Below are 142,177 nucleotides of genomic sequence, written 5' to 3'. Positions count from 1 at the left end.
CAATATAAAGTAGGCTTTATTCAAGTTTAATGTTGGTGTGAGTCAAAGATTTTCCCAGTATCGGTTATTTTTTGACTAGTTGATGGTAAAGTAATCATATCTTTTGACGGATAAGCAATTTTTATGTCAAGCGAATTTGGTTAATTAGAAAGTTGGATAGACAAGCTTTCTGGTGGTTCAAACCACGTGCAAATCAGAGTTCGGAAGCGCCCTAGACAAGGCTGCAAAGTTGGGTTAGTTTTAAAAATTTTGAGGTCGCTCCTGGGCACATGAATTTGCCCTTAGGCGCATAGATACTCGGAAATTGTTCAAACTTCACCGGTTTATTCGCATACTCTCGAACTGTTATTTTCGCAATGTTGGAACCGTTGTAAAGCCTATTGATTGTAATTTCTAACCCAAGTAGTTTAAATCTTAAACTATTTGTACATTAAAAAATATGACCAATTTAGCCACTTAGTGTTGAAAAGTAAATTATTTCGGTAAAAAACTCGAATCTCCTTCATTTTTAATTGGACAAAGACCTACTGTATATCGATAGCGAGGGTTTTGAAACTACTAGAAGTTGGTGAAACACAATCATAAAAATAATTCTTTTGGTGACTTTGATTAGTGCCACCACAACAAATTGAGACCTTAGTCGGCAACAAATCGCATAAAATGAGGATGATGCGAGTTTTTTTTGGGAAGGTCGGAAGGAGAACATGAGTTGTGATTGGGTTGTTTATAGGGATAGAGATTCTTCTCTGCATTCGGCTTTTCCAGTAGCATTTGGTGGGAGCGTCGGACAAGTTCAATGCATTTAGTGGCTCCGACGATCTTTGAGTTGGTACGATATTGACCAATTTTTCTGAAATCTAAATATATTATTTTTGTGATTCAATCCCGTAATCTTTTAGCATTTCATATACCCTTTATGTCAATATAAAGATGGCTTCATTCAAGTTTAATGTTGGTGCGATTCAAGGATTTTCCGAATATCGGATATTTTTCAACTAGTTGATGGTAAAATAATAATATCTTTTGATGTCTAAGTAATTTTGGAGTAAAGCGAATTTGGTTAATTTGAAAGTAGGATAGACAAGCTTTCCGACGGTGAAAGCCACGTGCAAATCGGAGTTCGGGGGCGCCCGAGACATGGCCGCAAAGTTGGGTTAGTTTTAAAAATTTGAAGGTCGCGCCTGGGTGCATTAAAATGCGCTTGGGGCGCATGCATTTGCGCCTTAGGAGCATTAAAACTCGCAAATTGTTCGAACTTCGCCGGTTTATTCAGCATACTCTCGAACTCTTATTTTCGCAAGGTTGGAACAGTTGTAAAGTTTGTTGAGTGTAATTTCTAACCCAAGTAGTTTAAATCTTAAACTATTTGTACATTAAAAAAATGACCAAATTACCCTCATAGAGTTGAAATTTAAATTATTTCGGTAAAAAACTCGCATCTCCCTCCCTTTTAATTGGACAAAGACCTACTGTATATCGATAGCGAGGATTTTAAAAGTACTAAAAGTTGGTGAAACCCAATCATAAAAATAATTCTTCTTGTGACTATGATTAGTGCCACCACAACAAATTGAGACCTTAGTCAGCAACAAATCGCATAAAATGAGGGAGATGCGAGTTTTTTTTTTTTTTGAAAAATCAAAAGGAGAAGAAGAGTTGTGATAGGTTTAGTTATATGGATAGAGCTTCTTCTGTGCAATCGCCTTTTCCAGTTGCATTTGGTGGGAGCGTCGGGCCACTTCTATGCATTTAGAGGCTCCGATGATATTTGAGTTGGTATGATATCGACCAATTTTTCGGAAATCTAAATATATTATTTGTGCGATTCGATCCCGCAATCTTTTAGCATTTCGTATACCCTTTATATCAATATGAAGAAGGCTTCATTCCGGTTTAATGTTGGTGCGATTCAAGGATTTTTCCAATATGGGTTATTTTTCGACTAGTTGATGGTAAAATAATCATTTCTTTTCACGTATAAGCAATTTTTAAGTCAAGCGAATTTTGTTAATTAGGAAGTAGGATAGACAGGCTTTCCGATGGTTCAAAAACGATGTGCAAATCAGAGTTCGGGAGCGCCCGAGACAAGGCCGCAAAGTTGGGTCAGTTTTAAAAAGTTTAAGGTCGCGCCTAGAATACGCCTGGGGCGCATGCATTTGCGCCTTAGGTGCAATGAAACTCAGAAATTGTTCAAACTTCGCCGGGTTGGAACCATTGTAGAGCTTGTTGAGTGTAATTTCTAACCCAAGTAGTTTAAATCTTAAACTATTTCTACATTAAAAAATATGACCAATTTACCCTCATAGAGTTGAAATTTAAATTATTTCGGTTAAAAACTCTCATCTCCCTCCCTTTTAATTGGACAAAGACCTACTGTATATCAATAGCAAGGATTTTCAAAGCACTAAAAGTTGGTGAAACCCAATCATAAAAATAATTCTTTTGGTGACTTTGATTAGTGCCACCACAACAACTTGAGACCTTAGTCGGCAACAAATCGCATAAAATGAGGGAGATGCAAGTTTTTTTTTGGAATGTCAAATGGAGAACATGAGTTGTGATAAGGTTGTTTATATGGATAGAGATTCTTCTCTCCATTCGGCTTTTCCAGTTGCTTTTGGTGGGAGCGTCGGACAAGTTCAATACATTAAATGGCTCCGACGATCTTTGAGTTGGTATCATATCGACCAATTTTTCAGAAATCTAAATATATTATTTTTGCGATTCAATTCCGTAATCTTTTAGCATTTCGTTTACCCTTTATGTCAATATAAAGAATGCTTCATTCCATTTTAATGTTGGTGCGATTCAAGGATTTTCCCAATATCGGTTATTTTTCGACTAGTTGATGGTAAAATAATCATATATTTTAACGTATAAGTAATTTTGGAGTCAAGCGAATTTGGTTAATTAGAAAGTAGGATAGGCAAGATTTCTGACAGTTCAAACCACGTGCAAATCGGAGTTCGGGGACGCCCGAGACAAGGCCGCAAAGTTGGGCTTGTTTTAAAAATTTCAAGGTCGCGCCTGGGTGCATTAGAATGCGCCTGGAGCGCATGCATTTGCGCCTTAGGCGCATTGAAACTCAGAAATTGTTCAAACTTCGCCGGTTTATTCCGCATACTCTCGAACTCTTATTTTCGCTAGCTTGGAACCGTTGTAAAGCTTGTTGAGTGTAATTCCTAACCCAAGTAGTTTAAATCTTAAACTATTTGTACATTAAAAAACATGACAAATTTACCCTCATAGAGTTGAAATTTAAATTGTTTCGGCAAAAAACTCGCTTCTCCCTCCCTTTTAATTGGACAAAGACCTATTTTATATCGATAGCAAGGATTTTGAAAGTACTAAAAGTTGGTGAAACCCAATCATAAAAATAATTCTTGTTGTGACTTTGATTAGTGCCACCACAACAAATTGAGACCTTAGTCGGCAACTAATCGCATAAAATGAGAGAGATGCGAGTTTTTTTTAAAAAAAATCAAAAGTAGAACTACAGTTGTGATAGGGTTAGTTATATGGATAGAGCTTCTTCTCTGCATTCGGCTTTTCCATTTGCATTTGGTGGGAGCATTGGACCACTTCTGCGCATTTTGAAGGTCCGACGATCTTTGAGTTGGTATAATATCGACCAATTTATCAGAAATCTAAATATATTATTTGTGCGATTTGATTCCGTAATCATTTAGCATTTCTTATACCCTTTATATAAATATATAAAGAAGGCTTCATTCCGGTTTAATGTTGGTGCGATTCAAAGATTTTCCTAATATAGTTTTTTTTTTCAACTAGTTGATGGTAAAATAGTCATATCTTTTGACATATAAGCAATTTTTAAGTCGAGCGAATTTGGTTATGTAGAAAGTAGGATAGACAAACTTTCCGAGGGTTCAAAGCACGTGCGAATAAGAGTTCGAGAGTGCCTGAGACATGGCCGGAAAGTTGGGTAAGTTTTAAAAAGTTTGAGGTCGCGCCCAGAATGCGCCTGGGGCTCATGCATTTGCGCCTTAGGCGCATTGAAACCCGGAAATTGTTCAAACTTCGCCGGTTTATTCAGCATACTCTCGAACTCTTATTTTCGCAAGGTTGGAACCGTTGTAAAGCTTGTTGAGTGCTTTTCTAACCCAAGTAGTTTAAATATTAAACTATTTGTACATAATAAATATGACCAATTTACCCTCATAGAGTTGAAATTTAAATTATTTCGGTTAAAAACTCGCATCTCCGTAATTTTTAATTGGACAAAGACCTACTGTATATCGATAGCGAGGATTTTGAAAGTACTAATAGTTGGTGAAACCCAATCATAAAAATAATTCTTCTTGTGACTTTGATTAGTGCCACCACAACAAATTGAGACCTTAGTCGGCAACTAATCGCATAAAATGAGAGAGATGCGAGTTTTTTTTTTTAAAAATCAAAAGTAGAACTACAGTTGTGATAGGGTTAGTTATATGGATAGAGCTTCTTCTCTGCATTCGGCTTTTCCATTTGCATTTGGTGGGAGCATCGGACCACTTCTGTGCATTTTGAAGGTCCGACGATCTTTGAGTTGGTATAATATCGACCAATTTTTCAGAAATCTAAATATATTATTTGTGCGATTTGTTTCCGTAATCATTTAGCATTTCTTATACCCTTTATATAAATATAAAGAAGGATTCATTCCGGTTTAATGTTGGTGCAATTCAAAGATTTTCCTAATATAGTTTTTTTTTTCGACTAGTTGATGGTAAAATAGTCATATCTTTTGACATATAAGCAATTTTTAAGTCGAGCGAATTTGGTTATATAGAAAGTAGGATAGACAAACTTTCCGAGGGTTCAAACCACGTGCGAATAAGAGTTCGAAAGTGCCTGAGACATGGCCGGAAAGTTGGGTTTGTTTTAAAAAGTTTGAGGTCGCGCCCAGAATGCGCTTGGGGCTCATGCATTTGCGCCTTAGGCGCATTGAAACCCGGAAATTGTTCAAACTTCGCCGGTTTATTCAGCATACTCTCGAACTCATATTTTCGCAAGGTTGGAACCGTTGTAAAGCTTGTTGAGTGCTTTTCTAACCCAAGTAGTTTAAATATTAAACTATTTGTACATAATAAATATGACCAATTTACCCTCATAGAGTTGAAATTTAAATTATTTCGATTAAAAACTCGCATCTCCGTAATTTTTAATTGGACACAGACCTACTGTATATCGATAGCGAGGATTTTGAAAGTACTAGAAGTTGGTGAAACGCAATCATAAAAATAATTCTTTTGGTGACATTGATTAGTGTCACCACAACAAATTGAGACCTTAGTCGGTAAGAAATCGCATAAAATGAGGGAGATGCAAGTTTTTTTTTGGAATGTCAAAAGGAGAACATGAGTTGTGATAGGGTTGTTTATATGGATAGAGATTCTCCACTGCTTTCGGCTTTTCCAGTTGCATTTGGTGCTAGCTTCGGACAAGTTCAATGCATTTAGTGGCTCCAACGATCTTTCAGTTGGTATGATATCGACCAATTTTTCAGAAATCCAAATATATTATTTTTGCGATTCAATCCTGTAATCTTTTAGCATTTCGTATAGCCTTTCTATCAATATAAAGAAGGCCTCATTCCTATTTAATGTTGGTGCGATTCAAGGATTTTCCCAATATCGGTTATTTTTCGACTAGTCGATGGTAAAATAATCATATCTCTTAACGTATAAGTAATTTTGGAGTCAAACGAATTTAGTTAATTAAAAAGTAGCATAGAAAAGTTTTCCGACGGTTCAAACCACGTGCAAATCGGAGTTCGGGGGCGCCCGAGACAAGGCCGACAAGTTGGGCTTGTTTTAAAAATTCCAAGGTCGCGCCTGGGTGCATTCGAATGCGCCTGGGGTGCATTCATTTCCGCCTTAGGTGCATTGAAACTCGGAAATTGTTCCAACTTTGCCGGTTTATTCCGCAAACTGTCGAACTCTTATTTTTTCAAGGTTGGAACCGTTGTAAAGCTTGTTGAGTGTAAGTTCTAACCCAAGTAGTTTAAATCTTAAACTATTTGGACATTAAAAAATATGACCATTTTACCCTCATAGAGTTGAAATTTAAATTATTTCAGTAAAAAACTCGCATCTCCCTCCCTTTTAATTGGACAAAGACCTACTGTATATTGATAGCGAGGTTTTTGAAAGTACTAGAAGTTCGTGAAATCCAATCATAAAAATAATTCTTTTGCTGACTTTGATTAGTGCCACCACAACAAATTGAGACCATAGTCGGCAGCAAATCGCATAAAATGAGGGAGATGCGAGTTTTTTTTTGGACAGTCAAAAGGAGAACATGAGTTGTGACAGGGTTATTTATATGTATAGAGATTCTTCTATGCATTCGGCTTTTTCAGTTGTATTTGGTGGGAGCGTCGGACCAGTTCAATGCATTTAGTGGCTCCGACGATCATTGAGTTGGTATGATATGGACAAATTTTTCAGAAATCTATATACATTATTTTTTCGATTCAATCCCATAATCTTTTATCATTTCGTATACCCTTTATATCAATATAAAGAAGGCTTCATTCCAGTTTAATGTTGGTGCGATTCAAGGATTTTCGCAATATCCGTAATTTTTCGACTAGTTGATGGTAAAATAATCATATCTTTTGACGTATAAGTAATTTTGGAGTCAAGCGAATTTGGGTAATTATAAGGTAGGACAGACAAGCTTTCCGATGGTTCAAAAAACGTGCAAATCGGAGTTCCGGGGTGCCAGACACAAGGCCGCAAAGTTGGGTTAGTTTTAAAAATTTTAGGGTCGCGCCTGGGGTGCATGCATTTGCGCCTTAGGCGCATTGAAACTCGGAAATTGGTGAAACTTCGCCGGTTTATTCCGTATACTCTCGAACTCTTATTTTCGCATGGTTAAAACCGTTGTAAAGCTTGTTGAGTGTAATTTTTAACCCAAGTAGTTTAAATCTTAATCTATTTGTACATTAAAAAATATGACCAATTTTCCCTCATAGAGTTGAAAAGTAAATTATTTTGGTAAAATACTCGCATCTCCCTCCCTTTTCTTTGGACAAAAACCTACTGTATATCGATAGCGAGGATTTTGAAAGTACTAAAAGTTGGTGAAACCAAATCATAAAAATAATTCTTCTTGTGACTTTGATTAGTGCCACCACAACAAATTGAGACCTTAGTCGGCAACAAATCACATAAAATGAGGGAGGTGCGAGTTTTTTTTTTTGAAAAATCAAAAGGAGTACAAGAGTTGTGATATGGTTAGTTATATGGATAGAGCTTCTTCTCTGCGTTCAGTTTTTCCAGTTGCATTTGGTGGGAGCGTCGGACCACTTTTATGCATTTAGAGACTCCGACAATCTTTGAGTTGGTATGATATCAACCAATTTTTCAGAAATCTAAATATATTATTTGTGCGATTCGATCCCGTAACCTTTTAGCATTTCCTATACCCTTTACATCAATATAAAGAAGGCTTCATTGTTGTTTAATGTTGGTGCGATTCAAGGATTCCCAATATCGGTTATTTTTTGACTAGTTGATGGTAAAATAATCATATCTATTAACGTATAATCAATTTTTAAGTCAAGCGAATTTGGTTAATTAGAAAGTAGGATAGACAAGCTTTCCGACGGTTCAAACCACGTGCAAATCAGAGTTCGGGAGTGCCCGAAACAAGGCTGCAAAGTTGGATTAGATTTAAAAAGTTTGAGGTCGCGCCCAGATTGCGCCTGGAGCGCATGCATTTGCGCCTTAGGCGCATTGAAACTGGGAAATTGTTCAAACTTTGCCGGTTTATTCCGCATACTCTCGAACTCTTATTTTCGAAAGTTTGGAACCGTTGTAAAGCTTGTTGAGTGTAGTTTCTGACCCAAGTAGTTTAAAAGGGTATTCTGGTTTCCCTTAATTTTGAAAAAGTTCTTTTTCTTTAAATTTCAAACTCAAATACAATGAAAATAAAAATAATTTTATGATTTTTTTGGCACCGTATAAAAGAACCCAATGAGATCTATGAAACAAAATCCATATTGATTGGAAAATTATTTGCGTAAATACATGATTTTTGACCATGAAATTTACCTTCTTTTTCAAAAACTCACTTTTTGAAAAATGGAACACCCTCTAAATCTTAAACTATTTGTACATTAAAAAATATGACCAATTTACCCTCATTGAGTTGAAAAGTAAATTATTTCAGTAAAAAACTCGCATCTCCCTCATTTTTAATTGGACAAAGACCTACTGTATATCGATAGCGAGGATTTTGAAACTACTAGAAGTTGGTGAAATCCAATCAAAAAATTAATTCTTTTGGTGACATTGATTAGTGCCACCACAACAAATTGGGACCTTAGTCGGCAACAAATCGCATAAAATGAGGGAGATGCGAGTTTATTTTTGGAAAGTCAAAAGGAGAACATGAGTTGTGATAGGGTTATTTATGTGGATAGAGATTCTTCTCTGCATTCGGCTTTTCCAGTTGCATTTGGTGGGAGCGTCGGACCAGTTCCATGCATTTAATGGCTCCGACGATCTTTAAGTTGGAATGGTATCGACAATTTTTTCGGAAATCTAAATATATTATTTTTGCGATTCAATCCCGTAATCTTTTAGCATTTCGTATACCCTTTATATCAACATAAAGAAGGCTTCATTCAGTTTAATGTTGGTGCGATTGAAGGATTTTCCCAATATCAGTTATTTTTCGACCAATTGATGGTAAAATAATCATATCTTTTGACGTACAAGTAATTATGGAGTCAAGCAAATTTGGTTAATTAGAAAGTAGGATAGACAAGCTTTCCGACTGTTGAAACCACTTGCAAATCGGAGTTCAGGGGCGCCCGAGACAAGGACGCAAAGTTGGGTTAGTTTTAAAATTTTCAAGGTCGCGCCTGGGGAGCATGCATTTGCGCCTTAGGTGCATTGAAACTCGGAAATTGTTCAAACTTGGCCGATTTATTTCACATATTCTCAAACTCTTATTTTCGCAAGGTTGAAACCGTTGTAAAGCTTGTTTAGTGTAATTTCCAACCCAAGTAGTCACTGCAGGCTTTGGGCTAAGGCCCAAGAGGCGTGGGCCTTAAGCCCCCAAAAATGTCAAAAAATTAGGGCCCCTACTTATTTTAGGACCTAGTATATATGTATTATTTTGGAGCCGAATTTTAATCCCAGGAAGACATTTTACATTTGGAAAAATGGAACACGGAACGCAGAGAAAAACAAAAAGAAAAAAAAAACAAAAAGGAGGAATAAAAGGTCACGGATCGCCAAAATCCCTTGGGCCCTTTAAAATTATTCAGTGTGGTGGGTGCATGGATGCATATTTTTTTCTCCTTAAACACTACTACTCCAGTTCTTCCCATTACAAACAAATACTATATCGGAATCAAAATTATTTAGTGTGATCGACTTTTTATTTGATTTTCGTTTACAATTACTAAGGGCCTCACTTTTAAAGATCGTCTTAGGCTTTCAAAATCTCAGAGCCGGCCCTGAAAGTAGTTTAAATCTTAAACTACTTGTACATTAAAAATATGACCAATTTACCATCATAGAGTTGAAAAGTAAATTATGTCGGTAAAAAACTCGCATCTCCCACATTTTTAATTGGACAAACACCTATTGTATATCGATACCGAGGATTTTGAAAGCACTAAAAGTTGGTGAAATTCAATCATAAAAATAATTCTTTTTGTGACTTTGATAAGTGCCACCTCAACAAATTGAGACCTTAGTCGGCAACAAATCGAATAAAATGAGGGAGATGCGAGTTTTTTTACAGGAAAGTCAAAAGGAGAACAAGAGTAGGGATATGGTTAGTTATGTGGGTAGAGTTACTTCTCAGCATTCGGCTTTTCAAGTTGCATTTGGTGGGAGCGTCGGACCACTTCTATGTATTTAGTGGCTCCGACGATCTTTGAGTTGGTATGATATCGACCAATTTTTCAGAAATCCAAATATATTATTTATGCTATTCAATCCCGTAATATATTTGCATTTCGTATACCCTTTATATATTAATATAAAGAAGGCTTCATTCCGGTTTAATGTTGGTGCGATTCAAGGATTTTCCCAATATCGGTTATTTTTCGACTAGTTGAGGGTAAAATAATCATATCTTTTGACGTATAAGTAATTTTGGAGTCAATCGAATTTGGTTAATTAGAAAGTAATATAGACTAGCTTTCCAACGGTTCAAACCACGTGCAAATCGTAGTTCGGGAGCACCTGAGACAAGGACGCAAAGTTGGGTTAGTTATAAAAATTTCAACGTCGCGCCTGGGCGCAATAGAATGCGCCTGGTGCCCATGCATTTGTGCCTTAGGCGCATTGAAACTTGGAAATTATTCAATCTTCGCCGATTTTTTCCGTATACTCTCGAACTCTTATTTTCACAAGGTTGGAACCGTTGTAAAGCTTGTCTAGTGTAATTTCTAACCCAAGTAGTTTCAATCTTAAACTATTTGTACATTAAAAAATATGACCAATTTACCCTCATAGAGTTTAAAAGTAAATTATTTCGGTAAAAACCTCGCATCTCCCTCATTTTTAATTGGACAAAGACCTATTGTATATCGATAGCGAGGATTTTGAAAGTTCTAAATGTTGGTGAAATTCAATCATAAAAATAATTCTTTTTGAGACTTTGATCAATGCCACCTCAACAAATTGAGACCTTAGTCGGCAACAAATCGAATAAAATGAGGGAGATGCAAGTTTTTTTTACAGGAAAGTCAAAAGGAGAACAAGAGTAGTGATAGGCTTAATTATATGGATAGAGCTTCTTCTCTACACACTACAAGAAAAATGAAAATTAGTGACGAAAAAGTGGTGACGAAATTTAATTTTGTCACTAAATGAGTATATTTGGCGACGAAAAAATAAATTCGTCACTATTTTGATAGCTTTCGTGACGAAATAATTTCGTCACCAATTATGCTTGTTTAGCGACGAAAAAAATATTTTCGTCACTAAAGGTACCCATTTGGTGACAAAAAATATATTTCGTCGCCAAATGTGAGCAATTTAGTAACGAAATATTTTTTTCGTCACCAAATGCTTAACTTTGGTGACGAAAAATAATTTCGTCACCATTTTAACGCTTTCAGCGACAAAAAATATATTTCGTTGTCAAATGGGTACATTTCGTGACGAAATTTATGAATTGCGCTTTGTCACTAAATGTATTTCGGACATAACTCTTTTCTAAAATCTCCGATTGAGATAATTCAAATTGGGTTTGAACAATAACTCAATTGCCTACAACTTTTATGTTTATCAAAATTGCTAATTTTAATGTTTAAAAGTCTAAAATTACATTCGAAATATATTTTCATGTTAAACATGTGTTATATATTAGATATTTCAAATATTTACTGAAAAGTGTGTGTAGTGCAGTTGGTTGGAGCTTGCGCGAAAAACTCAAGGGACTCGGGTTCGAAACCCAGCAGGAGCAAGAAAGATGGATTTCTTTTCCCATATGAAAACATCTTTCGCAACGAAAAATTTCGTCACCGATTTCTTATATTAGTGACAAAAAATTTCGTCACCAATGTGACCCATCGGTGACGAATTTTTTCGTCGTCAAAAAGCACAATAAGTGAGGAAAAAAATTTCGTCACTAATTATTCACTTTTTGGTGACGAAATATTTCGTCATCAAAAGGCACTATAGGTGACGAAAAATAGATTTCGTCACCAGGTAGGAATCCTCGACAACCTTTAGTCGACAAATTTTTTTTCGTCACCTATATTATTTGTGACGAAAAACATGCAATTTGTGACGATTTTCATTCGTCACCCAATTGAATTTTTCTTGTAGTGACATTCGGCCTTTCCAGTTTTATTTTGTGTGAGCGTCGGGCCACTTCTATGCATTTAGTGGCTCCGACGATCTTTGAGTTGGTATGATGTCGACCAATTTTTCAGAAATCTAAACATATTATTTAAGCGATTCAATCCCATAATCTTTTTGTATTTCGTATACCCTTTATATCAATATAAAGAAGGCTTCATTCCGGTTTAATGTTGGTGTGATTCAATGATTTTCCCAATATTGGTTATTTTTCAACTAGTTGAGGGTAAAATAATCATATCTTTTGACGTATAAGCCATTTTGGAGTCAAGTGAATCTGGTTAATTAGAAAGCAGGATAAGCAAGCTTTCGAACAAATCAAACCACGTGCAAATCGGAGTTCGGGAGCGCCCGAGATAAGGCCGCAAAGTTGGGTTAGTTTTAAAAAGTTTAAGGTCGCACCTGGGGCACATGCATTTGCGCCTTAGGCGCATTGAAACTCGGAAATTGTTCAAACTTCGCCGGTTTATTCCGCATACTCTCGAACTCTTATTTTCGCAAGGTTGGAACCGTTGTAAAACTTGTTGAGTGTATTTTCTAACCCAAGTAGTTTGAATCTTAAACTATTTGTACATTAAAAAATATGACCAATTTACCCTCAGAGAGTTGAAAAGTAAATTATTTCGGTAAAAAACTCGCATCTCCCTCATTTTTAATTGGACAAAGACCTACTGTATATCGATAGCGAGGATTTTGAAAGAACTAAAAGTTGGTGAAACCCAGTCATAAAAATAATTCTTTTTGTGACTTTGATTAGTGCCACCACAACAAATTGAGACCTTAGTCGGTAACAAATCACATAAAATGAGAGAGATGCGAGTTTTGTTATAGGAAAGTCAAAAGGAGAATAAGAGTTGTGATAGGTCTATTTATATGGACAGAGCTTCTTCTCTGCATTCGGCTTTTCTTGTTGCATTTGGTGGCAGCATCGGACCACTTCTATGCATTTAGTGGCTCTGACGATCTTTGAGTTGGTATAATATCGACCAATTTTTGAGAAATCTAAATATATTATTTATGTGATTCAATCCCACAATCTTTTAGCATTTCGTATACCCTTTATATCAATATGAAGTAGGCTTCATTCCGGTTTAATGTTGGTGTGATTCAAAGATTTTCCCAATATCGGTTATTTTTCGACTAGTTAAGGATAAATAATCATATCTTTTGACGTATAAGCAATTTTGGAGTCAACCAAATTTGGTTAATTAAAAAGTAGGATATACAAGTTTTCCAACGGTTCAAACCAAGTGCAAATCGGAGTTTGGGAGTGCCCGTGCCGAGGCCGCAAAGTTTGGTTAGTTTTGAAATTTCAAGGTGGCGCCTGGGCGCATGCATTTGCGCCTGAGGCGCATTGAAACTCGAAATTGTTCAAGCTTCGTGGGTTTGTTCTGAATACTCCCGAATTCTGAATTTCATACTCCCGAATTCTGACTTTCGCAAGGTTGAAACCGTTGTAAAGCTTGTTGAGTATAATTTCTAACCCAAGTAGTTTAAATCTTAAACTATTTGTACATTAAAAAATATGACCAATTTACCCTCATAGAGTTGAAAAGTAAATTATTTCGGTAAAAATCTCGCGTCTCCCTCATTTTTATTTGGATAAAGACCCATTGCTCCAATCCTATCCTGTCTTCCCACAAAATATGCAGTGTCAACTAGTGTCCTATCGACAAGATGGAAACAATTATGGACTTCAATCAACAGTTTCGATATTGATGATCAGTTATTGTTATGTCGTCAAAACAAAAGTACAGATCCGTCACTGCGGAGGAGTTTTACGAGTTTTGTGCATCGAGTATTGTTGCATCATGTTTTATGTGTACAGAGGTTCCGTCTCAAATGCAGTCAACGTTATGATGCTTTGCTTGTTAATGGATGGATTGCTGATACATTATTGCGAATTGTTTGAGAACTTGATCTTGATTTGTCCTTCCGAATGGAACATTCTACTATGCTGCCTCAGGACCTCTTTACTTGTAGCTCTCTGGTGGTATTAAAACTGAAAACTTATGGTGATATGAATATTGTACCTACTTCGGTTTCTCTACCAAGTCTCAGGATTTTACATCTTTTTGGTATAGAATTTGTAGATGGTGACTCAATCAACGGGTTCCTCTTTGGCTAACTCATGCTTGAAGAGCTGAGTATGAGTCGATGTGTGGGGGAAAATGTTAGTCTAATTAACATTGTTGCGCCTATGCTCACGAGCTTGTTTTTGCATGATTGTTTGTTTGGCTACACAAGGCCACCTCATGGTTTCAAGCGCAAGATTGTGCTTGACACCCTGGCACTTTTATACCTGACGATCAGTGATTCTGCCACGGACGGTAGTTATTTAATTGAAAACTTACATCATCTCATTAGAGCTGATATTTGTTTATATGCTTGGGATATGGAAATGGAGTCAATTGACACTGATGCTTCAGCTATCTCTAAAGCTCTAACTGATCTTTTCAAGGGGATGTCCAATGTACAATTTCTACACTTAAATGTCCTGATGCTGGTATAACTGCTTATAGCTTATCTAGCTTTTGGTATAGTTAACTGCCGACCTAATCTTCAGTGACAATCCATGGTTGTATTTATTGCTTGCTAGTTAAATTTGCCTATCAATCTCTAGCATTTGACTCACTTAAGTGTTCTTGTGTAAAGGATATTTATATGCGCGATTGTCAACTTCCAAAGTTCCCTAATATGACTTACCTGGAGCTTGGTGATGTTCGTGATGTTCGATGGAAATTTCTGCCGGAGTTGCTGGAGAACTCCCCACGTCTAGAAACCCTTTTTTCAAAGAGGTGAGTTGAGAGGTATTGTCACGCCCCAAATCCGGGAGCATAATCGGCCGTGTACCATGAAGCAATCATGGGACACGAAGCATAATTAAAAAATATTTTTTTTTGCAACTTGAAACCAATAAACAAAAACTGAATATTTTATTTAAAAAAAATGTGCGACACAAAACCAATATTTTTCTTAAGCAAATGATACGATATCCGATATTTTCCAATCTCCAAATTTCACAATGAACTGCCAATTAACAAAATGCGGAAGCTAATAAATAAAAGTGCGGAAGTTGTTTGACAATAGAAAAAAAAGAAAGAAAGAATGCAGACGCCCTAGAGGTCCAAACATAAGGTCCCGACAACACCGCAGAGTCCACTATAATGCTCCATGAACTAACCTGAAAAATAATGTGGAATAAATCCGTCAACTGATGAGCTTAGTGAGTAGTTAAGCATGCTAAGGGTAATACAAAATGGCATACGTATAAATGAACGATAACGAGTACTCCAAAGAAATGGTTTTCAATAGTAATGATCGATGGGTCAATGAATAGCAACAACTAAATAAGAAAGGACAAGATGAACGGCCCAACAAGCAGTATCAATGGCCTCAACAATTGATTAACGAATACCAGGATCAATAATCGAATCACACTAATGAGCTTTTACATCAAATAGTTTGACAAATGATATTAAGAATGACCAACAACAATAATATGGAAATCCAAATCAAAGTGGGAACCAAAATCACCAATTACCAAGTACCAAATGCCAAATATTTTCTCAGGGCTTCGCCCGTTGGATCCAACATCGTACTTAGAGTCACCACAGGATGGCGCCTGGGACCTTTTCCCTAAGCCGATCCGGAATAGAGTCACAGGGTATTTCACAAGTCTTTACCCTATCCGTTGAGCACTAGAGTCACAGGGTATTTCACAAGTCTTTTACCTAGCGGCCAAAGTCACCACGATATCTCACGGGTCTTTTCCTTGGACTTTAATAAATATCAACATAGTCTATGGTCCCAAACACAAATAGAACAACGGCGAGCCAGAGGCACCTGCACCAGGTTTATTCTCCGTGCCGTTGCAGAGTCACAATAATATGAAGAAGTCAACGAATCGACGACAATAAAAGTAAGGGCAATCAATCAATCACAAATATTATCAAATAACCTTGTATGCCAAAGGGTACGTCAATTGTCAATAATTATGAGAGCAAAGAACAAGATTAATATTTATCGGATTACAACAAATACCGAATTGTCAAGAATAGATTGGCTCAAGAGGATTTCCAAAGGAAGGGATCACATGCTTATCCACTCACCTCAATTGGATAGATAAATCGCGAAATGTAATATTGCTCGAGTACTCTGCTAGTCTGAACAAAAGAATGCATTACGGAAATCAATTCAATGAAATTGACTACGCTAGTTACCAGTGAAACTAATACCAATATAGTTACTTCTAATATTGACTTCCCTTAAGTTAACACCAGGAATAACCATTAATCTCTCAATTCTCTTGCCTCGACACACGCACACACTCCACATGCATACAGGTTCATAATATACTAATATATATACATATTCTCAGACTTGTAAACCAAGCACAACACACACTACAACCAATGCTCCATGCGCACAACCTCATCACCATTGCCGCCCCTCCTCTCTCCTCCATTCACTCGGCACCACCAAATAAAACCACACTGTTTTCCCAAATCAAAGCCCCTATTTCTATGTGTTCGTATAACCATAAACTATATACTCAACAAGGAAGAAAAAGAGACGATGAAAACCTTACCTGAAGATTCACCGATCCAAAAACTACCGCTAACTCTCAACTGTGGCTTCTCTCTTCCTCCCTCTCGTTCTCAACTTTGTGGAATAAAATAACCCTAAACGCTTCCTCACCCTAATAAACTGTCCACGTTCAAACTTAAAACTTATCTAGTCTAATTACACAATCTACCCAACATTATTCTTTACGTTATATAATCACTTGCGGGGACCCATTCCTAGTAACAAAACTTAGGATTTTAAGCGATACGTGTAACTGATGCCAAAAATAAGCAGCCCAACATATATTTTTTTTAGCAAGAAGTTTGAAAAGAAAAATGAAAGATTTAATTATTTGCGTTAAAAATATTATTATTATTATTATTTTAACTAAAAAAAAGTGGGACGTCACATCATTCCCCCCTTAAAAAGAATTTCGTCCACGAAATTCAGAAAAATAGCTAAACCACAATTTAACATGGCCTACTAATGAATTAAACCATGATATTTCTAGTAGATACGATAAAATGAATTGCACCTTGCCCCTCAGACGCATCAATATCATTACCTGCATCTTCCTTTCCCTTACAACGAGCAGCTACATGTCCAGGTTGTCCACAATTGTAACATAACTTAGGCGAGCCATCACAACTATAACCATAATGAGATTTCCCACAACGATTGCATAACCACTCAATCTGCTCACTCCTATCACCACTTGACTGCGCTGGCGTACAAGTCCTCTTGTTAGAGTTACTACCCTTATTGCTTTGTCCTAATTGGCACCATTCTCTAGATCTGGCGCTCCTCACTCATCTTCTCCTCTTTCAAATCATTCTCTGCTGTCAATGCTTTAGTCACAAGTTTAGGTAGTGTCTTAACGTCAAGTAAAGAAACTCTCCCATGAATATCGAACCGAAGCCCCTTTTGAAAATGCCACACTTTATCTGTTTCTTTTTCCACCAAAACTCCTGCATACCTAGAGAATTCATCGAACTTCTGCTGATACTCAGAATGTGCCTTGTTTTTTTTTTTTTTTGATAAGCACTTTCTATTAAAAAGCTCAAACCCAACTACAAACTCAAAGGGGCATTCCCCCGTAAAGAACAAGGCACCTATACATCATAAAACTAATGCCAACTGAAACAATCAAGAATAAAAACTGGAAAGAATCTATACATCCAATTCTAACTTCCTAACTCCAAAGCTATTTAGTGCGAAGGGCCAAAAATCTTGTCCATGAGTCTCCAACTACTGCAAAGAGCACCGTTTAGTTGTGACTTGTCCACTCCCCTCTTCAAACACAAAGATTCTTGAACACAGGAAATAGTCCGAAGTATAATCTAATATTGAGTTGAGGCATTTTGATTGAAAACCCGTTGGTTCCTTTCCGTCCAAAGATTATACACAGTTGCTGCTAAAACATTCCTCAAAAGCAAACTTTTGAAACTTGTTCCTTTCACTTGCTAGATATACCAAGCAATGACTTCAGGCAAGGTAGAGGGCATTTGATCACTTAAAGACCTTCTCCACATGCTATCCCACACAGAGAGAGACAAAGGACACTGAAAAAAGAGGTGATGGTGGGTTTCCTAGCCATTGGTACAAAAGGTGCAGTTACCTTCTACATTCATTCCCCACCTCAAAAGTCAATCTCTTGTGTTCAACTTTTGCTGGACAACCAACCACAAGATAAAGGACCACTTAGGGATATTCTTCTTATACCAAACCAGATGAGCCCAATCTTGAACCGGAAGTTTCACCCTGATAGCTTCCCATGCAAAAAATACTGAAAAGCCTCTAGGATGAGGGAGCCACACGACGGAATCTTCTTGTAAACAATTTGGCTGAAAATCTGGGGGGGTGTGAACTGCTATAAACTGAGTAACCCTATTTCTTTGCCTAGAGGACACCTTTGAAAGCAAAGACCTGCCAAGATTGTACACACCACTCTCACCAAATCTTTTAAAAAGGGGACCCAGAGGATCCCAATTATCCAACCATAAGTGAGTATTCTAACCATTGCCAACCTGGTATTTAATGAGGGATTGACCCAAACTCCTGAGGTTCAACACCTTTCTCATTGTCCAAAAGGCATCACTTGGGATGTCCATGGACCAAAAACATTGACCTTTTATAATATAAGTATGTATCCATTTTTTATCCAGAGAGTGTCAGCTTTATTACAAATGGCCCAAAGGTGTCGAAGCATTGTGGCTTTATTTCATTCCTTTATCCTCCTAAAGCCAAGACCACCCTCCTCCTTAGGGTTGCAAACATGATTACATTTGACTTTAGCGGCAGAGGACTTAATCTCTGAACCTGACCAAAGGAAAGCCATCAAAGTACTCTCAATTTCTTTGATGGTTTTGCTAGGAATAACAAATATGGAGCTCCAGTAGACTTGCACAGAAAAGAGCACTGACTGAATCAGCTGTGCTCTACCTCCATTTGAAATCGGCCTATTTGACCAACCCTGAATCCTTTTCAAAATTTTCTCCTTAAGAATCAAGCAGTCAGCAGCCTATAAACGAGTAGATATAAGAGGAACACCAAGGTACTTTACAAGGACGTGAGCTTCAGGAATGGACAAATACTACTCAAAGTAAGCTTAACAGTCTCAGAAACCCCCGCATAAAAAATAGAGCTCTTTTGCATGTTAGGTTTGAGACCAGAAAAAGAATGAAAATCTGTCAACAATTGATTAATAAGACTAAAAGAGTCTTGAGAGGCACCACATAGGATGAATAGATCATCAGCAAACACCAAGTGAGTCAGGCCTATACTTCTGCATTTAGGATGAAAGTTGAAAGGACCCATATCCACTCTAGAATGAAGAAGAGCTGTAAATGCCTCCATAACAAAGAGGAAAAGATAGGGAAACAGAGAATCACCTTGTCTCAAACCTCTCTTGCCCTGAAAATAACCCTCCAAAGATCCATTGATGACAACAGAATATCTTACTGAACAAACACAACTTTTGACCCATTTAACTCTTGTTTGCTCTTTCACCTCAAGGTAATGGAAATTACCGACTTCAAAGGGTTGAAAGAAGAGTGGGAGATTGTGGACTATTTTCAACATAATGCAAAGGTTTTGGAGAAGGTGAACATTGATTATGGTTGTGGGGGTTCAAAATGGACAATACATGCCTCAAGGACTTAAGATGGTGCAGCTCTCTAATAGCGGACTTCTTTTGGGTGCTGTGCGTTATTCTCACTTCGTTAAATTGGCTTGTGAAATGAGTATCATTTTGTCAAATTATTACAATCAGAAACAGCACATATTTTGTATATTTCATGTTACCCCGGCCTCTGGTGAAGTAGGTGACTTGGCATTTGTTCTGTATGAAGTTTTGATAGCCATGGTTTGTCTAATTGGCTTCAAACCTGTGATCGGTACAATAAGGCATTGCGTTTATGTTTTTCTATAGTTCTTTGCTGCTATTGAGTTTGGCCAGATCCGCCAGGTGATGGCTGATTTTTTAGTACGTGATAATGGAAGCTGATGGAAAATTTCGAAGCTCATTGAATTGCCTTGGCGTTTGCTTAGTGAGGAATTCTGAAATGTCTGGAGCACATAGGCATAACAACACTCATGAATAAAGGGCATAGCAATTCGAGACTTCACTTATGGTATCCCTCGCAGGCTCCACCCTGACGTAACATTTACTATTAAGGTCGTAACATCACCCATCAAAGGGAGTAGTATTTGCCTATATTAAAGGATGTAACTTTTGCTATGATGTCCCCGGGACAAGGCGGTATTTAGCCTTTTCCTTTTCGTTATGATTGTTTGTGGTGAGTGCTGTGATAATTTTGGCTGAGAAGTAGGGGATATAGTATCACCGGGTCACCATAGAAGCTCCCTCTTACTAATTGGAGTGTGAGTTTTTTTGTATTTGGGCGTGTGTGGAAATTTTGGGAACGGTAATGAAGATGCAATGCCTCGAAGTGTTTTTGAACCATTTTTTTTTTCCTTTGGTGGAAATTGGAAAGATATGCTTGAACCATATTGAAGATGTAATGCCTCAGAATAAAATTTGTCCATTCACATGGCTCGTATCGCAATGCTAGTAGTGAGTCTCGCTGTCTCACATATGTTGCAATGCATGACATGAATGTACCTAGCTCATACATATGTTTGTGTGCAGATGTACTGTATATGTAGCATGTCTTTGCACATGCATATATGTGTTCCTAGTTAACCAAAATTTCATTACTCCTTTCTTTAGAAGTTGGCAAACACTTAAAAAAAATATGAATGCTATTGGGGATTGAGTTCTGCAAGTGTATCAAGTTCTGAGTATTAATTAAAAGTCCCCAGCGGAGTCGCCACTGTAGGCTACCACAGTTCCGAGTGACGGGGCCCTTCGGACGGCCCAAAAAATAGAAGCATTTTTTGAGTATTTGAAAAATGGAAGAGTCGCCACCCGAATTTGAGATTTGCCACCCGAAAAATCGTTTTGGTTGAAAATGATTTTTGAATTTGAAAACTAGAGATTGTTTTAGGTGTGCAAGCCATGTTATGAGAGGGGAAGGGTTTTATGGCACCCCTCTCACCCGACACGGAGTCGGTCTCTACTCAAAGTTGGTGGGATTTTTTCTAAAAATATTTTGTTTCAAATAAAGCAACTAGCACGTATTTATAGACAAAACAAGTAAAAGTGTATCATGTGCTCGTGTACAGAATAGAGCACTAACCTGATGCAAAATAAAGGAGTGCAGAAAATGAAAAAAAAAGTCACTGGAAGCACTCCTGAGTGCTCAGGACCACAACGCTCGGGAATGCAGAAAATGAATTTTTTTTTGATGATCCAAGCCGCTCAATGTGTTCAGAACGTGATTTTAAGGGTACTTATTAGATATCAACAACAAAAAAAGGACCGGAAAGGGCTTCATCTGAACAATTTTTATTTGAACCATTCGATAAAAAACAAATAAAAACTACTCGGATGAAGCTCTTTCCGGTCTTTTTTTTTTTGTTGATTTCTCGTGAGTACCCTTAAAAGCATATTCTGAACACATTGAGCGGCTCGGATCATCGCAAATTGGTCGGAAAAGGGTTATATGTTGGTATATATATAAACCTCAAAATTAAATAAATTAAATACGGGTCTCTACAAGATTTCATCTCGGAAATGAACGGCTTGAATGCTCGAGTGGTGGAGATGGGATTTGGACCGTTGGATTATCGAACAGACGGCTCGGCTGTGCACAGGACACGGTGCTGCACAGTACCATCCCCTGGTCCCTCTAACCACTTTGGTCTCTCGCCACAAATTTTCTTGTTGGATAGATCTAGCATTCGTAGATTCTCCGCAAAGTTTTGTTAGAAATTTGGGAACTCGGTTATGTGTCTCTAAAGTGTAAGAAATTTGGGATCTCAAATTGTGAATTTGGGAAGATAATCTAAAATGAGAATGAAAAAGCTCTTCCTGGGATGATTCTCAAATTGTACCTTGCTAAAAGTGTAGTTTTCATAATGCATTGTGAGAGAGATCATTCTCACAATACACATCCCAAACGAAAAAAAGTAGGAAAATGCACAATCTACAATCTCCCTCCCAATTTGGTGACACGTAAAAATATCGCCAAAAGCCTATTTTTTTGTCTATTATCTTTGGTGACACCTTGGCGACACAAGAAGAGGTGTCATTGTATTCATGACGCTAAAAGTCAAGGGTGACAAAAGTTTGTAATTGTCACGGAATGTTGTTAACAGTGACACAAATTTGGTGTCACCGAAGAAAGATTTTTAGTGACATAATTGTCACCGTTAGTAATGGTGACAACAATTTGGTGTCGCTAGAAATAACCTTCCGTGACACAGTGGTGTCGCCAAAAACTAACTTTTCGTGACAGGGGGTGTCACCAAAGAGAATGCGACATTGTGACAAGTTGTGTCACCGTTGGTCTACTTTCGGTGACAACAATGGTATCCTATCACCAAAAGGTGGGTTTTGGCGACAACAATACAGGATTGTCACCCAAAAGTATGTTTTAGTGACAGGTTCTATGTCGTGGTTGCTTATTAGACTTTCAGTGATATTGTGACTCGTTGTCTCCGTTTGTATGCTTTCGGTGACAAGATTTGTGTCATGTTGCCCAAATATGTCACCATTGGTGTTTTTTTGTATTGTATTGGCCCTAAATATGCTTCATAAGGTATTCCAGCTTACTTTATCCACATAATGAACAAACTCGAATGTATTTTCGATGACCCAGTCACCCAAATACAAGTCGAGCCTGAGTAATCTTTGTTTTGCTTCACAGAACAGGAGGATCGAACTATTAGGATGGTTGTTTATTCAGTCGATAACACATTCCCCTTTCCCGGGTAAAAGATAAACTCATTTTGCTAAAAGCATCCTACAAAATAAAAATCCAGATTTGCTAAAAGCACTTTGATTTGGCCTGTTTGGATTGTGCCCTACTCCCCTGTAGTGCACTCATGCACTCAGGGATGGATTGACATGGGGGCATGTGTCCCCACTCAATTCCAGGATTTTTTTTTTGAAGAAATTAGAAAATTAGTTTAGATTATATTAAATACCATATATGTTAAGTATTTCATGAATTGATTGTAGTGGTGCAGTGGTCAGGTACCTTCACTCCGTTTGGTTTAACTTTTTGAGAGTAACTTTTAACTCTCAGCACAGTTTTCAATAAATCTTTCTCTCTATCTCTCTCCACTCATTACCACTCAAACTCTCAAAAATAACTTTTAACTCTCGAGACTAGCCCTCTCTTTCTTTTTAACGAAGTGGCCTGGTATTGAACTCGCAACCTCGTGCACAAAGGAGGAATCAGTGAGCCACTAAACCACAACACTATCTGTTTTTCATATCGAACTATATACAAAAACTAAGTGGCCCATTTTCAAATCCCAGCTAGGGCCTTGAAAATCTCAGGATCGGACCTGATCATACATATTATAAAGCTTATTGCATATGATGAAGTCTAGTTTTGTATTATTGTGCTTGATTATCATTCTCTATTCATGGTCAGTAGATATTGGTGCCCCCACAAGAAAGAATTTCTGGTTCCATCCCTGCATGCACTACAAGGTCCTCGGATCCCCTGTAATGAGATGAATTTTTGCATAAACTCCAAACGATCGATACTACACAAAGTTGTTTTTGATCTTTGATTCGCTGCAGCTGCATCATTGAATTTTACTCTGTGAGTTGAAGTTTTGCTATGCGTATTTAGAACTTAAAGTCAAACTTACAGTTTAGTCATTCTCCTGAATTTATTTTTGAACTTTAAGTCTATACTTGGCAATGTTGTAATTGTGTTTGAGTAGGATAAGCAGAGGCGGATCCACGGTGAGGCACATAAGGTCGTGCCCCCACAGCCCCACCGAAGCAAAAAAAATTTCCCCTACTGCCGTTATATCAGTTCGTAGCTCAGGCAATTCATTTACACCATTCTCTCTCTCTCTCTCTCTCTCTCTCTCTCTCTCTCCATACTCCCACTGTCCCACACCCATAAAGCCATCTCTCTCTCTCTCTCTCTCTCTCTCTCTCTCTCTCTCTCCATTCACACACAACCTCCCATCATAGCTTTTACTAATTGACTATATATTGAAACTTGAAATGTGAAATTGAAGATTTTAATATTTTGTTGGAAACTATATTGAAATTATTTTGCATCTCTATTGTTAATTTTGGCTAAATAAAATAGTACGTACTTTTTATTCTTTCTTTGTTAAATAGATTAGGGCTCTTCATGTATCTTTTGATTGTTTGGGAAAATTGGTCATTTATTATTTACTTGTTTTTTAACTCGATGATGGATGTTTATATTTAGTTGCGAATTATCGTTCTTAATTTTTGATTTCTTTTCTTAAGGTTTTGTGCCCCCACTTTGTGTAAATCTTGGGTCCGCCACTGAGGATAAGTAATAAGTTTAGACAAATAAGTTCAGGAGAATGCATGATCTAAACCTATTTGTAAATAAGATCCAAAATAAGTTAAGATTCTAAAATAAGACCACAAGAATGCATCCTTAATGTCTGCTTCCCGAAAAAAGAAAAAAGAAAAATCTGTTTTGAGTTGTATAAATATGCTTCATTTGAATGTGTAAGCTGTTGTATTTCCCCGTTACGGTAGAATGGGAGGTCTCAATTTTCAGGTTTACCGCAGGAGGAACACAATGAATTGAAAAACAATCAAATACTACAGCTAGAGGTGACAATACTGAGGTAGGCTAGCTTTGGTAATTTTCGTTTTCTGGGGAGGTATATATGTTCGCCTTCAAGTATGTAGTTATACTTTGTGTAATTCATTCCTACGGGATGATTTTCTGAGAAGTAGATTGTGAAGAAGGTTGAGGTTATTCATTTGTTCAATCAACACTCCCTTGATGAATACTGCCACAGAATCTCCATCATAGCTTTGCCCCATACGATTCGAGTCCATTTTACTTCGATACCTAGTCCTCATGGCTTTGGAATTTCGAGAATATCTTGCGGGAAAAAGCCCAAGCGAACTCATTGAAAGAGATGTATATGATTTGATGTTTAGGGAAGCGAACTTGAGTCATCCGAGGGCATATAGGGCGATGGAAAAAGTTGTAATGCAGAATAAGTACCTATAGTTCTGGATGAAATTCCAGCCAAAAAACTGGGTAGTAATGATATTAGTGATCAAACTCATCCTTCATGGATGTAGTATTGTAAATTGAACCGGTAATTATTTGCTGTTTAAGGTTTAGGTTGAGTTGTAACGAGCTACTGAACCGCCTCGTAGACTTGTAAAGTGGTGTATTGCAATAAACAAAGGCTTACTGATAAATGTTCTATTCTCTGTGTGTTGGTCCAAAAGCAACCCAAGAGGGGGTGAATTGGGTGTCACATTGACTTTCTACAATTTAAAAACTAAGTGCGTGACAAAAATAAATCAGCACAGTAACAAGATGGAGTCTACTCAAAACAGACAGCAGCACAGTAACTTAACAGATAAAGCAAGCTAAAAAAATCAGAAAACACAGCAGATGCAGAGAATAGTTCAATTGATTCTTAGACTTTAATGTATGGTCGAAATCAACTAAATAAGCAAGCTATTTCATCCCAAGTCAGATTCGAAGATATATCAGTTAACTCAAGCAATATAGTATGCAAAACGTAAAGTAAAAGAGTAAGGGAAAGAGAAATCAAACACGAGGATTTTATAGTGGTTCGGTCCGCAACTTCACGGCCTACTCCACTCTCCAAGTGTCCTACTCGGGAATTGTTGCACTATCTCCAATAGTTGTTACAAACATCTAGCTTCGCGGGTGCTAGAGAACCTTATAACGATCAATTACTCCGAATTCACTCCCAACTAGCTAAGACTCTGGTGCTAGTCACATCTAAATCCCAAATGATTTTTCTACCCAAAAACCACTCACAAAAACAGTTTCAATCTCAGACAAGGGTGTGAAATCCCTTTACAATATGGTTCAAAGAACAACACTCAAACTAGTGTAGATATTCAAGATGTAAGCCTAGAATTGAATGATCAGTAGACAAATTTGCAGGTGAGAGCTCACTGGATTTTTTCTTCAATAGTTGGAGATCAGTTGTTTCCTCCGTCTTCTCTTTTTAACCATGAAGACCCAATTGAACGTTAGAATTTCTTCTCCTAGCCGTTGCAAGAAATCAGCCACAATATTACCTTATTTGCTTCCTCATTCAATCTCTGTATTCCCAGCAGATTTCTTCTTTCCTTACAAAACTTTTCCAGCCGTTAAGAATTAGGAGGAGATTTTCCTTAATCTCTCTCCTTCTTCAATTTACTTGTCTATTGGAGATAGCAATTTGATGAAGAATATCCCTTCAATTTGAATCCTTGATTGATCCGAAAAACCCTTTGATTCTTCGCCAGCCGAAAATCTCTTCCCTTTGATAGTTTCCATATATTGTCGTTCTTATTTTTATCGTAGAAGCATAGGTCAGGAAAGTTATTCAGTGTATCAATCTCACAGCTTGTACAACTTATACAAAAGGGTATTGCTCATAAGTACATCCCTTCAAAAACAATGAATAACATAATTAGCCCAATAAGAATATATCTCACCAATGAAGCCCAATTGACTAATGTAATTGTAATTAGGTCGTGTTTGTTATCATTAAAATCAAGAACCTTGGGGCTAACACCGTGGTTAAATTCCACGAAATATTTCTACCGGAGTAAAACATGGGTTTAGCTTCATGCATATTATTATGTTTGTCGAGTGGTGCTAGAACAATAATCGGTTGAGGAGATGGTGGTAGTTTCTAGTACTACTGGCAAAACAATCAGCCACTCTGTTAGAAGTTTTTTCGTGGTGCAAATACTGGATATAAGGGATGAGAAAAACCTTGTCACGGAGATTTCCGCAAAAAAGTGTTTATGGTGTCAACCGCGACCGTTTAAAAGTGTTTTCGATGGTCTAGATGTTAATGAAACTTTTCCGAAAAATAGCTGGAAAAATTTTATTAAAATTCAAACCGTCCAATACCGAAACAAACGGCTGAGATCGTTCAGTTCCGCAAATGGCTTATTCACGACTCCTCTGTGAATAAATCAATCTCATAAGTGATACATGGTTTGGTCTTAATTATTCTTTTTGAAACCACAAGCAAAAGTATTTGCATTAAGACATCAAATTACATGCATGCTAATTGGGACAAGGATATGGGGTTCAGGGACTCGACATTTTGCATTAAAACATGCATCAAAAAATGCAACTGACAAAGAACTAAATACACAAAATTCTCAGGATCTGCATGCAGCTGCATTTGCCAAAGATCAATGACCGATTGGCGAAGTTATTTGAAGACTATGAAACATGTGTACCATAGGGCGAGACCATATATATTTCAGTACTACTCGTTCTAGCCATGCACCCCACTTATTATATTTCCTTCCTGCAAAATCCCAGAAAAAGAAAACGTTAAACACCAGTAGAGAATATTGACCTTTTGGATTACTACTCAATGTTCGGATTTTGGGAGAAACCGTTATAATTCGGATTGAATTCAAATGAAAACTCATTTGTTTGTTGTGAACGTCTTACTTATTCCTATAAATAGCAAGCAAATAATTTGAACGTACGCAACTAAAATGTTGAGATAAGAATGACTTAATGACAATTTTATGGATGGACATTAATTTGAAAAGCACTTACCCGGAATATTGCACTAACTTCGCTGACTTCTCCAACCAATCTGGCTTATTCTTACCACCTTCCGGCGTGGTTCTCCTCCAATGACTATTCTCGTAAACCATCTAGGTCTTCCAGTCAAGAACATAACAAATCCCATGGTCACTCCTATTACCAATCCGCATCCGTACCCCATCAGCACGATCCTCCAAGTAAATCCACTCGCATCATCATCATCATCAACATCCCAAGGTTGTGGTGGCTGTGGTTGTGCCTCACTATCTCCACATTTTTTTGACAGTGGTAATCCGCATAATCCCGAATTTCCAATGTAAGAATCATTCTGAAATGTATCAAATTGGTTTCCATGAGGTATGGGACCAACTAGATGGTTCTTTGAAAGGTTTAAAACTGCAAGAAATGTCAAACTTTTGAGTTCCCCCGGAATCTCCCCAGTTATTTGGTTGGAAGAGAGGTCTAGCGATTCCAACATTGTCATATTTTGTAACAATGATGGAAGATGACCGGAAAGGCTATTCTGAGATAAATTCAGTAGCCGAAGTCCTTGTAGCTTTCCAACATTATTTGGAATCTCTCCTCGGAAATGGTTGTTCGACAAGTCGATTGTTGTGAAGGTGGTGAGGATATATTTCAGTTCGATTACGACCCCCTTCAAGACCAACTCCATAGTATCTCGATAGACCGTATCTCCCATGTATAGCGACGAACTTTTTGATTTATCCACATTCATCAAAGCTTTGAAATTGAGGAAATATGGTTCCGGTAGAAGCCCAGTGAAGTTATTGTGAGAAAGGTCAATAATTCGAAGCTTAGGGAAAGGAGTTTCAGTTCGTGAAGTGCCTATAGGACCATGAAATTTGTTGGATTTCAATACAAGAACTTGCAATTCTGGAAGTGACTCCAGCCAATGAGGGAATTCACCATTTAGATTGTTGTTCCCGAGATCTAGTACTTCCATGCTTTTACAATTGGCCAAAGATCGAGGCACTGGTCCTTGGAAACGATTTCCATTTAAATTAAGACTCCTCAACATACTTCTATTTGCAAATGTTGTAGGGATAGCCCCATGGAAGTCATTCGTTCGGAGATCTAACACCTTGAGATTATTGATGACATTTCCCAAACAGTGTGGAATAACACCATTTAAGTTGTTATTCGACAAAACAAGAATCTCGAGGAAACTCATATTGCAAATTGATGAAGGGAATTCTCCGGTTAGTTTATTGTGTGAGATTAGGAAGCGGATTAATGATGATGATGGAACTAGGAGGGGTCCTTGAAGATAGTTATAGGAAAGATCCAAAAAATATATGGAAGCCGCTGCTAACTTCGGAATCTCACCACGAAGTTTGTTGTCGGATAGATCTACTGATTGGAGCTTCTCTGCACCTTTTAAGAATTCCGAGAACTCGGTTATGTTGCAAGAGGACAAACCCAAGATACGAATATTGGGCCAGGTAGTGTTGGCATTACTTCCAATGCTCACTGAGGTATTACTCTTCGAAAGATAAAGCACTTCAAGGTTTGAGAATATCTGTAGCTCGATGACACCACTCAGATTATTCGATGAAAGGAAGAGGTGACGCAAGTTCACAAGACCTGAGATTGACTGCGGAATGGGACCATTGAGTTTGTTGTTTCTCAAGTCAATGATCCATAACTGTGAATCATGTCGGAACTCATGAATCTGTCCATTCAACTGGTTATATCCAAGGTCTAACAACTGCAATGAGGGAATAGCAAACAACCACGATGGTAGTGTTCCATTGCGATTGCTATTGGATAAGCCGAACCATTGGAGGTTTGGAAGTCCACTTAAGTTAGGAATAGGCCCCGCGGTAAGTGCATTAGACGAAATGTCTAAACAAACAAGTTGTGTTAGGTTAGCCACCCAACGTGGAAATGGGCCGTTGAAATTATTACGGTCAAGTCTTAAATACTCCAACTTTGTAAGCTTAGAAAAGAACTCGGGAATTGTACCATTGAGATTGTAGTTATACTCAACGCGGAAATCAGTGAGTTGCTCAAGATTTGAGAGAGTAGACGGGAGCTGACCGTTCAAATTGTTTTTTGTTAAACGTAATACAGTAATCCCCGTGAGGTTTCCAAGTGACTCGGGAAGAGGCCCAGAGAGTTCGTTGTAAGAGAGATCCAAAAAATATAAGGAAGCCCCTGCTGACAACTTCGGAATCTCACCACGAATTTTGTTGTTGGATAGATCTAGTGATTGGAGCTTCTCTGCGCTTTTTAAGAATTCCGGGAACTCAGTTATGTTACAAGAGGACAAACCCAAGACACGAAGATTGGGCCAGGTAGTGTTGGCTTTACTACCAATGCTCACTAAGGTATTACTCTTTGAAAGATCAAGCACTTCAAGGTTTGAGAATATCCGTAGCTCGATGACAACACTCAGATTATTTGATGAAAGGAGGAGGTAACGCAAGTTCACAAGACTTGAGATTGACTGTGGAATGGGACCATTGAGTTTATTGTTTTTCAAGTCAATGATCCACAACTGTGAATCATGTCGGAACTCATGAATTTGTCCAGTCAACTGGTTATATCCAAGGTCTAACGTTTGCAACGAGGGAATACCAAACAACCATGATGGTAGTGTTCCATTGCGATTGCTATTGGATAAGCCGAACCATTGGAGGTTTGGAAGTCCACTTAAGTTAGGAATAGGCCCCGCGTTAAGTGGATTAGACGAAATGTCTAAACAAACAAGTTGTGTTAGGTTGGCCACCCAACGTGGAAATGGGCCGTTGAAATTATTACGGTCAAGTCTTAAATACTCCAACTTTGTAAACTTAGAAAAGAACTCAGGAATTGTACCATTGAGATTGTTATGCTCAACGCGGAAATCAGTGAGTTGCTCAAGATTTGAGAGAGTAGACGGGACTTGACCACGAAGAATGTTGTGGGATAGATCTAGTGATTGGAGCTTCTCTGCGCTTTTTAAGAATTCTGGGAACTCGGTTATATTGCAATAGGACAAACCCAAGAAACGAAGATTGGGCCAGGTAGTGTTGGCTTTACTACCAATGCTCACTAAGGTATTACTCTTCGAAAGATCAAGCACTTCAAGGTTTGAGAATATCTGTAGCTCGATGATACCACTGAGATTATTTGATGAAAGGAAGAGGTAACGCAAGTTCACAAGACCTGAGATTGACTGTGGAATGGGACCATTGAGTTTATTGTTTCTCAAGTCAATGTTCCACAACTGTGAATCATGTCGGAACTCATGAATTTGTCCAGTCAACTGGTTATATCCAAGGTCTAACGTTTGCAACGAGGGAATACCAAACAACCACGATGGTAGTGTTCCATTGCGATTGCTATTGGATAAGCCGAACCATTGGAGGTTTGGAAGTCCACTTAAGTTAGGAATAGGCCCCGCGGTAAGTGGATTAGACGAAATGTCTAAACAAACAAGTTGTGTTAGGTTGGCCACCCAACGTGGAAATGGGCCCTTGAAATTATTACGGTCGAGTCTTAAATACTCCAACTTTGTAAACTTAGAAAAGAACTCAGGAATTGTACCATTGAGATTATTATACTCAATGTGGAAATCAGAAAGTTGCTCAAGATTTGAGAGAGTAGACGGTACCTGACCGTTCAAATTGTTTTCTGATAAACGTAATACAGTAATCCACGTGAGGTTTCCAAGTGACTCGGGAAGAGGCCCAGAGAGTTCGTTGACAGAGAGATCCAAGTAATTTAAAAACCCAAGATAGCCTATTGAATCGGGTAGTTTTCCACTGAGTCCGGTCTTCTTAAGGTCGAGAGTCGCTAAAGAAGACAAATTCATAAGGGAATCAGGTAGACCCGAAGATATGTTTACTAGGGTAAGCTTCAGGTTTTCTAGTTGGGTCAGGTTCATGAGCAAGGTTTTGAAATTGTGGGGTTCGAGTCTTAGTATACCAGTCTTGGACATAACACCCATGGAAGAAGAGAGATCGAGTGAAACGAGTTTGAATAGGTGGGTGATTTCCGATGGGATTGAGCCTGAGAGAAAGGAAGAGGATAGGTTGAGATGGGATAAGCTCGTGAATCGGCTAAACGAGGGTGGAAAAGGGGAGAAGTTGAAATGATTGAAGGCGAGATTGAGTTGCTGGAGGTGTGGGAGTTGGTAAAGAGTGGTATTCGGATGGATGGTGCCATAGAGTTTGCTACAACTAAGGTCGAGCCCAATCACATGACCAGTGGACACATTGCACGTTACCCCGTCCCATGAGCAACAATCGCTATCAGTAGTCTCGTTCCAAGACACTGTCTTCGGGTGCGAAGAAGAACCAAGTTCATCACACTGCCGGAAAGAAGCATAACTGTCTATGGTAAACATTTGCTTAAATTGCAGCAGTGAAGTTCTCTCATTGAGAGAACACGAATGATTCGACGAAGGAGATGAAGAGAGAGGGGATGAAGAAGCAGATTGACACTGGAAGAAAAAGAAGAGAAAATGAAAGAGCCATATCAACCTCTTCATTTGGTTTTTGGATTGAGAGTGGAAAAGTGGCGAGTATATTTGGGTTACGGTTGTGTTGGTTTGAAGTCATTGATCCCTCTATATATACTGGTACAACTAATACTTCTGAATAATAAATGTTTCCACTTGAATTGGTTTTACCTTTTCCAAAAAAAAACTTGAAATTGGGTTTCAATGTTTTTGGTTTTTTGCTCAGAGAAAATAAGATTCATTAAAACTCAAATACAAAGTACAAAACTAATAGAGTCTTGGGTTTTAACGTGGGCTTACACTTTCCCACTAGTACTCATTTGTCAATTGTCATCCAACACAAAAGAAGGGACCTGTTTATCCCCTCCTTTCATTTTTACCTGTTTATCCCCTCCTTTCAATCACATGTTTTTACATTTTAACTCAAAATTTTCATTTCAAAATTGTGAACCAAACGCAGCGAAAGACTTTTTTTACGTTTCGGAATGGGGCCTACACATGCTTCTTTTTCTCTCTTCCATTAAACTGGTACGGAGAAGCGGTTGGAATGGTGGTTTGGTGATGCGTAACAAAAAAAAAGTGGGAAGTATTTTTACAAAAAAAAAAAAAAAAAGTTGTGATGGGTTTCATTTTGAGGTTCCGTTGGAATGGGGTGATGATTTTGAAACTTTGCCCGAGAGTGCATTATTTATAGTGCTTTATGGGCATTTGAATGCATAGAAAAGTTGTAGCCAGTTTGTTGTTTCGTGCTTATTAGAATAGATTAGAGGTCGGGGCACACACGATATGTGTGCAAGTCGGATTTTCACAACATTTTGTAAAAATTTGATCGAACAATAAGTGAGAAACATTTTTACAAAAATGTTCACTTTGTTTGGTTGAGGTTTTAAAAAGTCATTTTTGAGAGTTGAGTGGTAATAAGTGGAGAGAGATAGAGAGAGAAATTTATTAAAAATTGTGCCGAGAGTAAAAATTACTTTCAAAATGATGAATCAAGCGGAGTGGTTATGAAAATCCGACTTGCACACGCATCACGTGTGCCCCGGCCTTTGGTAAAAATAAAAGCGCAGACTAGCTATATAAAGAGGGGAAAAAAAGGGTTTGAGGGATATCTTATTCTCACGCAGAAACGGAGAACGGGGGCTTCCGTCAGGAACTTTTTCTCACGCAATAGAGGGAGCAATTGAGTGGTGCGGCTGTTCTTCACGCTCGGCCAGAGCAGTAGCAACAACACGACGGAAGAAGAAAATAAACTTCAGGGTTCAATCTTTTTATTCTCTGCAAAGCTTTTTAGTTTATTGTTCAATGGAGTTTTATTTGTTTCACGATTATTTGTTCTCACTCTACGAGCGGCTAAACTATTCGGCTAGGGTGATTAGGAGGTCTCTCCAAATAGCGTAGACTTAGATTGTATGACTTGGTCGATTCATAACTTTTTATGAAGTTTAATATTTTTCTAACATTTGAATGTGTTTGTATCCACGGTTTCAAGCACTTTCATACAATAGTTTCTAATGTTTCAAGATAGACTTTGAGATAGAGTATACGACGTGAGACGGTTCGTGTGGTTGGTTAAATTCAGTGAGACGATCTGTGCGGTGTTAAGATAGCCTATACAGAGTACGAATCTCGATTATATTTTTGGGGATTATCGATAAGAATTGCTACCCTACGATGGTCTGGTTTAATGTTGAATGTGAACCCTCCTAAGTTTCGAAACAATTATGTTACAAAGGAAGACTGAATCGGAAACCCTTGTCCCTTCTCTCATTCGCTTACAATTCCTTTAATCGCTTTCTTAGTTTAATCAAATCCAAACATTTTCCTTTCAGAATTACAGTAGAAATAAATTGAATGTATCGCAACTTAGTTTTTTACTCTCCGTGTACGATTCTGAACTTAACCACTATCATGGACTTAACCACTATTCTTCGGAATATTAATTAATTCCTTGTTTTTATAAATTATATTTTTGGTATAAAAACGACAGACAAATCATAGTTGCAACTTACAATAACTTTATACAAAAAAACAAACACATTAACTTTCTGAAGATATAGAAGCAATGAAGTTTAAGATATTCAAGATTTAGGCAGCAACTACAATCTTAACTATGTCCAAGGTATTAATATGACAATATAACGTGTTTCCAACGTGCCCTAAACTTGTCGCGTCTAAAATATTGTTATCAACTAATTAAGTGGACACATAATTTGGTAGTGATAGACCACCTCTGTGTTTCGCAGATGTGTAGGATAGGGATACGTGAGGCCCGTTGACATATATCGTGCTTCTTAGCATAAAAAAGAATAGGAATTTGGATACACGATACCACTGTAGAAGGACATTGGCTACCTCCAACACCAAAAAATAAGAACACTGTATTTTTGCAGGTATGGATGCTGGTCTAGGGGACCTGATTTTGAACCAAACTTGGTGGTTATGATTCTTTTGAAATTAACTGCTTTCCACTTATTTGACTCAAACTTCTTTACTTCAAATTTTCTTTTACTTCAACAAATTAATCAGCAAAACAAAACCGATCAACTCGGACAACCTATCTTCCATGTTGTACCAAAAAGTTTTTTTCTCTCTCTTTTTTAGTCTTTTAATCTGTATATGTTCTTCACTATACCTATTTTACTAGTGTATTTTGTTGGTTAAAATAGTGGGCGAAATCATGCGTTCAACCTCAAAAATCCGCAAGCATTCCAAGAATCTGAGTGTCAAGAAATGTGAAGACAGGATCAGCAACTTGCCATGCAACCTTATGAGCCACATCCTTTCATTTCTTCCCACGAAAAACGCTGTGGCAACTTGTGTCTTGTCAACCAAGTGGAAGCAATCTTGGACATCGTACGACAGTGTGGACTTTGATGATACATTATTGCTAAATCATCGCAAGCGTGATAGAACTCCGTCTCTGCAAACTAGTTTCACAAATTTCATTGATCAAGTGGTGCTACGACATAGAGTCTCACGGTTAAATAAGTTCCATCTCAAGTGCACTCAGAGTTATGATCTGTCACGTGTTAATGCATGGATCGCTGCCGCCTTAGTCTCTAGTGTTAAAGAACTTCATCTCTCCATTCCAATGGAGCATTCTACAGTGCTACCTCAGGACCTCTTCTCTTGTGGAACATTGGCGGTACTAAAATTGGGTGCCAAATTTGTTATGAACGTTCCAGCTTCGGTTCATCTACCGAATCTTAAAATTCTCCATCTTCATAGTGTCAAATTTTCAGATGATGACTCAATCGATAGGCTCATCTGTGGTTGCCCTGTGCTTGACAAATTGAGTATGAGAGAATGTGTGGGGATAGATGTACGTGTTGTTAAGATTTCGGCACCCATGCTCAGAAGTTTGGTTATGTCTCATTTGTATTTCAATTACTGGGGACTTAGGCATGTTCCCAAGCACTCCTACAAGATTGTGCTCGAGACCCCAGCTCTTCTCTTCCTTGAAATCTTTGATGTTGTTGCAGAAGGTTATTCATTACAAAGCTTGTGTCATCTGGCTGAAGCACGTATTACTATTTATCAAACCACCGGCCAATTTAAGTCAGATTATTCTGAAGCTGTCAGTGATTTTCTCAAGGGGTTATCCAACGTACAACGTCTATACTTATCTAGTGAATTTATGGAGGTATACCAGCTTATTCTGATCGTTTGCTAGTTAAATTTTCCAGGTCATTTTATAGTAGTTGACCAAGTAAAGTATTCCTGTTTGAAGGTTATGCAAAGAGCAAATTGCCAAATGCCAAAGTTCCATTGCATGACTCACCTGGAGCTTGGTCCATCTGGGAAAACTCGCCACGTCTTGGGTCCCTTGTCTTTGGGGAGGTGAGTGGAGTGCGGTATGCTTTCCTTTTTATAGTTATGTGAGTAGCAATGCAATTGTGACATTTCTAATTTATTCTGTTATCAGGTAGATTCAGGTGCCCCTATGGGTCCAGCGCTTGTACACTGTTGGAATCCACCTCAAAGCGTGCCTTCTTGTTTGCTCTTTCACCTCAAGGAGATAGTGTTTAAGTGCTTTGTAGGGGAGAAAGATGAGCTGAAACTGTTGGATTATTTTCTGAACAACGCAAAAGTTTTGGAGAAGGTGAACGTGTGGCATTACAATCGACACAGAAACTGGAGCAAAACGTTTTACACCATGACAAGAGCTGAAGGTTTTAAGAAAATGTGGATGATGTGAAGGTTTTGGTTTGTTTTCGGTATTTCCAGTTGTTCTTGTCGAATTAGCTAGCGTGAATTGTTTTGCTACGGTGATGTTGGATGCGGAATTGTGACAGCCTCATAAAGTACTACTGTGTTAGTCGTCCTCTTCCTTTGATTTTTCGTTCTTCAATTTCGTATTTCGGGGCTATGAACTTTTTTTACAGCTTACCCCTCCAATGAAGTAGGTGATTAATGGTAGCTGTTCTGCATGAGATTTTGATAGGTATGGATTGAAATCAAACTTGTGCATCATTACAGGAAATTGTTACTTTTTCCGATTTATGTTATTTTAATTCATTTGCACAACGAGAAGAACACATTCCTCGTATGTTATCTTTGAGCCATTGTATGGTGATAAAATTAATGTGGAATGAAACTTAGTCATTTGTTGTGCTTGTGCACAAGAAGAAATAATCGATCAACCACGAGCAATCGCAAGAACATGAGATATGCGTGGTTCGGCAGTGCGTACCTACTCCACAGGGAAAGGGAATAAAAGATGGTGCAGTAAGCAAACAATAAGAGCTGCTTACTACCCACTGGCAATGAATCGTTGTTTTGTTTTGTTGCAGTTATGTTACTGCCAAACACAATCACACAAATTCATTCACATTAAATGTGGAGCCTACACACACTGTAAGCACACATTTGGACTCACGTTTGATGTAAGTGAGTTTGTGTGCAAGTGTGTGGTTGTATATTAATTAGTTTTTGTTTTTTTTTTTTTGGATAACGGAGAAATAGCCCTATACCCACGCCACTAAATGAATTTGACTTCACAACCCAAGCTTCATAGTGCACACACACTATGTGTTTGAACTCTATGTTTGATGTGAGTGAATTTGTGTGATTGTGGTGTAGGTGTGTGGTTGTGTGTGTGTCTATATATATATGTAACGGAGGCCACTAAATGGATTCAATTGTGCAATCTAAATCTCCGGGAGAGCTAGTGCTGCTACACCAATTACAGTCCCCTCACTTACTGTAAGGTACTCACCATATGAAAAATCGAATCCCAAATTTTAAAAAGAACTTCCAAAACCGGAGCATTCGTCCGAATCAGTAGAGGAACTCCTGGTTCTGGGTTTGGGTGTTCAATTTAATCGGTTTTTCTACATCGTGCGACGTGTCCTTCACGTCTCTTAACCTTCGCCCAATTCGCACGTCATGCCACGTGTGCTTTACTTTCCACAAAAGGACCAAAACCAAGGCTTCTGCAAGCAATCAATTTGGAAATTGATATTCGCGCTTTAATTTTTTGCTGATGCCCTTCACTTTATTCATGAAATGATTAGTAACTTCACGTTAAATTTAGAGCGCCATCAATAAAAAACGAAACGGAAAAATCAATTTCAAAATCACAAATAAACACACAAACAATTACTGTGTAAACACATTCACAAGTATATATACAATATGGCAAAAAAAAAAACACATTCACAAGTGTGGTGGGGTCCACATACACTGCGCATGTGAAACCCACTACACTTGTGAGTAGGTATGTGCAAAAAATCCGCCCACCCGCGGACCCGACCTGAAGGGTCTCGGGCGTGGTCCACTACAAGAAAAATTGCATTGGGTAACGAATGAATATCGTCACAAATTGCTTGTTTTTTGTCACAAATAATATAGGTGACGAAAAAAAATTTGTCGACTAAATTTGTCGACTAAAAGTTGTCGAGGATTTCTACCTGGTGACGAAATCTATTTTTCGCCACCTATAGTGTCTTTTGATGACGAAATATTTCGTCATCAAAAAGTGAATAATTGGTGACGAAATTTTTTTCCTCACTTATTGTGTTTTTTGACGACGAAATTTTTTGTCATAAATTATTCTTTTTGGCAACGAAAAAATTCGTCACTAATGAGTCTCATCGGTGATGAAAATTTTCGTTGCAAAAGACATTTTCATATGGGAAAAAAATCCTTCTTTCTAACTCTTGCTGGGTTTCGAACCCGAGTCTCTTGAGTTTTTCGCGCAAGCTCTAACCAACTGCACCACACACACTTTTCAGTAAATATTTGAAATATCTAATATATAACATATATGTTTAACATAAAAATATATTTCAAATGTAATTTTGAACCTTTAAACATTAAAATTAGTAATTTTGATAAACATAAAAGTTGTAGGCAATTGAGTTATTGTTCAAACCCAATTTGAATTATCTCAATCGGAGTTTTTAGTAAAGAGTTATGTTCGAAATACATTTAGTGACAAAGCGCAATTCATAAATTTCGTCACGAAAGGTATCCATTTGATGACGAAATATATTTTTCATCGCTGAAAGCGTTAAAATGGTGACGAAATTATTTTTCGTCACCAAAGTTAAGCATTTGGTGACAAAAAAAATATTTCGTTACTAAATTGGTCTCATTTAGTGACGAAATTTTTTTTTTGTCACCAAATGATTATCTTTGGTAACAAAAAATAATTTCGTCACCTTTTTTTAAGCTTTTGGTGACGAAAAATGTATTTCGTCTCCAAATAGGTACTTTTGGTGACGAAAATATTTTTTTCGTCGCTAAACAGGTATAATTGGTGACAAAATTATTTCGTCACGGAAGTTGTCAAAACGGCGACGAATTTATTTTTTCGTCGCCAAATATACTCATTTAGTGACAAAATTAAATTTCGTCGCCACTTTTTCGTCACCAATTTTCATTTTTCTTGTAGTGGTCAAACATGTGGTTTGAACGGGTGCTAGTTCACTTTCTGTTAAAAATCAGATTTCGGTTCAGGTTTGGATTGGTGTGTTCCTTACCTATGGGGTCGGTCCCGACCCGACCAACCCGAAGGGTAAACCCGGCCAACCCAACCCGAAGTAAATAATTGGGCTCGCAGATGGTTCTACCACCAGCGCGGTTCGGTTTTTGGATCCTAAAATGTTCTACACGACATGGTCGGGTCGGGTTTAGGTTTCGAGTCAAAACCGATCCGCCCAGCCCGTGCACACCCCTACTTGTGAGTATATTTGATAGAGGTGGCAAATAGGCGGGTTTGGGCGGGTTGAAACGGGTTATGGGTTGAATATTGACGGGTCAAATACGGATCAATAGTAGGCCGGTTAAAATGGATTGGATCAAATATGGGTCAAGTCATACCCAACCCAACCTGTCCCGACCCATTTTCCCTTTTCTCTCCGTCATACAACCAGAAAAACCCACCCCCCTCCCCTTTTTTTTTCTCTGCTTGGTTTCCCAGAAAGCAAATGAGACACGTTTGAAGATTTTATTGTTTTGATCCAGTGCATTTTACGGGCTGAAGAATACTAGGAAGTTTCTAAGCTGTAGGATCAACGTCATTACTTTGTTAGAACTGAATTTTGCTCTTGGTTGTATTTTTTTCCTTGCATATTTAACAGAGCCAAGATAGGTTGCTTAATCTTTTTTTACGTCCGGGCATAATTTTTTGAATTTCTTTGCAACATATTAAAGAGATCATAAAGTACTTTAATTTAGTGTAACGAAACTTAAAAAATGATACTTGAAAGTTGAAAGTACTATTTTTTCAATCCAAAAATTGCACGACTTTTCGTTGAGGCAGGCAATTGGGGATGGAGGAAGTAGTATATAACAGGTGAATTTGAGTCAAACCTTCGAATTAATAATTCAATTTCAATTGAACTTTCCTGCTCAATTTCTGCTCATACGCTTTTAGAGCGGTAGCAAAAAGTAGCATTGTATAACCAAAATACCACTTGTCGTACTAATTTTCCACCATTTGTCCTAAAAAATCAATTGATATTATGCAGGATTTGAATTAAATTTTCCTCTTAACTAAACCTTACTAGTATTATTTTGGGAACGACAGGAAGTCAGCTTGAAGAAAACAATAAATTGATATTCGCGCTCTACTTTTTATTGATGGCGCTCCACTTTGTAATTGAAATCAGATTCTTTGAGGGGGAGAAAGAAGAGTGGGAGATGGTCCAGTATTTTCTGTGCAATGCAAAAGTTTTGGAGAAGGTGCACATGCGTTACAGCAATGAAAGAGACTGCACAATCCAGATCACACAGCGACATTAAGCAAGAGCTTGAGATTTGTAACTGAACTTTTGATCAAAGGGTCTCCAGGACTTCTTCGATCATGTCGCAACACAATACCAGACTTGTTTTGGATATTTTCGTAGTAGTCTCACTTTGTCAAATTAGCTTGCGAAAATCAATTTGCTATCATGATGCTGGAAGCAGGGTTGTGACAGCGGAGAGAAAGTTCTGTATTAGGGGTCCTGATCCTTTTTGTTTTGGTACTTCAGTTTCGTATCTCTGGTAATGGACTTTGTTAGTAGGCTAGCCTCTGGTGAAGCGGGAGAATTGTTGTATATTCCTTGTGGAGTTTTGTCCACATTATTTGTGAAACCTCGTTTGTAAAGTTTCGACACGTGTTTTGCGACAGGTGCTTTGCGTGTCACACTGGTTTCTGGAGTACTATTTTAATTTCTTCCTACAATACGCCCGCTCTTCTTTCGAAGTAGTTGAATGCAAATACGTACATGTCGCTTTAATTTGGTTTTCCTTGTGTAAAATTAATGTCCTCGGCTTTGCTACATATTCAGAGTAAACCTCTAACCTCGCCACCTCCTGCTGCTAGGACTCCACCTTGCCATTAAAGTCAAAACTGAGTACACCCAAAAGTGGTATTCGGTGGGAGATCGGCGAAATAGAAAGGAAAACGAAAAAAAGTGGAAAAGAGACATCGTCGGAGATGGGTGAAAAAAGATGACAACGATCGACTATGGGTGGGTGTGCCGGAGCACGAGTGCAGGCCTAAAAGCATTTTTTAAAAATGTCTCGAAGTATAAGGGTATGGACAGGTTCGCCCAATGTCGTGGACACGTGGAACACATTTTTCGACGCCCGGATGAACTACTCGGGCACCACGTGGGCATGGCCACGTGCTACCCATCCGGTAACCAAAAATTTATCCATGGGCAGGGCCCACACATATTTGTGTGGTGGGGAGAGCGCTTGGGGTACCACCCGTCCATTCCCCCAGGGGCACTAGGCCCCGTTCCCGAAAGGAAAATAAGTATTTATTTTTTAAGAAGGCAATTTCAAGCTCAAAAATCACGTGCTTACGTAAATAATTTTTTTATCAATATGGATCTTGTTTGATAGATATCATTGAGATCTTTAATACGGTACCAAAAAATATTGAAAAATTATTTTTACCTAGAATTATTCTAAGCGTTAGAATGTGGACGTGCGTGGTGATGGAGTTTGATTCATTGCCGTATTTTAGTACTTCTTCGAAAACAAACGTAATGAAGTGAATATAAATAGAAGAAGAACAATAAATAGACTTTATGATACTTCAAAGTAGAAGTCGATCGACGGTGTAAATACAACCACAATGCAAATTGAGGGAGGAAGAAGAGGGGGAAGGGAACAAAAATGCTACTTGCACAATCGTTGTGTTGGTTGTGTGCGTAATTCTGACCGTCCAGATGTATTTGGATGGTCTAGATTTATAAAAACTCTTTCAAGGAAAAGTTTAACTTTTATGAAAAAGAGTTTAAACTTTTATGAAAAAGAGTTTAAGCGAATTCTGACAATTTATTACAGTAATAGACGGCTAGAAATTAATTGTGTGTTGTGTTTTACATAACCGTTGTGTGTATAGCAATTTTGGGAAAGGAAACCCCTCGAACTTCTATGGGGCCTCGAGTCCGGAACGGGAGGGAGATGAATAAATATAGGAGAGAACGGGACAAGAGACGTGGCCGCGACACTCAACAAGTCCACTTGGTTCTGTCCTCCTTCGATTCACACACTTGAGTCCTTTTATAGACGAAACCACCATCCTGAGTGAGAGAGAGAGCGGGTGGGGGGTGGGGTTGTGCATCTTTGACTCTCTGTGTCGATGAATTTATATTTAACTTTTCAGTAATTAAAAAAATTAATATTTCAATTTACATTTGGAATTTTATTTTGCTGTGAAAGCACAATATTGACGGTCAAATGCCAAAAAAATAAAAATGTATGTATGCCCATCACTCGAGATAATACGTACGAAGAGTCTCACATGTGTCAAAAACATGACATGAATGAGGGTGCAGTTCTGCTATGTTATTGAACTACAGGCTAACAACAATAGTCAAGTTGTTTCCGCTGAATGTTATTTTATTTGATATATGTGAGAAGAATGATATGCCTAAAAATCCCTGAAAACATGTGTCTTTTAGTCTATTTAGTTTTGCGGAAACTCTCCCTGAAGATATGAGTAGAAATTCATAAGTGCACATGTGAATTTATGGTTATAAGTTTGTGCAGTTATTCTACTTAGTTACCCAACGTTTCAAATTGCTACATTCCTTAGAAGGGCATAGGATCCCCTTTACCCTAACTCTCCCTTGTCTCATGTCTTCTCCCTACTACACCCAGAGCTAAGAAGTACGGTTACGGACATGGAAAATGGAGCATGAGAAGGATACAACATTTTTCCTATAGTTGGGACACATGAATGTTGGAGACACGTTGAAAGAAAAATAGGTATCATTGATAGGGGTGTAAATACACCTATTTATGCCTCCTAACTTAGACTTGTTATGTCTGTTTAGTGCACTATTTGGGGATTGATACTTGTTAATTGTGTTTCTGGACTCATGGAGCCGATGAATAACACTTGGAGCTAGAGTGCAAAGTTTGATTTTATTTGGTGTTGAGGCACAGCTGTGCCGATAGAATTATTCAAGCGATGAGATGAGTTTATAATAGGGAAAAAAAATAAAAGAGCAGAAACTATAGTCTTTGCACGTGATCGAAAAAAGTAGGCCCACTAATTATAAGAATTATAATTAATGGGCCTATTTTTCCCGGCCACAAATTAACCACCTGCCAAAGGAAATTAAAATTCTCGGCTGATTACAACTTCAGTGGAGCACACTATATAAAGAGGGGAAAAAAGGGGTTTGAGGGATATCTTATTCTCACGCAGAAACGGAGAACGGGGGCTGCCGTGCGGCTGTTCAACACGCCTCGGCCAGAGAAGTAGCAACAACACGACGGAAGAAGAAAACTTGCTTCAGGGTTCAATCTTTTTATTCTCTGCAAACCTTTTTAGTTTATTGTTCAATGGAGTTTTATTTGTTTTACGATTATTTGTTCTCATTCCACGAGGGGCTAAACTATTCGGCTAGGGTAACGAGGGGGTCTATCCAAGTAGCATAGTTGTTTGATTCTTAGGGTTTTATATTCAACTTGATTGTATGACTTGGTCGATTCATAACTTTTTATGACGTTTAATATTTTTTTGACATTCTAATGTGTTTATATCTATGGTTTCAAGCACTGTCATACAATGGTTTCTAATGTTCCAAAATAGGCTTTGAGATGGACTATACTTTGAGATAGACTATACGACGTGAGACGGGTCGTGCTTGTTAAATCCAGTGAGATGATCTGTGCCGTGTTGAGATAGCCTACACGGAGTACGAATCTTGATTATTTTTTTGGGGGGAAGACTGAATCGGAAACCCAAGTCTCTTCTCTCATTTGTTTACAAATCCTTTAATCGCTTTCTTAGTTTAATCAAATCAAATCAAATCCAAACATTTTCCTTTCAGAATTAAAGTAGAAATCAATTGAACGTATCGCAACTTAGCTTTTTACTCTCCGTGGATGATCCTGGACTTAACCACTGTTCATCGGAATATTATTTAATTCCTTAGTTTTATAAATTATATTTTTGGTACGAAAACGATAGACAAATCATAGTTGCAACTTACATACAATAACTTTATACAAAAAAACAAAGAAACTTTCTGAAGATTTAGAAACAATGAAGTTTAAGATATTGAAGATTTAGGCAGCCACTGCAATCTTAACTATGTCCAAGGTATAAATATGATAATCTAACGTGTTTCCAATGTGCCCTAAACTTGTCCTGACTAAAATATTGTTATAAACTAAGCGGACACATATTTGTGTCGCAGATGTGTTGGATAGGGATACGTGAGGCCCGTTGACATATATCGTGCTTCTTAGCATAAAAGAATAGGCATTTGGATACATGATACCACTGTAGAAGGACATTGGCTACCACCAACACCAAGAAATAAGAACACTGGGTATTTTTGCAGGTCTGGCTGTTGGTCTAGGGGACCTGATTTTGAACCAAACTTAGTGGTTATGATTCTTACGAAATTAACTGCTTTCCACTTATTTGACTCAACCTTACTTAATCTTCACGTCAAATTTTCTATTACTTCAACAAATTAATTAGCAAAACCAAACCCATCAACTCGGACAACCTATCTTCCATGTTGTACCAAAAAGTTTTTTTCTTTCTCTTTTTTAGTCTTTTAATCTGTATATGTTCTTCACTATACCTATTTTACTAGTGTATTTTGTTGGTTAAAATAGTGGGCGAAATCATGCGTTCAACCTCAAAAATCCGCAAGCGTTCCAAGCATCTGAGTGTCAAGAAATGTGAAGACAGGATCAGCAACTTGCCATGCAACCTTATTAGCCACATCCTTTCATTTCTTCCCACGAAAAATGCTGTGGCAACTTGTGTCTTGTCAACCAAGTGGAAGCAATCTTGGACATCGTACGACAGTGTGGACTTTGATGATACATTATTGCTAAATCCTCACAAGCGTGATAGAACTCCGTCTCTGCAAACAAGTTTCACAAGTTTCATTGATCGAGTGGTGCTACTACATAGAGTCTCACGGTTAAATAAGTTCCATCTCAAGTGCACTCAGGGTTACGATCTGTCAAATGTTAATGCATGGATTGCTGCCGCCTTATTGTCTAGTGTTCAAGAACTTCATATCTCCATTCCCATGAAGCATTCTATAGTGCTACCTCAGGACCTCTTCTCTTGTGGAACATTGGTGGTACTAAAATTGGCTGCCAAATTTGTTATGAATGTACCAGCTTCGGTTCATCTACCGAATCTTAAAATTCTCCATCTTCGTAGTGTTGAATTTTCAGATGATGAGTCAATCGATAGGCTGATCTGTGGTTGCCCTGTGCTTGACAAATTGAGTATGAGAGGATGTGTTGGGATAGATGTACGTGTTGTAAAGATTTCGGCACCTATGCTCACAAGTTTGGTTATGCATTATTTGTATTCCAATTACTGGGAAATTAGGGATTTTCCCGAGCACTCCTACAAGATTGTGCTCGAGACCCCAGCTCTTTTGTTCCTTGACATCATGGATAAGGTTGCAGAAGGTTATTCATTACAAAGCTTATGTCATCTGGCTGAAGCTCGTATTACTATTTTTCAAACCACCGACCAATTTGAGTTAGAGTTTGATTATTCTGAAGCTGTAAGTGATTTTCTCAAGGGATTATCCAACGTACAACGTCTATACTTATCTAGTGACTTTATGGAGGTATGCCAGCTTATTCTGATCTATTTTCATTTCTAACAACTTACAAAATCTCGACTAGTCTACTCGCTTGTATGTATCGTTTGCTAGTTAAATTTTCCAGGTCATTTTATAGTAGTTGACCAAGTAAAGTATTCCTGTCTAAAGGTTATGCAAATAGCAAATTGCCGAATGCCAAAGTTCCATTGCATGACTTACTTGGAGCTTGGTCCATCCGGGGGTGATACTGTGGTATGGGCATTGTTGACAGAGTTGCTAGAAAACTCGCCACTTCTCGGGTCCCTTGTGTTTGGGGAGGTGAGTGGAGTGCGGTATGCTTTCCTTTTATAGTTATGTGAGTAGCAATGCAATTGTGACATTTCTAATTTATTCTGTACTCAGGTAGATTCCGGTGACCCTATAGGTCCAGAGCTTTTACACCGTTGGAATCCACCTCAAAGCGTGCCTTCTTGTTTGCTCTTTCACCTCAAGGAGATAGAGTTTAAGTTCTTTGAAGGGGAGAATTATGAGCTGGAACTGTTGGATTATTTTCTGAACAACGCAAAAGTTTTGGAGAAGGTGAACGTGTGTCATCACAATCGACACAGAAACTGGAGCCAAACATTTTACACCATGACAAGAGCTGAAGGTTTTAAGAAAATGTGGATGATGTGAAAGGCTCAAGGACCACTCAGATTGCAATCCCGTATTATCTGGTTTGTTTTTGGTATTTCCAGTTGCTCTTGTCAAATTAGCTTGTGAAAATCATTTCGCTACCGTGATGTTGGATGCGGAATTGTGACAGCTTCATCTGTGTTAGTCGTCCTTATCCTTATCCTTTGATTTTTGGTTCTTTAATTTCGTATGTCATCGTTATGAGCTTTTTTACGGCTTACCCCTCCGGAAGAAGTAGATGAATGGTATCTGTTCTGCATGAGATTTTGATTAGCTATAGATTGAATCAAACTTGTAACATTGTTACAGGAAATTGTTACTACTTTTTTCGGTTTAGGTCATTTTGATTCATTTGCACAATGAGAAGAACATATACCTTGTATGTCAACTTTGAGCCATATTTGTCTTTTATACCTCCTCAATTAACCCAAACATTCTATCGTTATATAAACTAGCAGTAAACCTGTGCTACGCCCAGTGAGTTACATTATGGAGAAGAGGCGAATTACATTATGGAGCAGAGGACTTCTTGGGTGAAAATATGTGGTGACACTCGTTAGCTTAAAACAAGACAAGAAGATTAGGAAAATGGGCGTGGTAGTTTACAGTTAGCTTTTGGAGTTGAGTTTGAAGAATCCAGTTTGGAAGCTTTATTGTGAATTTGTGATGGGTTGCTAAATAAGCAGCGCAAGAAAATATATACGCGTGATTATTTCATTTCGCGCTCTAGTTTCAGAAGTCCCCAATAATGAAACCTCCAACTGTTTTTTGTTAAACATGGAAGGTCAAATTCGTTTATTTAGAATCCTCAACTATCCAAGCGAACCCTAAATAAGTCACCAGTTGAGACATAAATCGCAAGACTATAGTATGGTGATAAAATGTGGAATGAAACCTGGTCATTTGTTGTGCACAAGAAGAAACAATCGATCAATCATGGGCAATCACAAGACATGAGATATACGTGGTTTCGCAGTGCGTACCTACTCCACGGGGAGGGGAGTTAACAATCCACCAATAACGAGGTTTTAAGTAAACAAAAACAGAACTAAAATGATGTTATGAGGTGTCTTGTATTTTGCTCAAGCATAGCTCTCTTATGCTCGAGCAATAAGAGAGTAAGACATGGCTTTTACATTTACGAAGCCAAATTTTGGTCTCCGTGCGCCCAACAATAGCCCTTGACCACTACAGCTACTAATTGTAGGAAATGGTTACTGGTCAACGTGTACGAAAGAAACTCGGAAACGATTCACTTCATTTTCTAGGTGTAATATATTCAATCTCAAAATGAAGCTGCTTACTACCCACTTTTCATAAAACTAAATTTTTACTATTTATCAAGTGTCATACACCATCTTTTAGTTCTTCAAAAATCCTCTTTATCTGTATATAATAGGTCTTTATGCAATTTAAATTGGAAGAGATGCGAGCATTTTACCGAATTAATTTATTTCTTGACTTATTGAGGGTAAATTGGTCATACCTTTCGATGTACAAATAATTTCTTAACCAAACTACTCGGGTTAGAAATGAATATTTATGCCTATGAGATTGAATTTTTTTGAGCCCATTAATGAAGGGAATTGATTTTCGAACTCTCCAAATTATTAATTACACTCCAAAAGGGGAGTGCAAAAATCATTGCAATTAATAAATGGGATGAACTTCAAAAGAACACTTATAGTCCAGTCCGACTCTGCCTGATCCATATATTATAGTTACCCCAAACGAATTGCAAGATTTCAACTTAAAATGAATCCATATTTTAATATTTGTGCAAAGAACTTAGAATTTTAGCTGCACTTCTTATCGTTGTGAAGCCTAATTTGAGTTATGCATGATTAAATATTTATCTTGTTGGAGTATTATGTTTTGGAGAAATGATGCATTTCGTATTTGAAAAAGTTGGACTTGGGTAGTGCATAAATTTCCGGGAAAGGTGCATACGGTGTGGTTATCAGAGAGATGCGAATGAAATGTTCATTGCTGTCTGGATGTTTGTCTTGGTGTAGAAGCCCAGAAATCGCAGAGGCCATGGCGGTTTGTCATGGCATCCAAATGAGGCTTCAACTAGGACTAAATGCAGTCATGGTGGAAATTAGTGATTCTAAGGCAGTCATTGACATGATAAAAGGGCATATAGTGGTGAGCCAAAGCGTGAATTCTATTATCCATGATGTTAAGGTTTTGAGCAATGATTTTCAAAATTGTATATTTTTGTTTGCTCGCCGATCTTCTAATTTGGTTGCCCATACTTTGGCTAGTAAAAGTTTAGGTGGGTTAGATTGTAGTCTTTGAACTGAATTCCCTCGTGTTTGGCTTCTTGATCCCTTGTATAGGGATGTAGATTCCTCATGATGTATTTGGTTTGCAATTTATAATACCATCTGTTATCGTCTTGACAAACAAAAAAAATTTGCTAAGGCCCCATTTCCTAAGATTTGTATTTTGTAAGTACGGTGACAGACGGTCAAGTTGTCCACGGTAATTAGTATAGTATATGGAAAGAAATGAATTGCATCACCTCCCGCCCACTCGCACCGGGCCGGGTCCTGAGTTTTTGGGAGCTAGATGAATTCTCAATTTGAGCCCTTGAAGCACCTTTGCATGGTTTTAAGTTTTGAGAAATATTTTTGATGTAGTGAGTGAAGAGAGACAGATAGAGAAACTTGTTGAGAGTTGTGCAGAGAGTAATAAATATTTCTCAAAAATAGCAAGTGAACAAAGGCATCTCGTATCTCAGACAGATCGAGATACGAGGCAGGATGGGTTGGACGGTACGGTTCTTCTTTCCGTTCCTACAGCCGTGGCGTGAAAAAAGTGCATCTCATCTCATATAAACGGAAAATCCCAATCACTGATTTTCCTTCGTAAGAGGGGGATCCAAATGAGAAAAGTGCATTTTATGTAGCTGTAAAATGACATATTTTGATGTCCATGAGAGGTTCGGTTGCGATTACTTCTCTGTCTCACAAGCACTGCAGGAATTTATAACTTCGGAAGATGGTGGAGGATTTTAAAACCAAGCCACTGCACTAGAAGCGCACGTAGTCATAGTAGTCAAGTGCCTTGTTTGTGAGTCACTGGTAAAAATTATCAATAGCTCCTTTTTGTGATTTAACGTCCCGTTTCGGTAAAGTTTTTATTTTTTAAGCACTCCTTATTTTCTGTTTTCCTTATTTCAAATCTACACTTCTTTTCTCCAATTTTTGGGTAGAGCCCTGCCAGTAGTCGAAAGATGGCATGGGTTTATTGACTATTAATCTGGCTAGTGGTTGCGAATCTTCTCAGGCAGCGTTCTCTTAAACTTATAAAGATTAGAACTTATTTCGGTATTTTTTACTTTTCACAGCTTTTTGCTTAGCTTTTCGATGTAATTAAAGAGGTTAATCGTTCAAGACGAATTGGAAAAGTATAAAAATATGGACTGTTGTTGAAAAAATTCAAATAAGACGGTATTTAAGCTCAAAAATATACTAGCTTTTTGATATTTTTTTCATCTTTAGTGACCCATAGGATTCAAGTAGGGTGGCTTAAGTGGAGGAGCGCTACTGGTGTACTATGTGACAAGAGGGTACCCACAAAATTGAAGGAATAATTCTATGGAACTGCCATAAGGCCAACGATGCTTTACGGGACAGAATGTTGGCCTATTAAGAGACAACGAGTGAGCAAGATGAGGTGTAGCGGAAATGAGAATGTTGAGGTGGATATGTGATAAGACTAGACGAGACAGGATTAGAAATTAAACGATTTGTGAGATGGTAGGTGTAGCACCTATAGAGGAGAAGTTGAGGGAAAATAGGCTAAGATGGTTTTGGCATGTCTACCATAGACTAAGAGATGCAGTAAAATAGCGGATATGATAGTTTTGGGTACCAATGCTACGTGGAGGGGTAGACCTAAATTGATATTAGATACTGTTATGCGCAAAGATATGAGTATAATGGATTTGTGTGAATAAGTGGCTCTTGACAGAGTTCAATGGAGGAAAAATAATTCATGTAGCCGATCCCAAGTAATTGAGACATAAGGCTCGGTTTGGTTAGACTCCTCTCGTCAAGAAAGACGGATAATTTTAGGGAGATTTAGCCAAAAATCCCTCATATTTATATTTTTTGAGCTTAATGGACAAGCACCTTTTGAAATCAAATATAAAGATAAATGTGGATATGAAAGTGCAACTCTAGGGTTCTTTATGAAAGTGTCTAAAATTCTAGGGTACCCTATATATAGAAAGTGTCTAAAACTCTAGGGTACCTTCCCTATAAAAATTCTTAAACCACTAAAACCCTTGAATAGGAAAGTATACCCTAAAATCATATTAAAGTGCCTAAACATGTTTTGGTCTAATGGCTAAAATACTCAAAAAGTTAAAAGATCTCCAATGAAAATTATTTTTTTGGCGTTCTTCTCCTAAATGAAAACTATTTTAGAGTCCTTATGGCTAATTTTCCCATATTTAATCCAAAAAAAAATCACGCAAGTCTAACAAAAATTCAAAAAAAAACGAACAAAATATACAAAACAAAGAAATAAGTTAAGTTTAGAAGAATTCACCCTCAATACTGTTATGATGGAATGACTTGTGTGATTTTATAAGTAAGAATCTCAATCTGAGAAACGAAAAAAAGTTTCCAAATGGGAGAGAGTGCTGCCACCAGCCAAAGACGGGAGGAAGGGAAGTGAGAAAAGGTTAAACAAGGATAAAGTTGTCACTCACACGACTCAAATTTTGTAGCACCAACAATTTCTTTCGTGGCATTATCAGCAGTCCAAATGGGTACGGTGGTCAACATGGTAGCGTTCTTTCATGGGGGGCCATTGGATACCTACGGATGGTGGCGCAGCGGTGGGGTCATTGGATACCTACTGACGGTGGCGCAGCGGTGGGGGTCAACGGATACCTACTGATGGAGGCGCAGCGGTTGGTGCGATGGCGTCGGCAGACTTGGTAAACCGTTGTAAAAGAAAAGGGAAATGATGGGAGAGGAGAGAAGAGACGTTGCTTTCTTCCGAATGGAAGAAAGAAGAGATACAGATGGTCCTTCAAATATGTTTTGGCATTTTATAAGCTGAAAATTTGAACTTCAAGGCGCCCATTGCTAGGGAGAGAGTGAAAAGAGGGACTTCGCTCAAGGACAATGGGTTTATGATCTCAACTAATTTTCTTCTCAGTCTGGTCAAAAGACTCAAAATAGGTTATTCACGCCAGGACTAGGGGATTAACAAGAATTTTTTTTCTTGAGGCCTTATCCAAGAATCAAACTTTAGTCAAATTGTATGGGGAGCAAACCTACCAACCAACCAACAGGAGTAAGAGTTGAGGTCCAGTCCAGTTGCTCTTACCATCCAATCCGGTCCAATGTGGATTTTTGGGCCTGTCCTATGCCTCAAAAAATAATCGGAATCGTTTATTTTGTCAAGTTAATCGAGAGCTTTAACCTTGCAAAAATTCATAATTACTATATCTTGGAAAAAAACACTTCGCACGCTGGATCGCACCCATTTGCTTTAAGATAAAAGTGTTTTGAATATTTGAAGCAGGTATTGTAGTATTGATGAGTATTCGATTAATATGAATTTTTTCAGGATTAAAGTTTTTGATGAGCTCAATAAAATGAACAATTTTAATTAGTAAATTAAATTCTACATTCTCTTTTTTGACATTTATACTTCTTTTTTTGAATTTTAGTGTTAAAAGTATATGTAATTTTTTTGATAAAAAACAAAAAAAATGAGTGTAAATATCAAAAAATAGTGTAGAATTCAATTTCCTTTCAATTATTTTTTGGGTCCGGAAAAGGCCCGGAAATCCACACTGAACCGGACTGGATGGTAAGAGCAACTGGACTGGACCTCAACCCATCGGTCAACCTTGGTGCTATGTGTTCTCTCTCTCTCTCTCTCTCTCTCTCTCTAGTCTCCAACGAAACAATTGCTCCTCCACCGATCTTCTTCTGGTTAAGGGAGGCCACTTTAGGGTTGAGCGGAGCAAGCAATCTTCCCTTCTGGTTAGTTGCTCGCTCTTCTTTTAGTTTAATCTAATAATTATTATTGCACTTGCTCTCTTCTTTCTTGGATTGAATTGGTTTGCAACTGTAATCTATGAACACGAAATAGACATAAAATTCTTTTAGTTTTACTGCCCAATATTTCGTATGGATTACATCGTGTAGAAGAGAGAGAGAGAGAGAGAACTGGGGGAAAAACCCTCGAACTTGTATTGCGCCTTGAGTCCGGAAGGAGATGAATAGAGATAGGAGAGAACAGGACAAGAGACATGGCCACGACCCTCAACGAATCCACTAGGTTCTGAGGTCTTGACCTCCTTCGATTCACGCACTTGAGTCCTTCTATAGACTCTACACAATCCTGAAAGTAAATTTACAGAAACAAACCTACTACTCTAAGAGAGAGAGAGAGAGAGAGAGAGAGAGAGAGAGAGAGAGAGAGAGAGAGAGGGATCTGGTTAAGTTGGTCCCTTTGACTGTGCAGATGAATTTATACTTAACTTTCCAGAAATTCGAAAAATCAATGCCTCAATTTACATTAGAATTCTTATTTTCCGTGAAAGCACAATATTGTGGGTCAGCTGCCTCAAGAATGTATGTATGCCCGTCACTCTAGAGAATACCCACGAAGAGTCTCACACATGTCACAAACATGACATGAATGAAGATATGAGTAGAAATGCACAAGTATACACACATGAATGTATGGTTATGAGTTTGGGCATTTATTAGTCTTTTAGCTACCCAAAATTTCAAATTGCTCCATTCCTTAGAAGGGCATGGGATCCCCTTTACCCAAACTCTCTCTTGTCTCATGTCTTCTCCCAACTACACCTAGAGCTAAGAAGCATGGTTACATTCTCTTGTTGCCAAGAGAATGTGATAATTCAGTACGAGAAAGTTGTTATGAGCTTCCAATAATTATCTAGAGAATAATACCTTTTGCAACGGACTAACAACGAACTGAAGCCATATTTACCTATTTTTGATTGCCTCTTTATGGTTTAAGTTGATAGTAACAAGTCAAACTGGGGCTTGTTTTTGAAGAGAAGATTTAGGGCGAAGAGAAGAAGAGAGATATTAAGTAATAAGGTTTTGGGAATTTAATCAACCTTCTCACCTGCTCATATATTTACATTAAATCACTGTATATCAGAATTACTTATATTACTCTCAATACAAAAAGTAAACAGAATTGTAAAAACTAAACCCTCGACAATTTTATTGAGCAATGAAGTTAACTGCACTAGTAATATTTTGCTGTAAAGGAGTTGAGCTAAGTTCTTTTTTTGTGAAGTAGGTTGTACTGATAGTTTGATACACGTCTCTGACTTGTTCCACAGGAAAGATTTGAAATTGTCACTTTGTCATGGATTCAGTGAAAGCGAAAGCAGATTATGCAGCATTTGAAGAGAGGGTGAGGCGGACTGTTTATGTTGACAACCTTTCGCCTCAAGTCAACGAAAGTATTTTGAAATCAGCATTCGATCAATTTGGGAATGTCTGCAAAGTTGAGTTTATTCCAAACTATGCAAAAGAAAGTAACATGCCACGCTGTGCATTGGTGGAGATGGACTCTCCAGAGCTGGCCAAAGAACTTGTACAAGCAATGAGCAATCAACCCTTCATGGTTTTTGGGATGCCGAGGCCTGTTAGGGTATGTGCTACTGAAATGGAGATGTTCGAGGATCGCCCACAAAAGCCTGGGACGAAGATCACTTGCCAGTGGTTAGAGCCACAGAACCCTGATTTCACCATTGCGAAGAAGCTTAAGGAGTTGACAAGGAGACATGCAGCTAAAGCCTCATTCTTGCATCAGGTGAATTGAGGTTCCTTCCTTTATCATCCAATGCAGCTGGTTTACGATGCATACTTCTTCAAAGTTCAAGTAGTTGTTTTTACTTCTTACTTCTATTTCCCCTGCAGTATCAACTGGAAGAGGAAGAGAATCTTGCAAAGCAACAGGCAGAGACCCTTGAGGCAAATTATAAGAAGTATGAGCTGATAGAAAAAGTCCTCAAGGATGGCACTGCAAAAAGGTTGGGTCATCGTTATGGCATCAACGAATTTAATGCTTGAGAGGTATGTCGATACAGATGATGAGTCAATCGATAGCCTCATCAGTGGTTGCCCTGTGCTTGACGAATTGAGTATGAGAGAATGTGTTGGGATAGATGTACGTGTTGTAAAGATTTTGGCACCTGTGCTCACAAGTTTGGCTATGTATTATTTGTATTTCAATTACTGGGAAATTATGGATTTTCCCGAGCACTCCTACAAGATTGTGCTTGAGACCCCATCTCTTCGGTTCCTTGACAACATGGATAATGTTGCAGAAGGTTATTCATTACAAAGCTTAAGTCATCTGGCTGAAGCTCCTATTTCTATTTTTCAAACCACCGATCAATTTGAGTCAGATAACTCAGATTATTCTGAAGCTGTAAGTGATTTTCTCAAGGGCTTATCCAGCGTACAACGTCTATCCTTATCTGGTGAATTTATGGGGGTATACCAGCTTATTCTGATCTATTTTCATATCTAACAGCTTACAAAATCTCGACTAGTCTACCACGCTTGTATGTATCATCTGCTCGTTAAATTTTCCAGGTCATTCTATAGTAGTTGACGAAGTAAAGTATTCATGTTTGAAGGTTATGTACGCTGCAAATTGCCAAATGCCAAAGTTTCATTGCATGACTTACTTGGAGCTTGGTGCAACCGGGGATGATACTGTGGTATGGACATTGTTGCCAGAGTTGCTAGAGAAATCGCCATATCTAGGGGCCCTTGTGTTTGGCGAGGTGAGTGGAGCGGTATGCTTTCTTTTTATAGTTATGTGAGTAGCAATGCAGTTGTGACATTTCTAATTGATTCGGTAATCAGGTACATTCCGGTGAACCTTTTGGTCGAGAGCCTGTACAGTGTTGGAATCCACCTCAAAGCGTGCCTTCTTGTTTGCTCTTTCACCTCAAGGAGATAGAGTTTAAGTTCTTTGAAGGGCAGAAAGATGAGCTGAAACTGTTGGATTATTTTCTGAACATTGCAAAAGTTTGGGAGAAGGTGAACATGCATTATTACAATCGACACAGAAACTGGACAGCAGTAAGTATTACACCACGACACTAAGCAAGAGCTGTAGGTTTTAAGAAAATTTTGATGATGTGAAGGGCTCAAGGACCTCTCAGACTGCAATTCCGTAGTATCTGGTTTGTTTTCGGTATTTCCAGTTGTTCTTGTCAAATTTGCTTGTGAAAATCGTTTTGCTACCGTGATGTTGGATGCGGAATTGTGACAGCTTCATAAAGTACTGTGTGAGTTGTCCTTATCCTTTGATTTTTGGTTCTTTAATTTTGTATTCGTGGCTATGAACTTTTTTTGTGGCTTACCCCTCCAATGAAGTAGTTGAATGGTATCTGATCTGCATGAGATTTTGATAGCTATGGATTGAAATCAAACTCGGGCATCGTTACGGGAAATCGTTACTTTTTTCAGTGTAATGGGGAAGAGGACTTATTGGCAAATTACAGTTAACTTTCGGAAGCTTTATCGTGAATTCGTGATGGATTGTTAAATAAGTAGCCCAGGAAAATATATATCTCTTGTATTAGTACTCCGTAATTCATTTCGCACTCTAGTTTCGCTAGTCCTTGATAACGAAACCTCCTACCGTTTTTGGTCAAATTCCTTTGTTTAGAATCCCCCACTATCCAAACGAACCCTAAATAAGCCAGCAGTTTTAAGACATAAATCACAAGGTCACGGTATGGCGATAAAATGTGGAATGGAACTTGGTCATTTGCTATGCTTGTGCACAAGACGAAACAGTCAACCAACCATGAGCAATCATAAGAACACGAGATATGCGTGGTTTGGCAGTGCGTACCTACTCCATGGGGTGGGGGAATAAAAGATGTTTGCAGTAAGGAAATTGGAGCTGCTTACGACCCACCGGCAATGAATCGTTTCTTTTTTTTTTTTTTTTTTGGGGGGGGGGGGGGGGGTGGGGGGGGGGGGGGGGGGGGGGGGGCGGGTAGGGGGGGTGTAAATTGAATCGTTTAAAATTTTTTTTTTTCCCTCCAAAGGAGGGAATGGTGTCCAGATGATATCCAACACGTGTTGACGGTGGGTGGGTGGATCAATTACATGGACCTGCTGACTTAGGGCATTGAATGGGAGAAGCTGCCAAGCACGGGTGCTTGGCAGAGGTGCCGAACGGCCCATCCAGCAGTTCATTTTGGTACAGACAGCTTGGATCTAATTCGAGTGCATAAAAATTTAAATCGTTCGTCGCTTTAATTAAGATCCGAGTCGTTGATTACCCCGAGATGAATGATCGGATAGACCGCTCGACACCGCTGCCAAGCACAAAGCATTCCCGGTACGTGTCCTTAACTTCTCTTAACCTTTGCCCAATTAGCACGTAATGCGACGTGTCCTTAACTTTCCAAAAGGACTAAAAACCAAGACTTCTGCAAACAATTATTATAAATAATTATACAGAAAATCTTCTCTTACTGCGGCTCCGTTCCAAAAACTTTCTTAAAAAATAAGCAGCTTATTTCATATTTTCAAACTCAAAAATAATATAAATAAAAAATAAATTTTTAATTTTTTTTGCATCATATAAAAGATTTCGATGAGATCTTTCAAATAAGATCCATATTGCATATTTTTAGATTTTAATAAGTCCATAATTTTTTAGCGTGAAATTGCCTTCTTAAAAAATAAGGACTTTTTTCCTTTCCAGAACGGGGCCTACACATTTTTATCGCATATTTATATCGCATGAGTGTGGGGCTCATGATGAGTCTCACAAAAATATAGAAAAATACTCATAAATTTTAAAATTATCTTTTATGGGGCCTTATAAAAAATCAGCTCTAACGGATATCGATAAAAGAAATTCTGAATTTTTAGGGTAAAACTGCTCAATAATGTCCATATATAAGTGAAAAAAAATCTCTATAATTTTTAGATTACGTCCTGTTAAATTTCTAGCCTCTATCTTCACTCTTTTAAGTAATGTATCTCTATGTAAATAATGTCTTTAATGATCAAATAGAAAAATATTACAAAATGATAATTGGTTGCTTGTGGAAATTAGATTTATCGTGTATAGAAGTCGAATAAAATAAATAATTTATTTAAGTTGAAATTATGTTATATTCTGACGGGTATCGGCTGGACCGGCTGGTAAAATTAAATAAGAAGAAGAAGAAGCTACTAATGCACCTGAAACACTGCTTACGGATCTTTATACCATAATTTATACAGTAGTAGTAATTGATACCTCAAAACAAGGGCACGACTCCACAAATCACTAGACTTAAAATACACAAGATCACATGCCTACCGTGAAAAACATCAGTTTCTAGAATCTATATTGCTCAGGGGGTTCTACCATAAGGAGTTGAAGCGAACCCCTTGAGTTCAAAAAAATATACTAAAATGTTACCTTTATATGATAGACTACTTATGTGGTAGAAATATGATATGAAAATGAAAGTGACTTTTGGGCCTTTATCCGGGAGATCCGGGAGATATTTTTGGGTGTCGGGTGGATATATCTCACGTCATATTCGTTCGGAACATTTGAGCCGTCCAATACACTTTTGGATGGCTTGGATTAAAAGAGAGAAAAAAGAGAGAGAAAGAGGAGGGGTGAGATGAGAGAGAATGTTTTAATTTGAGTCCTGCAAAAGTGTATCAAACTGCTCAGAAGTGCTGAGCGGGCACCACATGAGATATACCCACCCGGCACCCAAAAATATCTCGGATATCTCATGTGGTGCTTGCTCGGCACTTCCGAGCCATTCGATACACTTTTGTACGGCTCAAATTAAAACATTCTCTCCTCTCACCCCTCCTCTTTCTCTCTCTTTTTTCTCTCTTTTAATCTGAGCCGTTCAATAATGCATCGGACGGCTCAGATATTCCGAGTGGGTATCATAAGGTACCCTCCCGGCACTGAAAAAATCTCCGAAATATACCCACCCGCCACCCAAAAATATCTCCCGGATAAAGGCCCGAAAGTCACTTTCATTTTCATATCGTATTTGTCCCACATCAGTAGTCTATCATATTTTCTTTACTTTTCCCCCCTATCTATACGCAATTTTGACTTCTCTGTATTCAATTACAGAAATGATATTGGTACCGACCTCCCGGTACCGAAATCGTACCGCCGGCCGCCGGTGGGCCGTCTCCGGCCACCGGACGGCCGATCCGAGCCGTCCAAAAATTTTAAAAAAAAAAAACGAGGGGGCCTACGCGGGAATCAACGGCATCCGAGGTGTGTAAGGTGCTTGATCCGAGCACCCTTTTTTCGTGTATATATGTATATTCGCGGAATATACATATATACACGAAAAAAGGGTGCTCGGATCAAGCACCTTACACACCTCGGATGCCGTTGATTCCCGCGTAGGCCCCCTCGTTTTTTTTTTTTAAAATTTTTGGACGGCTCGGATCGGCCGTCCGGTGGCCGGAGACGGCCCACCGGCGGCCGGCGGTACGATTTCGGTACCGGGGAGGTCGGTACATGTAGCACTACTCATTCAATTATTCAGTAACTCTCAAAAATGCTACACACAACTTTAGAACAACGTTGGACACCGTGATTGTTCGATGCACATGGATCCACATGAATCGAACAGTTTCAGACACAGATGTGACCGGAGTTGTGTTTTAAAGATTTTTTTTAGAGGTAATCTAGTTGTGTTCTAAAATTGTGTGCATATACTCCTTTAAACTTTCTACATCTTAAAGTAAAACTACGAAGGGGAGATAAAGTCAAGTCTAACTCCTTTTTTAACTTGAAGGAGGCTTAAGAGTTGATACTTTCTTTTTATGAACGTCAAAGTATATACGGAGATACTAGCAAACAATCATTTTAGGTTGTAATCATTTCTGTCATCAATGAATTTCTATATGATTTTTTGAAAAAAAAAACCATTTTAGATAAAATACCTAGCCAAACTTTGGAATGGTCTGACTGCTGATTGAAATATCAAGGGTATTTTAAGAATAGTTTGATTTATAAGACTTCTAGAAAAGTTATCCAAGTGTTTGAATAATGGATGTGAAGCATAAATTTTTGCATCAGAGCAGTGTTTGGGTTGAAAATCTGAGAAATGGAATTTAAGTTATTTTTTGGACTATATTGCCTTTGGTTAGTAATTTCAAGAAAAGTAATTTCACGAGAATATAAGGCTAATTTAGTTTTTCTGTCCGTAGACAAAATGAGAATGCAAAAACTTCTATTAGATTGATTCCCAAATTGTGACTTCATAATTTTAAGTTTTGGCAACATTTTTTTACTTAAATTCATTCTGAAACTTACTTCCAAACAGCTGCAATTCAAATAATGCAAAACAAAAAATTGGAATACCGAATATAATAAATAATCCTCGAAAATTGAGCCGTTGGGATCCAGGGCCACTGTCACATTCCTAGACCATTTTCTCATCACACATTGGGATAGAGCTCACATATATCATCTTCGTCTTGAGCCTCACACCAATTTCTGAAGGAAAAAAGGGACTGGATCACTACGCGGAGGCTAATTCCAACACTACGCGGAGGCTAAGTTGGCTATTCCAACTCTACAAATTATTCGCGGATCAAAAAAAAAAAAAACTCTACAAATTATTCCTTTGGTGGGACCATTGGGTGGAAAAGTAGAAAGAATACTCATCAAACCACATTCTTTAACGCGGATCAAAAAAAAAAAAAAAAAAAAAAACCACATTCTTTAACAAGTCTCTCTCCTTAACTCCACAATTATCACACACAGTCCCACCCACTCATTAACTCCACAATTATCACAAGTAGGTACCCATTACTAGATTTTTTTTCCTTCTTTCTTTTGATAAACTAGTACTCCGGTGGTACACCGCCGCACCTTTCCATGTCCTCCGCCACCACTCTTGAAACCCTCTCTCTCATCAGCCCACTTCATAGCGCTCTCTCTCTTCTCTCTAAAAATTTCTTGAACTGCTGATATGGATGGTAGTACTACCAAGGCACAGCAGAAGAAGAGGAACTGGTTCCTCCCCCTAGTTTTCTCTCTCTTCACATCCACCCTCCTAATCATCCTCTCTCTCTTCACCCCTTCCAACCCATTTCGCCAAACACCCATTAGAACCCAAAAACAAGCCCCTTTATTTGTGGAATCCAAGATTAATATATCCCCGACAGGAACCAATCCTATCCCAAGATTGGCTTACCTTATCTCTGGGTCCAAAGGGGATTGCGAGAGCTTGAAAAGGACTTTGAAAGCCCTTTACCACCCTTTGAATCAGTATGTTGTGCATCTGGACCTTGAGGCCTCAGTAGAGGAGAGGTTGGAGTTGGTTAGTTTTGTCAAGAATGAGGAGGTGTTTGGGAGAGTTGGGAATGTGAGAGTGGTGGGGAAATCCAATTTGGTTACTTATAGAGGGCCCACTATGGTTAGCAATACGCTGCACGCGGCCGCGATTTTGCTGAAGGAGGGTGGGGATTGGGATTGGTTCATCAATTTGAGTGCTTCTGATTATCCCTTGGTGACCCAAGATGGTATGATTTTGATATTTTAGTTTCTCTTTTTTTCCTGTTCATCAATTGGTTTTGATACTATGTTTTTGGCTACCAATTGTGTTTGAAGTATATGGGTAGTTAGTATTGCCCAGTAGGATAGTAGTAGTTGGGTTTATGGTTTAGATTCTTGTTTGATTGGCTGAAACAGGTATGAGATTAAATTATACATTTCCAAGAAATTATACTGTCAACGTTCGAACGCAACCATTGGTGGTGGAGTTATATTTTAATTGGATAACTGATACTGCAAAACATGAGATGGACAAAATCTTGAGATGTGATATCAATAATCCGTAAACTGGTCAATTAATCAGGTGGATTATGGAACTATATAACTCCTCCGTGTTAATCTGGAGTCCGGACCCATCGAGCATGGGCTTGTTCTATGTGCATATTCATTTGCTGAATTAAGTTACTTTATATTGGGTATGATACAGGAGTAGGAGTTTTGGTTTTCCAGATGAAAAACTGGGATGGGGTATTGGTGCTTCTTCTCAATTGGAATGAAATTGTTATCTTTAAACCAAGCAGTAGATAATTACATTCATATATCAAGAGGACTACAATAAAGGGCACTATATCATCACAGAGTCAGCAAGTTTGCAACAGCTAAACTGCTAAACTAAGCCCAATAGATAGCACCCCAAGAAAGAGTCCCATTTTGGGGAAAGAATAGACAAAGAAAGAACCAATCCTTGTGAAGGAGACATGATTATCAATTCTGATCTTCGACAGATTTGACCTTTTGAACTCCCTTAGCTGAGAGTGCACAACGGTGGCTAACTAGGCTAGCCCTGGGTTTTTTCAGGGCTTCTATTGATGTGCCTAAACCTTTTATTTAGCTCTATGCTTGTAGATGATATATCATAAAAGTAATGTAGTGGGTATTATAGTTTAGGTTTTTGACTTTTGACAAATTTAAGAGGGGTGCTATATATCTTACATTACTGGGAAGTATAACCCTCATTGCTTTTTCACCTTCTAAAGTTTCTTCAAAATTACAATATCAATCACGAGCATCCAACCTGGTGGTGGCAGAAAATGGAGAAAATTTGGCATTTCAATTACCTGTATCTGATTTCCAAGGATCCTCAACCATGCACTAATCTCTGAACCTGAATTGTTTCTAGTTGACTGACCATCTCTTCAGTCCTTCTCATTGTTTTTTGTTTTTCTAAAATTGTGCAATTGCTCCATGTTCGTGTTTTGATGTTTTTGCTTTGTCACTTGCAATTTTCTGTACAGATATGCTTCACACCTTGTCCACTATCCCAAGAAACCTTAATTTCATTGAGCATACAAGCGACATTGGTTGGAAGGAGTATGTTGCTCATCTACTTCCCTTGATAAAAGAGTTTGTTGCATATTGAAAGGTTTTATTTGGAAAACAGCATATTTGCTTACAAAAGTTCATTTTATTGCTAGAGCACAGAGAGCCAGACCTGTTATCATTGATCCAGGGTTGTATAGCTTGGAGAAATCAGATGTATTTTGGGTATCAGAAAAAAGGAGTGTACCTTCTGCGTATAAGCTTTTCACAGGTAAGCAATTTATTAGCTTTTGTTTCGGCTAATCAAAGTTCTGTCTAATCAGAGTCCCATTCCACATGAGGTCATCCTTTCAAATAAGTGAATGCTGTTTTTGAGGATCATCCTTTAGTCGTAAATGGGGCAGTTGAATGCGTAATGTTGGAATCAGTGGGTTAGGAGTATGTCTGGAACAGCTAATCTGTAGTGTTTTGCTATGAAATAAATAACCATCTGTAATACAAGGAAGTGTGGGCTTCTTTATGGTGCCAATTCTTCATATTTAGAAGCTTAAAACCGAGTTACGGTGCCAATTTCTTCATATTGGATTATCACTTATTCCAATTAATAGCAACTGGGGACGATTTTGTTCAGCAGTTAAATTGCTTTGCCTGTATCATGTGCATTTTTAACATGTATTGGACTATTGGAGTTCAGTTGGCCGAACTTCCATATCCAACCCTAAGAACAGTACCTTCTTCCTTTATCAGCCGGATTCGACAGTGCCTTGAGCCACTCAGCTGATTCACCAAACGTAGATTTATAATTATGTAAAGGTCCGCATGGACGACTCGAGGGTAATTCTTGAGGCTGAATTAAGATAGGAAAACATTAAATTAACAGATTTGGGCTTTATAATTTGATATTTATAGTTAGATGTAAGAGCATAGGATACATATTTGGATGAACCGTTTTTGATAAATCATTTGTTATCCACTTGTAAGTCACCTAAATGCTTTCATATCTTCCATTGCTATCAAAATGCCAGTTATCAATACCAGTCACCATATACTGTTAAATTTCAATTTCAATTTCAGTTTTTTTTTTTTTCATTTTGTAAAAAAAGTATCATTGACTCCGTTTGGTTTAACATTTTGAGAGTTACTTTTAACTCTCGGCGCAATTTCCAATAAATCTTTCTCTCTATCTCTCTCCACTCATTACCACTCCAACTGTCAAAAATAACTTTCTAAAATGTAAACCAAACAAAGCCATCTTTGTTGATTAATAAGGTTCATTCCCTCAATCAGCTTCGGTGATCTTCTTCATATTTGTCATATTCGTTTTCACACTTAACCTGACAAATGTTTTTAGGTGCTCCGATTTTCTCAATTACTAATGCGGTGCCTCAAACACTTTTGTATGAATTTTCATGTGGCATCTATCTATTAATGTTGGATCCCACAAGGCTGGGCTCTTATTTTTGTATTTTGAATTTCCTTCATTATCAATGTGCATTGCTTCCAAATTGATTTCTTGATAATGATGTATTGTTCTACAAAATTTGATGTTGCAGTTTAAGTTTAATGGTACGGGCCCCACAAACCTTGATCACTTTTAGGTTAATTAAACACGGCAGTCCAAGTATTATTATGATAGTTTAATATTGGATTACGAATCCATTGATGCCTACATTTCCCACTTCATTTAAGGGAATAGGATAATACTTTTAACTCTTTGCAAGAAATTATCAACTCCCTCTCTTTTATTTATAGTAATTGATATCCATACTCTGTGATACCTAAATAATGTGCCTATTTCCATCATCACAGCACTAAATTAGTTTATATCGGCGCCGCCAAACTTTTGTGGGTGTGATCAAACCGCCGATCTTTTTTGTGTGTTATCAAAGTGCCGCCGAACCTTAAGTCGGTTAAAAGCATCCCAATCGAATTCAGGCTTTTGTTGCTATGGCCCACAAAAACAGGTGTCATACAATTATGGTGTGTAACAGGGGCAGAGATGGAATAGTTGTAAAGCACATGGGTGAAAATGGGGATAAAAATTTGGGAGAAAAAACTCTGGTCTCTTATATAGGTGGAGATATGTAAATACAAGTTTAAGGCTCAATCATTGCATGGTTGAAGTCATTCCATACATTCTAAGGCAAGGAATCTAAATGCAACCTAATGCAGAAGAGGTACATGGAACTGATTTATAGATAGCCATAATAGAATAGTTGATTCACAAATAGCAAATGGATGCTAGGAAAAGCCTGGGAACAAATTTCATGTCTAAAGATCTTGGAAAGAATAAACAGTATGGACTTATTAAGTTTGACAAAATATGTAGATTTTCCTTTGCTTATCAATTCACATCTGTATGCTGCTGATATTCCATTATTTGTAAACTTTTGAGTACTGCATTCGCATTTGAAAAAAGTTTCAGTGTTGTATGTTGCTTAAATCTGCTGGTGACCAGTAGAAGTGCTAACCCTTTTATTCTTCGTTTGCACCTAGACAAGAAGAACATACAACTAGATTGTGGTGTGGCTTGTGGATCAAAATCAGGGTACTGGGCCAGTGGTTTGCTTGGGGCGTTACATAGATGAACCAAACCCAGGTGTTCTTTGTTAGTAGATTAGACCTTCCAACTTCATCAAATTTCTCATTAGCTGGCATGTTGAACAATGGGAATGGCAACTAGCCTCGAAAGTTGTGCTAGCACACCAAGCGCGTTCTCAATGTTCTCAAGGATTCCTCTATAGCTGACCTTACCTCAAATTTTATTACCTGTCCATTGGGAGTCCATGTAATCATGGAATACTAGTTGCACTGGATCCAACTTACTTCCTGATAAGCTTTTACGCGAACACAAAGTTGTCATTTTGATTGGCTGGGTTGACTCCGGCTCCACGACTTGCTTTCGAGTTGACTGTTATGTGAACTATTTTTCTTACTATGTAGGTTAAAGTCAAATTGGTTGTGAATTAGCACAAACTGTTTTGCTTACTTCCTTTATTCATTTGGAAGGAAGCGGAAAGTATAATATTTGAACTTCGTAAGAAAGATCTAATTATAGGCCCTGCATTGATATCTTCAGGTTCTGCTTGGATGATGCTCTCTCGCCCCTTCATGGAATTCTGCTTATGGGGCTGGGACAACCTCCCCAGAATAGTCCTAATGTACTATTCCAACTTCCTCTCATCTCCAGAAGGATATTTCCACACAGTTATATGCAACTCCGAAGAGTTTCGAAACACCACTGTGAACCACGACCTTCATTTCATATCGTGGGATAATCCTCCCAAACAGCATCCACATTTCCTCACTGACAATGATTTTCAGAGAATGTTAGACAGTAACGCTCCGTTTGCCAGAAAATTTGGGAGAAACGAGTCGGTTCTTCAGAAGATTGATTCTGAGGTTTTGGGACGGATAGATGATGGGTTTGTCCCGGGTAGTTGGTTTGAGAAAGGAGTTACAAATGTAACTCATCCGCACTACACTGTTGCAAATATTACTCAATTGAGACCTGGGCCTGGGGCTGAAAGGCTGAATAAACTTATTTCGGGTTTGTTGTCTGAAAAGGATTTTGATTTGAAACACTGTCTCTAACAACTGGGATGCTGCGAATGAGTGCGTTGAAAACCTCTCATTTTCTTTTGAATAATCAGTGGGCTGATTACTGCTTCTCTGTTGGATTAATAATGGAGGAGTGCTTACTGCTTATTGGACTGGTACGAAGTATGGAGTGACGAAGGCAGGAAGAGAATATGTATATTTTGTGGGTTGCCCATGTATACTTTGTGGGTTGCCCATGTAATCGATCCGTTTCTTTGCAAGATGATATGTATTCTAGCCTAATGGCCGACGGTGCAATTTTTTGTAATTGGTAGGTTTTCAAAATGAAGAAATATAGGGTTATATTGCCACGCTTTGTTGATCTCTTCATCTGAAATTCTGGTCAAGGTTTTCCGGTCCAAATGTATCGTTGTCGAATTTTGTCCTTAATTTGCACGCATGCTGAGGTTATATAATTCAAAGCGACTTTGTAAACGTTCCTACGCTAATGTTCTTCCTCCCTTTTCTGGCAGTGTAAGAACAATGTTTAGAAGCCAAAACAAATTAGGCTGAGGAAGTCAACTTGTGTTGACATTTTCCAGTATGCCTTTTGGTTGTGGGTCGGCACAACGGTAATCACCTGCCAACCAGGGGTTAGAGAAAAAAAACCTTTGGTTTGGGATTACACTTCGAATTGTTTGCTATCAATTCTTGTGCTCGGTCATATGGAGTTTTACTTGAGCCTTCTGCAAGTGAACAATCGTGTTGATCCTCGGATTATTGGGTTATCAGAAAACTGTGCAGTACTAATTTACTATGCTAACCAGGCTTTTGCCGGTACTTGCATAAAAAGAAAGTTAAAAATGAAAATTAGAAGTCCTAGGTGATGAAATTCTGAATCTAAGAATAGCAGAGAGAGAAAAAGATGAAACCCATATCTTATTTCTATATGAATCGGTTACAAGACTCAGAGAAAGCACACCTATTTATATCACCTCAACTCAGCCTCCTATTGGTTTACAATAACCCCACATGGCTTGATGAGCTGGACACTATCTCTAGTTACATGAAAACCAAATACAACTGAAATGAAATGCAAATACAGATGAACCACATAACCAACCAACTAACTGACTTTAACTAGTTCTGTTCTCTTCACACCCCCTTGCAAACTCAAGGTTGGTGGAGAACCAATCATGAGTTTGGACTTCAAAGCAGCAAAACGAGACACAGGCAAGCCCTTAGTAAAAATGTCGGCAACCTGAGCATGGGAAGCAATAAAATGCAGCACTAATTTGTTAGCCAAAACCTGCTCACGAATGAAATGATAATCAATTTCAATGTGCTTGGTACGAGCATGAAAAATAGGATTTGAAGCTAATGCCATAGCTGAACGATTGTCACACCAAAGAACATGAGGAGGAGAAATAGGAATACGCAACTCTGTCAACAATTGTTGTATCCAAACTAAATCAGCTGCTGTTTGGGCCATTGCCCGATATTCTGCCTCCGTGGAGGATCGAGCAACAGTTGGTTGCTTTTTAGCACACCAAGAGACTGGTGTAGCACCAAGAAAAACAATAAAACCGGAAGTGGAACGTCTATCGATGGGGTCTCCAGCCCAATCGGCATCAGCATATGCAGTTAAAGAAAGAGGACCCACTGTGATATGAAGACCATGATGAAGTGTGCCCTTGATATATCTAAGAAGACGTTTAACAGCCATAAAATGACTCACCTTTGGCTGATGCATGTGCTGACACACAGTGTTGACAGCAAAAGCAATATCAGGCCTAGTCAAAGTTAGGTACTGTAAGGAACCAACAAGAGTCCGAAATAAAAGAACATTGTCAAAATGAGGATCAGAAGGATCATAGGGACCCTTGGTGGAGGTAGGAGAAGCACTTGGTTTACAATCTTCCATGCCAGCTTTTGTCAAAAGTTCTGAAGCATATTTGGCTTGAGAAAGAAACAAGCCATTCTGAGAATAGGTCACCTCTATCCCAAGAAAATAATGCAATGAACCAAGATCCTTCATGACAAACTTAACACTGAGCATATCCACCAACTGAGAAAGAAAGGTGGAGTCACTCCCAGTCAAAATAATGTCATCCACATACACTAGAATAAGAGTAATAGACTTGTCTTTGTGAAGAGTGAACAAAGATGTATCTGCCTTGCTTGCTTGAAAACCAAGTTCTAACAGATAGGAGGAGAATACAGAAAACCAAGCCCTAGGTGCTTGTTTTAAACCATATAGAGCTTTGGTAAGTTTACACACATAGGTGGGATGGGTAGGATCTTTGTAACCCTGTGGCTGTCGCATGAAAACATCTTCTGTGATAGTCCCATGCAAAAAAGCATTAGACACATCCAGCTATTTAAGAGGCCATTGATAATGAACTGCCAACCCAAGAATAATCCTTACAGTTGGTTGTTTCACCACAGGACTGAAAGTTTCTAAGAAATCCACCCCCTCTGTTTGCTGATTACCATTTGCGACTAATCTTGCTTTATATCTAGCAATGGATCCATCAGAGTGTCTCTTAACTTTATAGATCCATTGACACCCGATAACATTTCCATGAGTGGGAGGAGGAACCAAAACCCATGTTCCTTGTTTGACCAAAGCCTCATATTCTTCAGCCATTGCCTTTTGCCAAACTGAGTGATGTATGGCTTCATGAAAATGTTTAGGCTCTGAAATGGAAGGAGAAACAGGAGTAAAAAGAGAAATGGGATGTTTTGGTTTAAAAATCCCAGCTTTGGATCTAGTCTGCATAGCATGAGAAGGAGGAACTTGAGTAACAGGTGAAGAGGAAGAATGTGTAGACTGGACAGAATCAGAAACTGAATGAGAGGTATTTAGATCTAGAAGGCTGAGATCATGAGAAGATGGACAAGAAGGCACTGAGGAAGATGATGAATTAGCGGAAAGAGATGGAAGAGAAACTTGCACAACAATATCATCAAACACAGTAAGAGGAATAGAAAAGGAAGAAGAACAAGAAGAGGATTGGGAAGAAGTAGAAACAAGACTGCTATATGGAAAACTATTCTCTTCAAATTTCACATGACGAGAAACATACACTTTGTCACCAACTGGGTCATAACACCTATAGCCCTTAGAATTAGAACAATAGCCCAAGAAAACACAACACAAAGACTTTGGAACTAGCTTATGAGAGATGTATGGTTTCAACCAAGGAAAACAAGCACACCCAAAGGGTTTGAGAACAAAGTAATCTGGTTTGGTGTGAAACAAGAGAGTATAAGGAATCTGAAATTGTAAGGAGGAATGAGGTAAACGATTGGCTAAATGTACAGCTGTAGTTAAAGATTCAAGCCAAAACTGAACAGGCATAGCAGCATGAGTTAGTTGAGTAAGAGTTGTGTCGATCAAGTGTCTATGCTTCCTCTCCACAACTCCATTTTGTTCCGGAGTATGTGGACAAGAAGTCTGATGAAAAATTCCAGCCAAAAGAAAAAGATGAGTCAAATAATTGTTGATAAATTCTCCCCCATTGTCTGATCTAACAGTTTTAACTGTGGTTTTGAACTGATTTTCAACATAAGCTTTGAAATGAGTAAGTGTAAACTTGACATCAGATTTGTAATGCAAAGGAAAAAGCCAAGAATAACGACTATAGTCATCAATTATAAGCAGATAATATCGAAAACCCTGGACAGAAGGTACAGGGGCTGGACCCCACACATCCATATGCATCAAATCAAAGGGTGCAACAGAAACAGAGTCTGAAACAGGAAATGAGAGTTTGTGACTCTTAACAGCATTACAACTGAAGCAATGAACATCATATGGTCTAGATACAGGAAGATTATGCTGCTTTATTAAAGACTGAAACAAAGACAAACTAGGGTGTCCTAACTTTTGATGCCAAAGAGCAGCAGAGGAAGATGAACAAACAAAAGCATGATGACCTGGAGAAGATGATCCAACACTAGAGGAGGTCTTGATGGGGTACAAACCCTGCACACAAGGCCCCTTGTGAAGAATTTTGAGAGTTGACTTGTCCTGAATGAGGTAACCATCACAATCAAAAACAATGGAACAATGATTATCCTTTGCAAACTGATGTACTGAAAGCAAATTATGAGTAACAGACGGTGTATGAAAAATGTGATTGAGATGAAATTGTGTTGATGGGGTAGGAAGAAGACCTTTACCAGAGTGAGCTATGGGAAGAGAACTTCCATTGCCAACTAGAACTCCATTCTCAGTATGACAAGGCTGTGACTGTGTGAGATTGGCTAGATCATGAGTGACATGTGTTGAGGCTCCACTGTCAAAGTACCAATTGGATGAAGTCTGAGGTGTTGTCTGAGATGTTGAAAAACTAGCACCATGTCCACTGTGACCAAACTGAGAAGGATATCCTGTATAACCAGTTGATGAAGTAAAACCAGCAAATCCCTGTGATGAAGGAAAACCAGTTTGAACTGCAGAATGATCACTATTATTAAAGGTCAACAGATTAGCTTGGGATGGAGAAGATGAACCAAAAGAACCAGTTGAGCGTCCAGAAAAATCCCTAGGAACCATCATGTTATGCTGAGGCAGTGGGACAGAAGAAGAAAACTGATTATTACCACCATTCCACTGATTGACTCCATTTCCATACCAAGACTGATTGAATGATCTTCTAGGTCCAGAGAACATAAACTGTGGGGGTTGATACTGCAGATTTTGCCTATGATGACAGTAGAAAGCAGTGTGGTTTGTTTTTCCACAAATTTGACATTCTGCTCTTGTATTGTAACCACCAAAACCTGATCCTCTTCCACCTCGACCTCTATTGTAGCCACCATTATTACCACCACTAAAGGAGATATGTCGATTTGATTGTGGAAAAACCTGTTGAGGAAAGTATGGTCCAGAGGCATTGGAAGTTTGATACATTGGAAAACCTGATGAACCAGATGGTCCAGACTGTAACAGTTGTGATCCAGAACCACTGGCCTCATGATCATGCGAAGAGGTTTTTGGTGTGGTGAAAAACACTTTTGACGAACTAAGTCCTACTTCTCCTTCATCTTTTTGAATTTGTGCTTCTTCATTGCGTAAAATAGCAGCTAATTCATCAAACAATATATCTCCTTTGATTGTATTGAAGGCACTTTTGATACCTCTAAAAACTGATGGTAAACCTTTAATAGCACAAAACACCAGATCATTTTCCTCAACATGATATCCAACAGCTTCAAGCCTCTGTGCACAATTTCTAATCTCATCTAAGTAAGAGTCCATGGTTCCAGTCTTAGTCACACTATACAAACGACTGCGTAACTCATGAATATGTGATTTAGAGAGAGTATTGAATCGATGTTCCAAAGTCTGCCAAACTTGTGAGACATGCTCAAGCCCCAAAACATGTGGTAAAGTTGAAGCAGAAAGACTCGCAGTTAAACAAGACAAAAGCTGATTATCAACTAAAGTCCAGAGAACAAATTCTGGATTCGAAACCCTAGCATTTGAAGAATCAAGTATCGTAGGTGCCGGTGATGAAATTGAACCATCAAGATAACCTATATATCCATTAGCACGTAAAGCGTTCACCACTTGAGTTCGCCAAAGTAGGTAATTACCTGATTCAAGCTTAATATTGACCAAGGAATGAAAATTAGCAACCAGAAAAGCAAGAGCTGGGGGAACAGTTGCAGAAGAAGTCGCAGAAGACGTAGAAGTAGAAGACTGAGATTGAGATGTAGCCATGACTTTTCTCGAGATCTTGACGGAAGTATGAACGGAGAAAATGCAGAACAAAGTGAAGTAGATCTGGACTCACGTCAGCGGCTTTGATACCATGATGAAATTCTGAATCTAAGAATAGCAGAGAGAGAAAAAGATGAAACCCATATCTTATTTCTATATGAATCGGTTACAAGACTCAGAGAAAGCACACCTATTTATATCACCTCAACTCAGCCTCCTATTGGTTTACAATAACCCCACATGGCTTGATGAGCTGGACACTATCTCTAGTTACATGAAAACCAAATACAACTGAAATGAAATGCAAATACAGATGAACCACATAACCAACCAACTAACTGACTTTAACTAGTTCTGTTCTCTTCACACTAGGATTTCTTCATATCGCAAAGGACTTCTGGGTGATTTGCATAAAAAAGATAGGTACTGCCAAAAAAACAAAAGCGTTTTTACTCCTCCGTGATCTGAACAATAGTTTTTCCAATATTGTCACCGCGAAAGAGACCGGTAAAAGCAGCCGGGATACTTTCCAAGCCTCGTGAAATATCTTCAAGCACATGAATTTCGCCTTTACGAAGGTGATCGGCTGTCGTTGAAATGAAATCCGCCAACAAATTCATGTGATCAGAAGCTAAGAATCCCCGGATCGTTATTCTCTTAATCACAACTTCGAGCATGTTGGGTGCAGCGCGTTTTGTAGCGTCCGTGTATTCGGATATCACACCGCAAGCTGCGACTCTACCGAATGTGTTCATGTTGGCAACTGCTGCTTCAAGCATCTCAGCTCCCACGTTGTCAAAGTATATGTCAATGCCATCAGGGAAGTACCTGTAAAACACAGCAAGGTGTATAATACATTGATTCATTCAACAACTCAGGTTGTCAAAGGCAGCTTATGCTCACTTAGACTAATTCCCAAGGGACGAATCTCACATTCGGCCAATGGCGGGCCCTCATTAAGGTTGGGGCAAAATCGGTATGGACCGGCGCTACAAGAGTTGATAGCAACTAGAAAGTTTTGAACTTGATACAAGAAGGAAGCAAACCCTGTCCAGACCTTAATGACAAGGCCAACCTCTAAAAGAAAAATTCTCAGACAGAAAGAGAACCAAACCTTTTGAGAGCAGACTTCAGATCTGTTTCTTCTTTGTAGTTGAATGCATTATCAAAACGAAGCTTCCCTTTCAGCAATTCCACCTACATTTCAATCAAAACCACAACCATATAAGAACTCTACACACTACTTGAACATCCAAAACCCGTATCATAGTATGATATCAGCAGATGAACCTTTTGTTTGCTTCCAGCGCAGCCGACAACGTAACATCCAAACAATTTTGCATACTGTCCAACCAAGTTTCCAACAGATCCAGAAGCTGCAGATACAAACACTTTCTCCCCCTTCTTTGGTTTACATACTTCAAAAAACCCAACATATGCCGTAAGCCCACTAAGTCCTGAGAGAAAGAAGAAAGTGTACTTAGCAGTTAATTAGCAGTTAGCAGTTATATCAAGGTACTTAGCAGTTAATTAGACACAAACAATCTCCATAGGAACCAATTCTAATATGGTTGTCCCCTATTGGCCGTTGTGATGCGCTATTAAAACTAAAGTAGGTTTATCTGCTAAAAACTACAGTAGAGGAGTTTATGAATGTCTCCACAGATGACTTGAGGCTCCTATTTTGTGTTGACGCATGCAATTTTCAAGCGTCCGAGTAGAGGTTAGCATAATAGAACCTACTATGTGGCATACAATTGATTACAGGCATATGATCATTACACTTCTTCCTGGTAATTTGAATGCTAATAGTGCAAGTACATGCGATGAAATGATCTATATGAAGAGATGATGGGGAGGGAAAAAGTTACCGAGTATTCCAACATGATACGAGAGTGGAAAGCCCAAGAGATCCAACTTGTTCAACATGTTAGCCCCTTTCACTATACTGTACTCTCCCCAACTGATAAATCCAGCAACCAAATCACCCTCTTCAAAACCAGGGTGCCCAGAAGCCACAACTCTCCCCACACCAAAGGAGGCATCAATAGCCTGTCACAACAGATCAACATAATCATTGCAGGATAAGTAGAAAGTCACTCCTTGTTTCCATGTAATTACTTTCACTTTCGTGGAAACTTTTTTTTTTTGTTTTCTCAAAACTGGGTTATTTTTCAGAACTATGATACTTAGAATGCAGATCCTTCTGGTATGAGAAACAGGAATAAGAAAGAGGTAAGCTACATGCCTTAAAATGTGATTCCTCTTCGGAATCACTTTAATCGCAAAGTTACGATTTTGGAACATAGTTGCACCATGTGTTGGAACATGCATGTGACTATGTAATTTGGAAAGGTATTAGTGAATTCTGGTAACACAGATTGAGAAAATGTAACTTCACCAAACAAGTATTGTGAATAATGAGAACAGAAAACAAGAAAAACCATACCAAAACAGAACGACGAGTGACTCACCTCACCAGGAACAATATCAACTGCAAAACTGCTAGTATTCTGTATGGAACTATAACTCTTCATGCGATTTATTTGGAAAGGATCCATCGATAGATAAAGAGATTTCACAACAACATTATTTGATCCAGACTCAATTGAGAGAGAAAAAGTTCCGGTCTTGATCTCAAAATCAGACTCATGTGGTGCACCATTTATGTGAGACTTTATTGTTATGAACTTGTTCATCACTTCCATTGAAAAGTTCGAATTCCCCTTGGCTATGTTTTAGCTCTTCAAAATTCAGTGTTATCAAGTAGATGAAGAAGATTCTCAAAAAAGAAAAAATAAGAATCGAGTAGATGAAGAAGAAGGAAGGCCACTAGTTCTCACACAGTCTTAAAGTAATTTTTGGGGAGTCCTAAGTGCCATTTAACAGTGACCTTATCATATCAGAATTTTTTTGTTAACCCTTTTATCAGGACAAATTTTCATAGTGTTGGACAAAATATAGGAAGAAGTTTAAAAACAGACAGTTAATTCCTCACTCCGTCCCCAATTGTTAGATTCTTTGGAGAATTCAATCTTCACTCCGTCTTCATATGTTGGAGGGATTGTTGGGCCCGGAGTGCCCCATGGATTTGGTTACACAATGTCACTCCCTGGGACCGCTCTAAAACCAGACTTGCGGGTGCGATGTCGAATACCATAAAAGACTTACTTGAAACCTTCGCTAACACCAATTGGTTTTAGGAGAGATGATAGAAAAGCGGTCCGACAAGTGGTATCAGAGCCAGAGCCAGGAAGTCATGGATTCGAGTCATAGGAGCGTTATCATGAGGGAGGGATTATTGGGCACGGAGTGCCCCCATGGATTTGGTTACACAATGCCACTCTCTGCGACCACTCAAAAACAGACTTGCGGGTGCGATATCGAATGTCATAAAAGACTTAATCGAAACCCTTCCTACCACCAATTAATTTTAGAAGAGATGGTGGAAAAGCGGTCCGACAAACTCCTATTTAAATCCGTTGCTATGAATGAATCATTAGAGTGTGTTTAAGTAAACTATAGTACTCTTTGGCTAGTGAGAAGTAAATTACTTCTTGCTCTTCGTTTCTGTATCTCTTGGATGGATTCCTTTGAGTGGTGAGCGATCCCTACGCCCTATATCCCTCGTTAAATCCTAGGGTGGTATCATCTGTATCCCATCGGTTTTGACCGTGGGTGGTGAGCGACTATCCTTTTATCCGCTTTTTACATTTCTTGCTTCCCATTTGCAAAATCTGATACCAAACTGATACCGGATTTTGCTGAAGTTGCTGCTGAAGGTCCAACACCCGTTTTCTTAATTCATCTATTTCGATGTCGTGGAGATCTCTTTCATGAACTGGAGTTTTTCCCACCTTAGCTTGACGTTGTGGGCACGCGCCTCGGGAGATTTTATTTATAAGATTGGGTGCGGCCCTTTTTCGGAAAAGCGCAGCGAAATGCCTCGATTCAGAGTCGCCACTCGGGTTTTAGCGGTGAAACACCCAAGAAACCAAACTCGAAAACGTTTGCCACGTTTGTTTTGATTTGAAAAAGGTATAGACTAGTCCGTCGTCACCTTCGATATCTGAGGTTCGGGAGCCAGGTTGCGAGAGGGGAAGGGTTTTATGGCACCCCTCTCGCCCAATCCGGAGCTTGGTCTCTACTCGGGCATTTTTATAAAACATTTGCATCTTTCTCTCATTTGATCATTTTCTTTTAGCCAGTTAGGCGGGGGAACAGATAATGGGGATTAAAGCACTGTAACAAGTTGCATTTATATGATAAAATGTTTATGGATGATTTGCTTGTAATGAGAAATATAGATTGAGAACAAGCACTGAGCAACCCGAATGAGTTGGAGTACGCTGCCCTGAAGGGACGTGAACAGGCTCCGCACCAACATGCACTGGCCGAACCAGTGCATGCTGATACGACCTACGCACGCCACAACCCAACTGGCGTACTCCACTTATCTAGTTTCTCAATCTTTGTTTGCAATCCTCTGGCCTCTGGAAAGGGACCAACGCACACCCAGGACAAACCACGCAGTTAATAGTGTAGAATCCATATAGTTACAAACAGATTAGATGGCTTCAAGCCATGGAAGATAACAGAATGCCCCAAAAACAGTGTGGGGACAGAAAAGAGGCCAAGACAAAGCTAAGATGCAAGGGCCAGCCACTGGCTCCTAGATACAACTGCCGTACACCAGTCATATGACGCCGTACGCCAGTTATCTCTATTACCCAGTGCTTGGCTTTTGCATCATCTGGGCTCTGGAACATGACCAGAAGGATCCCAGAGGCCTTCCAAGCAGGTAATGAGTAAGCGTTAACTACTACAGCTAAATAGTTCTAAACATACAGAAAGTAGTAAACCGGTTATTAGCATACTAAGGTGATTGACAATAATGTAAGTTAACAGAAATGATGATCGATGATCCCCACGCCAGTAGTGCGCGTACTGCCATGACTAGCGTACGGCTCTATTGTACTGGCGTGCGCCATATTCGATCCCATACGATTGTTATATTTTACCAGTTTACGGCTAGGACTAGTATTGACTACTAGCCTGAACCTTACTGGTTCCCCTCAGAAGTTAAAAACAGAGAGAAACACAAAGGTGGTATACCTTTGATTGGGGTGAAAAGATGACTTGAGCTTTGTTTTGGGGAGATGGATAGTGACAATGTGAGGGATGTACCAGTGAAGTATGTGACTGAAAGACCCCTTTTTGCTTTCTCTTTCAATGGAGGAGAAGAGAGGGAGAGGGAAGAAAAAGGAAGGCTTTTGCTCTTTATGTGGTTAACCCCTTGCAAATGAATGTAAGGGGGGTATTTATAGAGGATAGAGAGACTGAGGGAGAGGCTTAACCAGTTGGGTTAGGGCTGGTTTAGTTAAGGGGGGAGCCTCCCATGCATTAAATGCATGGGACTTGGCTTGATGGAGGGTGTAGGAGAGAAGGGGGACGTCCCTGCCGAATGTAATCATCAGGGAGACTGTGGCCGACGTCAGGGTGGCCCAAAAGTCTCGTCCATGTGGTTGAATAAAGTTGATTTGATTGGGATTGACTGGCGGGCGCCACATATGGACCGGCGTGCACCAGTAAAAACTGAGTCAACGGCCGATGACCAACACGTGTCAGTTAACTGGCGTGTGCCAAGGGAACAATGGTGTAAGCCAGTTTGGATTTTGCTGGGGCTGTTTGGCTCTGGTTTGAAGGGTTTGAAGTGGGTTTGAAGGAGGTTCGGGACGCTCAAAGCTCAAATACACCATCGTCCTCAGATTGTTCTCGACCTTTAATCATCATTGGGGCAACAAAGACCGAAAAATAGCGCTATCTGGACGGTCCAAAATGGGGTGTCTACAGACGTCTACCACAAGCCATGAAATCCAAAGCTCTAATACCAAACTGATACCGGATTTTGCAAATGGGAAGGTAGTAAAGTAAAAAGAGGATAAAAGGATAGTCGCTCACCACCCACAGTCAAAACCGGCGGGATACAGATGACACCACTCGAGGATTTAACAAGGGATACAGGACGTTGGGATCGCTCACCACTCAAAGGAATCCACCCATGTGATACAGAAACGAAGAGCAAGAAGTAATTTACTTCTCACTAGCCAAAGGCTATAGTTTACTTAAACACACTCGAATGATTTCATTAATAGCAAAGGATTTAAATAGGACTTGTTGGAACATCCTTCCAAACATAGAAAAAATAAACTTAGATTTTCAAAGCTAGAATTAAATAACAAAGACTTTGACTTAAAAAAAAAAAAAAAACTAGATAGACTCTTTGAACGATTCAATGACTCTTCGAATGACCAAAAGACACTAAAAATTGTGTGGTTAAACACTTAGCCTTGGAAATAGAAGACATGATAAAAAAACTCCTCGTAGCGCCATTATACTTCTGCATCAGGGTTGTTTGTGGCTTGCCTACATACACCTTTGTGGGTTGCTCAATGTAATCGATCCGTTTCTCTGCAAGATGATATGTATTCTAGCCTAATGGCCGATGGTGCAGTTTAATGTAATCAGTAGTGTAGGGGTTCGATTTGGCGGGACCTTGACCTGAGTTAAGATTCCTCTTCAGCTGGTCTGTTCCCCTTCCACCGGACCTGCAATAAGTCACTGGACCCTCCGACGATCAAGTCAGATCTCAAGGGAGGATATAGATCTAGGGTTCGGGAAAGATGGCATACCTCTTTAGGTTTGAGTCCCTTTGTATTTATAGACCTAGGTTTGCTTGGCCTCCAAGCTAGCGCGTGAAGGATACGCTCGGGTAACCGTCTCAGATGACATCACAGGTGACGCACCGGATAAGGCAGTTACGAAGCACATGGCCAGACCTGGCTTAGATGATCCTATCTGCCACGTATCCCTCTTGGTCCCCTCTTGTTATGCTACATTCTTTCAAGAGATCTTAATAGAATGCTTGCTTCAGTCAATTAACCGAAGCATTAACAGGAGATTCGATACCGAGCGAGTAACAAAAGGATATACGCTGTGGCCTGCCTGTTACAGTCTTATGGATCGTACCAACATGAGACCTCAGTCAATGGTGGTCTGGCCAGATTACCGAGGCCGTAACCGAAGCCTCCACAATAGCCCCTTAACTCCATGATGCATCGGCCTTTTGCTTCAGGGGGTTAATCTTTTTCGTGATCCATTATGCTTTCGATTCTCAATACCCAAATTGCCGAAGAGAAAAGCGACATCGGAGGTTATCGAAACGCCATTCCCAACTTTCGATGCCACGTGTTGATCATCGCCGAGGTACTTGAGTCAACAGCTGTTTTGGCATGTGCAATACCAATAGATTGGTACGGGCCGTCCTTTCGGTGACACGCGTCAATAACCCAATGGCTCGGTGATTCGGCGTTCTGACCTCGGTGCAGAACTTTTGACCTTATCCGTCAGATGGTGCCACGCGTCAAAGATCCAACGGCTCGGTGCGTGACGCTTCGTTTCCCGCGCCCCCCCTCAAATTGCTCGAGTATATAAGAGAGCAGGAATAGAGAGGAGGATAAAGCTCTTCTAATTTTGAAGTCGAATTGCCGCCGTCGTCGCCTTCCGCCTTTTGATCGAGATTCTGAGCGTTTTGGACGCGGATCTTGACACGAAACCCAAGTATGACGATCTTTAGTTGCTGGTTTCCATGTTTCGATCATTTTCTCCAAGTTCTCTTTCCTTTAATTCTCGTTTTTATGCGCTGTGACTGTGTCACCGCTCGCCGCTGTTTGTCCTACGGCGGCGCTGGGCTTCCCCAGCATTTTGTTCTTAACTTTTTCGAGGTCTAAATTCAACCCGAGGGCCATATTCATCCCGAGGCCAATCTTCAACCCGAAACCATAGATATAACCACTGGCCTCGGGGACCCCTCCCGGAGAAGGGTCCCGGGAAATCCACTGAGGAGTGACGACCATTCTGTCCCATTTGCTAGGTCATGTTGCTTTTCCCTGGGCATATAGCTAACGGGCTTCTGCACACATTTTTTTTCTTTGCTAGGTAGGGGCGAATGGTTGTTGAAGTCTCCTCGGACAATTCCAGCAGCTCTTCTTCTGCTAATCTTGAGGAGATCTTTGAGGAGTGTCGTGCCCAGGCTTTTTACCGAATTCCATTGGACGCCATTGAACCCTCGGACCCTCTTAAAGCTTCACGCCTCGTCACAGCCTTCGTTCCTTGGGAGATGGAGATCCCCAGTACATCGGGCCACGGACCGGGCCCATTCGCCGATGCCCCCGAAGAGGTTCGGGGACGAAAGAGGCCGATGAGGCCGTGTCCCTATCTGAACCAATATCTCAATGGGACCCCGGCCGCCTACGCCGAGTTCAAAAGGGTTTACAGCATCCCTCCGGACGTAGAGGTTCGGCTGCTTCCTGACAACAACCCCAAGACCCTTCCTCACCGACCAGGGGAATTGATTTTTCCCTTGATGGCAATTACTGAGGGAGGGGTTAGGTTCCCCCTTCAACAATTCATCCGACGAGTACTCCGGACCCTTTCTCTTACCTCCTCCCAGCTCACGGTGAACTCTTACCGAATCATCACCAGCGTCATCGAGCTGAGGAGGCAGTTCAACTTAACCTTTGGGGTCGAGGAACTCTTCGGCGTTTACCTCGTGGGAGTCAACTGAGAGAGCAACCGATACTACCTCTCATGCAGGACGGGATACGACACGTTCCTTGTCGACCGTCTCCCCGACTCCGAGGGGTGGGCGAACATTTACATCTCGGTAACCGAAAATTTTATGTTCGGGCCCGGGGAGAATGCGGATACCACTACTAGAGTGCAGTTTGGAACCAGGGCTCCTGGTTGGTAGAAATTACTCTTCGGTAGATGTTTCGTATGTTTTTGTTATGCCCTGCATACTTATACTGATTCCTTGTTTTGGTTTTGTCTTGCATCTGAGGGAATTATTCAAGAGCTTCGGGAAAGAGCTAACTGGGCCCGGATTACAGCGGCCTACGCCATTCCCATCACAAGTCGGTACGCACTAGAGCTGCTCAGGTACGTCCCAACCTACATGGGCTTTTTAAAGAAGAAACCGAGGCAGTAGGGGGTCCCGAGGGCAGACCGAGGACGAGGCAGAGGGAGAGGACGAGGATGCGGACGAGGGGAAAGGGGGAGAGGAGAGGCTGCGAACGAGACCAAAGGGAGTAACTCCGGACCTCGGGGAATCCTTCGCGAGGAAATTGACCGAGATACTCCCGAGAGAACCGGGCTGAGTGAAGAGATGGCGGGTCCCGAAACTCGCGAGGTGCTGAATTTGAGGCGTCGGAGGCCGGCGGGTCGGGGCAGGGGAACAGTGCCTGGTACGCCAGGCGCCGGGACTTCGACGGCGACTCCTGTTTCACCACAGGAGCCCCCAGAAAAGAGGGCTCGGCGTGAAGGGGGGGGACAGAGAAGGAGGAGATCAGGAGACGATCCTGATCGAGGAGGAGCAGGGAGAGCCCGGAGTGGGGATCGGTGGAGCGGAGGAAGGCTCCTGGGTCAATCCGAGGGAACTCCCCTAGGCTCCGGAGTTCCGCCACTTCGCCGGTCGCCAGATCCATCACGCCGACAGTGTCAAGAACCTCGGGGTAGCCTTCGGGATGCTCCGGGGAAGCATTCTTCCAAGGGATGCCCGGGCTGTAACGGGCTTGACTGAGGACATCACGGCCGAGATAGCTCAGGCCCTTTTCAACATAAGTTAATGGTTTGTGTCCTGCTCTTTTCAACCTGAATGTTTGCACTTTGTGAATCTCTTTTGTTCTTTGTTTGCAGGCGGGAGCTCGGGCATTGGCTATCAATGACCGGTGCAAGGCGCAGGAGAAGGAGACCGAGAAGCTGAATCGGGAGTTAGCCCGGAAGGAGGAAGACCTTAAGCTGGCTCGGGAGACTTGCGAGCTCTACCTGGCAGACTTTCAAAGGTGTGACAGGGAGAGGGTGCAGGCAGAGGGCAGGGCAGCCAAGGCCGAGGAGGATGCCAGCACCTTGCGAGTCACTCGGGCCACAGAGGTTGACTTCGCGAGGAAAAGAGGCTACGATGAAGGTTGGGACGCAGCCGGAGTAGAATATAAGAAGCAAGTTCGGGAGATCGAGGCCGAGCTGCATCGGGACTGTTTCTTGGACGGTCTTCGGTATGGCCATGAAGCCTTGGTGAGGAGGCTCAACCTCCCTGAAGACTCCGATCTCCGAACACTTCCCGAGGCACCTCCCGAAGAGCTTGTCCTTCTTGAGGAAGAGGAAGAGGTGGTGAGCCCGTGTCCGAGGACCAAAACCTCGGGAACCCAGCCGATCCAAATGCCTCTGCGCCCGAGGACCAGCTCGGCCCCAACGCTCATGCTTTGGATAGTGTCTTCCCTTCCCTTTATTTTTGAGATTTCATGTCTTTTGATTTTGTAGCTTTGACTGGACGGCTCCGGACATTTGGAGTTTGCCGTTCTAGGGCTTGTAAATATTTGATACTGAAGCTGTACCTTTTGGTTTATGATTTGATGCTATAACTCGTGATGCTTTGTGAATGAATGCTTTCTTTTCCTGAATGTTTTCTTTGAAATGCTTGTCTGAATGGTTTTACTGCTTGGGTGATGATGCCCCTGCTTCGGTGAGATTTGAAGAGTTGTAAAACAAGTCTAATCGAAGCATTAACCGAAGAATTTTGTCAAGCATAGAAAGGATGCTTATTCAAGGAAAATTGACCTGATCCGGAGCCCCTGCTTTTAGGAGGGTCGGTGGGAGCCGAATTATGGAATCAGAAGCAAGCATCTATTGAATTTTGAATTTTCATGCCCCTGCTTGTAAGCAGAAATAAGCCTAGCGAGGAGTAGATGCGTGAGGTGATGGTACTGCTTGGGGACGTAGGCTAGAGTCGCGAAGGGATATGGCTTCTGCCATAGGTTCGGGATGCAGCAAGTCCGAGCAGTGAGAGACTCTTGGTGGGTCGGTATAAGGGGCTCGGGAGGAAGTCGAGTATCCTTAAAGCGAGTGACAAGAAATCCAAACGACCGAAGAGGCCTGGGCGACTTAGTGGGAATTTTGTCCGAGGGTATCACCTACGGGAGAACAATATCCCTGAAGTCGGTGTAAAACGGTCCGGGCAAGAACGGACCGAGTGTAAGTAATTTAAACAGTGAAGGGTACACGTAGTGGTAAGAAGAGAAAATTCTCATTCAAACTTGGAGTGTTGTCATTACATAAACAAGTTGCCTTTGAAATTGAATAGGAAATGCGATATAAGAGAAAATGCAACATAAAAGAGATGAATTGGGCTTCGGTAACCGAGTGCTTATCCGTAGAACTTCTTCAGGTTGTTTGCATTCCATGTTTTAGCAATGTGAGAACCATCCAGCTTTTCCAATTTGTAGTTTCCTGAACCGAGGTGTTTGAGAACTCGGTAGGGGCCCTCCCAGTTGGGCATTAGCTTTCGCTTTTTGGATTTCTCCACCACTTTTTTCTAGACGAGATCGTCAGGCTTGAACGACCTAAGGCGGACGCTTCGGTTGTAACCTTTTGTAACCTCCTGTTGGTACGACGCGAGCTTGATCCTTGCGTTGTCACGTTCCTCTTCGGCTAAGTCGAGGTACGAAGCAATGCTGTTGTTGTTCACCAACTCATCAAAGTTTTCTGTACGCATTGTCGGGAGTCCGACTTGGAGTGGGATGACCGCCTCCATTCCAAATGCCAAGGAGAAAGGAGTGCGACCAGTGGATCGCCGAGGCGTAGTACGGTAGCCTCAGAGTACATTGGGTAGCTCTTCGGCCCACTTGCCTCGGCGGGACTCGAGTCGTCTCTTAAGTCCAGATGAAATTGCCTTGTTTGCAGCCTCGGCCTGTCCGTTGCCCTGGGGGTAAGCCGAAGTGGATGTGTCCCATTTGATGCCGTACTCGTCTAATAGGGCTCGGTTGTCACACCCCAAAATGGTAAGTGACCGGCCGTGAACCATGAGACTAATCCATGGAACACGTAGCCTAAAAAGAAAATAAATTAAATGCCAAAGCTTTGAATCACTGAGTAAATTTTATTCAAAACAGTATTAGCCAAAAAGGTTCAGACAAAAGCATGGGGCACAAACATCCCAAGAACCAAATAATACCAAGTGATCCACCAATAATAAAAAGAATTCAATAACCGACAAATGTTTTAAATGCGGAAGCGATTATTAAAATAAAAGGATGAGACACCCTAAGGAGGTCAACAAAAGAAAATCCCCAATATGCCATCAGAGTCCTTTCCTAACTCCCCAACTTGCCTGAAAAAGAAGTTGGAATAAATTCGTCAGCTGATGAGCTCAGTGAATGGCAAAGCATGTATATTAGAATAAAGTTCTAAAATAGGGATCAAAATAATTTACCATGTCAATATAAATTTGGCATACATGTGAACAATAAAATAACCAATTAATCCAATAAACGATTCATCCGATAAATCTTAATGGTGATTACAATCCAACCTCCAACAACAATGGGGTACCACAACCAAAATCAATAGTACCATTGCCAGTGAATAAATATCTCAAAATTGGATCCAATATCGAATCTTAGGGTCACCACGAGTAGGCAGCCCGTGGAACTTTTCCCAAAGAACGATCCGGTCAATAACAACCGTTGAGCATTAGGGTCACCGGCCTAATCCGGTCTCTTCCCTAATGGCCAGAGTCACCCGCACACAGAGGATTAATTTCCTTGAACTTCCAAAAATATGTTCCCATCAATATCCACAAAGTTCTCACCAAAAGATTATTCGAACAAGAAATGGTTTCACCGATACCACATGCCAATGTAATATAATCAAACATAAACAATTGTGTGTTTCCGATTTCAATCATAAATTTTCCAAAACAACAATTTAAGGGACGCGGGGCCGGAAGTTTGAAAGTACATAACATGCTTAACCACTCACCTGGGTCCAAAGTTAAGGCAATCAAACGACACAAAATGATGCTAACCTGAACAAAATAATCAAGATACAATCACTGACTATAAAACAAGTACCTGTAACGCCCCAAGCAGACCACTGGCCCAGTACCCTGATTTTGATCCACAAGCCACACCACATGGCCCAAAAGCTTAAGCACAAGGTACTAGTAGTAGCCCACAAGGTTTGTTATAGGCCCAAGATCATCCATGTAGACTTCCGATGTGGGACGGAGTGTTACAATCTCCCCAACTTTTATAGCCTCGCGCCCTCGCGAGTGGTTGAGCACTATAATCACCATTATAAATCAAACCAACAACCAAATCAAACCAAACTCCATGGGCCCACACGGTCGTGTACATGGATGGCTTTAATACCACCTTTAACGCCCCAAGCAGACCACTGGCCCAGTACCTTGATTTTGATCCACAAGCCACATCACATGGCCCAAAAGCTTAAGCACAAGGTACTAGTAGTAGCCCACAAGGTTTGTTATATGCCCAAAATCATCCATGTAGACTTCCGATGTGGGACGGGGTGTTACATCGGTATTTCTGTCCGATAAACTGCCGTCCGTTATCTGTAATAATGTCGAAAGGGACACCGAAGCGCGAAATGATATTTCGCCAAACGAAACGAATGACGTCTGTTTCTTCAATAGTTACCAAAGGTTCGGCTTCGACCCATTTTGAGAAATAGTCTGTGGCGGTTAGGGGCAACTTAAATCCTCCTGGGGCAACGGGGAGCTTACCGACGATATTCATGCCCCATTGGGAAAATGGCCAAGGGCTTGTGAGGGGGCTAAGATCCCGGGCTGGCTGGTGGATGATAGGGGCGAACATTTGACATTTCTTGCAACGTTTGACGAATTCTTCAGAATCCTTCTTCATTGTTGGCCACCAATATCCTTGGGAAATGGCTCGGTGAGCGAGGGATCGCCCGCCGGAGTGGCAGCTGCTGTCGCCGGAGTAAAGTTCTTCAATGATGCCCTATACTTGGTATGGGTGTGCAACCAGTAGATATGGACCGGTAAATGATCTTCGGTAGAGCTTCCCGTTTGGATTGAGCCAGAAGAGAGCGGCTTTGTTTCGGAGTCGGTGAGCCACCTTTTTGTCGGTGGGAAGGGAGTCATCTCGCAGGTGAAGGACGATTTCGTCCATCCAGCTCGGGCCAAGCTCTATGTTAAGTACCTCCTTATCTAGCACTTCAAGTTTTAAACTGGGCTTGTCAATGGAATTGAAAGAGATGGAACGGTGTCCTGTAGACGAGCATGCCGAAGCGAGTCCTGCAAAGGCGTCGGCGTCGGCATTTTGTTCCTTGGAGATATGCTCGACTCTGATTGCTTTGAAGTGTTTAATGAGCTGGACCGCGGCGCTGAGGTAGGTACGCATGCGGTCATCCCGAGCTTCATATTCCTCGGAGAGTTGGTTAACCACCAATTGGGAATCACTATAAACCACGAGTTCTTCGATGCCAATGGCTTCGGCAGTCTTGAGTCCTGAGATTTGTGCTTCATATTCGGCCTCGTTGTTAGAGGCTGGGAAGTTAATGGATAGTGAGCTTTCGTGCAGAACACCGGATGGCGAGAGGAGAACGACTCATGTACCTGCACCTCGGCTGTTGGAGGCGCCGTCGACGTACATTTTCCAAACATCGCCGTGAAAAAGCTGCCAGGCTGTGCTAGGGTTGGCCTGGAGTACTGCCTCGGTGCTAAGGGTGGGAGCCGAAGCGGGTGTGTTGGGCGGCGTAAGCTCGGCGACGAAGTCGGCGAGTACCTGGGCTTTTATTGCTGTCCGAGGCTGAAAATGGATTTCAAAATTGGCAAGCTCAACGGCCCACTGTGAGATTCGGTTGAAAAGGTCGGCCTTCCGGAGGAGAGACTTGAAAGGGTATTCGGTAAGGACGATGATACTGTATGACTGGAAGTGGGGAGCGAGCTTCCTGGAAGCTGAGATGAGGGCAAGGACAAGCTTCTCTAATGGTAGATAACACGTCTCGGCGGGGGTCATTGTTTTGCTGGAGTAATAGATTGGCTGGTGCTCCCGGCCCTCCTGGAGAACGAGCACCGAGCTTACAGCGTGCGGAGAGATAGCTAGGTAGAGGAATAAGTCCTCTTGGTTCTAAGGGGTGACGAGGAGTGGGGCCTTGGAAAGATACTCCTTTAGTCGTTGGAGAGCTCGGTCACAGTCTTCTGTCCAATTGAAGCTCCGTCGGCTGCCTTTTAAAAGTGCGAAGAAAGGTTGGCATTTGTCCGAAGAACGGCTTGTAAACCGATTCAGGGCTACGGCCATGCCTATCAAACGCTGAACATCGCACTTGTTGTGGGGAGCAGAGAGTTGATCAATGGCGAGAATCTGGGAAGGATTGGCCTCAATACCGCGTCGGGAAATGAGGTGGCCAAAAAATTTTCCGAAGCTGACACCGAAGACACATTTCTCGGCATTGAGGCGGAGTTTGTGTTTCTTGAGTATGTTGAAGACTTTGACGAGGTGAGTTAGATGATTACTGGCGCGCAAGCTTTTGACCACCATGTCATCGATGTAAGCTAGCATAGTGTTGCCTAGTAACCGCTCGAACATCTTGGTTATCATTCGCTGAAAAGTGGGCCCGGCATTCTTTAAACCCAATGGCATAACAAGGTACCCGAAGATGCCGTGGGGGGGGGGGGGGGGGGGGGTGATGAAGGCCGTGTTCTCGACATCGCCTTCGCTCATGGCAATCTGGTGATAGCCCCGGTAGGCATCCAAAAAGCTGAGTCGCTCGTGCCCGGAGGTGGCGTCGACGAGCTGGTCAATACGGGGAAGGAGAAAGAAGTCTTTTGGGCAGGCGTCGTTGAGGTTTGAGTAATCGACGCAGACCCGCCATTTGCCATTCTTTTTCTTGACTACGACAGTGTTGGCCAGCCACTTGGGGTACTGGATTTCTGTAATTGCCCCTGCGTTCAGGAGTCGGTTAACTTCTTCAATAACGGCCTCGGAATAAAGAGGAGAGGACCGTCGTGCCTTTTGCAAGACCGGGTGTTTGGCTCAGTCGATGTTGAGCTCCTGGCAAATGAAGGAGGGGTCGACCCCGGGCATCTCATATGGGGTCCAAGCGAACACTTCGATGTTCCAGTTGAGAAAAGCTATCGTCTCATTCCGATCAGTATCACTAAGTGAGGAACTGACAAGGAAGAAGCGGGAACCGTCTTCGGTTATTGGGAAGGTGGCCACGTCTTTTATGGTTTTGTCGTCGGGGGGTCTACCGACGTCCTCCAAAACTGGGGTCTCGGGGGCTTCAATGAGATTAACCTGGGAGTTCTGTTTGTTACTTCGGACGGCGTTGACGTAGCACTTCTTGGCCGCGGTCTGGTCTCCGTACAAGTCTTCCTGGTGCCCGTGAATGCCAATGAAACGGACTACTTAGTGATAGGTGGAGGCAATCGCTTTAAGCTTATGCAGCCAGGTGCGCCCGACAATCGCGTTGTAAGGGCTAGGGACGTCGACTACCACGAATTCCGTTTCAAGAGTCACCGAGCCGGCGCGGATTGGCAGAGTGACCATGCTGATGGGCCAGACCGGTGCTCCGTTGAAACCGATAAGAGAGACTTCGGAGGGACGGAGGTCGGTGTCGGGAATCTTCAGATCTTTGAACAGGGAGTAGTACATGACTTCAGCCGAGCTGCCTTGGTCTACGAGGGCGCGACAGACGTTGAAGGTTCCGATGCGTAGCGTGACAACGAGGGCGTCATTCTGGGGAAGATGGATGCGGTCAAGATCCTTCTCGGTAAATGTTATCGTCCATTTGGAACCGTCATCGGTTCTGGGGCGTTTTGGTTCGGGACCGACCAACATGACCTGCTTGGAAGAGGAGGCCTCGTTCAGCTCGTCCCGGATGATGCAAGCGGCCTCAGAGTTTAGCGGACCATGAATGACGTGGATTGTCTGGACCTCTTCCTCGGTGTTAGTTTCGGTTCGCTGAGCCCGAGCCATTGTCTTCTCGTGATCGACGAAGTTGCCGAGGTGGCCACCCGCAACAAGCTGCTCCAAGTAGGCCTTGAAGGGTTTGCATGCCGTGGTGAAGTGACCTTGCTCGTTGTGGTAACTGCATCGGACGATGGGATTCTTGATTTTCCCATTTTCGGTACCTAGCTTTTTATTTGGGAAGGAGAAGAAAGGCTGATCCTTCACTTGATCAATGATCCTGTAGATAGGAATGGTGAAGACGGTTTTCTCGGCGTTGAAATCACTTGGCTTCGGTCCTCTTCTCTGCGACTGCTTGATGGTATTGACCTGTTTCTTTGGCATTGGGACAGGTGCGGGGACCGGTGTGGATACCGAGGTGTTTAACGTTTTTGAACTCGTAGGCTTCCCGATGCCTCTCTCCGCCTTGGACTCGATGAGCTGACACCAACCCTCAATATGAATCATAAGGTCTTTCATAGAGTTTGGCTTATGTCGAGCGAGGTCGTCATAGACTTGCTCGTCCTGTGAGGTAAGACCGAGCTTGAATCCTCGGGCTGAGATGACGCCATTGCAACCCTTGATCTCATTGAATAGTTCCTAGTAACGATCGACGTACTGACGGAGTGTTTCGCCGTTCCTCTTGCGGAGGGCCAAGAGGGAGTCGATCTCTTTCTCGTGCTTATTGCTTGTTACGAACCGGACCATGAAGGCATCATAGAGGGAATCGAACGAGGAAATTGACCGAGCCGGGAGTTGGTTGAACCAGGTGAGGCCCAAGTTGCCGAGGCTTGCTGGAAACACTTTACACAAGAAGGCATCGTCCGAGGGTTCGTTCCGAAGAAACAAAGACATGACGAGCTTGTACTGGACCAAATGAATGTATGCCTCGGTCTTGCCGTCGTATTTGGCAAACTTGGGTTGGTGAATCCCTTGGGGGGGGGGGGTTAACCGAGTCGATCTCTCTTGTAAAGGGGGAGGTCATGTAAATCGCGCGTCGCGATGAGGTCGGATCGAACGGTCGGGGCCGTCTGGACGCTCAGTCGCTGTACGCTTCCTGGGAACAAGTTTGTCCAATCGTTCATATTCCTTTCTATTTGGGGCAGCACTAACCGATTTCCTAGGAAAACGCTCTTGGAGGTGATGGCGGTAGCTGTCCCAAGCGAAAGGCTCGAGGCGCTCGGTGATCGGGCTTCTGCTGTGTGCCCCGCTCGGGTGCGTGACGATGGGGCTTCTGGCTCCGGGACCCTTCAGGCGCTCGCGGTATCCCCTGGTCTGGATCTCCACAAGGCCGTCATCTCCCCTGGCTGCCCTTGTGAGGCTAGGGGTAGATTCCCGGCCTGTCCTGCCCACTTGGACCGAGTGAGTGGAGGAGGCAAAGACGCTCCCAGCACCGAGCCTCTTGAAGGCCGATGGTCTCCTTCGAAGTTGCACGGGGGAGCGGGAACGGTCCCTGTGCGACGTGTCTTTTGGGCTCGAGCATCCGCCGCTCTTGGTGACTCGAGACGATCCTTGACTGAGGGGCGGGGTCTATGCTCTAGCAGGTGACCGACTTCGTGACTGCGAGGGGGGGTGTGACGGTCTTTCCTTCCGCCGCGACTCCCAGAGGAATGAGACGGAGAGATTTAGAGGAGGTGTTTGATCTCCGCCAACTCATCTCAGACGTGTCTGTCGCGCTCCATCACCGTCGTGAGGTCGTCGATTTTCCGCTCAAGATGGCGGATGTAGGAGTGGAGCTCAGAAGACAGGCCTGCGTCTGAAGCTGACGCTCCGGCGCCAATTCCGACGGATACATGGGTCTTTCCTAGGGCGGCCGCTCCGCCGAAAGCTAGGCTGTGATCCACGAGGGAACCGAGCCCGTGGGCAGTACCACCGTGATGCGCGTCGTCGATCTCAACCATGTTCGATTCAGGAACGTTGAATGGAGCAGAAAAAGGGAAGAGGTGAAAGCTGAAAGGGTGGCTAGGTCCCCAGTGGAGTCGCCAATTGTAGGGGTTCGATTTGGCAGGACCTTGACCTGAGTTAAGATTCCTCTTCCGCTGGTCTGCTCCCCTTCCACCGGACCTGCAATAAGTCACTAGGGTTGGAATAGCCCAGTGACCCTCCGACGATCAAGTCAGATCTCAAGGGAGGATATAGATCTAGGGTTCGGGAAAGATGGCATACCTCTTTAGGTTTGAGTCCCTTTGTATTTATAGACCTAGATTTGCTTGGCCTCCAAGCTAGCGTGTGAAGGATACGCTCGGGTAACCGTCTCGGATAACATCACAGGTGACGCACCGGATAAGGCGGTTACGAAGCACATGGCCAGACCTGGCCTAGATGACCCTATCTGCCATGTATCCCTCTTGGTCCCCTCTTGTTATGCTACATTCTTTCAAAAGATCTTAATAGAATGCTTGCTTCGGTCAATTAACCGAAGCATTAACAGGAGATTCGATACCGAGCGAGTAACAGAAGGATATACGTTGTGGCCCGCCTGTTACAGTCCTATGGATTGTACCAACATGAGACCTCAGTCAATGGTGGTCTGGCCAGATTACCGAGGCCGTAACCGAAGCCTCCACAAGTAGGTTTTCAAAATGAAGAAATATAGGGTTATATTGCCATGCTTTGTTGATTTCTTCATCTGAAATTTTGATAAGTTTTTCAGGTCCGACTGTATATAGGATTTTTGTCCTTAATTTGCACACATGCTGAGGTTATAGGAGTAATTCAGAGCGACTTTGAAAATGTTCCCGCACTAACGTTCTTCCTCCCTTTTCTGGCAATGAAAGAACCATGTTTAAAAGCCAAAACAAATCAGCTGAGCAACGCAACTGGGGTTTACATTTTTCAAGTGTGCCGTCGGTTTTGGCTCGGCACAACGGCAATCACCGGCCAACTAGGGGTTTGAGAAAAACCTTTGGTTCCGTATTCCACTTCGAATTGTGTGCTATCAGTTCTTGTGTTGGGCTATAGAGCTTTAAGTGGACATTGTATTATATTGATCCTCAGATTATTGGGTCCATTGGGTCAGATACCTGAGTTATCAAAAAACTGTGCAGTACTAGTTTTTACTATGCTAACCAGCCTTTTGCAGGTAGTTGCATAAAAAAAGGGTCGAAAATGAATATAAGTCCTAGGATATCTTCTAATTTGCCAATTCCATTGCACTACAGTATGCGTTGTGGTACCATTGGCAAGGAAAACAACTCATAGGGCAAAGGACTTTTGGGTGATTTGCATGATTGCATCAAAGGGATTCTTGAATCCTTTAGCCTTTTTACTCGTCCATGACTAACAATCTTTTTTCCAACATTATCACCGCGAAAGAGTCCCACAAAAGCAGCCGGGATGCTTTCCATGCACTGTGAAATATCTTCAAGCACATGAATTCTGCCCTTACGAAGGTGATCGGCTGTTGTTGAACTGAAATCTGCTAACACATTCATGTGATCAGCAGCTAAGAATCCCCGGATTGTTATTCTCTTGTACACAACTTCGAGCATGTTGGGCGCAGCGCGTTTTGCAGCATCCGTGTATTCAGATATCACACCACAAACTGCCACTCTGCCGAACGTATTCATGTTGGCAACTGCTGCTTCAAGCATCTCAGCTCCCACGTTGTCAAAGTATATGTCGATGCCATCAGGGAAGTACCTGTAAAACATGTAGCAACGTGTGTACAAATTGCATTCTGGATGCTTATGGTGAGTTTCTACAACTCATTCGCTTAACTTGTTAAGTTCCAATGAGCTTTGACGCCCTCGGAGCTTTAAAAGGAATTGATGTCGATATTGATTTCGACTGATTTGAATCTATTGATTCGTAATTCTTGTTCATCATTCTCATTATTGTTGGAGCCTCTTTTATTCTCTTCGTATTGTATACTTAGCAAACTGTTAGAACTTTTTTCAGTGAAGTTCTCTTAAAACACCCATTTAAAAGAAACACTTTTAAGATGTTTTTGTTAATTTGTGAAACTAAGTTTGCATTAAGGTTTAAAAAAAAGAGCTATAATAATGGGAGTTAACGTATTAATTCAGAACTTTTGAATGCTTCCTGTTCGGAAAAACATGAGAACAAAATTCAAAAGCCAACAATGTCAAAACAGAAAAATATGATGAAACAACAATTCCATCTTAACCATAACTCTGTTTAATCAGAAATCCACTGTGTTTGTTGGAGTACTATATTTTTCATAAACATGTGTGTACATTTGTTGCAATGTCGTGGCGAGGTGTGAAGGATTTGAATGGATATGGGTTTGTATTTTTTCAGTTCAGTATAAGCATCGGACTTTGGGTTGGTGCTGTGCACCTCTGAGCCGTCGGATCGTGCATCTGACAACTCAGATCTTATCTCAGCAACCAATGATCGAGAGCCGTCAGATGCACAATATATCCGACGGCTCAGAGGTACGCAGCAGAGTGTTGCGCACACAACTGCATAGCACCATCCCCCAATTCATTAGCATCTTATACTTTTTTTACCAATCACATTGTCCAGACTAGCTCGTGCGGCAGGGCCGGCCAGGGGTAAGCCCCGCAAGCCGGCGGGCTCAGGCAACTCCTGGCAAGGGGAAAAAAAAAATTTCTTGTAAATATAAAAAAAAATTAGAAATCCAAGGGGAAAAAAATTTAGGGGCATAATCCAAAAAAAAAAATTACAAAGTCAAGAAGAATTGAAAATACGTAGTTTCCACCCGCTTTAAAAAATTATGATACTTAAGAAAATTAGGAGGGCAAATACAGAAGGTGTTCTATGCCTGGGATAAATAGAAGATAAAAAGAAAATTAGGAGGGCAAAACTTAGAAGGGCAAACTAGGAGGGCATATAGCAAGAAAAAAATAAAAAAGGGGACGGGATTGCAATTTTACTTGCCTCCAAATTTTCGATATCTAGTGCATGTAGACCGTCTAATGTAAACTCTAACTTAATTTGAAGGAGAAATACCCATCAGCTTTCAGGCCATCACATTGGATCACAAATAGTTTTGTTTCTCCAATCTCTATCACAGATGGCCGACCCTGCTTGAGATTCTTCGACGCCGAGTAGCCGAACAACCAAAGTTGAAAAAATTGAACTTAACTTTTGTTTCTCCAGTTCCTCTCTTTCTTGCCTCGTTATTGATGGTACGTAAGTGAACTTTCTTTCTTTTCTTTAATCTTTATTCGGTGCTAGTTTTACTGTTAGTGGAGCTTTTCTTTAATCTTTATTTCGGTTAGTGCGTGCCTTTAATGGAGCAACAACTGAATAAATTAATATGGATTAGTTAGTTCCTTTGACTGTTTTTTGATTACAACAGAATAATTTATTCGGTTACATGGCTGAACTAATGAATTAATAAGTATGAAATTTGAACTGAAATTTAACTGCCACTGTACACACTACATTATTAATTTTGTGAGTTTTTAGTTGGATTACTTGTCTTGAATTTTTTATTAGTTAGGTATACTAATATAGGTACCATGATGAAGATTGAGAATGACAAGAATAGAGTGAGAATTGGCAAACAAAAATCCGGGTCTTAAAATGGAAAAGTGAGGCAACGAAAAGATGCAATGGAAAAATCACTAGTGGGTTCAATATCTAGCCTATTTGATGCAAAAAAAACAAAAAAAAAAACAAAAATCTCTTCTTTCAAGTCAAGTTGAAGAAGCAAGTAATGAAGAATTTGGAGAGGATGATGTGAATGATAATCCTCTCCAAATTTTGGTAATCATAAAACACTTTAACCGGATTTCATTTTGATTATAAATTTTTGATGTAATTCAAGCTAAAGGCACAATATAACCTTATTTTTGTTATTGTTATTTTTTTTCTTGTATGTCTTTTTTTTTAAAACTTAATATTAATTGGGCAACCAAGCTCGAGGTTGGGCTTGGGCAACCCAAATGTCGGGGCCAACACCTCTTGGTCACCTCGACTGATCCTTAAGAGACCAATCACATAGTCCACTGGCGGAATCCAGTTAAAATTGGGGCAAAAAAGCCCGTATGGACTTGCCCTACTTGAGTTGATAGCACTTAGGAAGTTTTGAACTTGATAACAACGAGCGAGCAAACCCGGTCCAGACCTTGACTATGAGGCCACATTTTGGAGAGGACAGACAGAGAACCAAACCTTTTGACAGCAGACTTCAGATCTGTTTCTTCTTTGTAGTTGAATGCATCATCAAAACCAAGCTTCTCTTTCAGCAATTCCACCTACAAAAATTCAGCTATAAAAACACAATCATAATTCTAGGACAAGAACTCTACAGTACAATATTGACCAGCCAAAACCCATATCCACCAATCATTTTATCTAACTTTGCAAAGAAAATTCTATGATCAACAAGGCAATGATAGAATCATTATATGATAGCAGGAGATGAACCTTTTGTTTGCTCCCAGTGCAGCCGACAACCTAGCAGCCAAACAACTTTGCATATTGGCCAACCAAGTTTCCAACTGATCCACAAGCTGCAGAGACAAACACTTTTTCCCCTTTCTTTGGTTTGCATAGTTCAAAAAACCCAGCATATGCTGTTAGCCCACTAAATGCTGCAAGTGAAAAAAGAAAACAAATAATCTCTACAGGAACCTATTATATTTAGTATCTTCAAAGGAGCCCCCTGGAATCTGAATTGAAATCCATAAATTGAACTAGTATCGTCGTAAGCCCTTGTGATGTGTATTAAAGCTAAAGACTAAAGTAAGGTTATCTGCTAAAGATTACGGTAGAGCAGTTCACCAATGATGATAACAATGTGAATTTCCGAACTTTTTTTCCACCAGTGGCATTTTGCAGAAATAGCAATGGATTTTCATATGCTTGTGAAGAAAGGTTAGAGTAATTGGACTGCTATGTGGCATAGTGGCATGCAATGGATTTCCACATATGATCAAGACGCTCCAAGCCAGCCTTTAGCTAAAGCTCAAGGCCCGAAAACTTTATAATTTTAGGGGGTCCTCCTACTTTGGTACTACTTATAATAGTCCAACGGAAAATGGCTCATATTTAATCTTCGCTTTAGGCTCCCGAAAAGTCAAGGCTAGCTCTGGCTCCAACTAGGTTATTGAAATGCTAGTGAAAGTACATGTGAGGAAAGGATCAGTTTGAAGAAAATGATCGCTTTAAGGACGATTACCAAGTATTCCAACATGATAGGAGAGTGGAAAGCCCATGGGGTCCAACTTGTTCCATATGTTAGTCCCTTTCACTATGCTATACTCTCCCCAGCTGGTCATTCCAGAAACCAAATCACCCTTTTCAAAACCAGGGTGTCCAGAAGCCACAACTCTCCCCACACCAAAAGCATCAATAGCCTGCTCACAAAACAAAATATCCGTGAAACCATTGCAGGATAAGCAGAAAAACAATTGGCTTTTTGCTTTCGTTTTTCAGTGTTTTCGACCCAAAACAGCACACACAGTCGCACGAAGAATAATCAAAGCAAAAAACAAAAAGAAAGCACGGCACAAAGATATACGTGGTTCTCTAATTTTTGGTACAATGCATCCACGGATCACACCAATTTTTAACTATGTATCGAATTAAGAAGAGAGTACAAAACTGCATCGGCTGTGGGTTCATAGCCCGCAAAAAGACAAACCAAACCAAACCAAGCTTAACAAACCCATCATAGTTGTCATGTTGCGAGAACTTATTGTTTTCAGAAAATATGACCCAAGACAGTTAAACAAAAATATGACCCAAGACAGTTCAAAAAACAAACAAGTTTTCTGACCCAAAAAGTTGGTTGTTTTTCAGCAAAAGTACCCAAGACAGCTCAACAAACAAGTTTTTTGACAAATGACAACCGAGAACAAAAACCATACCAAATGGAGCGACGATTGACTCACCTCACCGGGAACAATGCCGACTGCATAACTGCTGGTATTCTGCGAGGAGCTATGACTCTTCATGCGGTTTATTTGGTAAGGATCGATCGACAGATAAAGGGATCTCACGACAACATCGTTGGATCCAGACTCGACCGATATGGGAAAAGTTTCAGTCTTGAGCTCAAAATCAGACTCATGGGGTGCACCATTTATGTGAGCCTTTATTGTTATGTACTTGTTCATCACTTCCATTGATAAGATTTCTCCCCTTGGGTATGTTATAGCTCGGCAAATCCACTGTTACGAAGTAGAACAAGATAAAGAGAAGAAGAATAAAGGCCACTGATTCTTATCCAAGAAGTGACTTCTGGGGTGTCGTAGGTTCCTCTTATCTTTCTATAGTTCAAAAAAGAAGAAGAAGAACAAGATAGAATTGGACCACAACCCTCCTTACAGTGACCTTATCCTTACCCTATCATATTTTCTCCTAATCATTTTGTCATGGCAACTATTTAAAGGTTTGGATAAAAATATGGATGCTGATATTGGGCTCCATTTTTGTATACGCAGACACTCCACTTTTAACGTGACTTCATGTACAAAGTGGAGCGTATGCGTACAAAAGTGAAGCACGAAAATCATTTTCCTAAAAATATACTTATATGGGAAGAACTTTATAAATTGAAAGTCAATTACTCCCTCTGTCCCCAGTTGTACGTCCAACAATAATACGACAGGGACGTATATATTTTGATATTCCCTTATTATTCTTGAAAAACTAAGAGGACAACAACGGCAGTGCAGAGCTATAATATTTGTTGCACACTTTGGTTTGGTCACATCAGAATCTTATCAGAATCGAAGTTGGAATATCCATTGCATTGGAGGAGCTAGTTGGTTTACAATCACACATAATGAGAAGTGCTAGGACCAAAAATCCAAAATGGACAACAATTCGGAGCCTCAAAAAGTCCCTGGCCCCTGTTTGCAGAACTGATGCCGATATGACCGTGCGATTGTCGATGCATTCGGATAGAGAGACAGGATAATTTTTTACGGAACAAAAACCCGTGCTCCAACCGTAGATTCTTCCGTGAAATATTTTTGCTGGTTGCACTGAAATCATATGTAGGAAAAGGAAAGAACAAATCAAAATTGTTGTTGTTTTTCTTGATTAGGGTATTCTCTCTAATTGTTAAACAGTTCATTGTGATTTTAAACCCTGTGCTCGCTTCAAATCCCATCAGTACACCTTGGCCCATTGTTCATTTCAACTAGGTGAAACAAACAACAGGAGAATAATTTATGTACTTTAAGATTTCTTCTAATTTGCCCTGCTGGTTTTCGCTGCAGGTATCGGTTTAATCAACTAGTTTACCCCATGACTAAAGTATTATTGGGCTTGTTTGTTTGGGGGTCTCAAAACCCATGCGCACGATCTCCAATAAATTTTAAAAACCTCCCTCAAAATTCAAACCGAACATGGTCAGTTTTCTCCAAGAAGATTACTTCCTCCCTCCCTAATTGGAAGTCCATTTACTTTTGGACTTTTCGAGGCACCGAATTGTTTGTCCATTTTGGAAACCGAAGTGTAATTTTCCAAATTTTCTAAGTCCAAGTATTTCTTAAAATTGAAGGGAAAATTTGCAGATTTCAATTGTTCCGTAATTTGTTGAAGTACCTAAAATGGACATGATTGGGGCGGAGGGAGTACAATATTTCTTGCCTTCTTTGTTTCTGTTTTATTTTCACTTCCTTTTAATCAAGGACTCCAAGATATATGGTTGAGAAAGAAATTAACGAATTAGTCCATTATGTTTCTGCGGCAAGTAAAAAAGAAAGAATCTATGGAATCCCCTGTGGGTGTTATTATTACCCCTCATTGTCATTTTCTACTCTTTTGTTGTAAGTGGACAGTGGACTCAAAAAGAATCTATGGTACGTTTTGTGAATTTGTAGGCCATGGAGCGAAATTGTGAAACTGTCGCAGTTTTGCCCCTATAAATTCAGAAAACATACCTACCGAATTGTTTGTCCGCACCTTACATGTTGACTTCCAATTAGGGAGAGAGGAAGTAATCTTCTTAGAGAAACTTTTAAAATCAGAACGAACTGTTTAACGACTAGATTTAGAGAGAATACCCTAATCAAGAACAACAGCAATTTTGAGCTGTTCTTTCCTTTTTCCTATGATTTCAGTGCAACCAACCAAGATATTTCATGGAAGAATCTACGGTTGTAGCACGGGTTTTTATTCCGTAAAAAATTACTCTCGTCTCTCTATCGCAATGCATCGATAATCGCACGATCACGTCTGTATCAGTTCTGCAAACAGGGGCCAGGTACAACTCTTGTTTCTTTCCCATGAGCATTTCCACAATCGGCAATTACTTGCCTTCCAACACCGGCTGCAACGAGGTTTATCGACTCCATAGAAATTCCAGTGCACGGAACAGCCTGGCTGCAGTTGAGATTAATTGCTACATCGGTGCTTGATGTCCCGTCAAAGCCCCTGTACGTGACCTGGCTCACTTGAACTCCGGTCGTCTTAAAAAAAAAAAAAAAAACCCATCAAAGTCCAAACCTCGGATAAGTTTTCGCTCCATCAAGAGAAATAAGATCAACGAGATTAGCTTTTTATCGTTCTTGTTTGGATTACCAGTTCCTGGCACGCGCCCCTAACGTCGCAGTAGTTTTGATCGATGATCACCGGGTTCTGCACCGAGTCGAAGTGAAGGTTTTCGAACATGACATTCCGAACGTAGCCCTTCCCAACCTTTTACAAGTGACAAAAAAGTGTGAAATTAGGCCCCGTTCCAAGTTCTTATGTTTTACTAAGTACTTATTTTTTTTCTTTACGAGACAAGTCATTCTTCAAACCTGCCATGTCTTGATCCGAGCTCCATTGGTTGTTCCCTTGAAGAAAGAATTGCTCACATGGATGTTCTCTACTTGCACAAAGTTGCCATCCTTGCCTAAGCTTCCAATGCTGTTATGGGCAGAGGAGGATCACAAAAGTGGATAAATTATGTGAACAAAGCAATTAGTAGCAATTTAGTATGATTAGCACAACACTAAAAATCGGAGATTTGGAAAATATGACCAATTGGTTTTTAGGTTTCCATTTTTGCTACTAAAACAAAATACTGACGCGGCGGAATTCACGAGAGACTAGTTAGCGTACTAGTCCAAACGAGATAAACAACTCGTCGCAACGAGCAATTCTTGCGCACAAGAAAGAAAGAGAAAATCTCTGCAATATTATTGATAAAAGTTATAAAAGTTTAAAAGTTGAATAATTGAATAGGTTACAGCTCTTTTTATAAGACCCTAACCCTAGAAATCCTACTGTAAAAGAAATAATAAATCATGCCAAAACAAGCGGCATTAAATAAAACATATTTCTTAATTAATTAAAATAAAATCTTAATTCTTGTAGACCAAGAATCCTAATAAAGGCAAAAATCAAAATCAAACCGAATACGGAAAGTTAATAATTCTAATATAAACGAAAATATTCCTAGTCAAATTCTTATTCTAAAACAATAAAAATAAAATACAAAAACTCTTCATTTTTGTCCTACATCAAATACTCACAGCTGTGTGGACCCTACAGCTCTATGCTCTGTGGGTTAGGAATGCGACTACTCTGTGCAGTTTTGTATAAACAAATTAGGGTCGTGGATTTAATTTATAAAAACAAATAAATAAGTTACTCACATATATGTAACTATTTAAGCTTTTAAATGAGTTGGTGGCCAATAATTTAATATGATATCAGACCAACAATAAGTCATGTGTTCGAACGTCACTGGTTATTAATTATTTGCACATATTTAGCCTAAGAGAGTATTACACATGAGGAGGCGTGTTGAGAATATATCGTGAAAAAAACTCCAATTAAGTTACCTACCTCTTTAATAGCTTGAGCTTTTCGATAAGTTGGTGATTCAAATCCGGGAGGGATATGAAATTTGGTAGCCAACCTTCATGTGCAATGACCAGTACATAGTTGTTGGTTTAGTTATTTCATTATTGATCTTGAAAATCTTTGTTTTTTTGTGTGTGTGTGTGTATGTCAATATTGTATAAATCAGTAAGGATTAACAGGATGTTACTAGGTTAGTGCACAAGGGGTTTCCGAGGCTATCTATAGCCATGAATTCCAAACGCCCCACGACAGGACTAGAATCCAATGGCGAATGTCTTGTTTGTTGATTGATGCATATGCGAAGCAATTCAAAAAGGAAAGGGGCAAACCTTATACCATGACCAGGTCCACAGTTCACATTGGTTATGCTAAGATGAGAGGTGAAATCTCCAATAGAAACACAATCATCACCTGTTGTTGACCACAAAAGACCCCACCATTAATTAACTATGGATTACAATCTTAAAATTCATACATACGGATTAAGGGTCATCATCGGGTCGGGCCGGCTCAGTCCACCAAGTCACTATCCAAGCCCACCCACGAGCTTGGCTTAGTGGGTTTTTATTTTTTCGCGGGTCGGGCTGTCTTTGAAAACTTAAAGCCCAGGCCCACCCACGGGCTTAACCCAATCAACGGGCTGGCGGGCGAAGGATCAGGTAGGCCGGCGGGCCAGCATTTGAGCGGACCAACTCACAATGGTCAGAATTCAAAAATTGCCTCAAAAGTTGGGTTTTTTTACATGTACACACTGTTTGTGTATAGACAGTTTTTAAAACTCCCCAAAGTTGGTTTCTTGGTCCTTAAATGGATAGACAACTTGAAAACAATAAATTATTTTTTCCAAAAAACAAGGAGATATTCGGGCTTGCAGTGGGTGGGTCTCAAGGGCGGACTCATGAGCCAGGCCGACAGGCGGGCTGAGTAAAAATTCAAAGGCCCAAGCTTGACCCATTAAAACTTCGGACTGGGCTAGCCCGCCTGTTGGACGGACTCGGACCTGATGGGCTTCGAGCGGGTCATGGGTCTTCGAGCTAAATGATGACCCTTAATACGGATACTTGCATTTTTTTTCCCGTACTATGAACTAGAAGACATGGATCCATTATTATTACGAATCAAGATTTATCAAGAATTTGAAGTGTAAGGTAAAATTAACTCAAATTAATTAAATTTTCAAAGAAAATGTTACCAAAAGAAAACAAACAAGATAATGAAATAAACCCTGTTAATTTTACAATGTGGCCCTCCCATTAGTTTTTATTCCCTTCTAAACCCTGTTGTGTATTTGCCTAATTTTCGATTTCACATCACAACTCTCACCAGCCCTTCTGTTTCCTCATTTTTTTCTCTTTTGTACCCTTCAGCCCTGCTCTCCCTCTCTATTAACATCAAATCAATTTCTTCTCCTTCTATCTTTCTCTCCCCTGAGAACACCACTCTACGGATGTTTATGCCAGACTTTATGCCCTAATGATTTCGGGTTAGAACTGTTTTAATTCGATCTACCTAAGATTTTTTTCCCTCCCTCTGAATAAAAAACCTGGCTCGGTACGGTAGGATAAAGTAGACTAGTGCGAAGACAATACGGAACGAATGCATGTTATTTTACCAGAGGCTATGTTGGTGTAACTGATGGTGAGATGGTGAGAGAACTGGATGTGAATGCCATCAGTGTTGGGGCTGTTTTCAGGGGATTGGATTGTCACATTGTTGACATCAAAAAAATTGCAACCCAGTACAAGGACATGAGTCTGTGGGCTGTCGATGAAATGAACACTTCTGAGACTGCTCTCATTGCATGAAATGAACTTCAAGGCCTATGCAAAACATGGCAACAATTCATCAATGAGCAACCATTGATCTTGAAATTCAAATTTTGCGGCTCACTCTATAGAAACTTTCGATTTGATCGTAAATTTCAAATTCTTTAGCGGAGAAAATCTCGCTTATATTGAGTGATCACTCAATCAGTACTCAACCAATGTGGTACGAAATTATACAACACAACAACAACAGAACTCATCTAATCTCTAATCATTGGGGGTATGGGCGGAGGAGGATTAGAGACAGACCTAGCTTTTGGCAATATATGCACATACTAGCTGCTCTCAGAATTCACTGAAATAGTGGCCCCCCTTTAACTCCAAGAACCGAGGAGCTAAATGGACGTTTTGTTGCGGAACCATGCTCCCAAATCAAAGCCGAAAGGTATCAAAGAGGGCAAGCCTAGAGACCCAAATTAATTTTTGAGCACATTACCATGCTTCCTTCAGTCATTCATGGTACGAAATTATATTACTAATGTTTAGCATTTCCTTACGAGCAACCGTTAGAGGTCTACTATCGTGAAGCCTTTTTTTTTTTTTGTAAAATCCGTCATTTTGGGATGTGACTTATTTTTTGAAACATGGAATGAAATGAGCCTCGCTTTGATACCGTGCAAAAACATTGGATACAATCCAACGACTTAACTCAGTTCAAAAAAAATTCCAAAGAAAAATCAATGAATGAATGAGACTTATTTACTGGAGTTGGTACCTACTACTATAAAGCACCAATTTAAATCTGGACCCTCAATGATTTTTCTTTGTTCTTTTCTTTTCAGAATCAGGAAAGTCAATAATGAATCTCTACTTACAGTTGGGGCCAATTTAGTACATCCATTCTGCAAAAAAAATTTATAACAAGTGAAAGAAATGTCAGAAAAGGCTATGGCAGAGGTATTCTAGTTACTAGTTGCTATTCTGAGAGGCTTGAAAATGTACCAGCTGAGGGCGATATCTGCATGATTGATCCCACCAACCGTTTCCTCTTCCGTCGATCGCGCCCATGCCATACACGTTGAGTCCGGTCACGCCACTAAACGCTAGCCACTGACTTGCATCGAGCCGGTTCCATACGGTTGGGGACTTTGGTGCCAGAATCGTCCCGGAAATCTGAAGGGAAATTTCGGAAGGAGAAGCCGAGAAGAAGGAAGGAAGAAAATATTCGACTTTGGTACGATTCGCTGATTATACGGTTTTTCACGAAACAGAGAGAATAAATTTACCTCGAAATCGATGTTTTTAGCCCTGCATGGACCGCGAAAGAGAGCTGGATTCAGTAGAAATGACTTATTTGGTGGAATGGCCACTTTAGGGGTGCCTGTTGGTGTGCTACATGCAGCTTTCCATGCCTTCAGAAATGCCTGAAATAAGTGAAAACATTTGAACTGTTTACTACTCTTGTAATTTCCTCAGTGAAACGCATTAAGGCTGTGTTTGGATCGTGAATTTTAAAAGAATTCTGGAAGGAAAAGAAACTAAGGACGGGACGTGGCGTTTGGGTATATCCCAAATTTCCTTTTCTTTTCTTTTCCCTTCGCAAAATTCAACCAAATCGTAGTGAAAAACAGGGAAATAAGGATTACTTCGGAATTGACGGGGAAAAAAAAAACTGGAAAGGGGATTACTTGAGAGTCATCAGTAATGCTATTTCCCACAGCTCCATAATCTAACACATTGAAGATGTTTGCAGTCCCGTAGGCATTCGAGCAACCGAATTCGGAAGAAATCAGGCCGAGACTCAAAATGAAAGCAAAGATCTCCTGCAAACAAAAAGTCATGGATATGAGCTTTAGCTTCATTGTGATTCACCATTAATTTTGAAGACCGAAAAATGGCGTAACAAAGATAAATGCTGCAGTTCATCTACAAAAACAAATGGCAAAAAAAAAAAAAGCAAATTAAATGCCATTGAAAAGCCAAGGATTGATTCCAAGTATAAGTTTCCATTATGAACTATATAAGGAGGTAATTTATCATGTCTTTGCAATAGTTTCTTAAGCGATTTTCGGAAATAGAAGTAAGAAAAAAAGAGAGAGGAGGAAAATGGAAATTTTACAAAGCTAGGCTTGTGCATCATCTCTCTCTCTCTCTCTCTTATATGGAGGATGATAGACAGAGAATGCAGCGGTACTTATACTTGGGGATGTGGCAAATATTTTAGGAGATTTCAGCAATGCATCACAAAAAGATAGTGTAACAAAATGTTGGATTTATACACAGTAGTTAGTAGGAGAATGGTTTGGTTGAAGGAATGCCAATGGCAGAGAGAAAATTGTGGGCACTGGTCTATAGCTATAAGTGTAGATGATACCCCGAGAGGCAAGCACTTTTAACAATGAACGAAGCAAATTACTCGAGTTCGGGTCGTGTTCGTTTGTTACAAGCTCATTTGAGATGGATTTTTACACAGGAAACCAAGCTTTGCTTTGACTTTTTTTGCAAAACTTCTTAAGCTTTCGTATCAAGGTTGAACAAGCTACTAGCTAGTCTACTACTCGGCTTCTTCAGTTAGAAGTTCAAATGTTTCGTGATCGGCTCGCCCAACAAACAAGTCATTGAATAACATATTTTGAGGCTCGTAAAACTTTCAAACTGAAAATGAACAATTCACTACTCAGTTTGTTCAGCTCGTTTATAGATCCTATTTGCGCAAGAGTTAGCAATGATCAAGAAGATAAAAGGGTATATTTTCCAATTTGCCTGTGTCTGTTTATAGTAGTATCACGAGGAGTTGACAAAGTTACCAGAATGGATGTGCCATTTGGGTTTTTCTAAGAGTTGTATTTCAGTTTTTGGATCGTAAATTTTCAAACCAAATCGAGTCTTATGTCCTAATTACTTGGGGTCGGCTATATGAATCATTTTCCTTTATTGAGCTCTGTTAAGCGGGCCACTTGTTCACACAAATCTATTATACTCATATCTTTTCGCACAACGGCATCTAATATCAATTTAGGTCTACTCCTCACCGTAGCATTGCTACCCAAAGCTATCTTATTCGCTCTCTTAACTACTACATCAGTTTTTGGATCGTAAATTTCCAAAGAGAACAAATTTCTCCGTTCAACTAAGGTTCTTACGAGACGGTAATTCTCTCACAATACATTATTTTTAATTCAAAAAACAAGCTAGTACTCTTATTTTCCTTAACGGAACGGGCCTAGTTTTTTTTTACGTCTTTCTTTTCCCTTTGCAAGTCCCTCCAAGTATCTTAATCCAAACACACTCCAAGAATCATAAGAAGATGATTATTTATTACTTCTACCCTTCTTATTGTTCTTTCTTCTTCTTTTTTTTTATCATTGTTACTTCTACCCGGAAACTAGAAGTCTGGAGGGGGCAAATAATATTTGCACTCCACTTTTTTTTTTTTGTAAATGCGTTCCAAATTAAATCTGTCATTTAGTGCTGAAAATTACACACAAAGGTACAACAAATTACAAACAAACGAATTCGCCAAATGATAACCAATTTCTTTGGGTAGAGTTAATAACAAGTACTTTGTGTAATCTAGTATTAAACTTTGACTTAAAAATTATGATTTCTTCTAATTTTCAGAAGATTGTGATAATCATTTTTCTTCTAATTTTTCCATTTTACACTTTGATTTATGGTAATTTCAAGCAAAATCGAAGAACAATAACCAATTATTTGACGAATTCGGTTGTTTCCGATGTTACTGTTGCCCTTTAATAAGTCCTAATAACACGCGCTGTGCAAGGGGTTCATCAAAGAAATCTAAAAACCTTTGAATCAATATCAATTATTTGACATTGTCAGATCACATTGGCTGAGCCAAATCTATATAGTTGAATTGGGAAAAGTTGAGCACAACTGCGATAAATGATAATTGCCGGTAAAAAAACCCTTCTTTAAATTCACTATTTTTATGAATAACAAACCACATTTAAGTTCGTTAACTTTATGCCACAACTTATATCGTTAATTGCATCTTAAAAGGTGCTTCAAAATGCGAATAAATATTGTTAGATATGTGTAAATTGTTCATGAAAGTTGTTGAGGACACAGTAAAATCCGAACTAATCGAAAACTGCCATAATCTGGAGAGTAAATTTATGTTGTGAGGGGGTGTCCGAGACCCAATTTACGCACCTCATAATCTTCTAAGATATTGTAATCCTGTATTTTGGCTCGAATTTGAATTTGAAAGAATGGCCGCTTGTACGTTTTGATTTTATTTTGAAGTCCTTTTCGTGAAGAAAAAAATGACTCAATTAACTAGTCTTTTTTTTTTTTTGAACAACTGAACAAGATTAACCCCAGTTATATTAATACGAAAATTAATTAAGTACAACGAAACAAAATAAAAATAAAGAAAAGTCGTGTCAAACTAGGCACCGGAGCCAAACCCATCAGTCATACTCGTGATTATGTAAAAGTGGGTGAAGTGACCATGTGAAGTCCGCAACCAACTTGAGCTAAATTAAGTAGCATTTGAAGTACAGGATCTATCGAATTTGAGATTGCATTTGAATTTGAACAAATTTATTTCCTCCTTGTAGCTTATTGTAACTGAATTACTCAAAGGCAGATCCTAACCAAATTACACACTTAATTACTGTAATAAGAACGATTTATAAGTAAAAGTCGTGATCTACAACCGTTTGCATTTATTGAAACACTAGTTTGCATAAAGTCATTTGTATGTATTATATTATATTACACTGTGTTTGATTTGCAGTTTTGAGATAAAAAAGTTTTACGGGTTTGCGTACTTTTTTGTCTTTAGTAAATTTTTTTAACATTTTAACAAACTCTTTTACTTTTTAAATAGATGTACGATATGTACATCCAAAAAGTAACAAATAAGTAAAAAAATTGACAAAAAATTACTATAAAGACAAAAAAACACGAATAACGAAACAGTCAAAAATTTTGGAGAGATTATTTCTGAGAGGAGAACCAAACAAAGTGATTATCATCTCGTTGAAACACTTTTATATGACTAGAGTATTCCGACAGAGGTAGGTAGAGTGGAGTGCAGTGCAGTTGGTACCACCCTTATACTCTCATGTACATGGGCAGGGTTCGATTCCCGTGAACATTCATCCCTCTCCAAATCTCCTAGGATAGAGGAGATTAAGATTAAAGAATGACAAAAAAAAAAAAGAAGAAGAGTATTTTGACAAGGTGGTAACGGGTATTCGATCAACTTGAATTTTGACGTGGACGTTTTCTTCAACGATCCCTATACAAGAAGGACGACTCAGATGATTGAGTAATGATCCTATGTGGCGAACTGCTTGCTGAAAACGGGACTGGAAGAAGTTGTGTCCTTTATTTAATTTATTTAAATACTAGCGTAGTGATAATGTCAAAATTATTTTTTTAGTGCAAAAATTCCATCGCATAAAAATCTTGTACAAAATCTTAAAACTACATTCTCTATCATCATGCATTTAATGTTGTTTAGTTTTGTTTGTTGGAAAGGCAATTAGTGCTAACAAGTTCACCTGAGAAACCAGCTAGCTATTGACGGCTTAATTAAACAATAATTCTAGGGACACACCCACTCACACACCCAAACACACACCCGCACTCACATGAGTGGTGGGTCCCACACACACTATACAGTGTATAGTGTGTGTGGGACCCACCACTCATGTGAGTGCGGGTGTGTGTTTGGGTGTGTGAGTGGGTGTGTCCTTAATTAAATACTAGTACTGGTCAACTAAAACATCATAGACTTCTGATTATAAATGAGATTTGGGTTTTGTTAGCGTATTCCCTTTAGGCATATGATGAATACTATATATTCTTCTTTATTCTTTATTTTTTTATGAAAAATCTAAGTTTCAAATATTAGTCATAAAATCTTCATTTATTATTTTTGAAAGGATCAACTTTTTTTTTGTTTTGGACTGAAATACCCCCATCAAATATACACCTTCCCTTCCAAAAAAATTCGGCCATTCCCTCCCAAAATTAATTGGTTCCTTTTTCCCAATCAAATGAACCTCCAGTGGACAACTGGCCGGGTAAAGGTTTGTGTATTCAAATAGTTTTTCTTTTTTCCCTCCACAATTCATTTGGCCCGTTCATTTTTTTTTTTGCCTTTTCACATTCCTTGGACTTTTGACATGCATCCACAATTTATTGCGTTGCAATATTATAAGGACAAGTGTAGTCAAAAGCACAAGGTCTTGTGGGATGGTGAGAAGGCCACCTGTACATGGAAGCACTTTGAATTTTGGGGCATCCTTTGCTGTCACATTCTAAGTATATTTCTTCACAAAGATTGCTACAGAATTCCACCGACGTATCTATCACCTCGCTGGTGTCGTGAAGCATTATTAAGTGGAAAAGAAATGCGTCTGTTGAATGATTCAAATCTCCTAATTAACCTTGGAAAATTTTGAGATTGAAGACAATGTTAATAATGGAATTGATACAGATTGTTTTGTTGATTGCCCTCCCATTTCAAAGACAAAGGGGTGTCTAAAGCAAAAAAGAAATGAAATGTGGGAAAGAGTTGGGGAATCGAAAGAAACATTGTGGACTTTGCAATCGTGCCGGCCATAATATCTCTACCTGTCTAGAGAAGGAGAACGCTACATTCTCAAATAAAAGGAAAAAAATGACTTCAACAACTGTAGAGTCGAACCCAATTTTTTGTTTGAAATATTAGATTAAAGTTTTCGGAAGAATCGTACATGATTTTGGATGTTGATTTCAATCTAATGAAGGATCTAAGTATTGAATATATATCTGATATGAGTTTTTTTATTTTTTCAAATAACTTTTGATGCTAGTCAGGTGCATGGAAGGTGAAAAGGAATCAATTAATTTTGGAAAGGAATGAGCCGAAAGTTTTTGGGAGGGAAGGTGTATATTTGATGGGGGTATTTCAGTCCAAAACAAAAAAAAATTGATCCTTTCAAAAACAATAAATGAAGAGTTTATGGCTAGTGTTTGAAACTTAAATTTCCCACAACCGAACAAGGGCATGGTGTTTATCATATGCCTAGTGGGCATACGTTAACAAAATCCGATGACAATGAATACTTCAAGTTTTATTTTATTTTATTTTTGGTAATTTTTATTTTTGTAAACTTTTGTTCAATTTTTCATTGTGTACTTTTAGACAAAAAAGAAAAGAAAGATTATTTGATACTTTTTCGTCTTTAGTAATTTTTTTTTGTTGCTTTTGATCATAATTTTATACTCTAGGTGTTGTTCCACTAAGAACTTTTTTTGAGTTTGTCTTTATTCAATTTTTTCGCGTTTGTTAGTTTTGCGCGTGAATTTTTTGGTTTTCCGATTCGTTTTGCCAAGATGAATTGGAAAATTAAAAAATAATGACTTTTACCTAATATTTTGAAAAATAACCACTTTTTCGAAAATATTTCCAACTTTTTTGACTTAAAATTGGATATTTTCAAAAATATTTGAATAAGAGTAAAAAAAATATAATATTCTAGTTTTTTTCGTCGAGAAAAATTAATAATTAATAAAAATTTGACGCAAAATTAACAAACGCGATTTATTTTTTAATAGGGACAAACCTCCAAAAAAAGAAAAGTGCTAGAGTAATCCCTCCTGTGCGAAATGGAGTACCTAACTTCCCAACTGTAACACAAGGTGCACGTTAGCACACTCCCCCAGATCCCCTGAACCAGAAGAAAAACATTCCCGAAAAATATCTATACTCCAGAATCCAGATCCAATCTTTCTTCTTTTTTTGGGTTCTTCGGAAAATCAAAGATCCAATCTTCCATTTTCCCGGAAAACCCACAAAAATTTTCCAAGAAAACACTCCTCCACTCTCTCCTCTCTCACTTTCCCCAATGGCAAACGCCTGGAAAAAACACCAACCCACAAACCTCCTCACCCCAAAACCCCTCCTCCTCCTCTTCGCTCTCTCTCTCCTCATCCTCACCTTCTTCTTCCTCTCCTCCCACCCCTCAAACCCCAATCCTAACCCTAATCTCAAAACCCTAGTCCTCCACCCCACTGACAACATCCACCCTTTCAACTGCTACACCACCCCACAATCCCACCCCATAATAGCCAACCTCGTTGAAGGCCTCGAATACCCTTTCCTCTACTCCCTCTCGGATCTCGGATCGTTGCCCGAGAAGCCCCACAAGAACATTGTTCGGATCCTCAAGGGGAAGCCCTTCAGGCGACCCGATATTTCGGTTACGGTTCAGGAGGTGTTGGGGAAGATGAGGGGCGAGGGCAAGACGGGGATTTTTGTGGATGTTGGGGCTAATGTGGGTATGGCTACTTTTGCTGCGGCGGTTATGGGGTTTAGGGTTTTGGCTTTCGAACCAGTGTTTGAGAACTTGCAGAGGATTTGTGATGGGGTTTATTTTAATCGGGTTGGGGATTTGGTTACTGTTTTTGAGGCTGCTGCGTCGGACCGGCTTGGGAATATAACGTTTCACAAGGTATATAGATGGTTCAATTCTATGAGACATGCTTATTTTATTTTGTTTCAGTTGAAATTATGGGTTTGAAGTTGACTTGGGGCTTGTTTGATTGAATTATCCGAAGTTGTAATGTGCATCACGTATGACTATAAAAGTCAACCCCAAGTTCGAAACTCGTGTTATCAACTCTTGCAGGTTTAATCATATGAGGTTGCTGTTTTAATTGGACATCGGACCTGCTAGTAGACAATAGGATTGGTTCCAGTGATTACTGATTAGTGATTTGTGTGGGTGGTGTCGTCAAAAAATGTATGGCAGGAAAAATCATTTTCGAGCAGTATAAAGGTGTGTACATTTGATGAAGAGGGAAAGGAAAAAGAAAGATGTATATGGAATATATATGTATAATCTTTACAGATTTGGTTGTTGGACAATGCTTGTTATGTTCACTGATTTTGATTGATCTAGATATTCTTAAGATTGTGTTCAAATCACAGATTTGTGGAGGCTTTAATGAAGAGAAAAGAAAGATGAAGGAGATGATTAATTTAATTAGTGAAGCTGCTACATTGATCAATGTTTTCCCTATAGTTTGCTTTTTCATTCATAAATCCCTTCAAAAGTTCACGATCCAAACACAACCTAAGAGATCCATAGCCCCCACTGTCTCTACAGTTCATTTTCGTCTTCATATTCTATTAAGATGTAGAATACTGCACTAGGCTATGATTACTGGTGTGACTCTTATAAGTTATAAGATTCACGGATGTTGTGGACCTTAGAAAAGGTGGAGTTTAGAGTTAATTTGAATTAAGCCAAATACTATGCCACTTGAGAATAAGTGAATCAAGGTTGACCTTTTTTGCTGACTGATGACAACCATTTTGTTGATCATAAAAGAATTATGTTTGTTGTGGCTGTCTAAGGTTCTGTTCTCGGATCAAATCTTGAGTAGAAACTTGATTTGCTTAGGAGGAGTCATCTCTTTGTGATACTTTCTTGCGGTCTAGAAGGAATGTGCAGCAAAGGCAGTTCTGCCCTGTAATGCAAGTCGTAGATGTTTTGTAGGTTCTCTTCCATTGATACTCTCGTAACATGCATCTTGTCTTGAAATTTTCATACATTTGATAAAAGATTATCTCACCCGGCCACAGTTATATTTTCCATGGAGATCCAATAATTGCTTCTATGCGTCGTTCTAATGGCTCAGACAGTTATGTCGATAATTTAATATATTGGTCTTGAGAGTCATCTCAACGAACATGTACAAAACTTAATAATGATGGCAATAAATAATACCAAATCAGGCTTGCATGTTGATCCCTTGTGCGCTTATGTACTACGTGATGGAGTCTGAGCCTGCGCTGCTGCTGAAAATCGATGGTTTTGGTTCGAATTTGGACTAAATTTAGTCCATTTTTTATATAAGCTCATGGACTAAATTTGCAGTCAGTTATTTTCCTCGCGTATTCATGTTGATTCTTGCTTATGTTGCCAGCTAGTCGGCCGTCTTGACAATAGTGCAGTTTCAGCCACTGGAGCAAAAATGGCATTCAAGTCCAATGAGGAGGTTGCACTTCAAGTAAGATCCATTCCTCTCGATGAACTGATCCCAGAGTCTGAGCCCGTGCTTCTGCTGAAAATCGATGTTCAGGGTTGGGAGTATCACGTATTGAAGGGAGCCTCCAAGCTACTATCTAGAAAGAAAGGTGAAGCCCCGTACATAATCTACGAGGAAGATGAGCGTTTGTTACAAGCCAGCAATAGCAGCGCGAACGAGATTAGGGACTTCCTCCGCACCGTTGGTTACCACGATTGCACTCAACATGGCACCGATGCACACTGCATAAAGAATAACTAAGTGGAGTGTTTGTTGACTGTTTGCAATGGAAATTGAAATATAGCTCAACAGCAAAAAGGATATTATTCAGAATAACTAAGTGGAGTGTTTGTTGACTGTTTGCAATGGAAATTGAAATATAGCTCAACAGCAAAAAGGATATTATTCATACTTCGACTATTTATCGTTGGTCCGATGAAAAGCATGTGGCTGATAGATCGACGAGAAACACAAGCACTTGATGGTGCCACTACTTCTGCTCACTGGAGATTTGAAGGTACTGACTTCAGCCAATCATATTGCACCCGATGAAACTGGCTCAAGAGGCATTTGCCGTACTACCGGGAGAAGCATCAGCTTTATGAACTGAGATACTTTTGATAAAGTTATGGTCTATTTGCTTGCAATTTTGTCCAGTTTTTGTTCAATGTCTTCGGAAAATTGATTCGTTGTTCTTTCAAAACCACACTTTTGATTTTCGGATGCATTGTACAAAAATGGCAAACAAAAAATCAGTTATGGGTGTTATTGGTTGCTTACAACACGCGGGCTTTTTCTGTAGCGAATTTTCTAGCGTCTGGTAAGTGCTTTGAACTATCGTGTCAATCTCGAACAGTGAAAATGGTCTTCGATTTGATGTTTTGGTTCATTTGGTTAATTAATTTTCTATTTCTAATAGGAAAAATTTCAAAATGACACTTGAACTTTGCACCAAATGTCGCAGAGATATCTGAACTTAAGTTTATTTCAATTAAACACCTGTACTAACAAAATTTTCAAATTTAGACACCTGAATTTAAGTTTATTTCAATTAAACACATGTACTAACAAAATCTCCAAATTTAGACCACCGCCATTATACTCCGTCCTAAAAATTGCTGACACGGCATCTCCAACCCATTTAAGTTGCCTCATTGCACATGTTTCTAACAATGGATGATGTATCCAAACGAAACCCATAGGCAGATTTCAGGTCTGGGGTTGAAGTGGGGGAGATGGTGGAACAATATGCAGACTTCTGGAGAGAGAAATTGAGGGAAATCAATTAGGTTAAGATCATTTTTCCTCCAAACCATATTTTTTTGCCCAAACTCAGTTCTTCTTTCTGCTTGGCATACTTCTAATGATGGGTTTCGTTTGGGTGCATCGTCCCTTGTTGGAAACATGTGCAATGGAGCAACTTAAACGGGTTGGAAATGCCATATCAGCAATTTTTGAGACGGAGTATAACGGCATGGGTCTAAAGTTGGGGATTTTGTTAGTACATGTGTTTAATTAAAATAAACCTAAGTTCAGGTGTCTAAATTTAGGGATTTTGTTAGTACAGGTGTTTAATTGAAATAAACTTAAATTCAAGTGTCTCTGTGACATTTAGTATAAAGTTCAGGTGCTATTTTGAAATCTTTCCTTTCTAATATATAAAGATAGAGCATCACTTTGGTGTATTCCTTTTTTAAAGTCCTTTTAAAAAAGTATTTTTATAAAATGTTCTTATAGTTTCACCACTCTTGACCCAACTCTCAAGGGTAAACTCGTACAACAAAAAGTTTTACAACAAAAACACTAAGGGCTCGATTGGATGGTGTATTTGAAGGGTGTATACAAGTGACGTGACTGTTTTAGCGCCGTTTGGAATCCATCAAAATCCCTGTATAAGCTAATCTCCCTTCTTTGTTTATCCAGGCCACGCTGGATTAGGGTGATAAATTATGGCTACCTCTCAAGCTTGCAATAATTTATCTTAAGGCTGTGTTTAGATGACAGGTATCTTAGAGAAAATCAGAATGTGATTCTGAAATTAACATTTCTATATTTGTGAAGAATGAGAATGAGAATGAGATTCTGATCACCCAATTCAGGAGGAATCATATTCCTGAATACAAAAGTAATCTGATCCCTCTAATTCCCATGAGAATCTTAAATTTCTGGCTCGATCAATACAAAAAGAAAATATTTGACTTTTAAGATATTTTCAAAATAAATATTTTTTAGAGAAGATTACTTAATTAATCTAAACGTCAAAATATAATTACTTAGGGTATGAATTAATAGGAATTTAATTCTTGGTAATCAAATTCCTATTCCTAGGAAAAATTACAGACATCCAAACCCATCAACGGACTCACTGCAGTAAGGCTCCTTTTTTTTTAGGGAGGACAAGAGGGTAATTTCACCTACCAAACTCACTTAGGCAATTACTGACTAAGGCAAGAAGGTAATTTCAACTGCAGTAAGGCTCTTCTGTGCCCAACAATTATAAGCCGTAAAATTATTCACAAGCACATCAACGGACTCACTGCAGTAAGGCTCCTCTGTGCCCAACATCCCATTTCCACCGCCGCTCATATTCATAGAACTCACAATCTCGTTCAAAGACTGCAGCCTGTGGCTGAGCTCAACCACCTGAGCCCTCAGGATCGAATTCTCACCTTCAACGTTCAAGAGCTGCTGCGTCACGACGCTGACGCTGGTGATTATATGCATGTTTTCTTTCCTCAGCTCGCCGACCTGGGCCGTCAGGTCGTCTAGATGTCTCTGTTTCCTCATTAAGTCGCACCACGCTTTCAACAGGTTTTTCACCCGCAACAGCCGTGCTCCACCGTTGCCGCTAAACTGGTTTGACCCGACGGAAACGCTACTGTCGGACCCATTTGGACTTGGAGGCCCTTTTGGTAGGGTTCGGTCCTTCTGATCCCATTCGGGAAAAAATCCGACAATTCGGTAGTGATTCTCGTTCGTTTCGTTGACCGAGAGGGATGTGGAGAGGATCCCTTTGAACGGCGAAGTTTCGGAGGGTTCGGTGTCGTTTGTTTTTGGGCTCTTGTTAAGGGTGGTGTCGTCGCCGTGGCCAATTTTTGGGAGCTTGTTGAGGGTGGTGTCGTGGTGGTGGGCTGGGTGTTGGAATAAGGTGGAGAAATTGGGGAAGGAGGTGGTTTCGCGGTTGTGATTTGGACAAGAGGAGGCTTTCATTTTGGGTTGTTTTCTGAAAATGTTTTTTGATTGAAGCTTGAAACCAGGAGATGAGTGAAGTCTGGACTTGTTGAATTCGGAGAGACGAGAGAGAGAGAGAGAGAGAGAGAGAGAGGAGAGTTGTAGGAGTATTATTTTATCTTGTTTAATGAGAATAGAGAAAATAACATCCCGGGCAGTTGCAGGGCACTTCTGTGTAGTATGCGTATAGGATTGCATCGATGTCATCAATTAATGGTACGGATTAAAGATAATTTTTTACTAATAAAAGATATTTATTATAGTTAAAATTAAAAAACACGTTGCAATCGTTGATTGATGAAATCAATGGTTCATGTGTCGTATTACATGCATATTACACCGGAATGCACTACAGCCACTTTGGTTCCGAAAAAAATACTTTTTTTGTCTTTAAATAAGTGTTCGGCGAGCAAAATTAGGCCTTCAAAAAGATGCATTTGTTTCGTTAAAAAAATTAATTTTTTTTCACAAATCAATAGATAGCAATGAGTTCTATTAGATTATGAAAAAAATTAAATTTTTTAATAAAAAATATGCATATTTTATAAAATTTAGTTTTGCGCGCCGAACATTTATTTAGGGACGGAGGATTAGTAAAGAAGCTACCGCAAGTGTGGGAAAAGAATGCGAGTAAATAAAGTAGAAAAAATTACCTTTTTTGGGAGTCTTGCTATATGTATCGATAGGGGGAGGGATTTCGAACCAACAGCCGCCGGTGGGCAGTCTCCGGCCACCGGACGGCTGATTCGAGCTGTCCAAAAATTCTATAAAAAAAAATGAGAGGGCTTGCGCAAGAATCAATGGCATCCAATATGTATAGAGTACTTGATCCGAGCACCCCTTTTTCGTATATATACCTTATATATATATACACAAAAAAAGGGTGCTCGGATCAAATACCTTACATACCTCGGATGTCATTAATTCTCTCGAGGGCCCCATCGGTTTTTTTTTTAGAATTTTTGGACGGCTCGGATCGGCTGTCCAGTGGCCGAAGACGGCCCACCGGGGGCCGTCGGTACGAAATCCCTCCCATCTGTCGGTATCTATCATTTCTGCTTTTTTGGTTAGGTGTATACATGCTTTAATAATGGTTCCGAAATCCGCGGATCAAAAAAAATGGTTTCGAAATCCCTCTACGAGGATTTCTCTACAAAGATCGCGTGAGGCGGAGCTACGTACCATTCCATTAATGAAGAGATTCAAATCCACATGGTTGAAAGCCTCTCGTAAATCCAGACAACGTCGTTTAGGAATAGAATTCCTAACGGAGTGATGGCCATCGTTACCTGCTTGTCTGATAACAACCGGTTCAAGCCCTGTGCGTCAGCTTCTCTACCGGTTGAAAGTTGAAACGATGAGGGGTTTCTTGGAAAACTTTTATGGACCAAAGATTTTTTCAGTCGGGATGACTCTTGTTAGGACATTTTGGTTGTTTTATGCTCTGAGAATTTAGTTACTTAAATCATTGTCGCCATGATTTTCTTCCCTCTGTCGGTAATTGATTTTGGCACTAGTTCACTTTTTAATATTCACACTCACATGAATATTAAAAGACAAATATTAGAGTATGATTATCAATATTTGAAGTGTCAAAATCAATTTTCCTTTTTAGTTAGATAAAAGAGAGAGAGTAGAAAGGTACAAAGAGAAATATTCCTATCAACCTAGGCAACGAAAGTAGAAGTTGTGGGGGAAGCTACTTTTATTTTTATTTCGTTTTCTTCCTTTTCCCAAAACAAAATTAAGGCATAAAGAAAATTTTGCCAAAATTTCTCCATTCTTTTCTTTTGATCAACGTACTTTATGTATTGTAATGAAGTCTTAAATCAATCAACCATGACGACAATTTGATAACCATCATAAAAAGTTAATGCACCAACAAGACCACTATTTGGTCTTGGAAACCATATGATAGAGTCTATGATAAAAAAAAAGAAAAAGAGAGTCTATGATCAAAAAAAAAAATTTTTTTTATAACTTCGACTTATCCACTAGCTGTCAACAGGGGATTCATTTAAAGTCGGGGCAAAATTTCGTATGAATTCGTTCTCAAGAATTGATATTCAAAGTTCTGCATGTTTTTAGGTGATAACAAAGTCGTTTTTGATACCAATCCTGGGTCTAATATCCCCGCCGTTGGGAGAATCCAAAATGCTGTCAACAAAGCTTTAGAATGGGAGCTTTTAATTTCTTGGGTACGTAAACCCGGTAAATTAAACCACGTTTGAATTTGTCTAGTATGGTGGGGGTGGGTGTTGCCACCTACGTCAAAATTTAAGCTCAACACGGACGGATCCTTTGATTTGTCTTCGAAGACTGGCAAGTTAATTAGGAGGTCTTATTCAGGATGATAAGGGACAGCGGGTGATTGGTTTTCACCGTAACCACCTCAGTCACGCCGGCCACCTCCAGTTGTTCAGTGGAATGTTGGGCTATCAGAAAAGGTCTCAAGCTTGCTTTTGCTTTGGACAGAAACTTGAAAGGAATTGTGGAAACCGACTCATTGGCGGCATTGCATCAGAATCAAGAGCGTTGCATCACAATGGGTCCGCATTGCATCACAAGAACAGCTCAACACGAAGATCGGTGTCGGTGGATATATGACAGTGGGCTAATAAGTTTTGAAAAGAAAAGAAGTGGGCTAATAAAGTTATGTACAGCTTTTTGTTATTTAAATCAGGGGCGGAGCTACCTTGGGGGTCGGGGGGCTCGGCTCTCGGCTCTCTGACTGTTCGAGTTTTAAAAATTTTAGTTTGAATGTATATATCTGAATTTGAATATTATCGATAATTATTCGTGTATAACTACTTGTAATCCTAATAATTTTGGTTTGGTTTGATAAAAAACTAGCTATTTTACATTCTCATTTCTCAATTTCTTTCATAAATAAAAAATAAGTACTGTAACGCCCCGATTTTCGGACACGTTAATTAAATCATTTTCAAATGATTTAATAATTCATAAAATTGATATATGAGAAATAAAATTTTATTAAACAGAGTTTAGCAAAGGAAACCTCAAATACCAAATTTAAACCTACTTAATTGTTTTACAAACCAATAATATGAAATAGAGTTTGACAAATGTGATAACACTTATGAAAATTTAATTAAAGTACGTCAAAATGACAGAACTTCTAAGGGTATGGCCTCCAAGGCTCAACAAACTCCTCTTCTTTAGCTGGAAGGTTCTCACTCTGATACGGCTCATCTTGTAGTGGAATCTGCTCTTCAGTCTCTTGAATACCTGGCATGAAACGCCAGCCCAACGGCACTATAATGAGTTTTGAAACTCAGTAGATAATATCAACCCTACTAACCCCTTACCTTACAATTAACATTCAATAATAACAATAATATCACAATTGATAATATACGAGAGATACAAAATAATAACACATCGTCTTTTTCTTTACTATCCATCATCTTACATGAAATTTAAGGATCATCTCCACGAGATCTTTTCCTCCCACATCCACTAACTACAATCGTCTAATGGGTCCACCCTTCCTCTTGTTTATCCTGCACCAGGGTTCTAAGTGAGCGCACCTAAGTTATGTACCGAGCATGTTCTTACTTAAAACCATAACAGGAGGATCGAGTCATCCCATGACGTATCGTACATTAGGGTCGGACATCTACTACCCCACGTTAACTATAACCGTCTCATGGGACCTATTCTCTTCTCCAAAGAGAAACTTCTCATGACGTATCACACATTAATGTCTCACTAACTATAACCGTCTCATGGGACCTATTCTCTTCTTCGAAGAGAAACTTCCCATGACGTATCATATGTTAGCGCCACAACACCGAGCCCCGCAGGTAACCCATTTCAACATAGGGCCCCATAGGTTACCCTTGCCATCACCATGGCTCAAATCACAATTCACATACTCACACTTCCAACACTTTACCAATTTCCATTTACTTAATATCGTCTATATGAGTCACTACTCGTAACCACCCCGTAAACCTAAGTCCAATCTAGCAATTACGACAATAATACTTCATAATAGCTTAATCAACAAACAACATGTATCTCAAAATGAAGGCAAGCATAGTAATTGGTATTGTGCAAGTATGTAAACACATAATATTTTATGATTGGCCGATGCCCTTAAGGTTCGTTGACAAGTAAATTGATAATAGTTTTTATTAATTTCTTTTTAGGGTCGTTAACAATAAAAATAATAATACCAAAAATAATTTTATTCTTTTCTAAACCTAATACTTTTAGTTACTAAATCCTTTCGAAGTAGAAAATAAATCACAAATCCCAAAAAATAGTCATAGATGTATTCCAAAAGTTTAAGATTTTAGCACATGAGGTAAAATAATAATTTCACGTAGTTTGGGATTAAATTTTAGTACAAACCAAAACACAGGGAATAAACTGTAATTTCTGATGAATGGCTTCATGATGACGTCAGTCATCATCTACCCAGAGCACTGTACGAACTCCTACGCAGGTATACATATATATATATATATACATATATATATATATATATATATATATATATCATATATATATGGTTTAATCCTGAACTTTGATCGGGTCGTGTGATCAATCCCGATATCAAAAATGGGCTTATTATACCTTTCCGGAATTGTCTCGACAAGACGAACAAGATGAACAGATTAGATTTTCCATATGAATAGTTTCACACAAAAAAAACAGATCTGAACAGAAAACGAAAATTTTCGATTTCTTCAACGCACAATGCATGGATTTGTTTCTTTTCAATTCCTATCATTACAACTAATATAATAGCACATTTATATACTTAGGAGAAAGTAGGGGAGCGATTATACTACCTCGAATTCGGTTACAAGCGAAAAAACGGATTCTGGATGGTTTCAGAAAAAGGAAAAAGACGGTGGCGGCGGAGAACTCGAGGCTGACTTTTGTGGTGGGTGTTTCTCTCCACAATTATGCAGCTACGAAATTGATCTGACTATATATTTTCGGATTATAAGAGGTGTGGGTTTTGTATAGAGAAGTGAGAGAGAGGGGGTGCAAGTGTAGAGATAGTAGGAGTGTGGGGGATAAGTGTGGAGGTGATGGAGTGTGAGAGGGAACTAAGAGAAGGAGAGAGAGTGAGAGAGAGGGCTGCCGAGAGTGGTGAGAGGAAATCCCATAAATTATGGGATGGAAAAATGTTAGGGTGTGGGTGAGTTAATTAGGAGAGAATACAAGATAAGTATAAATGCATATATGTAAGGTTTAGAATTATCTTGAATAAATACTTATGATTAATTCTAATTATACATTTAATCAAGTAGTCATATTAATGAATCTAATTAATTAACGAATTAAACATTAACATTTCAAATTTTTATTTATCTAAAATTTAGGAATGTTACAACCTACCCCCTTTAAAAAAAATTTCGTCCTCGAAATTAAAGTATACCTTCTGGTGGAAACAGATACGGGTAGTTGGTGCGCATAGTATCAGCTCTTTCCCAAGTTGACTCCTCTATACCCCGATGTCGCCATAAAATCCTGACGAGTTTGATTTACCCCTGATATCCTTCTCACTATAATCTTGTATCTCGACAGGTTGTTCGTCGAAAGTTGTGTCTTCGTTAAGTGTGACCTCTTCCCAGTTGAGTATGTGAGAAGGGTGTGACATATACTTGCGAAAGCATAGACACATGAAAAACGTTGTGAACTCGGTCAATTTGAGGTGGCAGGGCTAGGCGATAGGCGACCTCTCCAATCTTCTCCAACATCTCAAATGGTTCGATATACCGGGGTGATAGCTTCCCCTTCTTTCCAAACCGGATAACTCCTCGTCGTGGTTTGATTTTAACGAATACATGCTCCCCAGCTTGAAAGGATAGTGGTCTAGTCCTCTTGTCAGCGTAGCTTTTCTGTCGGCTTTGAGCAGTCAAAAGTCGTTGGCGGATGATTCTGACTTTTTTTGTTGTCTCTCTAACAAGTTCTGGTCCCAATAGGCTTGTTTCTCCTAGCTCGGTCCAACAGATAGGGGATCGACAGGGTCGTCTGTATAAGGCTTCGTACGGAGCCATCTCAATGCTGGCCTGATAACTATTGTTATAGGCAAATTCGACTAACGGTAAATGGCGTTCCCAATTTCCTGTAAAGTCCAGGGTACAGGCACGAAGCATATCCTCTAAGGTCTAAATCGTCCTTTCGGTTTGTCCGTTTGTTTGAGGGTGAAAGGCTGTACTCAAACGAAGATATGTTCCCAATGCTTTCTGTAGACTTTGCCAGAAATTTGACGTGAAGCGCGGGTCGCGATCGGATACAATTGATACCGGTACCCCATGCAGTCTTTCAATCTCTTGAATATAAAGTCTACTAAATGACTCCATAGTATCCGTCATGCGTACAGGGAGGAAGTGTGCTAACTTAGTCAATCGGTCCACAATTACCCAGATGGCGGTGTTGGATTTAGGTGATCGAGGTAGTCCTGTGACGAAGTCCATAGTGATGTGCTCCCACTTCCATCCAGGTATCGGTAATGGTTGAAGTGTTCCTCCAAGTTTCTGGTGTTCAACTTTAACTTGCTCACAAGTGAGACATGTGGACACATATGCTGCTACATCCTTCTTGATTCCGCTCCACCAGTACTGACGACGAAGATCTTGGTACATCTTTGTACTTCCTGGATGTACGGCAAAGTTGGAATGGTGAAGCTCCTTCAGTACGGCTTCTCGAAGTGTACCAATGTCAGGTACAAAAATTCGTTCTTGGAAACGGAGACTCTTGTCTGAGTGAATTGCCCATCCGGCTGATGTTTTTCCAGTTGACAGTTGGTATCTGATGAAATCGCACTCCTGTTCAAAGGTTTGGGCCAACAGAATTTCTCGATGTAAAGCGGGGGTGGCAAACAAAGCAAAAAGGGCAGGCTCCTTCTGCACTTACGGTAGGTTGAAGTCTAAACTCATTAATGGCTTCCATCATTTTCCATTCCTTGATAGCCATACTTGCCACCTGTCCTCGAGTTTTGCGACTGAGTGCGTCGGCAACTACATTGGCCTTCCCAGGGTGATAAGACAACGTGAAACTGTAGTCCTCCATGTATTCCATCCACCTTCTTTGCCTCATGTTCAGCTCCTTCTGAGTGAATAGATACTTCAAACTTTTGTGATCAGTGAACACTTCGAACTGTTCTCCGTATAGATAGTAACGCCAAGATTTAAGGGCAAATACTACCGCTGCAAGTTCCAAATCATGAGTCGGATAATTCTTCTCATGCGGCCTCAGTTGTCGGGATCTATAAGCGATAACCTTTCCATTTTGCATGAGCACAGCTCCCAATCCATCTTTGGAAGCGTCACAGTACACTGCGTATCCCACGTTCCGCTCGGGAATGATTAGTATGGGAGCGCTGGTTAATCTCTTCTTGAGTTCTTGGAACGATTTCTCACATGCTTCGTTCCATTCGAACTTAACCCTTTTCTAGGTCAGTCGCGTCATTGGTTTTCCCAAAATTGAGAAATCTTGAATGAACCTTCTGTAGCAACCAGCTAGTCCCAAGAAACTTCTAATCTCAAACACGGTTGAGGGTCATTTCCAGTCTATGATAGCTTCTACCTTGTTGTTATCCATAGAGATTCCTTTCTCCGACACTATGTGTCCTAGTAATTTGACTTCTTTCATCCAAAATTCACACTTGCTGGCTTTTGCGTACAGTTGATTATCCCGAAGTACTTGCAGTACAATTTTCAAATGCTCTTCGTGTTCCTTCTCTGTTGGCGAATACACAAGAATGTCGTCAATGAACACTACCACAAACTTGTCCAAATATGGCGTGAAAAGTTTGTTCATCAGACACATGAAAACGGCAGGAGCGTTGGTTAATCCAAATGGCATCACTACAAATTCATAGTGGCCATAACGGGTTCGAAAAGCTGTCTTGGGTATGTCACTGTCTCTAACTCGCAGCTGATGGTATCCAGACCGTAAATCGATCTTCGAGAAGCAGGTTGTCCCTCTCAGTTTATCAAACATGTCATCGATTCTAGGTAATGGATATCGATTTTTGATTGTGATCCTATTGAGTTGGCGGTAGTCGATACAGAGTCTGAGTGTTCCCTCTTTCTTTTTGACGAATAAAGCAGGGGCTCCCCACGGTGATGTACTGGGTCGAATAAAACCCTTGTCCATCAGTTCTTGTAACTGAGTCTTCAACTCTCGTAGTTCCGCTGGTGCCATTCTGTATGGTGCAAGGGATATTGGTGCCGTGCCTGGTTGTAACTCGATCGTGAAATCTAAATCTCGACGTGGAGGTAGTCCAGGTAGCTCCTCAGGAAACACATCTTCGTATTCGCACACAATGTGAGGAAGACCGAGTTCCATACGATCTATCTCCTCTAGCTTGAGGCTTGCAAGCCACCCTAAAAGCTTATCATGCCACCTCGATCGGCGTGAGGTTGTTGCAGAGGGGTCTTGTCTATCCCCTTTAAATTTGAAACACGTACCGTCGAAAGAATACGCCGTCACCATCTTTCGATGGCAGTCTACGACAGCGCGATGCGCAGATAGCCAGTCCATTCCAAGTATGATATCAAAATCCGTCATGTCGATTACTCGTAGGTCGACAGTTAATCTCAGGTTAGATACTTCTAATTCGCACCCCTTACAGATTAATCCCACAGAAATTTTACCTTCTAATGGTGAGGTTACATGCATTGTCATATCCTTAGAGGTTCTGTTTCTAGTCCAAGAGCAGAGACACATGCAATAGATATGAAAGAGTGCGAAGCTCCTGAATCGAATAATGCTTGAACACAAGTACTATATAGAATAAGAGTACCTTGTATCATCGACAGGTCATACTCCTCCTCAGTATCTTGCTCAGTGCCTTGCAGAGCAAAGACCCTACCTCCTGTTGGCTTGTTTTGTCCACCTGTATTGTTCTGAAAAGGACGGGATTGCTATTGATTCCACCCAATCTTCTGTTGGTTCGGATTAACCGGATTCTGGTTCCCAAACCCTGACGGTCGAGCCTGAAATTGCTGTTGTCCCCCTTGCCCAAAATTTTCAGACCCAGCAAGCTTTGGACAATTGTTCCTGAAATGGCCTTCTTGGTTGCAGTTGAAACACCTGCGGTTCTGGTTTTGGTACTGATTTCCTGCCTGAAGTGAAGTTTGGTTCTGATTTGGGTTAGGGTTGGAGTTTTTCCAGGTCTGAGTAGTTTGCTGCAGAGGGAGAGGGTTGCTCTGGTAATAGGGTGTTTGAGCGATAGAAGTCCTATTGTTGTTTGTTTGGATTGGTCCTCCAGACGAGGGGCCATTCTTCTTTTGCGCCTCCCACGTTGACCTTGAGTTAGAGTTCTCGCGCTCCATCATGAGTGCACATCTCACTACCTTTGCATAGGTGGGGTACTCATGAGAAACCACACTAGTACGAATCGAGCGGGACAAACCCCATTTAAACTTCCTAGCTTTTGCGTCATCAGTAGGTACTATGGTAGCGGCATGACGTGCCAATTCTTCAAAACGGGCAGCATATTGGGTTACTGTCAAGGAACGCTGCTTCAAGTCTATAAATTCTTGAGCCATGTCTTGTTTCACAGGTGCTGGAAAATATTTTTCGAGGAAAAGATTTTCGAACATCTGCCAGGTCATAGTTGTCAAATTATGAGTGGTCTTAATCAAATCCCACCAATGATTTGCTTCCCCTTCCATCTAGAATGTTGCTAAGGCAATGCGATCGCCCGCATTGGTCACATTAAGTACTTCCAGGTACTTGGAGATTTGTTTGATCCATGCTTCTACAGCGCTAGGGTTTGCTTCCCCATAAAAGATCGGAGGACGATGTTTGCAAAATGCATCTAGAAGTTGATCTCTACTCCTAGTTAATGGCCCACGTTGTTGTCGTGGTCGTTGTTGAGGGTTAGCGGCAGCAGCAGCAACAAATGCTTGCATCAGTTGAACTAAGTCTGGTTGTGCTCCTTGCCCATTGGGTTGTGATTCGCCATTCTGATCATTGCTTGATTGGGCTCCGTTTCGTGTTCCCACCATCTATATACAAAATTATTTTTTTATTTAGTCAAGGGGTTTTCCATTTTTATACTTAAAGAGCGTAATATAGTGACGAACACAGTAATACTGATGTGACGAAGTTATTTTTATTGATAATAATGAGACAAAACACTTTGGGTCCTAACAGAACAAACGAGTACCATGAACACACGAGAAAAGAAAATGATACTACTAAAAAAGAATAATAAAGTCAAACTATTAGGTCATGTTACACAATCGTTCTAGACTACTTATTCATTACTACCCTACTCTTCGACTCTAAGACTACCATATTCTATTCATCGAATGGTGGTTCTTCTGGATCTTCGTCCTCCGAATCCGAGGATATGTCAATGTACACTGGAGGTGGTGCTGATGGTCCAGGGTAATGAGATGTCACGCTCTTGGGTGACGCTTGGCGGTAGGAAACATATGGCTAAGCCAAAACCTCTGCCCTCAATTCGTTGTACTTCACATCATCCTTCAGAATACGATATGCTTCCTCGTACTTCTGAATATGATTCCTTATGCGGTAGAGCACCAATTGCTTCTGTTTCCCTTCATCGACAACCGCGGAATCCTCGATCACCTTCTTCATGTCGTATTTGATACTTTTTTCGGCTTGCCATGTTAGTCTCCCTCGGTGTTCACGTTCATCCCAGGGTTTGATATGACGTCCACGCTGAGTATAACGTCCATAAGTATCAAAACTTGTACCATATGGTTCTTGAGAAGAGGAGCTCGACATCCAACATTTTAAAATTTAATGTTTAAATGATATAATCTTCATATATAAAAAAAATATGACAGTAATAATTTGGCGTATGAGCGGACAGTATATTTACAATACGATTAAATACCTATACTCTTGAAACCTAGTGCTACCCAATCTACCCAAGGCCGAGGGTTTGAACCTAAAGCTTTGATACCAAGTTGTAACGCCCCGATTTTCGGACACGTTAATTAAATCATTTTCAAATGATTTAATAATTCATAAAACTGATATATAAGAAATGAAATTTTATTAAACAGAGTTTAGCAAAGGAAACCTCAAATACCAAATTTAAACTTACTTAATTGTTTTACAAACCAACAAGATGAAATAAAGTTTGACAAATGTGATAACACTTGTGAAAATTTAATTAAAGTACGTCAAAATGACAGAGCTTCTAAGGGTATGGCCTCCAAGGCTCAACAAACTCCTCTTCTTTAGCTGGAAGGTTCTCACTCTGATACGGCTCGTCTTGTAGTGGAATCTGCTCTTCAGTCTCTTGAATACCTGGCATGAAACGCCAGCCCAACGGCACTATAATGAGTTTTGAAACTCAGTAGATAATCTCAACCCTACTAACCTCTTATCTTACAATTAACATTCAATAATAACAATAATATCACAATTGATAATATACGAAGGGTACAGAATAATAACACATCGTCTTTTTCTTTACTATCCATCATCTTACATGAAATCTAAGGATCATCTCCACGAGATCCTTTCCTCCCACATCCACTAACTACAATCGTCTCATGGGTCCACCCTTCCTCTTGCTTATCCTGCACCGGGGTCCTAGGTGAGCGCACCTAAGTTATGTACCGAGCATGTTCTTACTTAAGACCATAACAGGAGGATCGAGTCATCCCATGACGTATCGTACATTAGGATCGGACATCCACTACCCCACGTTAACTATAACCGTCTCATGGGACCTATTCTCTTTTCCAAAGAGAAACTTCCCATGACGTATCACACATTAACGTCTCACTAACTATAATTATCTCATGGGACCTATTCTCTTCCTCGAAGAGAAACTTCCTATGATGTATCATACGTTAGCGTCACAACACCGGGCCTCGCAGGTAACCCATTTCAACACAGGGCCCCATAGGTTACCCTTGCCATCACCATGGCTCAAATCACAATTCACATACTCACACTTCCAACACTTTACCAATTTCCATTTACTTAATATCGTCTATATGAGTCGCTACTCGTAACCACCCCATGAACCTAAGTCCAATCTAGCAATTACAACAATAATACTTCATAATAGCTTAATCAACAAACAACATGTATCTCAAAATGAAGGCAAGCATAGTAATTGGTATTGTGCAAGTATGTAAACACATAATATTTTATGATTGGCCGATGCCCTTAAGATTCGTTGACAAGTAAATTGATAATAGTTTTTATTAATTTCTTTTTAGGGTCGTTAACAATAAAAATAATAATACCAAAAATAATTTTATTCTTTTCTAAACCTAATACTTTTAGTTACTAAATCCTTTCGAAGTAGAAAATAAATCACAAATCCCAAAATATAGTCATAGACGTATCCCAAAAGTTTAAAATTTCAGCACATGAGGTAAAATAATAATTTCACGTAGTTTGGGATTAAATTTTAGTACAAACCAAAACACAGGGAATAAACTGTAATTTCTGATGAATGGCTTCATGATGACGTCAGTCATCATCTACCCAGAGCACTGTACGAACTCCTACGCAGGTATACATATATATATATATATATATATATATATATATATATATATATCATATATATAAGGTTTAATCCGGAACTTTGATCTGGTCGTGTGATCAATCCCGACATCGAAAATGGGCTTATTATACCTTTCCGGAATCGTCTCGACAAGACGAACAAGATGAACGGATTAGATTTTCCATATGAATAGTTTCACCAAAAAAACAGATCTGAACAGAAAACGGGAATTTTCGATTTCTTCAACGCACAATGTATGGATTGTTTCTTTTCAATTTCTATCATTACAACTAATATAATAGCACATTTATATACTTAGGAGAAAGTAGGGGAGCGATTATACTACCTCGAATTCGGTTACAAGCGAAAAAACGGATTCTGGATGGTTTCAGAAAAAGGAAAAAGACGGTGGCAGCGGAGAACTCGGGGCTGACTTTAGTGGTGGGTGTTTCTCTCCACAATTATGCAGCTACGAAATTGATCTGACTATATATTTTCGGATTATAAGAGGTGTGGGTTTTGTATAGAGAAGTGAGAGAGAGGGGGTGCAAGTGTAGAGATAGTAGGAGTGTGGGGGATAAGTGTGGAGGTGATGGAGTGTGAGAGGGAACTAAGAGAAGGAGAGAGAGTGAGAGAGAGGGCTGCCGAGAGTGGTGAGAGGAAATCCCATAAATTATGGGATGGAAAAATGTTAGGGTGTGGGTGAGTTAGTTAGGAGAGAATACAAGATAAGTATAAATGCATATATGTAAGGTTTAGAATTATCTTGAATAAATACTTATGATTAATTCTAATTATACATTTAATCAAGTAGTCATATTAATGAATCTAATTAATTAACGAATTAAACATTAACATTTCAATTTTTTATTTATCTAAAATTTAGGAATGTTACAAGTACATAACCTAAGAAAAAAAATAAAATGGTTAGTATACTTTAACTTCATTATGCTGGAATCATTTCAATGTTTAAATATAATGTATTGGAAAGCAAAACTCTTATGATATAATAAGTGTATGTTCCAATAAAAAATCTATGTCTGTTAAGCCGGTCTTTCGGATTCAAAATCCTGGCTCCGCCACTAATTTAAATATGTCAGTTATTTCCACTAACCTATAGCAATAAGTTGTAGATGGTATATGGGTGAGTGAAGAAAAAAAAATAGAAGGAAAGATGAAAGAGGAAGAAATTGTGATCGAGTTAGTGTGATATGACAGAATACAATAACTTGTAATCCAAATCCCCCCACCAAACCCCAAGTATAATATTGTACTCAATTTGCATTTGGCAAGCAAGGAGAAATTGGGGAAGATTTCAAAGTTGGATATATTACGTGGTGACAACCAGAGGAGGAAAAAACCAAAAACCAAAAATTCACGGCGGTTCGAGTCGTGCTAATGATCCTCTCTCGAATTTGGTTCTCTTGCGAAGTCCAGCTGTGGCCCATTAGCTTTTGGTGGAGCGGTAGTTGCTATGGCTCTTTGGTCCCTTTCGGAGTCGCTGCGGATCTAAAGTTCCTATAATCTTGTCCAGGGGAGGGTTGCTATGCCCGATCACCCCTCCTCCACCCTTTTTGCTTAGCAATTTGTACGAGAATTTCTCTCTTTGTACTCTTTAAACTATCATAAGTCCATAAAATCACAAGTCCATTTGTAAGTGGAAATTAAGAAGACAGATAATTGAGTTGAACGAGATGAAAAAAGTATTATTCAAAATATTAACAAGTTTGATGTTTTAAACATGCCTATCTCGAATAGTTTGAATATTTTTTTTATAACTGAAAGAAGTCCAACCAATTTACGCACAGCTCAATAAATTCATGAAACACCAATCTCACGACCTACAAACGGGAGCCAAAGTAAAGCCGAAAAAAAATCCTCATGGACCTTGACAAGCTTTGATTGTTCTAGACATTATAAGTTGAATAAAGTAATAGCTTGTTCATACTTGGTTAACAAGCTTCGAATAACACTCAAGCTGGTTTACTTATTTATTTATGTAACAAATGATTCCAGAATGAGATTTTATCGATTGACCACAACTTCAAATTAAGTAGTTTAACTCTAAGAGGTAGCTCAAGTGGTAACATGGATGAGCTGTAAACTCAGACATTCTGAGTTTGAAACTTGACAATCTCTTATTTATTCCCTAGTCCAAGTATAGATGATCCATTTTTTACCAAACCAGAGACAAAAATAATTAAGGTGCGTGCGAGTTAGCTCAAAACATCCCTGAAAAAAGAATTCAAGTAATTTTGTTCGATTTGTTAGCATGACCAAAATTCATGGCTATTATGCCACGGTATTCAACTTAAAATAACCCCAAGGACGTTTTGGTAAGTTAACAATTCTGTTGTCTTTATCAGAGAGAGAGAGAGAGAGAGAGAGAGAGAGACCCTTATCTTGTTAGTGGATACTGCTGCCTCAGCTTGGATTCTTTAATCCCAACATCACATAACTCTCTTGCTTCAACTCCTCCCAGTTGCTTCTCAATCCAGTTATTTAGCTTCCAAGAGCTTGAAATTCCTAAAGGAAAATGGCCAACTCACTCTGTTTCACACCCCTTACCTCCATCAAAATCCCTTCCCAACCAGGTAATATTACCCCATACATCTCTGTATTTGTTATTGACATATCTTGCTTCTAATTTTTCTTTCTTACAGTTCAAAAAAAACCTTCATTTTTCTTGATGTAGCATCTTTATTCAAATGGGTATTTTTGGTTGTAGGGCTTATTGCTGGCAATTCTACTGCTCGAAAGGTTATTTGGATCAATGATACAACTCGGAACTGTAAAACTGTAAAGTTGCAATCTGTTCAGGCTAAGGTAATCTTTGTTTGGTACAATATGTTGAGAGGACATTATGTAGCTAGCAAAGTCTTAATTTGAAGTGAAGTGCCATAATTTTGGAACAATATTGGTAATTGGCTCGTACCCATTTGTTTATCTGAATATTTTGGACTAGGAGTGGATTCAGGGACGGAGCTAGGATTTATCGGGATTGGAGGCCGAAACTTAGAACTTGGAATTTCACCCATTTACGTGGTTGTTGAATTTTTGAGTTTTCCTTACAAAAATTTGAAATCCAAACATGCAATTGAAGGAGTAATCTATTCCTACTTTCCAAAACATTCATACACGTATAAGATGAAGTAATTTTTTCCACTATACAGCCGCTTTTATTTTATTTTCTGAAGTTTCAAGAAACCGATATAGCACATTATGAACATTTGATGTTTATTTTACACTGTATATAAGGTGACTTTAGCAAAGTTGGGGGTGACCCGGGCCTCCCCTCCGGCCTTACCTTTACCTCCATCCCTGGATGGAATGGTTGGGCTGCTGGGTTATCAATATGAAGAGATGAGAAAGAGTATGTTAAAAAATGGCACTTAATTTTCTGATACTGGAAGAGGAAGAAAGGGATAGCACAGATTGAGTTGTAGAGGAATATTTAAGATTGATTTCCGGGGAAGCTTTTCCTTGACATCGCGAGAATCTATTGTCTCGCGATGAGGAAGAAAGGGATAGCACAGATTGAGTTGTAGACTCTCACCATTATACATCAAAGTTGTGGCTAAATGTTTACGGATTCTGGAGGAGCAAGCGGTGCTAGAGAAAGGATGACTGGAATGATGCCCTTTTGAGCTATATATACTGCACCCACGAAGTCCTATGGTTCAACTAATTGAAAAATGTTATAATTTGGCTGTGATTCCTATGGTTTGATTATTTGAAAATTGTTATAATTTGGCTGTGAATTTGCATTTTTCATTGCAAGTATACATAGGTGAGGACAACAAGGGATATAACATGAGACCGTGAGAGGGGACCAAAATATGGAGTGGGACCAGTAGGAAGACAGGAAGCAACATATTTCTGTTGAAATTCTTTTGTCAATTATTCAATGTTGCCTCAATCAGATTAAGATAAGGGAGAACTGTCTGACACGTTTTTTGAACTCAAAAGGAACTGGTTATTGCTTCAATGAGGGGTAAAATGTAATAAAAGATGCATTTACTGATTAAACATTGAGGATAGGGCTTGCTTGGGTTGACTTTATTGGTGATGACTGATGAGATTGCAGTGTGGGGCTACGGCATGTGGAATTTGAGAAAAACTCATTCACGGGCCTCTGTGAATAAGTTTTTACGGAGCGCGATCTCGGCCGTCCGAAGCCAAAATGGACGCGCGATATTGAGCCGCTCCGTGAATAAGTTTCTCTCATGGAATTTCTCTTATTCTTTTGTTGTTATTGTTATTTTAGTTCGTTCTGTGTGGACTTCAAAAGTATTGCTGATTATACAGGCTGCAGATGGCGACAAAAGCACTACCAAGACGAATAGCATAGTTTGTGCTGATTGCGATGGAAATGGTAAGTTGAATGATAGCAAACTAATGACTGCTCTGTGTTACATTAACTTTTTGAATCGTTTGATATGACATCCGTGATCGTTGCAATTAATTCTTTCAGCAATTTGATCTATAGGCTGAAGACGAAATTTGATTTGTTATCTTCTAGACTTCTAATGATTTAACAGAGTTATTAAATAAATGCAGTTGGAACAAATTTCAGGGACATTGTTTATGATCTTTTGGTTCAGAGGGCTAAGGTTCTTGTGTGTTGAGGATATACTAGAAGATTATTGGATTCAGAGAGCTTAGGTATTGTTGTGTTGGGGAAATACTAGACAATAGTTTGATTCGGAGGGCTTAGGTTTCAATGTTTTGAGATGAAATCGTGTTCTACATTTGGCCTACACTCACTTGCCTTTCTCGTTGGCACCATTACTAGTCTAACGTGTGTATTAGTCTTTCAGTTGAGTTGCTTTTCTCCATATACCCATGTACCGAGTGGTCCTTGTCGCTCTCAGGCACCGGATCTTCTCTCGAAATACACATTTTTGAGATTCCCATACCATCTTGTTGCTGAGAGTGACTCGGTACATGGGTACAGCAAAAAAGTGGGTAGAGAGGATCCTTGGCCCTTATTCAACTGCTCGTTTTTGAATGATCTGCTTCTCAACAAACATAAGCTCCTATGGGCTATCCGCTTGATAGATTCTACCCAATTGTCAGGTGCTCTACTGTGTCCAGAATGTCAAGGTGCTGGACTCAATCCCGAAGATAAACGTAATGGACAATTTAAAGCTGGCGGACTATGCTGGCTGTGCAGGTAATTATATTTTCCTTCTCCCATTTCGTCATTTTTTGATTCCATCGCTGCCTGGGAGAATCGGTCAGGGACTCAGACTTATGGTTAGATTTTCTGTTTGACACTTTTTGGTTCTGCTGAGAATTAAAATCACATGGATATTAATTGTGAAACTTAGGAAAGCAATTGGCATAAAATTGGCTGAAATTGTAAGTTGGTGCAGACGAATATGGGTTTCCATTTTGCTGGATTTGAGAAAATTCCATCGGGGAAATAGCTCTAGTAATTTTCCACGTGATCATGTTTACAGATGAGAGACAACTTCATCTAACAACTGATCTAGAATATAGACTATCTGCATTCTATAATGCATTAAAAACTGTCCTTGCGGAATCCATTGAAAAATATGTCTCGTAAATTCTCTTGCTGTGACCGTTCTTTCCCAAGTGTAGGTTCCATTGTTTTAAAGATATATCATGAATCAGTGGATCTTCATATTTGCTATTTACTTGATAATAACAACTGACCCTAGCAGCTTATATAACATTCTGGCAATAAAGTGGCCGAAGTTAAGAGTTGTTTCTACTTAATTTTTTGAAAACAAGCACCTTTATTTGGAAAGAACCAGATCTGGGTTTTGTGGGATACAAATTCCTTTTGTAAATTCCGCAGTAAGGGTATTGGCTTTTCAACTATTGCAGCACATTTGGGCTTTTACTATTCGATCTCTGATCTCTTTACTCAAACTCCAGCCCTTGCTTAAAATTTTACTCAAACTCAAAGCCGAATAGAAACCCCTTTTCAAACTCGCCCTATTCTTTGATTCAAAACGTATGCCCAAGCCAAATCTATAGCGAAACTTATGAAGGCCATTTTGTGTCTGAGAAATTCACAACTATTTCATCTCACTAAAGCTTTACTGAAATCTATGTATATGCTTAGATTTGAGTTTGTTGATTAGTGTGTTTCATATCAATTCAAGCTTTACTCAAACTCTTACTCGAACTTTCTGAGTAGAAGTATCAGTAAGGGATCGAGACACCTTTATTTATCATTTTGCATTCGCAGAGGCAAGCGAGACATTTTGTGCGGGAATTGTAATGGAGCTGGCTTTATGGGTGGATTCATGAGCACCTTCGACAGTTAGGATATCAGAAGTTCTTAGGATGTGGCTGTTCGTCGACTTGTACTGTAACTTAAGACGAATTTGTTGGACAATTTTCCCTCTGTTTGTTTGTATATTTCTGGTGGCAATGCCATGCATCAGCTTAGCATCCAAAAATTGCTTAGATACTTCTGATTGGTTATGGAGATTCGAATAAACCAATCCGAAAATTGTTGTTTTGGTTCTATGCTGTTTCATATTGCTACAATCGTGGTTACATCACATATTACGTTTGGCCATTTTTAGCTCTGTAAAGGAGTTGGAATCCTGAATCAAGGACTTTAGTTAGTTTACCATTGTTGGAACTGACGACCCTGCACACCGATGATCAAATGCCACTAGGACCCCAAGAAAAAATTGTTGGAGAATGCCTTGAATTTGTCGCAATAGCGATAGCAGCAGAAGAAACTAAAATCGGAAGCATTCTGGTTTTCTGATCCGGACCAGAGTCACGGTGGTCCGGACCAGCGGGACAGATTTTCTGCATTTTGTTATTTTGTTCCAGATTTTTGTGACCTATTATAAATAGGGGTCTTGGGGGCTGCTATGGTTTAATGGTTCTTTTGTTCAAGGGCTTAGATATTAGGGTTTTGTTCATCGGGTCCAACCAAGGGTTTGTGTCTCCCTTTTGGGTTCCACCAGAGATTTGTTTATAGATATCTGTTGGGTGCTTCAAATAGAGTTACAGGTATAGTGAGCTCCTCGTTTCTTTCTCCATTTATAGTGAATCCTCTTGCTCTTTTTTCCCATGGAGTACGTTCTTACTTTGTGCTTGAGCGAAATCACGTATATCTTTGTGTTCTTGTTTATCACTTATTGATTTGTTATATTCTCAATTTTATTTTCGGCACAGCCAAAATAACAACTTGAGACTGGCTTGACGCAAAACAAGATAAAATACCCATAAAAAAGCACCCACAAAAAGCATCCTAAACTACCTCCTCAAAATAGAAAACATTAATACGAAGCTAACATGGCTCTATAATGCTCCCCATCTATTTCCTCCATTTGTTCAATCCTTCTAATCACTTCCTCCTCCTCACCATCATAGCCAAAACCTAGTTTCGTCTCGAATTTTCAGAGCCTCATCAAGAATGATTCTACTTCTATTATTAATTCCTTCAGATTTTTTTTTGAAACAGCAAAAATTCATTAATTTTGAAATTGTTACAAGACTAATAGGAGCAAGGAAACAGCATCATCTTCAAACGAATAATTCTGCCCAATCCGAGACCCAAAACCTACAATTGGTAAGAAACCAATCAAATGACACCCATATTGAATTTTCATCTGCCTCTCTTTTACTCGAGGGGCCAATGGTAATTTACGTTCACTAGATCAGCAAATATATTTTCCAACAACGCATGGTGTCTGAACCATCTAACACACACTTATTCATGAATTGACCCCACAAGAGTTCATCGTCATATAAGTTTGTTTGCCTCTCTGGCCAAGTTATTAAAGATAAAAGATATGCATTATTGTGCTGTTTGGATGCTTAATGGGAATCAAATGTATAAAACCACAACTCCTGGATTTAGGAAAATACCGATGCCGATGTGAGGAAACCAACTCAAACAAACTATTTGAGATTGACATTGAAGAACGGATCTTTGAGATTGATGTTGTTCTGCTATATAGCACCAAAGACACAAAAGAACGGATCTTTGAGATTGACATTGAAGAATCACAAGAAGAAAAATGTGGATATATTTTTGTGTGCTCCCAGTGCAACTTCCGCTGGTAAATCTGTCCCAACATGCCCCTGTCCCGCAATATTTGCAACAAAACAGTGACAAACCTTAAAAGCATATTTGCAAGATGCGATAGATACCACAATCTCAAAGAGTTTCTTTAATTTTTTTAACTTTGTATCCGTCGGATTGAATGCATATTTCTTAATTATAAACCTATAATCTATATCCTAGTTACACGTTTCCTAATAAATCCTTAAATATATATCCCTTTCCTTAATTTTGTTCCATTTTCCGAATTTGAGTAAATCAATTGACCCTGTTCAATAATGTAAACGTTTTGAAACATTTCTGAAATGTTTCTCTGTTCCCTTTTCCAATTGATTTTCCCATTTCACCTCTCTCTCTCTCTCTCTCTCTCTCTCTCTCTCTCTCTCTCTCTCTCTCTCTCTCTCTCTCTCTCTCTCTCTCTCTCTCTCTCTCTCTCTCTCTCTCTCTCTCTCTCAAATGCAGGACCTTTCAGAAGTTACCACAACCATCGCCACCAGCACCATCGTACACCACCGCAAACCACAAACCACCGTTGTCGGCAACAACAACCACAAGTCCTTCATTGTCGGTCGTTTTCTCAATTAGGTTTCTTTCTTTATATATATATTTTTCTCGATTTCTCTTACTTCAAAATAATTTCCTACTTGATTCCCTACCAACTGTAATTTTTTTGGATGCTTTTGTAGTAATCTGCAGAGAAGGTTTGATTCACTTAAAAATACCACGTTGTAAGTTTTGATATGATAAGTTCAACCTTTTCTTATGGGGATTGCATTGTTCTATTTTGAGTTGAGTTGAGTTGTGTTGTGTTGGTTTCGTTAGGGATTTATTTTGACCATAGTATTTACGCAGAGCATTCCTCTCTCATTTACCCGTTCGTGTTTACCAACGTTGGCTCCTCCACAACCGGAGCCGCAGACCTCAGCTCCGAATAAATATTAACTACTGTGGTATCTATAGCATTTTTTACTTATTCGCTAAATCTCATGTTCTCTCTATTTATCTCAATGTTTGTCTAATTTTGAGTTTTGTTTCATTTTCTTTTTAGCTGGGAAGGCACTCTATTAATGGTGGGAAAGCTTTTTCACCGTAAGTGTTTATTGTTCAATTAAAGAGGGTTAATAACTCTTACAAAAAGGTTATATCCTTACCTCTTTTTTCAATAGGCAAGTTTCACGACCTCTCTTTATTTTGATTTACCTTCAGTAAAGTGCACAGATTTAGCGGCGGCGTTATCCGTGAGGTTTGTGCCCGAGTTCTCTAATTCCCTCACTCAATCCCTCTCTGCTACAGCGTTGTCCATGGAAAAATCACTCACACTAGATCGATCCATTTGTATACGTCGTGTAATACCTCACTGTTATATACTCCATCAATTTTCTTAAACTCAGATCTAAATGCAAAATATACAAGTAAAAAAGTGACTTTCCGAATTTTTTATGACCCTTCGAGACTTTTCGTTACCTTTAACCCATATTGTTGCGCCGATTAAAAAAAAATGCTAAATACACATTCTATTCTTCGTCTACCAGAAACAAATGGAATCTCTTAGTTTGGTGATATTTGCTTATGTCCTGCTTTTTGGGTGGTACTTAGACATAATTCTTTTGCAAGTGTGTGTGGGCTTTTCATGAATGAAAATAAGTTTTCCTTTGATAAAAAGTAAACTCCAATCATGGGTTGTGTTGAGAACGGCCAAATATGTATCTGGATTCACATTACTCTCCAAAAGGACATAGTTTCAAAAACAAAAAAAGAAAACGGAAAAGGAGGTATTACAACCAACGACCTACATCCCAAATTTTATTTTCTGTTTCATTTTATTGCCTATTAGTATTCCCATGACATATTTGCTTATGTTTGAATTATTTTTATTACAACTTTTATACATTTTTAAAGGGTGTTTTGAATTGATGTGTGCCATAATTATTTATGTAGTTGATTAGAGATAAACTATGTTTAAAACATATTTAACTATTAGTCGGCTTGGTTGGCGAGGTGATCAGCAACATTCATTTAATATATGGAATTTTTTTCAAGTACTATTATGCATTATATAGTTGCCATGAAAAGAGTTTATGCATGTTAACCCCAATACAGCTTAGGATCGATGTATAGCACGGGTTGTTGTGCAGTTCGAATTTTGCGAATGGGGTCTTGGCCTTCAAGAGGTTAGAGGGACAAAACTGAATAATTAGTTGAATACCAAATTTGAGCCGTGCTTTCAGGCACGAGTATGCACTAGTTATATTAAATGCAAAAACAATTTCAAAATTAATCCAACGGGCACGATATTTTCGTGCAAAGCACGCGCATTTCAAAATTATCTGTGGGGATTGATATTTTAGGGTTGAAATGAAACTGAACCTAAAAAATAAGATCAGCCTCTAATTTTCTATATAAAATAAAATAAAATCCTATAATGAGCCGGCTCAGTTTACAAAACTCTACACAAGCGGCCCACTAAGAAAGCCCATATACTAGACCCTACACAAACGAACGGCCAACTAAGCCAGCCCATACCCTAACCAAGCAACCCAATATAGTTACTTCGAAAAAACAAACAAATCTACAGTGGGGTTCACTATTCACAACCACAAACCTCTGAAATTTCGATCACGAACAACCACAGTCGCCGCCAACCTGAAATTTCGATCACGATGGCGGCGCCTTCCAATCAGGCGACCATAGACGCTTTGCTCGACGTCATCCGCGGTGTCCTCACTGCCGATACGCTCACCAACCCTCCTGTTCCTGTTCCTCAAGGCCAAGCCCATATCGCTCCTCCCGTTCCTCCTGCCAATGATGTGAGAGAGCACGATAATGAACTGAATGCACACGGAAGGCTAAGAGATTTTGCTGTTGCGATGAATGATGTCGAAACAGCAAAAGCTCACACCATAGAATCAAAAAGGAATCTGTTTATTTATGCGGATAAACTATTGAAGAAGCATACGATTCCAATTGTTAGTACTTTTAACGTGGCATATGTTCGGAGGTTGTGGACGGATTGGGGTTGGCGCGGTCAAGTGATCTATCCGACGGAACCGGCCGATTTCTTGACACAAGGTCAAGCACACCCTACATTGGAGGAAGTCACGGCTAGGGTAAGGCAATTAAACATTTTTCCATTAAGCACGGTGGATTTGGGACAATATGACCGGCAAGAACTAATTGCAACACGTCAAACCTTGACTGTTTTTGGTTATTGGTGTGCCGAAGTTAATAGCCGTCTACATGAAGAAGCAATTAGGGAGACACAGTTCCGTGACGCTGGTATTAGACTATTTAGTCAGACATGTCTTCCCGTGGTTAACGAAGCGGACGTGTTATCCTCAGAAGGTTGAGGCTGAATTTGGTTGCATCCTATGCCCAATGTATCCGCGTGATTATACCAGTTTCAGTGATTATACCAGTTTCAAAAATGTCGAACAACATCAACATGTTAGGGCATGGACAGAGGCAAACGGCTTTTGGATTTGATGAGGATACAACGAGAATAGGTAGAGCCGATGAGGGAAATACGTAGAAGATATTTGTAACCAGTGAGAAGATTTACTATCATTGTAGAATGCTGAAATTGTTATTAATTTTTCTTGCGTTGCTATCTATACGTAGAGGATGCTTGTTACTTGTGACAAGAATTACTATCTATCTTTGTAGTCAGTCAGTTGAATTAATAGGACTTCGTGGTTTATTAGTACTGAAATTGATAGTAAATTTTCTTGCAGTGACATCTATTTTGTAGTGTTTTTGGATGATTGAGTGAAAGTTTATGAGAGATGCTTTTTACTTGGGTGTATGTGTCTATTTTTTGTTTCCTTTTCAGGACTGCCGTAATTTTATTTTTTATTTTTATACTATCTCTATATTTGTTGTGTCAAATCCTGCATTAAGGCAGGATAGTTTCTGGCTCCCTAATAATGGATGGATGACGGCGTTACTTCCCTCTGAAATATGAATTTAGGATGAATTAGATGATATCTTTCGGGAATGGCTTAAAGGAACTATTTTATGACAAGAATGACGAAGCGGTAAAATCTTGGCAAATTCATTATGATGATGCGGCCATCGGTAGGTTTTTTTTTTTTTTTTTTCCCTTATCAGTTTATCGTTTGAGTTATGGAGATGAATATCCCTCATATTTAACAATATCATTTGTTAGGTTACTTGATCGTGAACAGATTGGAGCCGAAGGGGCTAATTTGGATGAAGCAGAAGAAGATGGATTCTTGAAGCTCTTTTAAGGTTTGTCACTGTTTTGTTGCAAATATTGGGACAGGTGCATGTTGGGACAGATTTACCAGCGGAAGTTGCACTGGGAGCACACAAAGATATATCCACATTCTTCTACTCTTGAACCAGCGGAAGTTGCACTGGGGGCACACAAAGATATATCCACATTCTTCTATTCTTGAGATTGACATTGGAGAATCACAAGAAGAAAAATTGAGTAAATACTACTCTAGGTTCCAGTGAGGATATATATGGTCAAAGCTTTCCACAATCAAAGCTTTCCACAATAAATAAATAAATAAATAAATAAATATATATATATATAGCACCAAAGACACAAAAGGAAACATAATCTCAGCGTATCTAATAAAATTCAGCGGCGGAGGGAGCATAGGACGAGTGGGGGCATGCGCCCCCACTCGATTTTTTTTTTTAAATTTAAGATTTTAAAATGTATATTTTGTATTTTGTCTAGTTAACTGTATTTCATAAATCTACTTTTAATCTTTCTACGACATGTCGAGTATCATTTCATTCTCAATTTTTTTATTTCACATTTTTGAAAATTGTCGTTACACTGACGAAATGAGATGTCTAATGTGAAAAATACTAGTCACTTACTAATTGGAACTCTCTAATGCATAATGTCCAAATTCAAAAATACCTAAACCATGGGCTATACATTTTGTACTTTAGCAATTATTAACAATGGGAGCAATATTGCTAAATATTGTATAGTGAATTGCTCTTAGACTTGATACGCTGAGACAATTCAAGCAATTCGATTGTTTTTATATTCTATATAGTTTACTATATTAATAAATATGTTAGGTTTTTTAATTCTTAGTACAAACGTTTTAACGTTGCTAAGTAAGTAATTTTTTGGTTGAAATGTGTTTAAAAAATACCCCCACTTACATAGATTGCTGGCTACACCACTATAAATCACTTAATTCCTTAATTGATTCTCATAATTTGGGAAAAATTAAAAAATACTACTACGTACCTAGTAGAAAAAAAGGTGAACACATGCTAATTATTTAAAATAAAAATCTACTTTCTCTGCAAAATTAAAAGGCTACCTAGAACTAATACTTTCACGTTCCAGTCTCCAAAAACCAATATGATCGATATATATGAGCTTGCATTCCGTTTATGTTCCCATCAAAAGGCCAGAAGACTAATAATGTTGTTGTCTCGTGATATCACGGTAAAAGCCCAAACCCAATCTTTAACATGAGCCTTGCATTTGGCCACCCGCCCGCCAACCAGTTCACTCGTGATATCACGGTAAAAGCCCAAACCCAATCTTTAACATGAGCCTTGCATTCGGCCGCCCGCCCGCCCGCCAACCAGTTCACCGCCGTGAAATCTCACAGTCACGTTGTCACAAGAAACCGTCATGTTGTGCCACACTCCCCTCCATGGCCTGGATTTGAGCCAACGCACTGTACCACTCACGGCCACGGTGAAGTTCACGGTCCCGTCGCCCTTCAAATCGTTGTAAATGTCGCTAACGATGACGTTATCAACGGGCAGTAATGTACCCATGGTCGCTTCCACCAACGCCTGTTCTTCCTTACATAGACGGAAAGGAGACACGGACGCGGATGGGGCCCACGCGAATTAGATAGGAACTCCGCGGTAGAGAAGCGAAACCTCGAATCGACCGTAAGAGGTCTGGTGCCATTTGGTGGGATTTTCGAACGAGAAAAGTGATTTTCCAGTCAGAATCAAGGAGAGAGGAGGGGCAGGAGGAGGTGTTGAAGCCGGCGGGAGAAACCGAGAAGGAGGAGATTTGAAACTTGGGCGAAGAAAATCTTCCGATGAAATACTCGCGACCGAATACAACCAACCAAACTAACAACAGCCCACAGTAGCAGTATTCCACGATGCGATAGATACGCTAGTTAACTGGTTCATGGCCAGGGGAAGAAGAGTTGGTCGTGCTCGAGAACTGCTTCGTGCTCCTCCAGAAGTTCCATTTTTGAAGAAAGAAAGGTAAGTAAGAACATGCATGCCCATCAAATATGGAGATTCTCGTATTCTGTAAATAGAAACAATAGAAACATAGAAGAAACGGCTTTTTGACATTTTTGGTCCCCAAAATATTTAATTGGTTCCGTTTTCGTCCTCCAAATATCAATTACGTAGATTTAGTCCTCAACGTTTGAAATTTGAGTTTAAAAGGTCCCTGGGCCTCACGCTGTTCCACTTCTCCGTCAAACTGAGAGGCAGCCATGGTATTTCATCGCCCCCTTCATTGGAGGGAAAATGTCCCGCAAAACCTGCTACACTATGCACCCTCTCTCTCCCCTAAATTCCAGGCACAAGAAAAAGAAAAAGAAAACAGGTTC

At 39.6% G+C, this 142,177-nt stretch overlaps 10 protein-coding genes, 1 long non-coding RNA gene and 1 other non-coding gene across 15 annotated transcripts; 6 read left to right on the top strand and 6 right to left on the bottom strand.

The window, feature by feature from the left end:
- The first annotated feature begins 13,650 nt into the window (after window positions 1-13,650).
- Window positions 13,651-14,645, top strand: LOC131327552 (F-box/LRR-repeat protein At3g59200-like). The gene is made up of 3 exons (XM_058360707.1): window positions 13,651-13,921; window positions 14,273-14,349; window positions 14,499-14,645. Exons 1-3 carry the CDS (start codon window positions 13,783-13,785, stop codon window positions 14,643-14,645), a joined length of 363 nt encoding a protein of 120 aa, XP_058216690.1. The 5' UTR covers window positions 13,651-13,782.
- Window positions 14,646-18,633: 3,988 nt separating this feature from the next.
- On the bottom strand, window positions 18,634-19,493 carry LOC131327544 (uncharacterized). Its single transcript, XM_058360700.1, has 2 exons — window positions 19,026-19,493; window positions 18,634-18,933 (listed from the first exon to the last, which is right to left on the bottom strand). Exons 1-2 carry the CDS (start codon window positions 19,491-19,493, stop codon window positions 18,634-18,636), a joined length of 768 nt encoding a protein of 255 aa, XP_058216683.1.
- An 8,085-nt stretch (window positions 19,494-27,578) lies between these two features.
- Window positions 27,579-32,105, bottom strand: LOC131327537 (receptor-like protein 9DC3). The gene is made up of 2 exons (XM_058360693.1): window positions 29,759-32,105; window positions 27,579-28,837 (listed from the first exon to the last, which is right to left on the bottom strand). The coding sequence occupies exons 1-2, from the start codon at window positions 32,052-32,054 to the stop codon at window positions 27,579-27,581; spliced, it is 3,555 nt and encodes a 1,184-aa protein (XP_058216676.1). The 5' UTR covers window positions 32,055-32,105.
- Window positions 32,106-34,434: 2,329 nt separating this feature from the next.
- On the top strand, window positions 34,435-46,379 carry LOC131327527 (uncharacterized). Its single transcript, XM_058360685.1, has 9 exons — window positions 34,435-35,670; window positions 35,758-35,867; window positions 35,957-36,022; window positions 36,821-36,913; window positions 40,508-40,618; window positions 43,147-43,280; window positions 44,616-45,598; window positions 45,743-45,892; window positions 45,977-46,379. The coding sequence occupies exons 1-9, from the start codon at window positions 34,705-34,707 to the stop codon at window positions 46,247-46,249; spliced, it is 2,886 nt and encodes a 961-aa protein (XP_058216668.1). The 5' UTR covers window positions 34,435-34,704; the 3' UTR covers window positions 46,250-46,379.
- Window positions 46,380-53,812: 7,433 nt separating this feature from the next.
- On the top strand, window positions 53,813-55,614 carry LOC131323738 (F-box/FBD/LRR-repeat protein At3g26920-like). The gene is made up of 4 exons (XM_058355585.1): window positions 53,813-54,085; window positions 54,193-54,772; window positions 54,918-55,067; window positions 55,150-55,614. The coding sequence occupies exons 2-4, from the start codon at window positions 54,290-54,292 to the stop codon at window positions 55,390-55,392; spliced, it is 876 nt and encodes a 291-aa protein (XP_058211568.1). The 5' UTR covers window positions 53,813-54,085; window positions 54,193-54,289; the 3' UTR covers window positions 55,393-55,614.
- Window positions 55,615-60,058: 4,444 nt separating this feature from the next.
- On the top strand, window positions 60,059-66,024 carry LOC131333307 (beta-glucuronosyltransferase GlcAT14B-like). The gene is made up of 4 exons (XM_058367802.1): window positions 60,059-60,822; window positions 62,089-62,164; window positions 62,269-62,384; window positions 65,193-66,024. Exons 1-4 carry the CDS (start codon window positions 60,270-60,272, stop codon window positions 65,705-65,707), a joined length of 1,260 nt encoding a protein of 419 aa, XP_058223785.1. The 5' UTR covers window positions 60,059-60,269; the 3' UTR covers window positions 65,708-66,024.
- LOC131333539 (uncharacterized) lies at window positions 63,337-64,621 on the bottom strand. Its single transcript, XR_009201836.1, has 2 exons — window positions 64,302-64,621; window positions 63,337-64,171 (listed from the first exon to the last, which is right to left on the bottom strand). It is a non-coding gene; the product is annotated as an uncharacterized LOC131333539 (long non-coding RNA).
- A 5,494-nt stretch (window positions 66,025-71,518) lies between the features above and the next one.
- LOC131333388 (2-alkenal reductase (NADP(+)-dependent)-like) lies at window positions 71,519-96,787 on the bottom strand. 3 transcript variants are annotated; one of them, XM_058367916.1, is made up of 5 exons: window positions 73,862-74,625; window positions 73,259-73,439; window positions 72,678-72,844; window positions 72,502-72,584; window positions 71,519-72,215 (listed from the first exon to the last, which is right to left on the bottom strand). In XM_058367916.1, the coding sequence occupies exons 1-5, from the start codon at window positions 74,093-74,095 to the stop codon at window positions 71,837-71,839; spliced, it is 1,044 nt and encodes a 347-aa protein (XP_058223899.1). In that variant the 5' UTR covers window positions 74,096-74,625; the 3' UTR covers window positions 71,519-71,836. The 3 variants fall into 3 exon arrangements, 2 of the variants coding, with proteins under 2 accessions (XP_058223899.1, XP_058223978.1); XM_058367995.1 differs by lacking the exon at window positions 73,862-74,625 and adding an exon at window positions 96,049-96,787 and having other exon boundaries at window positions 71,772-72,215; XR_009201828.1 differs by lacking the exons at window positions 71,519-72,215; window positions 72,502-72,584; window positions 72,678-72,844; window positions 73,259-73,439; window positions 73,862-74,625 and adding exons at window positions 91,326-91,858; window positions 94,325-94,407; window positions 94,580-94,746; window positions 96,049-96,188.
- Window positions 96,788-98,124: 1,337 nt separating this feature from the next.
- On the bottom strand, window positions 98,125-103,879 carry LOC131334209 (probable polygalacturonase At1g80170). The gene is made up of 10 exons (XM_058369128.1): window positions 103,847-103,879; window positions 103,416-103,550; window positions 103,014-103,151; window positions 102,730-102,900; window positions 102,603-102,629; window positions 101,574-101,781; window positions 100,291-100,372; window positions 98,911-99,019; window positions 98,690-98,806; window positions 98,125-98,577 (listed from the first exon to the last, which is right to left on the bottom strand). The coding sequence occupies exons 1-10, from the start codon at window positions 103,865-103,867 to the stop codon at window positions 98,350-98,352; spliced, it is 1,236 nt and encodes a 411-aa protein (XP_058225111.1). The 5' UTR covers window positions 103,868-103,879; the 3' UTR covers window positions 98,125-98,349.
- On the bottom strand, window positions 102,132-102,239 carry LOC131308703 (small nucleolar RNA snoR100). The gene has a single exon (XR_009194534.1). It is a non-coding gene; the product is annotated as a small nucleolar RNA snoR100 (small nucleolar RNA).
- A 5,482-nt stretch (window positions 103,880-109,361) lies between the features above and the next one.
- On the top strand, window positions 109,362-112,568 carry LOC131334531 (uncharacterized). Of its 2 annotated transcripts, XM_058369600.1 has the most exons (3): window positions 109,407-110,204; window positions 111,685-112,054; window positions 112,133-112,568. In XM_058369600.1, exons 1-2 carry the CDS (start codon window positions 109,599-109,601, stop codon window positions 112,045-112,047), a joined length of 969 nt encoding a protein of 322 aa, XP_058225583.1. In that variant the 5' UTR covers window positions 109,407-109,598; the 3' UTR covers window positions 112,048-112,054; window positions 112,133-112,568. The 2 variants fall into 2 exon arrangements, with proteins under 2 accessions (XP_058225574.1, XP_058225583.1); XM_058369591.1 differs by having other exon boundaries at window positions 109,362-110,204; window positions 111,685-112,568.
- Window positions 112,569-129,867: 17,299 nt separating this feature from the next.
- On the top strand, window positions 129,868-134,024 carry LOC131317320 (protein BUNDLE SHEATH DEFECTIVE 2, chloroplastic). The gene is made up of 5 exons (XM_058346881.1): window positions 129,868-130,113; window positions 130,248-130,345; window positions 131,828-131,894; window positions 132,599-132,695; window positions 133,743-134,024. The coding sequence occupies exons 1-5, from the start codon at window positions 130,056-130,058 to the stop codon at window positions 133,819-133,821; spliced, it is 399 nt and encodes a 132-aa protein (XP_058202864.1). The 5' UTR covers window positions 129,868-130,055; the 3' UTR covers window positions 133,822-134,024.
- The last annotated feature ends 8,153 nt before the right edge of the window (window positions 134,025-142,177 follow it).

Source organism: Rhododendron vialii, chromosome 1a (genome assembly GCF_030253575.1).
Source record: "Rhododendron vialii isolate Sample 1 chromosome 1a, ASM3025357v1".
Lineage (NCBI taxonomy): Eukaryota > Viridiplantae > Streptophyta > Magnoliopsida > Ericales > Ericaceae > Rhododendron > Rhododendron vialii.
Note: the sequence above shows the minus strand (reverse complement) of the source record. Positions and strands in the feature narration are given on the sequence as shown.

Bases quoted from the DNA above. Each gene is read 5' to 3' on its own strand.
- LOC131334531 (XM_058369591.1), top strand. From the start codon at position 109,599: ATGGCAAACGCCTGGAAAAAACACCAACCCACAAACCTCCTCACCCCA. The intron at 110,205-111,684 runs GTATATAGATGG...TTATGTTGCCAG, and splicing joins GGAATATAACGTTTCACAAG to CTAGTCGGCCGTCTTGACAA.
- LOC131327527 (XM_058360685.1), top strand. From the start codon at position 34,705: ATGCGTTCAACCTCAAAAATCCGCAAGCATTCCAAGAATCTGAGTGTC. The intron at 40,619-43,146 runs GTAAAGTTTCGA...CACTATATAAAG, and splicing joins TTATTTGTGAAACCTCGTTT to AGGGGAAAAAAGGGGTTTGA. The intron at 43,281-44,615 runs GTTCAATCTTTT...TGGTTAAAATAG, and splicing joins AGAAGAAAACTTGCTTCAGG to TGGGCGAAATCATGCGTTCA.
- LOC131327537 (XM_058360693.1), bottom strand. From the start codon at position 32,054: ATGAAGAGGTTGATATGGCTCTTTCATTTTCTCTTCTTTTTCTTCCAG. The intron at 28,838-29,758 runs GTGAGATTCCGA...ACTATCTTCAAG, and splicing joins ATCCAACAACAAAATTCGTG to GACCCCTCCTAGTTCCATCA.
- LOC131317320 (XM_058346881.1), top strand. From the start codon at position 130,056: ATGGCCAACTCACTCTGTTTCACACCCCTTACCTCCATCAAAATCCCT. The intron at 130,114-130,247 runs GTAATATTACCC...TTTTGGTTGTAG, and splicing joins CAAAATCCCTTCCCAACCAG to GGCTTATTGCTGGCAATTCT. The intron at 132,696-133,742 runs GTAATTATATTT...TTGCATTCGCAG, and splicing joins GGACTATGCTGGCTGTGCAG to AGGCAAGCGAGACATTTTGT.
- LOC131323738 (XM_058355585.1), top strand. From the start codon at position 54,290: ATGGCACTGCAAAAAGGTTGGGTCATCGTTATGGCATCAACGAATTTA. The intron at 54,773-54,917 runs GTATACCAGCTT...TCATGTTTGAAG, and splicing joins TATCTGGTGAATTTATGGGG to GTTATGTACGCTGCAAATTG. The intron at 55,068-55,149 runs GTGAGTGGAGCG...TTCGGTAATCAG, and splicing joins GGGCCCTTGTGTTTGGCGAG to GTACATTCCGGTGAACCTTT.
- LOC131333307 (XM_058367802.1), top strand. From the start codon at position 60,270: ATGGATGGTAGTACTACCAAGGCACAGCAGAAGAAGAGGAACTGGTTC. The intron at 60,823-62,088 runs GTATGATTTTGA...TTTTCTGTACAG, and splicing joins TCCCTTGGTGACCCAAGATG to ATATGCTTCACACCTTGTCC. The intron at 62,385-65,192 runs GTAAGCAATTTA...TGATATCTTCAG, and splicing joins TGCGTATAAGCTTTTCACAG to GTTCTGCTTGGATGATGCTC.
- LOC131334209 (XM_058369128.1), bottom strand. From the start codon at position 103,867: ATGATGCACAAGCCTAGCTTT. The intron at 103,551-103,846 runs GTAAAATTTCCA...TTTTGTTTGCAG, and splicing joins TGATGCACAAGCCTAGCTTT to GAGATCTTTGCTTTCATTTT. The intron at 102,630-102,729 runs GTACATTTTCAA...TTTTTTTTGCAG, and splicing joins GCAGATATCGCCCTCAGCTG to AATGGATGTACTAAATTGGC.
- LOC131327544 (XM_058360700.1), bottom strand. From the start codon at position 19,493: ATGTTGAAAATAGTCCACAATCTCCCACTCTTCTTTCAACCCTTTGAA. The intron at 18,934-19,025 runs GTTAAGCTTACT...ACTCGTTTATAG, and splicing joins ATGCGGGGGTTTCTGAGACT to GCTGCTGACTGCTTGATTCT.
- LOC131333388 (XM_058367995.1), bottom strand. From the start codon at position 96,282: ATGGAAGTGATGAACAAGTACATAACAATAAAGGCTCACATAAATGGT. The intron at 72,845-73,258 runs GTAACTTTTTCC...TCTTTCTCTCAG, and splicing joins GTATCATGTTGGAATACTCG to GACTTAGTGGGCTTACGGCA. The intron at 72,216-72,501 runs GTTTGGTTCTCT...TGTGTTTTACAG, and splicing joins CTGAAGTCTGCTCTCAAAAG to GTACTTCCCTGATGGCATTG.
- LOC131327552 (XM_058360707.1), top strand. From the start codon at position 13,783: ATGGAACATTCTACTATGCTGCCTCAGGACCTCTTTACTTGTAGCTCT. The intron at 13,922-14,272 runs GTATAGAATTTG...CTGATGCTTCAG, and splicing joins CAGGATTTTACATCTTTTTG to CTATCTCTAAAGCTCTAACT. The intron at 14,350-14,498 runs GTATAACTGCTT...TCTTGTGTAAAG, and splicing joins ACTTAAATGTCCTGATGCTG to GATATTTATATGCGCGATTG.